The sequence below is a fragment of the Notolepis coatsorum genome (assembly GCF_963971535.1).
Source record: "Notolepis coatsorum genome assembly, chromosome: 8".
Taxonomy (NCBI): Eukaryota; Metazoa; Chordata; class Actinopteri; order Aulopiformes; family Paralepididae; genus Notolepis; species Notolepis coatsorum.
In genome coordinates, this window is record NC_140172.1 from 38,082,139 (window position 1) to 38,218,163 (window position 136,025).

General features: G+C 43.6%; 3 protein-coding genes and 1 pseudogene across 5 annotated transcripts in view; 1 reads left to right on the top strand and 3 right to left on the bottom strand.

Annotated features, from left to right (window-relative positions):
• Positions 1–7,903: 7,903 nt before the first annotated feature.
• LOC311233203 (RING finger protein 145-like) lies at positions 7,904–81,285 on the bottom strand. The gene is made up of 12 exons (XM_084320131.1): positions 81,150–81,285; positions 50,553–50,804; positions 41,095–41,203; positions 37,864–37,955; positions 36,416–36,651; positions 36,073–36,248; positions 30,655–30,795; positions 29,553–29,735; positions 27,811–27,958; positions 17,560–17,682; positions 15,478–15,711; positions 7,904–13,007 (listed from the first exon to the last, which is right to left on the bottom strand). The coding sequence occupies exons 2-12, from the start codon at positions 50,734–50,736 to the stop codon at positions 11,568–11,570; spliced, it is 3,066 nt and encodes a 1,021-aa protein (XP_084176257.1). The 5' UTR covers positions 50,737–50,804; positions 81,150–81,285; the 3' UTR covers positions 7,904–11,567.
• Positions 81,286–95,858: 14,573 nt separating this feature from the next.
• On the top strand, positions 95,859–115,670 carry ublcp1 (ubiquitin-like domain containing CTD phosphatase 1). Of its 2 annotated transcripts, none has more exons than XM_084319805.1 (11): positions 95,859–95,988; positions 96,560–96,829; positions 97,300–97,391; positions 97,758–97,843; positions 100,381–100,496; positions 108,148–108,246; positions 108,831–108,868; positions 110,161–110,259; positions 111,191–111,307; positions 111,394–111,521; positions 113,474–115,670. In XM_084319805.1, exons 2-11 carry the CDS (start codon positions 96,676–96,678, stop codon positions 113,499–113,501), a joined length of 957 nt encoding a protein of 318 aa, XP_084175931.1. In that variant the 5' UTR covers positions 95,859–95,988; positions 96,560–96,675; the 3' UTR covers positions 113,502–115,670. The 2 variants fall into 2 exon arrangements, with proteins under 2 accessions (XP_084175931.1, XP_084175932.1); XM_084319806.1 differs by having other exon boundaries at positions 95,866–95,971.
• A 7,736-nt stretch (positions 115,671–123,406) lies between these two features.
• On the bottom strand, positions 123,407–125,818 carry LOC311233404 (zinc finger and BTB domain-containing protein 21-like; annotated as a pseudogene). Its single transcript has 2 exons — positions 124,114–125,818; positions 123,407–123,869 (listed from the first exon to the last, which is right to left on the bottom strand). The product of its transcript is annotated as a zinc finger and BTB domain-containing protein 21-like (transcript).
• An 8,947-nt stretch (positions 125,819–134,765) lies between these two features.
• Positions 134,766–136,025, bottom strand: part of il12bb (interleukin 12B, b) — a 9,122-nt gene continuing 7,862 nt past the window's right edge. Inside the window, exons 8-9 of the mRNA XM_084319906.1 lie at positions 135,923–136,025; positions 134,766–135,191 (exon numbers count right to left, since the gene is read on the bottom strand). The exon at positions 135,923–136,025 is cut by the window's right edge and continues 16 nt beyond it. Of these exons, the coding sequence (XP_084176032.1) occupies positions 135,176–135,191; positions 135,923–136,025 (119 nt within the window). The 3' untranslated portion in view covers positions 134,766–135,175. The remainder of the gene's footprint in view (positions 135,192–135,922) is intronic.

Here is a 136,025-nt window from a genome sequence, read left to right on the forward strand (position 1 = left end):
TGATTTTTTTTTTTTTTAAACTTCGATTTAATTTTTTTATGTTCGAAGCTTGTGCCATCGAACGAAGCTTCGAAGTATTTAAGACAGCCCTATTCCTTTCATAATCACTTCAGCTGCAAGGGAAAAAGTTAACAGACACAAAGCTGGATAATCCAACACGTCCACTATACTAGGTCTACACAGAGGGATTGACCTCCAGACTGCCCACAACACTATCATACTGGAGTGAGAAAAAAAAAAGTTACAGACACACCCCCTTATGAGAGCCACCTAGAATGAACAAATAAGCCTAATTGATAATATACTACGTGTGAGTTTCTTGTGTTATCAGCTAATACTATACTTCCAATATTTTTTCTTTCTTTCTTCTCGATCCGAAAAATTCTCTGATCCGTGACTCAAAACAGTGATACAATTCGACCGGTGAGTTTTGTGATCCGTTGCACCCCTAATATGAGCTTATCCCAGCTATTATGAATGGGATACTGTGTATAATCTGGTATCCAGAAGAATATTAACAATAAAAAGTATGCTCCAAGTTTTTATATTGTTACCTGTATATTGACAATGGTTCCAAACTTGCTGAAGTGCTCGTTGAGCTTGGTGATGTTGTTGATCTCTCGAGGGATCTTCCGTACCTCCAGCTTGGTGTTCACGTAGTGCAGGGCTATTCAACTGGCGGCCCGCGGGCCAGATCCGGCCCGCGGGATGATTCTGACCGGCCCGCCAAAGATTACATGATAATAAAAAATAAAATAAAAAAAAATTAATTTTTTTTTTTTTTTTTTTTTTTTTTTTACTTTTTTCTTTTCATGTCAACGTTAACACGCACAATTGAGCCAAAAGTCACTCAATTAATGACAGATTTCATTGATAAATTGAGGGAAAACTTTGCAAGTCGATTTGATGAATTTGACATGTCCAGAGAATTGATACATTTTGTGAGCAACCCATTTGCCAATGTAGCTGCTATTTCCACAAAAGGACAAGAGTTCCTTGCATCACTTCACATTGATGAAGGTCTCCTGCAACTTGAAATAATTGACATGCAAGCATCATCTGCTCTGAAGCAGGCACTTGAGAATGAATCCACCACAACATTTTGGATAAAGTGTATTCATGTCAAGACATTCCCCAAAATAAAAACGCTGGCAATATCTGTGCTAACAATGTTTGGCTCAACATACACCTGTGAATCCAGTTTCTCTCACATGAATGCCATTAAAACAAGCAACCATGCCTCCTTGACAAATGAGCATTTGCATCACTGTTTGCGGGTAGCCCTCACTTCCTATGAACCCTCTTTCTCTGCCATTGCCCAGTCAAAGAAGTGCAATCGCTCTCATTAGATGTGTGTATGTAGGCTAGGCCTGTCTGCCCCCCACCCCCCTGATGTTTGAGAGTTAAGAGTCGACAATAAGTGCTAATAAGATGCTGTGATTTGCTGTTGTTGCACAGACATGAAGCACTTTTTCATAAGCTCAGCTGCACTATAAATGTGTTTTTTTGTTCAAGTGTTGATGTTAGAATGTTCAGATGCACATCATGCACTTGTTTGTTTTTTATTTTATTTTTATATTGAAATGTTGAAGAGGAGATGTTGCAGTTGTTGCACAGTCATAAATGAAGCACTTTTTGCAGGAGATGTTGCAGATGTGGCACATAAATTAAGCACTTTTTTTGAAAAGTATACTACTTTTGCAATGTAGTTAAATAAAAGTTGTGAAAATGTGGTTGCGTGTTGTGTCAAGTGTACATATATTCATAGCACGGGGAGGCGCCGTCGCAGTCCGGCCCCTGGCCCCTTGGGTTTCTGACAATGTGGCCCCCTGAACAATTTAGTTGAATAGCCCTGACGTAGTGGTTCCTCTTGGGAAAAATTAGTTTGTGTTGGTTGTTGAAGCCTAACCTGAAACAGAGATGACAAGGACACAAAGTGTCAATATATGTCAAACCAACTGGCCTTCCGAAAAGTGCATTGCCCGTGAGCCGCCACTTGGATAAAACGCAGATTTGGATGGTCTAACTGTAACATATAGTTTGCTAGTTAGTTGATTCGTTTTCTAAGCAAGTTTTTGATTGGTTGATTGAAAACTTTATTAAGGGTACCGACCGAATCACGTCGGTACTACCGAGTACCGATTCACGTGAGATCTGCCGGTGCCACATTTCGGTACTGTAAAAAAAAACACACGCTCATCTCACCGTTCACACGCACAATACACGCTTACCTAGGATTTGACTTGATTCAACAACAAAGCAGTCGGGGCAATGGCAAGCCGAAAACAGTCGCAAGTGTTGTTACACTTTACAAAGCTAGATGCAGACAACGCTCGCTGCAATATTATATATTAACAAATTGTTCTAAATAAATAATAATGATAATAAATAATTTGAAGTTTGGAATCTTTTTGACTGAGGTAGGTAGATTACATTTTTAGAGACTAAAGTACCGAAAAAAGGTACCATTGGGTACGGTATCGATTCACAGGTACCGGTTCAAAATGTGCGGTACCCAACCCTAATTGAGACTGGCAATATCTGCATCTGTTGTTTCTGTCAGCTAACCCAGCGGTTCTCAACAGGGGTGCCGCAGCACCCTAGGGTGCCTCAGAGAGCTGCCAGGGGTGCCTTGAGATAAAAAAAAAAATTATTATATCTTATATATATTATATAAATCTTTTTGGATTACAGAAAATTATCACTAAAGTGCTATCTGTTGCAGCTGCACTGTTTTCCATGAAAATACCATATTTGGATAAGTTTGACCATTTCTCAAAATCTGAAAATCATTATTTAATAAAACACAGAAAAGGATCACCAAGTTACTCTGGATAAAAACAACCATTACAGACAACATTGAGACAAAGCTTCCTGACACATCTCCATCCAAACTCTTGGAAGAACTCATTGAAATCTCATCTGATACCACCTGGAGAGCTTGTTTCAGAGTGTGGTGCTGAGTACCAAGTATCTCATGATGCAGCAGTTAAGATGTTGATACCATTCGGCACCACATATCTGTGTGAAGCTGGCTTTTCATCCATGACAGCTCTGAAAACAAAATATAGGGCCAAGTTGAGCCTTGAGGATGACATGCGTGTTGCCTTGCCAAAGATCTCCCCGCGTATTGACCGTATTATTAGCCAGCAGCAGCAGACCTCGCATTGAGCTAGAAATGTCCACTGAGTGAACAAGTGCTTATTTTCTGTATTTATTTATATTTTTTGAGAAATGGTAACTTGGTGATCCTTTTCTGTGAAATGGTCACACTTATCCAAATATGCAATGTTTATGGAGAACAGTGCAGCTGCAACATATAGCACTTTAGTGATCCTTTTCTGTATTTAAAAAAAAATACATGATTTTCAGTTTTTGAGAAATGGTCACACTTATCCAAATATGCTATTTTTATGGAAAAGAGTGCATCTGCAACAGATAGCACTTTAGTGATAATTTTCTGTAATTTTATTTATAGAAATATGCTATTTGATTTACTACTACAAGCAGTGTAATGTCAACAGTACTAAGCCATTTAGACCTGAAACACCTGTTAATAATGCATTATATAGCCTGCATATACACACAAATGTGTTTCCCGGTTTCTTAAATAAACATTATTTTGAAAGCAAGCACTTTTGTCATCATTGTAGCAAAAAAGACAGGACCGGAAACGTCTTTATCGTATGTAGGGGTGCCCTGGAATATTTTATTGAACACAGGGGTGCCTTGGCAGCAGAAAGGTTGAGAACCCCAAACCAGTACGATTTTGCATGTGAAAGTGATAGCAAATGGTGAGACACTGTGACTACCCATTCTGACCGGCTGCCCAATCTGACTCCATGGCTCCTTTTTTTCAGCGGGGTGACACAGCAACATCCTAGTAGACGTTTACGGAGATAGTGTCAATTGAATCTGTTTAGTGTTAGCTGACATGATTCTACAATGAGTGGGAAATTATGTAATAATAATAATAGCTTGGATTTATATAGTGCCTTTCAAGAAACCCAAGGGCGCTTTACAAAGCAACCAAAAAAAGGACACATAAGACGTAAGTAAAATAAATAATAATAACAATAAAGGACAGGGAGAGGACTAGAGGCCATAGAGAGGCCTTTGTGAACAGGTGGGTTTTCAGGGCTGTATTAAATGGTGCATTTATATAGCTCTTTCATCCAAAGCGCTTTACAATGTTTGTTCCTCACATTCACCCATTCACACACCGATGGCAGAGGTGCCGACCTGCTCAGCGGGAGCAATTCGGGGTTAAGTGTCTTGCTCAAGGACACTTCGACACGCTGCCCAGGAGGAGTGGGAATCAAACCGGGAACCTTCCAACTACCAGACGACCAATCTACCTCCTGAGCCAATGCCGTCTCTTAAAGGAGTCCAATGATGTTGAGTCAGCTGGGAGTGAGTTCCAGAGTTCCAGAGGGTGGGGGCCACCATGTCCCCAAAAGTATGTAGGTGGGTATGATCAATTGTTTGCCTTTACCATTTGAGTTTGTGTTATGCTTGGTTTTACCCCCCCTAAAATTAACTCCAATACATATGGGATGACTGACACACTCAATTCAAATGCTACAGATACTAGTTTACTGGGAAAGAGGCATAATTGTTTATTACATATTTATGAATAGAAAAGACTGACATGGCTGCATCTCAAATGAATCTTCAGGTTTCAGGCATAGCATTCTGATGGTTTGTATCTTACACATTTGGATGAAGTTGTTGTATTTTTTAATACTGTCTCCCATTGTGGTGCAGTCAAGGAAACAGCCAAATCCCTCTCCCACTGCTGTTTAATGGAAGCTAGGTTATCTGATGGGTGGCAGTAACCTGTAAATCTTGGAAACTGACTTCCTATCTGAAGCGATCCTTCTTAACCCTTATGTGGTGTTAGGGTCTCCAGCTACCCGTTTCAAGGTTATAATATGTAATAACTACCATGTAGTTGATTTTATTAGAACAAGGCTTTATGATATCCTCCACAACACATATATATAAGCACAGCAAAACTATGTTTCACCATTTTGAAAATTCTGAAGGTATCTGCAGAAAAAAAGGTACGACTGTGGTGTTAGGGTCATTCTTGACCCGGCAAGGTAAAACTATACTATAAAAATACTAAATATAAATAAATAAAATAATAATAAATATACTAAACTTTTTTTCAGAAGTTATATTCTAATATTGTTCTATTATAGTCAGAAAACATTATTATCTATGGGTTTCACATTTAGTATATTATGATTGAACAACCTCATTTTCATCTTAAAAATAAGGGACATGATGTGTCTCGGGGGCCATAAAATCAAATTACAATTTATTACTCAGCAGAGTAGCAATACAATCATCAAATTTGCTGACGACACAGTGGTGGTGGGCCTGATCTCTGCCAACGACGAGAGGGCCTACCTGGAAGAGGTCAAGGTCCTGGCGGGATGGTGCCAGGAAAACAGCCTCTCCCTGAACGTCAGCAAAACAAAGGAGATGATTGTGGACTTCAGGAGGTCGGGGGTCAAGGACTACAGCCCCCTCAGCATCGACGGGGCACCGGTTGAGAGAGTCAACAGCTTTAAGTACCTCGGAGCCCACATATCTGAGGACTTGACATGGACCACACACATTGACAGTGTTGTGAAGAAGGCACGACAACGCCTCTACTTCCTCAGGCGCCTAAGGAAGTTCCAAGTCAGTCAGAAGATCCTTAAGAACTTCTACTCATGTACAATAGAGAGCATCCTGACTGGCAACATCACCTCCTGGTTTGGGAATAGCACTGCACAAGACCGAAGCAGACTACAAAGAGTGACACGTTCAGCCGAACGCACAATTGGAGGGGGGCTCCCCACCCTCCAGAACATTTACAACAAGCGTTGCAGGGGCAAGGCTAAGAGAATCATTAAGGACTCCAGTCACCCGAACAACTGCCTCTTTGAACTGCTGCGGTCAGGCAAGCGATACCGGAGTCTCAAGGCGAGCACAGAAAGACTCAGAAGAAGCTTCTATCCCCAGGCCATCAGGCTGCTAAACGAACAATGAACACTACACAACAACAACCATCAAACGCACATAGCACACACACCCACACACTCACTTTAAACAAACTGTAGCACCCACTCCACACACTTTATAGCACACACTCACTTTAAACAAACACACTGTAGCACCCACTCCCCACACTTTATATTTATTGATGAAGGATTGCACTACAACTCGTACACCTTACTGTAAATTGTACCTAAATTGTACCTCATCCCATTTCTGCTTTGCACTATATAGTACTGTACATTAGTACACTGCATAGTATTGTATATTATATGGTAACTCAGTTACGTCTATTCTGCATCGAACATTGTACATATGTCTATACTGAACACTGTGACCTCATTTTCTACTTCTAAATTACATGCTATACTATGTTATTTGATACTATCTTGTCTAGCACAGTCTCTGGAGCGTAACAGTAAGAAGCATTTTGTATGAAAGTATTCTGTACTTCTGTATGACAACTATTAAAGAAACTTGAAACTATATGGTTATGAATGCATATAATGTTAGTTAGGATGTAGTATTAACTACCGGTATATTGAATGATACTCCTTTCTTTTTAGTGGTCAGGACTGAGTTAGACCCCGGGTCAACATTGACCCGCTAACAACCGTCAGTGGTGCCAATTCCTAACACAACATGAGGGTTAAGTGCTATAGAAAACATTCAGCCACTCGATGTCACACCAGAGCACTAGCATGTAATTTATCCAATCGGGTGCTTTCCACGTGAGGAAATGGGAAGTAGTTATGATGAATTGAAAATGGGGGACCCTGATGTAAACAAGACAAACATCTTTCTCTGGTCTGCATCCCCTTAACAATTGTGTGTATTGAGCCGTACTGTATTGTACCCATTCTGCAATCCGTTAATAACATTTTCAATCAATCAATCAATAAATCAAGGGAGGGTCCAAGGGGAGACATGCCTGCAACATGTAAATGTAATTTTGGACCCACAAAAATGATAATTTCTTTGCGGGGAAAGCAATACTTTCATTCTGCACCTTTCTAAACGCTCTATGGATGTATTCTTTTTGAATGATTACTCTACATAACAATGTTATCTATAGCACCTTTAATGTCAATTTAATTTATCTTGAGAAAGTGATGATTTTGTATCATTACTCCAGCTTTGCATAACATGGGTCAAAAGTACATGCATTAATTTACTAGTTTTGAGTACTTTTGAGTACCTAAAATTGGCATATTTAATGATTTATGTGGACATTTCTCAATACAGTACAATGCCTCTAGTAACACCGTAGTCCACATGTAGGCCTACAACGTGTCAACCTCACAGTAGCTGTTGGAAGAACTTGAAAATTGGATGATTACAGCCATGTTTGGAACCTGTAATGGAACCTGTATTGAGTGACTTTTATCAGGAGATACATCCGATTTGAATGTTAGAATCAATTATAAAAAATATGTTTTTTTTTGTGTATTGGTTTTATTGACCTATAGTCATGCTGAGTGAATCAGTTCCCCCAGCCACATTTGTGTATACAACATTTTTGGGGGAATTAACTGATAGAAAATGTATCGAATCATGGTCAAATGAAGAGATTTCATGATGCATTGAATCGTTGCCTGAAGAATCGTAATCGGACAGGAAGGTCATAATGTAAAATACCATGTCTACCATTCTGCATAACAGGAAGGTCATAATGAAAAATACCATATCTACCATTCTGCATAACAGGAAGGTCATAATGAAAAATACCATATCTACCATTCTGCATAACAGGAAGGTCATAATGTAAAATACCATGTCTACCATTTAGCTATGCTGCATAACAGGAAGGTCATAATGTAAAATACCAGTTTAGAAGAAAGGGAGACCAGAGTGGATGGTTCATTTTTATTTCAGACATTCAGTTTTTGTAAAATAACCAAGGCAACGCCAGGCATAAGTTCCATAAACGATGGAACATTTAACAGAATACCACTGGCATTCAGATTCAGGATGTCAGAGCAGGTCCTTAAAAAGTGTGTGTGTAAAAAGCTAAACTGACAAAAGGATGTGAAGAGGGGAACAAAACTAAAACAGTAGGGCGTCTCATTCAAAGAGACCAGGCCCGGCCATCATCAGACCTTCTGGGTAACACCTGAACCCATCCCTTTAGTCAGAGGTAACAGTATTGGGATAATGCTGAGAAATAGTTAGTTTTTGGCTAAATATCGATTTAGATTTGCATTTCTGATCAAAAGATAAGGCCCAAGTACCAATGGCCAGATATTTATTTGCTTGCATAAAAAAAATAAGTATATAGTTATAAAAAAAAAAAAAAAAAAAAAAAAAAAAAAAAAAAAAAAAAAAACAGTGCACATATTAACTAAATAAGAGCTGTGCCATATACTTGCTTTCAGGGTGGCATGTGTGGATAATAATTATGTCCCCGGGCAGGTCAGGTAATCTAAGATCTAGTTGTTACTGTACTGCTACTGTAGCTCTATGTTTGGACATTTAGTCAATTGTAGGGCAAGTTCAGAAAGTTTAAAACTTATTTTGGACCCTAGTTCTTTAATCTCATAAGATGCCAAATAGAGTATTTAGATGTTACAACTTGCCACGGTATGTCAAAGGAAGGTATGAAGAGTCTGGTGATTTTGGTGGGCCATTCTGATCTTGATATTACAATCACTCTTGTAGTAAATGGGCAATTGAGTCACAGCCCACGAACACCATTGTGAACTTCAACAGACCACATAAACCTATGTTTAGCTGAAATGGTGGTGTTAGTGGTCACAACAATTATAATTTCTCCAACATGCTTTAATATTTCACCAAATATATTCAAAAATCTATGTCAGTCTGTACTTTAGCCCCATATTTATCAATCGGCCAGAAATGCAAATGACATGAGTGTACAGGAATTGAAAGACTAACTGTTCCAAGCAGTTTACAGCAGACCGTGTTTCATCAATTTACACAGCATTTTATAGTTTGTCTGACAAGTGACATCTCTGCAATTGACACTGAAGTCAGTGTGCCTGGCATGAGCAGCCAAATGCACATTCATCTTTTCAAATCTTTGATTCAAATGTAGTTTTTATGTCCTGGGTCCATCGGGAATGGATGTAATATTATTAATACTAAAATAAGTCCTTCAAGAAAAAAAGTCCTTATGTTCACCTTTCTGAGGAACAGTGTGCAAAATACACCAAACTCTACAATGAATTTCTATATAAAAAAAATAATACAAATAATAATTAAAAGAAAAACAAGGTCAAACTAATGGGATTGGTCAGGTCTGATCATACATCAGTCATGTATTCATTCTCAGTACCGAGTCCAATGCTAAACAATAACAATGATAAAAGTTGTTAATAAGAATAGTAACTTTAGTAAATAGTACTACTAATACTGCTGAAGATCGGTCAGTGCTCTCCTGTCCTTCTGCGCCCTGCTGATCCCACTCCTGCCACTGGAGGGCACTGGAGTGTTCACGCCAGCCTGAGGCCGCGTCATACAGACTGGAGGAGCAGTAACACTTGGCTGGTCTAACAGGATCAGGGCTTTGACTTCACAAAACCACCCTAGTGCCAAATCCTCTCCGATAGGCAAAGCAAAGGAGACGATCTCGACACTACGACACTTTTGGAATATCCCAGACACCATTTTATATATCAACGTCCCTACTTTTTTTTTCTTTTACTTTTCTTTTTATATAGATGTCATATAGAGCAACATTTATATACATTAACACACATTAATAAAACGGGCTATTTCTGGAGGGTATTTGGTAAACGGCAGCCGCAGTACAGCTTTGGAGCATTGCTAGTATAAATGACATTAGTGCAAACGCAACAAAGGAGAAAAGAAACAATGGCAGAAAACACATTGGTTGCGAGGTTACAGGAGATAAAAGACAAACAGAATTCCTATGGTAACAGGACAGTGACATCGTGCAAGCAAGCCCTACGCGTGCTTCAAGCCTCTACATGTTCAGACTATCTTCTCTCCCTGTCCCCCCTTCAACTAGCCCTTCCACCGAGAGTGGGGTCCAAGTGTGCGTGTGTGTGTGTGTGATGAAATAGTGTCTAACCTTTCAATCAAGCAGCTCAATTAGCTGGTGATTCCATCAGAGGGAGCGACGCAAGCAGCCGAGTGACATGATTGGTTGAGAGGGAAGCAGGTTAATAAATTATATGAAATGGTTTGACAGGAGGCGGATGGAGTGCGTTTGTGATTGGCAATGGAAAAAAACATCTGCCGGACAATCACCAGGGTCATGGCTGAAAAGAGATGTGCGTTTTGTTGTAGTATTTTGCATATCGAGTTTTAACTTCCGCTTGAGTCTTGAATGTTCCACTGCCCACAGCTGTCTCGGAGTGCAGCGCAAGTATGACGTCAATTTAACAAATTCAAATCTCTTTTAGCCACTGTCCGGTTTAGCTGGGGAAGTATTCAGATGAGTGTATGTGATTTGTGCATGCGTGTGTGTGTGTGTGTGTTTAAAAAGCGTGAAGCAACTCTTCCACCGCTTCCACAGGCGCCACCAACTCTCTCAGTAAGTACAAGATTCGGTTGCACTATATATTTATTTAACTGCATGCGGTTTCTCTCTTTTGTGTTCCGTGTGGCTGACATTATAAGTGAACTCTTTTAGAAAAATAAATATACTGATAGATAAATACTATATGAGAGTTCCTCATTTCCACGTTGAACTGGATGGACCATTTCATTCTGTTGCATCGAGCCGCTATTTTCATCTAAGCGCTGAAAAGCAGCCGGGGGGGGGGGGGCAGGTCTCAAGTGTTTTGGGTCACATGTCCGTCACTACAGGTTTTGTATTTGTGACCATCGTGCTGCTTAGTGCTGTTAGTCGCAGACACTGTCGTCCATATCGCCGGGGGCCATGGTTTGTGTTTGTTGCAGAAGCGCACGCGTTTATTTGGAGACGTATGGACGGGAGAGGAGTCGTTTTATTCATGTGAACCGCGATCGAGACGAGAGCCAGAGCTCGTCACAGGATCGGGAGGGAAGGAGACTGGAGTAAAAAAAAAAATCACGCGTGCCAGACCACACCCTCTCTCCTTTTTAAAATAATCAGCTGCAGACAGTCTAGTTTTGGCACTTGGTAGGCAATAGTCTTCATGACGAGGGAGTTGTTTCAGCTATGATCTGCACATTCCGTTTTCCTCGACGGAGGATAACTTTTTTTAGAGCCTGCTCCAGTCAGGGAGCTGTAGGTAGACGTGCCTGGCAGGCTGTAGGTAGACGTGCCTGGCAGGCTGTAGGTAGACGTGCCTGGCATGCTCAACTCACAGAAAGATAAGCAATACCAGTGCAATATGTGAAAATATAACCGTACAATAAAATAGATTACATGACTGCATCTTTGTTGTAATGAATCACTCGATTTCCCTCCCACTCGCACTAATGCGACCAAGTCAAATATGAACTCACTCGCAATCTAGAGCCCTGAGAGTCTTGTGTGTGTGTGTGTGTGTGTGTGTGTGTGTGTGTGTGTGTGTGTGTGTGTGTGTGTGTGTGTGTGTGTGTGCTCAGAGGCTACATGAAGGAGGAGGGAACCGTCTTTCAGTGGGGGGGGTGAGCCAGTCAGACTGCAGCGACGGACCAATAGCCTGGGTGTACGAATCCTGGCTGTTCAATAGGGACATGGACCCTGGAAGGAGGTGTGGGGTGGGGTCAGCAGGGCCAGCAGGGCCGGCGGAGCTCCGTGCTCTGGGTTGAGAATGGTGGGGAGAGGAAGAGGGAGAGACTGCAGGAGAGGGTGAAGGAGAGAGAGAGGAGGGAGAGACTGCAGGAGAGGGAGAAGGAGAGAGAGAGGAGGGAGAGACTGCAGGAGAGGGAGAGGAGGGAGAGACTGCAGTAGAGGGTGAAGGAGAGAGAGAGACTGCAGGAGAGGGTGAAGGAGAGAGAGAGACTGCAGGAGAGGGTGAAGGAGAGAGAGAGGAGGGAGAGACGGAAGGAGAGGGAGAGGAGGGAGAGGGTGAAGGAGAGAGAGAGACTGCAGGAGAGGGTGAAGGAGAGAGAGAGGAGGGAGAGACTGCAGGAGAGGGTGAAGGAGAGAGAGAGACTGCAGGAGAGGGTGAAGGAGAGAGAGAGGAGGGAGAGACGGAAGGAGAGGGTGAAGGAGAGAGAGAGGAGGTAGAGACGGAAGGAGAGGGTGAATGAGAGGGAGAGGAGGTAGAGACTGCAGGAGAGGGAGAGGAGGGAAAGACTGCAGGAGAGGGTGAAGGAGAGAGAGAGGATGGAGAGACGGAAGGAGAGGGTGAAGGAGAGAGAGAGGAGGTAGAGACGGAAGGAGAGTGTGAAGGAGAGGGACAGGAGGTAGAGACGGAAGGAGAGGGTGAAGGAGAGAGAGAGGAGGTAGAGACGGAAGGAGAGTGTGAAGGAGAGGGACAGGAGGTAGAGACGGAAGGAGAGGGTGAAGGAGAGGAGGGTGAAGGAGAGAGAGAGGAGGGAGAGACAGAAGGAGAGAGAGAGGAGGGAGAGGGGTGCATGTCCCGGCTGTCAGGTGAAACAGGAAGGGGCTCTGCTGTGATACTAGTCTGGCTCTCCAGAGAGGAGGAGGAGGAGGAGGAGGAGGAGGAGGAGGAAGGGCTGACTGGGGTCTTGACTGAGTCCTGAGAAGCAAAGGGTTCGCTAGAGGAAGAGGTCTCCTCAGCAGCAGAAGAAGAAGCAGCATCAGGTCCATTCTCCTCTTTTCCACCCCCCATTCCTCCCTCCCGCCCGCCATCTGGAGAAACAGTTGAATCTCCCTCCTTCCTGCTGGTCGAGGGTTCCCCCTGCCCAACCTCCGGTGGGTTCTGGTCGGCTGCAGCGTTGTCTGGTTGGGCGGGCCCGTTGGAGGCTGGCGGTGATTGGCCCTTGAGCTGCGAGTGACAGAGGGGGCAGGTCTCCTGGACGTAGAGCCATTTCTTCAGACAGCCAGCATGGAAGAAATGACTGCAGGGGGTGATTACTGCACACTTCATGTCCTGGAGGGGAGTCACACACACACACACACACAGATTAAGACACACATAAACACACACGGATCCTAGTTGTATTTGTGAGGCCGTTCATTGATTTTGATGTCTTGACCCTGAACTTCAACTTTAAAATGGGAATGACACACATTCACACATTTTCTTCCTGTGCTCCAGGGCAGTTCAGTCAGTATGTTCTTCCTGTGTCTCAGGACAGTTCAGTCAGTATGTTCTTCCTGTGTCTCAGGACAGTTCAGTCAGTATGTTCTTCCTGTGTCTCAGGACAGTTCAGTCAGTATGTTCTTCCTGTGTCTCAGGACAGTTCAGTCAGTATGTTCTTCCTGTGCTCCAGGACAGTTCAGTCAGTATGTTCTTCCTGTGCCCCAGGACAGTTCAGTCAGTATGTTCTTCCTGTGTCTCAGGACAGTTCAGTCAGTATGTTCTTCCTGTGCTCCAGGACAGTTCAGTCAGTATGTTCTTCCTGTGTCTCAGGACAGTTCAGTCAGTATGTTCTACCTGTGCTCCAGGACAGTTCAGTCAGTATGTTCTTCCTGTGTCTCAGGACAGTTCAGTCAGTATGTTCTACCTGTGCTCCAGGACAGTTCAGTCAGTATGTTCTACCTGTGCTCCAGGACAGTTCAGTCAGTATGTTCTTCCTGTGTCTCAGGACAGTTCAGTCAGTATGTTCTTCCTGTGTCTCAGGACAGTTCAGTCAGTATGTTCTTCCTGTGTCTCAGGACAGTTCAGTCAGTATGTTCTTCCTGTGTCTCAGGACAGTTCAGTCAGTATGTTCTTCCTGTGCTCCAGGACAGTTCAGTCAGTATGTTCTTCCTGTGCCCCAGGACAGTTCAGTCAGTATGTTCTTCCTGTGTCTCAGGACAGTTCAGTCAGTATGTTCTTCCTGTGCTCCAGGACAGTTCAGTCAGTATGTTCTTCCTGTGTCTCAGGACAGTTCAGTCAGTATGTTCTACCTGTGCTCCAGGACAGTTCAGTCAGTATGTTCTTCCTGTGTCTCAGGACAGTTCAGTCAGTATGTTCTTCCTGTGTCTCAGGACAGTTCAGTCAGTATGTTCTTCCTGTGCTCCAGGACAGTTCAGTCAGTATGTTCTTCCTGTGTCTCAGGACAGTTCAGTCAGTATGTTCTTCCTGTGTCTCAGGACAGTTCAGTCAGTATGTTCTTCCTGTGTCTCAGGACAGTTCAGTCAGTATGTTCTTCCTGTGTCTCAGGACAGTTCAGTCAGTATGTTCTTCCTGTGCTCCAGGACAGTTCAGTCAGTATGTTCTTCCTGTGTCTCAGGACAGTTCAGTCAGTATGTTCTTCCTGTGTCTCAGGACAGTTCAGTCAGTATGTTCTTCCTGTGTCTCAGGACAGTTCAGTCAGTATGTTCTTCCTGTGTCTCAGGACAGTTCAGTCAGTATGTTCTTCCCGTGTCTCAGGACAGTTCAGTCAGTATGTTCTTCCTGTGTCTCAGGACAGTTCAGTCAGTATGTTCTTCCTGTGCTCCAGGACAGTTCAGTCAGTATGTTCTTCCTATGCCCCAAGGCAGTTCAGTCAGTATGTTCTACCTGTGCTCCAGGACAGTTCAGTCAGTATGTTCTTCCTGTGTCTCAGGACAGTTCAGTCAGTATGTTCTTCCTGTGTCTCAGGACAGTTCAGTCAGTATGTTCTTCCTGTGTCTCAGGACAGTTCAGTCAGTATGTTCTTCCTGTGTCTCAGGACAGTTCAGTCAGTATGTTCTTCCTGTGTCTCAGGACAGTTCAGTCAGTATGTTCTTCCTATGCTCCAGGACAGTTCAGTCAGTATGTTCTTCCTGTGTCTCAGGACAGTTCAGTCAGTATGTTCTTCCTGTGCTCCAGGACAGTTCAGTCAGTATGTTCTTCCTGTGTCTCAGGACAGTTCAGTCAGTATTCATGACCACGCACCACTCTCACCTCAAGCTAGGAATCAGAGAGAACCCTCCAATCGGTGATGTAATTGCGACATAGAATCTGGGGCAGCTCCGTAGACAATGAATAGGGCTCTGACATTACCCACATGAGGTTCTGAACCACAATTAAAACTAGGGCTGCACGATTAAGCGAAAAATAACCGCAATCTCGATTCATACACCTATGCGATCTCATTTGTATTATGACGATTTCTTTATTATTATTTTAATTAATTTAATTAATAAAAAAAAAAAATTTAATGTCCAGTGCTGAGCTTAGTGGCAAATGTACTAGAGGAGTTTGTCTGGTTATTTGCATAGTCCCAAAGTGAATAAATAATTCATCTATATAAAAACATCTATGTAACAAAGATAATTTGTAACGCCAAATGAATGTGGCCAGGTATTTTCCATTCAAAGCGGTCTAAATAATAATATACCCCTGACTCATGGTGACGTGGAAACACTGAAGTGGGCAAGCGGTCTCCGTTATCTAGGAAACATTAAAAAGTGAATACGACAGCCTCCCCCCTGCCACCCCTCCCTAGTACCTGGTAGCATATGGCACAGATGTCGTTGTACTGCTCCAGCTGTGCCTCGCTGGCCGTGGGCAGGCTCTTGATCTTGTTGACGGCGTCTCTCCTCAGCAGGAAGCTCTGCCAGCCCAGCTGGGCTCGGAGCCACACGTTGTAGTAGGAGTGCACCAGGATGATGGTGCTGCCCATCACGCTCCACTCCCCGAACACCGTCTCCGACACGCCGTAGCACACCACACACACCGCCACCTGGGAGGAAGAGCACGTGGGTAATGGTACCGATGGGCTACTTGATGACGTGTGCCTCCTCCCTGATCACTCGTCTTCCCCTAAGAATGCCCTTACTGTTTTAATCCTTTGATGATAGTAGTTACTTGTATCAATTGCTGTAGTATCAACTTTAGTATCAACTTTAGTATCTCGGAGTGTTTTCATTGTGACAAGTGAGGACAAGTTAACACTTTGATTGCCATGGGTTAAATTCATGATATACCATAGATTGCCAGCTCTATTTGTCTATGGAGAAGTACCCCTTCTTTGCATGGCTATAACTTTTTAAATTCTATTGCTACATTGCCATTATTAGGGCCCATTCAAAGTCCTATATGTATTGTTCATTGTGTAGCAACGTTACACTTTTTCATTCACATATTCATAGTAAAGTATGGTCTAATGTATAAGTATGTTTTCATCTCTTTCTGCAGCTTTCTCCAGAACGTGATATATAGCCCCAAATGCATTATATTGATGATGAAATACAGTTTGATGGCAATCGGGGCGATATAAAAAAATTCAATTGGACGTACTTCTAGAATGATCTACGTATGATCTGATGATGACCGGATGGGCGGGGGATCGTTTATAATTCCGTGGGCAGCGTTATATCATTCATCTAGTGTGGGTCATATGTTCATCATAACAGTTTATATGGAACACGTTCAAAAATAACGCCGAATCTTACCGTATCATCCTCGCGCCGTTGGACGATCAGCGTGGTGTAGACCGTTTTCGATTATGGGATGTTTATCCTGATGAACCATTTCCAGCTTGTATAATACTATATACGTCCAAATAACGTTGTTTATCGAGTTAGGGCGAGCGATTGATCATCCAGTGTGTTGAGATGGAGTCCGGCTACCGGACGCGTGTGCCCGGAGCTCATATGGATGAGCACTTCCTGTTTGGGGCGCCCCTCCCTCTTGGCCGATCTGCCGATCGGCCACCAGATGGCGCTCTCGAACCGTTAGACAGTTGGTGGGAGCCCACCAGCACATCTCAGGGCTCCGGAAAGAAAATATGATTTCGATCACAGATTTTTGAAATATTGATATCAAAGACGAGTTACGGCGTCCTCGGCACCTTTAGCATGGCTCTGAATGACGTGAAAAAGCGTTTTCCGGCAATCAAAGTGTTAAAGGTTCAGTACAATGAAAAGCATTTTTTTAACAAAAGGTTTGTTGATGGAAAATTACCCAAAATGTTAGAACTGTTATTGTTTTGTTGTGAAAATTATGACTAAAGCCCTTTGATCTCCATCAACAAAATCAAGCCATTTCAGATATCCAATCTGAAAATCCAATTTATTTTATTATGATATGGGGGGGGGGGGGGGGGGGGGGAGTTAGGCCTACATCTTCAATGTTGAATATTAATTTTTTATTTCCTTTATGCTTTCCGTTGAATTGTATTACTAATTCATACATTCTGTATTTGTATTCTGTTGTAATATGTTCTTGTGGACGACCCAGACTAGTCGTAAATCCTTTGACAGCTAATGGATCCTAATAAAACAATAGTAGTGGACGTTGTCAATGACGTTATTGTTGTAATATTTTATTCTAAAGCTATTAAATGTTTGTTCATTTTACACAACTTCACCATGTAAAACACACCAGAACACAATTTGTGTTGCAAAGAATGATGGGAAGGGTTCAAATCAACTAGTGATAATCATTATAGTAGTCCTGGTTGTCCCTGGGAAAGCAATGTAGACATACAAGTGTGGGTGTGGTGTGTGTGTGTGTGTGTGTGTGTGTGTGTGTGTGTGTGTGTGTGTGTGTGTGTGTGTGTGTGTGTGTGTGTGTGTGAGAGACTCACCAGGAACTCCAGCAGGCGGTAGGTTCCATTGACGCAGTAGATGACCTCGTCCATGTTCTCCACAGGAGCCTTGCGGACCTCTTCCACCATGAAGAGAATGTAGATCAGCAGGGTGCCCAGAACCTAAGAGAGGGGCAATGGCATTAGAGTACATTTACATTTAGTCATTTAGCTGATGCTTTTATCTAAAGCGACTTACAAGTTTTGTACAACAAGTCAGCAGGAAGGGTACAATTCTGGCAGCTAAGGCTGCGGTTACACTAATGGCCAGTTTTCGTTTTGTTGTCAGGGTCAGTTTCGCTTTTCAGAACGCAACGTAATGGCAGGAAAGTTAGACATTGTTTTTGCCTCGTGAGCACACTGATGTATATACATGTAGTACAATGCCAAAGCAGTAGGTGGCAGTAGGTGGCGAACATGAAGGCAATTTTCAACCAATCAGAAAAGTTGAATGTGCCAATACACTTCCTGCAAAAAATCAACAAGTCCACCATCTTTAAATGCCTCGCGTGAGCCATTTAGCCAACGTGTGTTCTGCCTCATTTGTTGATGAAACAAAACTAACATCAACACAATTGACCACCAAGAGCGGAGTTTTAGTCTCAACGTTAGTAGGTAGCTAACGTTAGCTCACGTTAGCCAGCCAGCACAAAACTGATGATATAAGGAGCTATCAGTAGCTAGATAACATTAGAGACAACGCCTCATGTATTAAACAAAGGTGAATAGATGACTGGGCCATTTTGTTTAATGCTTGTTATGTTGAAAGAGGAGCTCTGAGCTAACAGGGTCTGGTAGCTAGGTAGCTACGGTAGGTAGCTAACGTTAGCTCACATTAGCCAGCTGCTCATGCAATCGTTAAAGCTAGCAGAATGAATGGATGTAAACTTTATTTAACAGATTGCAGAATGGGTACAATACAATACGGCTCAATACAAACAATTGTTAAGGGAATGCAGACTGTTGTAGCTTGGACTGGGCTCCTTATAACAATAACTTGACAACACATGGTAGCTGCAGCTATTTGGGACAGCTCTGCTGTAAACACTGGAAATAACCGTGCAGGTCTCTACTGCGCATGGGCGTTGAGCAACAACGGCTCCGTATCCGGCTCGCGCAGATTACATGGCAGCATTGTCGGCGAGTTTTGGCGAGTATCCAAAACGGAAACACAATTTCAGCGTTGCCAGTAGGGCAACGCGTTATCCTGCAGAAACTGCGTTTCTTTTTAACTTGGACAGCAAACGTAATCATTCAGCAACAAAAACGTTTCTGTATTCAATGGTGTAACCATGGCCTAAGGGATATTGTTCGTCAAACAGTGTCAAACTTGAGTGCTACACTCTTGAGTGCATAGTAGTATAGACAGACATATTAGCATAGTAGGTAGTAGTATAGGCATAGTAGATAGTAGGGCTGTCCCCAGGGCTCTACGCTAACCTTTTTCACTAGGGGCACAGGTGCTCCTAAATGAAAAGATTTAGGAGCACACAAAGAAATGTAGGAGCACCAAAAAATATTTAGGAGCACAGTGAAAATATGTCAAGTAACAGTTTTTTTTTTTTTTCAGAAATAAATGTATATTTGTACTGTGCGTGCATGTGCAAACGGGACACATTTGTGCAATAGCACATACCACCAAAGTCACTGGCCCACTGTGTGCGTGTGTGTGTATCATCTGCGTGTGCAAACGGGAATGGGACAGACATTTGAACTATTAATTAAGTGATTAATGCCTACTATGGCAAAGTTGTAGCCAACAACTAGGCCTAATAAGAAAGGCAGTGATATTGAACAAAAAGGAGACACTGGCTTTACAACCAGGGCCATCAGTAGAGGGGGGAGCTAGTGTTGCTCTTTTAGAAATATAATCCTTTCAGGGTTGCCTATTGAAATACTGTACACCTCCAGTACAGTAGTTTGCGTGTCAGGTAGACCATTGATTGACAGTCGATTCTGCCAATTACGACGTCACACCGCTTGCACTCTGGCCGTCCGGCGCTACAGCTGGACCCATTGCCCACCTCTGCGGTTGATAACGCTAGCCAAGTTAGCTGTACACACATACACAGTGGGCCAGTTGTAGGGGTGTAACAATGCATCGCAATGCATCGATCCTACTTTGCAATATTTACAAAACATGACATTGTTTTCGAACTCTAGCCATGGGGAAATGTTTAGCCAATTCACGTTAAATTTGTATGTCTTCCCTCCGGCTCCAGTGGGTGTAGCTTCGCTAGCTACAGTGGCTACATTGGGTGCTACAGTGGGTGTAGCCTCGCTAGCTTGGCCAACTTCGCTAGCATGCTGGCTAGCGTCAGTATCTTGGTTAACGTTAACGTTAACCATCACCTCTGTAACATGAGCTGCCTCGCCTGACTTCTCATTCTCCGGTATCTTTCGCGCAAAATAAAAATGAATGGGCTTCGACATGGCTGTATTATTGTTTGACTCAGACAGTGACGCAGCCGCTGATCATTACTTTCGGTTTCCAGTCGCGTGACCACAGGAAACTACTGTGATTGGAACGTTTATGCGGCTGTGAACTGTGGGACTTGTAGTTTTTTAACGATTCTCGCAGCGGAGAAAAAAAAGGACGAATGAGAGGCTGTACTCTGCACTCGCTGGCCCCACTCGCACGCCGTGCGAGTACTTGATTTTGCATGTTCGCACGCACATATTTTTAGGGGCATATGCGAGCAATATGGTCGCACTGTAGAGCCCTGTGTCCCCGACTAAGGACTATTGGTCGACTAAAGCAGTGGTTCCCAAAGTCGGGGTCGCGACCCAAAGGTGGGCCGCGAGCAGCCACGGGAGGGCCGTGAGATGATTTCCAATTTTTTTAGTATGTTTTCATCTCTTTCTGCAGCTTTCTCCAGAACGTGATTTATAGCCCCAAATGCATTATATTGATGATCAAATACAGTTTGGTAGCGATCGGTGCCAGATGAAAAATTTCAAATGGACGTGCTTCTAGAAGTTTCTACGTATAATCTGATGATGACCGGATGGGCGGGGGATCGTTTATAATTCCGTGGGCAACGTTATACCATTCATCTAATGTGGGTCAAATGTTCATCATAGCAGTTAGTGTCGAACACTGTAATACTACACGCTAAAACTCACCCCAGTCTCCGCGGGCCGTTGGGCGATCAGCGTGGGGTAGACAGTTTTCCATTATGGGATGTCGAAATACCCGGTCCATTTCCAGGTTGTATAATAGTATATACGTCCAAATAACGTTGTTTATCGAGTTAGGGCGAGCGATCTATTATCGAGTGTTTCAAGATGGAGTCGCGGGAGCTATAGAGAGTGGCCGGAAGTAATATGGGTGATCACCACTTCATCCACATGACTTCCTGTTTGGCGCTTCTGCCGATCGGCCACCAGATGGCGCTCTTGAACCGCTAGAGGGTTGAGAGGAGGCCAGCACTGTGTCTCAGGGCTGCGGAGGAAAAATATGATTTCGATCACAGATTTTTGAAATATTGATATTAAAGACGAGTTAGGGCGTCCTCTGCAACTTTAGCATGGCTAGGAAAGACGCCTAAACACGTTTTCGGCACTTAAAGTGTTAATGATGCTATTATTATTATCATTATTATTTTGCAACAAGTTAGCCCTCTCATAAATAGCACATATAAATGAATAACTAACTTGAACTAACTTAATAGGATTGAAGTGATATTTGGCTTAAAAAATCGGTCGCCTGGCAAAAAAAAAAAAAAAAAAAAAAGCCTGACGATGTGCATTGGGCCGCGGCTCTCTGACGCCTTATTTTCTGGGTCCCGGCCTGAAAAGTTTGGGAACCCCTGGACTAAAGAACAAAAAATAACAATAATAATAAAAGTATAATATTATTATTATTATTTTTTTTATCATTCCATTTGGGCTGTGGGGGTGCTTAATGTCTGAAGGAGTCGACTGAAGGCTTCTTGTCCTCTGCAAAAGCATGCAATTGGTCCACTGATATTCGTCTATAGACAGGGTCAATTTTCAGAAAATCATAACCCTGAAGGCATTTCGTGTTTATTTTTGGTACACAAAATTTCTAAGGGTATTAAGGGGTGCTGAATCCAAATCTGCTGTATACCAAGCAAAAAAATGTCAAATAAGGCCTCAAAATTGAGAAATCCAACATGGCCGCCAGCGCCAGGCTGAAATCTATTTAAGTGCATATCTTTTTGACTAAACAAGGTAGAAACATGAATGAAATATGTTTTTATATGTTTGCATACATGAGGAATTTAAAATCATATCCTGATTTTAGATCAGTTGTGAAAATGTTGCTTGAAACTCATATTTATAGCAGAAACGGTGGTCGTTATTGATGCATAACTCATCAACCAAATAAGAAAGAAAAGCAGGATGATCCCAGGCCATGGATTTATTCATCAAACTCTTTACTCTTGAATTTCTTTAATCAACATGCCATTTATGCAAATTAGATAGTCCTTAATATGCGTACAGTAGCTTAGGTACAGTAATTTATTGTCAGTCATCAATCGTATTCAGGCAGGTGTTGCAGGTGTCTTGCAGTTGCATGATTCATCCAATGCCACTTTTCCTGAATAGAATAGAATAGAGTATAATATAATATAATAAAATAAAAATATTATTTTACCATATCAATATAAGTGAATGTTCAAGTTTCTTTATTAGTTGTCATACAGAATACAGAATACTTTGCATGAAATGTTTCTTTCTGTGTTGCTCCTGAGAGTGTGCTAGATAATAACAAGATAGTATAAAATAAGTATAATAAGTATAAAATAGAAAGTCAAGTACGTAAACAAGTGTAAACAACAAAATTGTTCAGTGTATCTATATATACAGTACAGCTGGTACAAGAATGGTGAAGTATAGCTTAGCTTGTGGTGCCACCTTGTAGTGGTGAGGTGCAATAAGGAATGAGAATGATGTGCAATTTCCTTACCAATAATATAAATATAAAGTGTAAAGTGTGTCTAAAGTGGTAAAGTGGGTGCTACAGTGTGTTGTTTATTTAAGTGAGTGTATGTGCGCTGTGGGTGTGTTGATGGTTTGCTTATTGTTCATTCATTGAGCATCCTGATGGTCTGGGGATAGAAGCTCCTTCTGAGTCTCTCTGTGCTTGCCATGAGACTCCGGTATCGCTTGCCTGACCGCAGCAGATCAAAGAGGCAGTTGTTTGAGTGGCTGGAGTCTTTGATTATTCTCTTAGCCTTGCCCATGCACCGCTTGTTGTAAATGTCTTGGAGAGTGGGAAGCCCACCTTCAATTGTGCGTTCGGCTGAACGGGCCACTCTCTGTAGTCTGCAGTGCCCAAGTTCCCAAACCAGGAGGTGATATTGCCAGTCAGGATGCTTTCTATTGTGCATGAGTGGAAGTTCTTGAGGATCTTCTGACTCACGTTGAACTTCCTTAAGCACCTAAGGAAGTAGAGGCGTTGTCGTGCCTTCTTGATAACACTGTCAATGTGTGTGGTCCATGTCAAGTCCTCGGATATGTGGACTCCGAGGTACTTAAAACTGTTCACTCTCTCAACCGGTGCCCCGTCGATGCTGAGGGTGCTGTAGTCCCTGACCCCGACCTCCTAAAGTCCACAATCATCTCCTTTGTTTTGCTGACGTTCAGGGAGAGGCTGTTCTCTTGACACCATCCCGCTAGAACCTTAACCTCTTCCAGGTAGGCCCTCTCGTCGTTTGCAGAGATCAGGCCCACCACTACTGTGTCGTCAGTCAGCAAATTTTATGATTGTGTTGTTGTTCCGCTGTGCCACATAGTCATGTGTGTACAGGGAGTGGAGGAGGGGACTCAGTCAGGACACAGCCCTGGGGGGCCCCTATGTTGAGAGTGATGGATGAGGAGGTGCAGTTGCCTGCTCTCACCACCTGGGGTCTGCCCGTCAGGAAGTCCAAGACCCACTGGCAGAGGTCATAGTTCAAGCCCGGGTCCCTGAGCTTGGCTATGAGTTTGGAGGGGACTATGGTATTGAATGCTGAGCTGTAGTCGATGAATAGCATTCTCACATAGTTCCCCTGCCTTTTGTCCAGGTGTGATGCTGCTGTGTGCAGCACATGGGCTATGGCGTCCTCCGTGGACCTGTTGGGGCGGTATGCAAATTGCAGGGGGTCCAGGTTGATTGGGAGGGAGGAACAGATCTAGCATCCGAGGTTGGTGGCAGAGTCTCTTGTGGACGGCCTTTGCAGAATAACTCAGGCACACCATAGATCTTGCAGATGAATCTCTCTGTTGATGTCACAAGATCTTCTGTGAAAGGGCCCTTCCCAAGGCCAGCAAGATCAGTGTGATGGTGCTTGAACACCTGCCAGGCTGTTTTCTTTCCGTGACCACTGAACTGGGACACACTGTCACATCCGGTGAGGGCATGGAGGGCAAGGATTGTGTCCAGTTTATCATCAGATAGTAGCTTTCTAATGTCATGTACTGGAAAATATTTTGGATCCTTCGATGTCCCAGCTTTCATGTAGAGATGCGTACATCGGATTCTGTCATAGTGAGCCAAGAGTAGAAGCAGCACATCTGTGTCACGCGCTGACACAACGATTGTTTCCACTGGAGCCTGGATGAGAAAATCAGACGTGTATCAGCTTCCTCATGGTCAGCACTCAGAGAGGAGACTTCAAGATCTGGATCTGTTGACTTGACAGTTGTCCCTTCAGCAAACCTCTCTGATACTACAACTACAGGTTCATCATCCGGGCTGTGCTCTATCAGGTGGTTTGAGAGTAGTTGAGCGATATCTGATTTGTTGTCTTCAAGGGCCATGAAGCTCGACCAATCGGCAGGAAGTGGAACAGACTTGTTTTTGATTTCACGACGTACTGGCCTGTGGCGCTGTTTGCGTTTCACCCTTGTGCCTGTTTTGATGGATTGGTCATGGTATCTGTCAAAGACGACATCTACTCTCTGGTATTTTGCTCCCATCTTCAACACGGTGTCAGTGAACTTGTTGGCATAGTCACTAGGCTTGGGCGGTATGACGGTATTAAGGTATACCGGGGTATTTAGAAATACCGACGGTATTGATTTTCAATACCGTCCGTCACCGTCAAAATCACAGATGCGCTTCAGTTTCTATAACAGTGAAACAGAGTTTTGAGTGTAGTGCACACACGGAGTGTAGTGCACACACGCGCCAGCAGAGGGCGAGACCGCTCTAGTGGAGCGAGTGGGTCACAGCGGTGTTCACGTTTTACGGTAATGTTGCGACAGTGCTGTGAAAATACCATAAAGCGCTGTGACGAGAGTTGGTGTGTTGTTGTGGAGCAACTGGTGGAGCAAGCAAATAATCCGTCTCTTATTATATGTGAACTAAATAGTACAAGGTTTACACAACAGCCCCCACCCGCCTTTTTATTGTATTTGTACCATCCTGTACTATCCGCTGTCAGCTGTTTATCTCAGTCTGTGACGAGCTACTGAGCTTGAATAACTAGCGTTAGCTCACGTTAACTAGCGTTAGCTCTGCGGCTAATCTTAGATTACCCTGAACTAAAATCAATGACTAGGTTATAAAGCATTAGAGTAGTTTTCACTGCACATAGAAGTAGCCAAACAACGGGAGCATTTCGGGAGCATATCACCAAAACCCAGGCAATTTCTAGCCCTTAAGGAATCAAATAGTCTGCCATGGCTAGATGCTAACGCTAAAACGGTGCGGGCTTCTACCGGTGCGGGACTACCATTCTGAGAGCTGACGATGATTTGTTTACTTGGTAACAACGCCCCCCCCCCCCCCCCCCCCGCTGATGAAAATGAAAGTCATACCGTCAAATACCGTGCACCGGGGTATTATATCATAAAGGTTTGCCGGTGTGAAAAAAAGGATACCGCCCAAGCCTAATAGTCACCAAATGTTGTAGTGTCAGGTGGCTTTCCGAGTGCCATTACCAGAGCTTGGCCATCAATGACCAGGCAGCTGGGTCCCTGAAGGGTAAGATCTGCAGGGGTTTTAACTTGTTTCGTCAGTATATTTGCGAACACAGACTTGTTGGTGGAATGTAGACTCCCGTTAGTTGTGGCCAGAGATGGCGAGATGGGCATGAGCTCATGCTGGAGGATATTGTCAAGGTCTACCTTACGACCTGCTCTGTAAGCTGTGATGAGCATTTGTAGAATCTGCCTGTCAACTTTGATGGTGTTTTGCTTGTTCTTGGAAAGTTGCACAACTTCATACAAAGAGGCAAATGTCTTTGGCTTTGTTCTTTCGAATGGGTGATTTCAGGTTCAGGTGCTGGTCACTATCTGGAGGTTCACACAAACGTTTGTCCACAAACATGTTCAGTTGTGCCTGTCCAAGGTGTTCTGCGCCAAGTATGGATTCTTGAATCTCCGGTGTGACTACGTCCTTGTTGATGTATGTAAGAAAACTTACAAAAGCACATTTAATTCAGGTTTGTACCTTGTGTAGTCACACTTAACTCATTAAGCCCCACCATTTATTTTTTGAAAATTCGCCTAAAACAGCATGCTTACATTAAAATGCTTATATATCCAGATTTATAAGAGCTACTTGCATAAACTTGGTACCTGAAGAAAGCTAAGACTTGGGGGATTCTAATGTTGGTGTCGAACACTGTACAGTTATTACCAAATTGCTGTAGTATTCCTGCAAACACTGAAGAAATGTCATTTCTTGTATCCTCACCTATACAAAGATTACAGTTAGACAGTCAAAACCACCCTTGTTACTCATGGTTGCACCCCAGCTATATTCCTACTTTCTTCCTCCATAGGTGCAGATGTTCTGTGCAAACTTTCATGTCAGTAGAATAAAAACTGTGGGTTTAGCACCTGTTTTTGTGGAGAGAGGGCCTGGTGCTGGCGGCCATGTTGGATTTCTCAATTTTGAGGCCTTATTTGACATTTTTGAGCTTGGTATACAGCAGATTTGGATTCAGCACCCCTTAATACCCCTAGAAATTTTGTGTACCAAAAATAAACACGAAATGCCTTCAGCACTTTATACAAGCACATTTTCTGAAATTCTGCCTAGTCTACTAGTCTAGTGTGTTGATTAGATGGGTGAAATCCTCTTTCAGTGCCTCTGTGCCTGTTTTCGTAGGCAATTAGCCTCTGGTATGTGTGCCATTAGCGTTAGCCACGCTTCTAGGCCTCTTTTCTTTTGGAAAGAAGATACATTTTTGTTTTATTTTATAAAAAAAAAATTATATATATATTTTTTGTATTCGACTAAGAGGTTGGCAGTCGACTACGGCTCCTAATCGACTAATAGCACGGGACAATGCATTGGGAACTTGTTTCACATGACGAGACATACCCCCGTGAATATTATTGCACGGATCGGAATACGGGTGCGCGCATGGGAGCTTGCGCAATGATATTTGCAGCAGGTTGACAGTGATATTTGCGAGTGCTCTCTTGACTGTTTGCACATCTGCAATCGTTCCGTTGCCGGGGATGCTGATTCGCTCCCAAAACCACATTTTCAAGCATGGAGCGAATCAGCATCCCCGGTGACGGAACGGAGCGTTCTCATCATACTATTTTTGGGGCGATCGTGCTCGGATTCGACCCCGGATGGCTAGTGAGAAAGCGCCCTAACACTATTATTGCACTCTGCTGTCTTTCGGTGGGAGAGACTCCAGGGACACGAGACAGTCACACAGACTGTCCCCTGGAGGCTTCCTTTGCCAAATTGGGAGCGCATCCCAAAAGTCTTTTGTCAGGAAAAAACACATGCTTTGTTTGTCTGAGGAAGCAACCGTTGTGATTGGAGGATCAATAAGAGGGCAGTTTGAGAATATTTTCAACAGCTTTGACAGTGCCTGGTGTGAGCTGGGTAGACATTTTGATGTCGCAACAGCAACAGCAATTCCTACTGGTCAGAGTTCAGCAGGGAAGGGATCTGGGGGAGATAGCATGAACCTCTGTGCGCGTTATGCTCTCCCAGTAAAACTCCTAGCTGTCAGGTGAAAAGAAGCGGCTGGCGACTCCACATGTACAGAGGAGGCATGTGGTAGTCTACACCCTCCCTCCCCTGACCAACAATAGGGCAGTGCAACTACCAAGAATGGAATTGGTATAACGACTAAATTGGGGGATAGGAGAAAATGTGAAAAGACAAAACAAAAAGACATATACAAGACATCTAGGGGTTAATTACTAATATGAGAGAGAGAGCAAGAGCGAGAGAGAGAGAGAGAGAGAGAGAGAGAGAGAGAGAGAGAGAGAGAGAGAGAGAGAGAGAGAGAGATCAAATTCCAGTTTGTTTGTGTGTGTTACCTGCAGCGAGGTGAGGATGGAGGAGGAGATGATGATGAGGAGCCAGAAGTCCATGTGGAAGAACTGGCAGATCATGTAGGCCATGTAGGCCGGGAAGATCAACAGGAACAGACACAGAGACACGGCACGGAAGTGTTTCCACAGACTCCTGAGCAGACACACAAGGGAAAAGGGTTCGTTCAAGCGACTTTGAATTCTAGAAAAGCGCTGTATATGAGTTATAAAACATGGATTCTTCCGTCTTCATGCCAAAATGTTTTCTGCTCTGCTGTCAAATTATCCTATTTCGCTATTATCAGGGTTCCCACAGACATTGCAAAATGAAATTCAATGACTTTCAAGTACTTTCCCAAGCACAATTTTTCATTTTAAAAGGGCATTTAAAAGGATACAATTCACTTTTAAATGCAGTTTTTTTTAATAATAAAAAAAATCGGATCCAATATTTATGGGTTAAAACCAATTTCCGACAATTAGTTACACTTCGATAAAAAAAAACATATTTCTTGATTCAGAAAAAAATTATCATGGATGAACAAAACTTTCAATGTGAATGGTTTATTTGAATTGCAAGGACTTTTTAAGCACCTTGTTAAAAAATTGGCTGTTTTCAAGGAATTCCAGGCCTTGAATTTGTTTCGTACAAATTCCAGCATTTCAAGGACCTTGTGTATTATGTCACCATGGAAGCAGAACACATGCTGCTGTTGCACTGTGTGTATGTGTTTGTGCGCACATGTGAAGCACTTGCTCCTTGTAGTGAAATGACCATGTGATGGTAACTTGGTCAAAGACTAAATGTATAGATGAATGTCATAAGTCTTTCATTTAAATTTACCAAGCTGCTGCAATGTAAAAAATAAAATAAAATGCAATATCTAAAAATAGCTAAATACCCATTCAATTTTCCTGGCTAAGTCTGTCTGTTTACATAGCAACAGAGTAGTGAAACAGGGCAGTTTCCAATACACTAATTTAGCATCACACAGGCCTGAAATAGATTCCTGAACAGACATGACAGCACCTCGTGTTGCATGAACACTCATGAGCTCAATGCTTCACGCCACACTCCCGGTCAGTAGACCAGCGGTGAATCAGGTCATTTGAAAACTAAACAGAAACGTATAACACACGCAGACACCACCTTCTCCCACAGTACAGTACCTCTGTAGCAGACACCACCTTCTCCCACAGTACAGTACCTCTGTAGCAGAGACCACCTTCTCCCACAGTTCCTCTGTAGCAGAGAGACCACCTTCTCCCACAGTACAGTACCTCTGTAGCAGAGACCACCTTCTCCCACAGTTCCTCTGTAGCAGAGAGACCACCTTCTCCCACAGTACAGTTCCTCTCGACTGATTATTTACACCTTGACCACCACAGTCCACCAAAGTAACATCTCTGCCATCTACAGAACAGCATACCTCTTTGTGAGAGAAACTGTGAGTGTCTATATTTGCTTGCTTGCAGGGTATATATATATATATATATATATATATATATATATATATATATATATATATATATATATATATTGGTATATGTAATCCACCCCAAGATTTTTAGAATACTGCTGCAAGGATCAATTACTAGATTGACTAAAAAAAAAAAAAAAAAAATTGTATGCATCGTTGACGACGGCATAGTAAAGATCCATACATTTGCATGGATCCATGACGGTATACCTAACTCAACATTCAGTCTACCTCCCTGTGCTAGTGAGCATGTGTGTGCTCACTTACTTGTCTCTGGAGGCACCCAGTGCTAACACTATGGGATCAGCTATCTCCAGCATGGACTGCAGTATGGAAGCCACCACGATGAAGAGGATGATGGACAGGAGGAAGGCTCGGTGGATGACCTGCAGCTCGATGAGGCCCGTCTGAACAGCGAGGATCAGCAGGGTGATGCCCTCCGTCATGCCCCTGTACACAGAGAGGAGACACACATTTAAATGCACCAGTTTTAACCCGTTTTATTTAGTTTTTATACCATTGAAAGAATAGCTATGCACTATGCTGTTATAAGCACTGCTCATGCTGCTGGCCTCAAGCGGTACCGTGCGTTTTCTATATATTTCCCATGAGCCTCTTTGCCTCCTTGTGCCTTTTGCAAAGCAAATTCTTGGGTTTCTTGGTAGTTCGAGGAGGTGGCTGCATATCTGTTTTCCATTGCAAAATATACCCCATGTGTTCTGTGTGGGAAGAAACGATGGCGTCTCTCGTTGGTTCAAGGCTTCTACTTTCTACTTGTGGTGTCGTGAGAAGGCTGACTGAGCCGTGTCTCACCAGACCGCTGGAGGCCCGAGCGGCACAGGCGAGTGTCTCACCAGACCGCTGGAGGCCAGAGCGGCACAGGCGAGTGCCTTGGTGACCGCTGGAGGCCCGAGCGGCACAGGCGAGTGTCTCACCAGACCGCTGGAGGCCAGAGCGGCACAGGCGAGTGCCTCGGTGACGCGCCGGGCGTCTCAGTGCGCTGCCGACACCAGGAGGGTGGGACTCATTTGATTAGTTACATGAAAACATGGCACGTTTGTGGCTTTAAATGGACACATCTGCAATATTGCATTTCCTACATGCAATCATACAGGAGGAACTCTTATTAATCTAATGCTTAATGGAGATGTACTCATCATCCAACAACGTATACAATCATCAAGTCATCATAGCTGATGTATTCTTCTCCATCATGTCTAGGGAGCAGATGAGAATAATTTGAAGTCATCACGAGTGGAAGAGTTTAAGATCTGCCATAATATTTTTTGTCAAACACAACCTCTCTCACTTTCTCACTCACACTCACACACACACATGTACGTACATACACACACACATACAGACTGACCTGTGCATGGTGTTGTCATTCATAAAGGCCCGGTAGCCTTGCAGGTAGAACTTGCAGAGTGTGAGAACTCCCAAAGCGACGAAAGAGACGGTGAAGACCAGGCCTAGCAGGGAGTAGGGCGTACTACAACATTCTGCAATACTGAGGAGGACAGACACAGGGTGGGAGGGAGGAGAGGAGAGGAGTTTACTCAGTTTATTTGATCAGGGACAGTGCATATCAATCAACAGTTTATACATTTATAAATGAATACAAATTAAAACTGTAAATATGCCAACATTAGCAGGGTTGCTAGTTTTCAGTTGTAGTCCCTGGGCTAGAAAAGAAACAGAAAAATAGAAGGATATTAAAGCTAATATAAAAACTTATTCTGTACATTCATTCATACAGAGGGAGGTAGAGGAGGACAGACACAGGGTGGGACAGAGGGAGGAGAGGAGACAGAGAGAGGAGAGGAGACAGAGGGGGGTAGAGGATACAGAGGGAGGTAGAGGAGACAGAGGAGACAGAGGGAGGTAGAGGAGACAGAGGAGACAGAGGGAGGTAGAGGAGACAGAGGGAGGTAGAGGATACAGAGGGAGGTAGAGGAGACAGAGGGAGGTAGAGGAGGTAGAGGAGACAGAGGGAGGTAGAGGAGACAGAGGGAGGTAGAGGAGACAGAGGGAGGTAGGAGACAGAGGAGACAGAGGGAGGTAGAGGAGACAGAGGAGACAGAGGGAGGTAGAGGAGACAGAGGGAGGTAGAGGAGACAGAGGGAGGTAGAGGAGACAGAGGAGACAGAGGGAGGTAGAGGAGACAGAGGGAGGTAGAGGAGACAGAGGGAGGTAGAGGAGACAGAGGGAGACAGAGGAGACAGAGGGAGGTAGAGGAGACAGAGGGAGGTAGAGGAGACAGAGGAGACAGAGGGAGGTAGAGGAGACAGAGGAGACAGAGGGAGGTAGAGGAGACAGAGGGAGGTAGAGGAGACAGAGGGAGACAGAGGAGACAGAGGAGACAGAGGAGACAGAGGGAGGTAGAGGAGACAGAGGAGACAGAGGGAGGTAGAGGAGACAGAGGAGACAGAGGAGACAGAGGGAGGTAGAGGAGACAGAGGGAGGTAGAGGAGACAGAGGAGACAGAGGGAGACAGAGGAGACAGAGGAGACAGAGGGAGGTAGAGGAGACAGAGGGAGGTAGAGGAGACAGAGGGAGGTAGAGGAGACAGAGGGAGGTAGAGGAGACAGAGGAGACAGAGGGAGGTAGAGGAGACAGAGGGAGGTAGAGGAGACAGAGGGAGGTAGAGGAGACAGAGGGAGGAGAGGAGACAGAGGGAGGTAGAGGATACAGAGGAGACAGAGGGAGGTAGAGGAGACAGAGGGAGGTAGAGGAGACAGAGGAGACAGAGGAGGTAGAGGAGACAGAGGGAGGTAGAGGATACAGAGGGAGGTAGAGGAGACAGAGGAGACAGAGGAGACAGAGGGAGGTAGAGGAGACAGAGGGAGGTAGAGGAGACAGAGGGAGGTAGAGGAGACAGAGGGAGGTAGAGGAGACAGAGGAGACAGAGGGATGTAGAGGAGACAGAGGAGACAGAGGAGACAGAGGGAGGTAGAGGAGACAGAGGGAGGAGAGGAGACAGAGGGAGGTAGAGGAGACAGAGGAGACAGAGGGAGGTAGAGGAGACAGAGGGAGGTAGAGGAGACAGAGGAGACAGAGGGAGGTAGAGGAGACAGAGGGAGGTAGAGGAGACAGAGGGAGGTAGAGGAGACAGAGGGAGGTAGAGGATACAGAGGAGACAGAGGGAGGTAGAGGAGACAGAGGAGACAGAGGGAGGTAGAGGAGACAGAGGGAGGTAGAGGAGACAGAGGAGACAGAGGGAGGTAGAGGAGACAGAGGGAGGTAGAGGAGACAGAGGGAGGTAGAGGAGACAGAGGGAGGTAGAGGAGACAGAGGAGACAGAGGGAGGTAGAGGAGACAGAGGGAGGTAGAGGAGACAGAGGGAGGTAGAGGAGACAGAGGAGACAGAGGGAGGTAGAGGAGACAGAGGGAGGTAGAGGAGACAGAGGGAGGTAGAGGAGACAGAGGGAGGTAGAGGAGACAGAGGAGACAGAGGGAGGTAGAGGAGACAGAGGGAGGTAGAGGAGACAGAGGGAGGTAGAGGAGACAGAGGGAGGTAGAGGAGACAGAGGGAGGTAGAGGAGACAGAGGAGACAGAGGGAGGTAGAGGAGACAGAGGGAGGTAGAGGAGATAGAGGAGACAGAGGGAGGTAGAGGAGACAGAGGGAGGTAGAGGAGATAGAGGAGACAGAGGAGACAGAGGAGACAGAGGAGACAGAGGAGACAGAGGGAGGTAGAGGAGACAGAGGGAGGTAGAGGAGACAGAGGAGACAGAGAGAGGTAGAGGAGACAGAGGGAGGTAGAGGAGGTAGAGGAGACAGAGGGAGGTAGAGGAGACAGAGGAGACAGAGGGAGGTAGAGGAGACAGAGGAGACAGAGAGAGGTAGAGGAGACAGAGGGAGGTAGAGGAGGTAGAGGAGACAGAGGGAGGTAGAGGAGACAGAGGGAGGTAGAGGAGACAGAGGGAGGTAGAGGAGACAGAGGGAGGTAGAGGAGATAGAGGAGACAGAGGGAGGTAGAGGAGACAGAGGGAGGTAGAGGAGATAGAGGGAGGTAGAGGAGGTAGAGGAGACAGAGGGAGGTAGAGGAGACAGAGGAGACAGAGGAGACAGAGGGAGGTAGAGGAGACAGAGGGAGGTAGAGGAGACAGAGGGAGGTAGAGGAGATAGAGGGAGGTAGAGGAGGTAGAGGAGACAGAGGGAGGTAGAGGAGACAGAGGGAGACAGAGGGAGGTAGAGGAGACAGAGGGAGGTAGAGGAGACAGAGGGAGGTAGAGGAGACAGAGGAGACAGAGGGAGGTAGAGGAGATAGAGGGAGGTAGAGGAGACAGAGGGAGGTAGAGGAGACAGAGGGAGGTAGAGGAGACAGAGGAGACAGAGGGAGGTAGAGGAGACAGAGGGAGGTAGAGGAGATAGAGGGAGGTAGAGGAGGTAGAGGAGACAGAGGGAGGTAGAGGAGACAGAGGAGACAGAGGGAGGTAGAGGAGACAGAGGGAGGTAGAGGAGACAGAGGGAGGTAGAGGAGACAGAGGAGACAGCGGGAGGTAGAGGAGACAGAGGAGACAGAGGGAGGTAGAGGAGACAGAGGAGACAGGAGACAGAGGAGACAGAGGGAGGTAGAGGAGACAGAGGGAGGTAGAGGAGACAGAGGAGACAGAGGAGACAGAGGGAGGTAGAGGAGACAGAGGGAGGTAGAGGAGACAGAGGAGACAGAGGGAGGTAGAGGAGACAGAGGGAGGTAGAGGAGACAGAGGAGACAGAGGGGACAGAGGAGACAGAGGGAGGTAGAGGAGACAGAGGGAGGTAGAGGAGACAGAGGGAGGTAGAGGAGACAGAGGGAGGTAGAGGAGACAGAGGAGACAGAGGGAGGTAGAGGAGACAGAGGAGACAGAGGGAGGTAGAGGAGACAGAGGAGACAGAGGGAGGTAGAGGCTACAGAGGGAGGTAGAGGATACAGAGGAGACAGAGGAGACAGAGGAGACAGAGGGAGGTAGAGGAGAGATGGAGGTAGAGGAGGTAGAGGAGACAGAGGGAGACAGAGGAGACAGAGGAGATAGAGGAGATAGAGGAGACAGAGGGAGGTAGAGGAGACAGAGGGAGGTAGAGGAGACAGAGGAGACAGAGGAGACAGAGGAGACAGAGGGAGGTAGAGGAGAGATGGAGGTAGAGGAGGTAGAGGAGACAGAGGGAGACAGAGGAGACAGAGGAGATAGAGGAGATAGAGGAGACAGAGGGAGGTAGAGGAGACAGAGGGAGGTAGAGGAGACAGAGGAGACAGAGGGAGGTAGAGGGAGGTAGAGGAGACAGAGGAGGTAGAGGAGACAGAGGGAGGTAGAGGAGACAGAGGAGACAGAGGGAGGTAGAGGGAGGTAGAGGAGACAGAGGAGGTAGAGGAGACAGAGGGAGGTAGAGGAGACAGAGGAGACAGAGGAGACAGGGGAGGTAGAGGAGACAGAGGGAGATAGAGGAGACAGAGGGAGGTAGAGGAGACGGGGGAGGTAGAGGAGACAGAGGAGACAGAGGGAGGTAGAGGAGACAGAGGGAGGAGAGGAGACAGAGGGAGGTAGAGGAGGTAGAGGAGACAGAGGAGACAGAGGAGACAGAGGGAGGTAGAGGAGACAGAGGGAGATAGAGGAGACAGAGGGAGGTAGAGAAAAAAAGAGGATATTAGCGACAGACCAGACGTAACGAAGGTTATCCTATAACCCTAGTTATATGAATATGGCGAGCGCTCTGCTCTATTGGAACTGTCCCTTTAATCATATGCTATCATGAAAACTTTCAACCACTTGCATGCACCTACACCTGCCTACACCTACCAGCTCCTTCCCCAGTCTTTCACCGCCGAAACGGAAGACACATGGGGTCCTCAGTGAGTCAGAGCAGAGCGCTCGCCATATTCATATAACTAGGGTTATAGGATCCCCTCCGGGCGCCGCTGAAGCTCACCTGCCTGCCACAAACGTGGAGCAGGAAAGCCCCACTACGCCCCGAGGAAGCCCGAATGTGAAGCGCCGGTGGAGGTCAGAATAATCCTCTAGACTCTCCAGTGGTGACGACATTATTCTTTCTTTCTCCCGTAAATTAGTGAGAGAGGGAAAAAGAAAAGACAATGCCAACACAGCTCCTATAACTAACTAACTACTTCAGCACTGATCTGAAGAGGTGCCCTGCACGTACTTCCAGGTGGTGAAAGTAGGGAAGGAGCTGGTAGTATGGCCATGGCCCCGCTTATATGTGAGCGGATGTGGGCGTGGCCAGGCAGGTGTAGGTGCGTGCAAGTGGTTAAACGTTTTCATGATAGCATATGATTAAAGGGACAGTTCCAATAGAGCAGAGCGTAAAGCCATATGAAATATAACAAACACACCAAACAGTTTTCCACCTTACGGCCCCATTTGATTAACATCCAATTCATGTATTTGATTCCAACAACACAGAACAATCAAAGCGCCTTCAAAGCGCCTCAAGGCATCGATGACTTATGACAGCTACCTGGTTAGAAAGAGGAAGAGCAATCTCTCTTATGAAGCTACCTGGTTAGAAAGAGGAAGAGCAATCTCTCTTATGAAGCTACCTGGTTAGAAAGAGGAAGAGCAGTCTCTCTTATGAAGCTACCTGGTTAGAAAGAGGAAGAGCAGTCTCTCTTATGAAGCTATACCTGGTTAGAAAGAGGAAGAGCAGTCTCTCTTATGAAACTACCTGGTTAGAAAAAGGAAGAGCAGTCTCTCTTATGAAGCTACCTGGTTAGAAAGAGGAAGAGCAGTCTCTCTTATGAAGCTACCTGGTTAGAAAGAGGAAGAGCAGTCTCTCTTATGAAGCTATACCTGGTTAGAAAGAGGAAGAGCAGTCTCTCTCTGGATGTGGGCTGGTCTCTGGTGCTGAAGTAGGAATAGATCTGCAGGGCAAACAGCAGCAGCCAGAAACACATGAAGAGGACAGGAAGGACCAGCTGGTTCCAGAGCGACATGCCTAGCGCCAGCAGACCGTACACCTCCACCACCTAGAGACAGAAAGACAAGAGAGAGAGACAATAGTAAGGGGCAGTACACCCAAAACACACACACACAAGCCTACAAGCAGAAACAAAAAACAAACAAACAAATAACAACAAAACATTAATACAGTATGTACTGACGTAACCAACATGATATTGTTACAGTCCGTTACCTGAGCCAGTTCCCTATAGGCGGTCTTGGCCAGGTTGTAGGGCACCAGCAGGTTAGTAGCTAAAAAGTACATGACCTCCAGGCCAGTGAAGATCATGGAGAACTTGTTGATGAAGACAATGGTTTCCAGGGGGACCAGACACAGCCTGGCCACCAGAGGGAGCATGTGAGCAGAGAATAGCCAGATCCTCTTGGTCTGCATCACACATGAGCAGAGTGTACACACCACCAACTGACCTGAAAGGACACGCACACACTTACTATTGTGGTCTTCAGTCTGTTTATGTTGTTATGTTTTTGTGCATTGGTGTAAAACCTTGTTCAAATGACACTTATTTGACTGCGAACAAAGCGTTGTTTTGGCCTCCCCAACTTTCTTTTGACCAAATACCATTTAAATTAGCAAGATACTTTTTTCTCCCCGCTGAAGCGCACCGAACGGAAAACCGCGCCCCCAAAAGTGGTGATATGAACCGCTCCACCCCTTACTTACATCAGTGATGAACAGGTCAGACTTGTCTTTGAGTCCTCGTCAGCATTGCCTCTCTGCCCCTGCATTCTCTGGACTAGTATGCCTCTGACCTTATGACCCAACGCTATTTTGACTCAAAAACATCCCTGCTCTCCAGAAAGACGTCCCACAGAGCTTATAGACAGACAGCCTGGTTCTGGGTGATATGGGCAACATTTCATCAAATTTTCTTATTTTTGATGGTATATTGCTTTTCTAATTAATGCACTATGGATGTGTCCTCTGAGGCCTCTGTTCACACCTCCTCCTCCCGCGTGATTACCAAACGTAGCCGCATTTCTGGCAGACGTTTCTGGTCATGTGACATGTGCGCCCAATAGCGTGACAAGCTGTGTCTGCCCATTTCCACGTCAAACAGCCTGCAAACTACCTGGCGTTCTATCGCCATGCTCTAAGACAAACTCTAACCTTGACCAACTTCGAAAGAGTGCCTAAGCTTAACCGTCGAAAGAACTTGCCGTCCCGCTCTAAGACAAACTCTAACCTTAACCAACTTTATCAATACATTTGTATCAACCATGAAGATTTGCCCATGCACATAATTAACCTCTCCAGTTCCACCACAGTACAATGAGGTGACTATTTAAATAAATAGCAAACAAATTAAGTAGAAAAAAATTACGGTATTGTAAAAATGCATACCTTTGTGCACATTTCTACCTGTACTATTTATAACTGTATACGTAGAGGGAATATACAAGTATAGGGAGTAGGTTTGTATTGTTCCATGAGATAATTAACTTTAAGTTAAACAGTACGAAGTTCCTGTACTTTATACTCCTATGTGTGTGTATGTGCTTTAATGTGTACTCATGCGTGTGTGTATGTGCACTCGTGCGTGCGTGTGTGTGTGTGTGTGTGTGTGTGTGTGTGTGTGTGTGTGTGTGTGTGAGAGAGAGTATAAATAAAATAAGTACCTATGACTGCGGTGGTGAATCTGTTCATGGAGAGAGGCTCCAGGTAGACAGGTCCTTCATAGCCAGACTCCAATTCACTGCGAACATAATCCCTGGACAGAGAGGAGGCACAACATGTTTACATGAAGATTCACATGGAAATTAAGTGGAAATACATTAACTTTATATTAGATGTGGGGGCGAAGAGAGAGAGAGAGAGAGGGGGTGGGGGTGGGGGAGGGGGGTGTTCCAAACATCAAGATAGTTGTCCCTAAAGGAGCCCACACCATTCTGAAGCGGACTTCACTGTAGGAAGATCCATCAGGGACTACTTGACTCTGGTTTCACCACCATGTCCTACGTTTAGGAGCTTTCTCCACATTTAGGTTTTAAAAGGTCCTACAAGGTTCTACAAGGTTCCGTCTTTATGTGATATTTTTATTTAAATATATACATACATATATATGGTTTCTGACATCATTTTTTGTGGGAAGTTTGATATGATATTGCTGGATATTGAGTAATATACCATCTGCAACACCTAGTCTGTGACAGTTTGGTCATTCAACAGTACAGGCTCGTACAGCATTGCTAGATGTACGATAATTATCGTATTTGTACGATCAAGGCGGCTCACTCGTTAGAGACACAGAAACAGCATGTTGAGAACAGGACTGAAACAGGGGTATAGAGGCTGCTAGAATGCCTAAGATTCTTAAGTGTCTTTTTCTATTTACCTTGTTGAAAAGGACTTCAATATGGGACCCTTAACCCTCGAGTCACCTTTGTCACAGTTCTGGTCAAATGGGTTAGGGTTAGGGTTTTCTTTAGGGATGCACCGAAATTTCGGCTACCGAAAGTTTTCGGCCGAAAATGGCAAAAAATGGCCTTTCGGCTTTTGGCCAAAAGAGTTTTTTCACCGAAAATATAATACCGAAACAGAAACAACTTGTAACCTAACGCGTGTTGTTGTGATGATGTCGCGCTGTCGGGAGTCGCGCTGTTTCTATGTAAACTCTGCGCGCAATGCGTCCAATAAATGAGTCTTTAACATCTTTATTTACTATATGCCCGTTGCGGTTAATCACTGAGTGATCTAATATGCATATTCTTCAGAGCGAGAGGGGGGGGGGGGGGGGATAGTGTTTCTCACATTGACGCTGTCTGTCGTTGATAATATAATCATTCTCGAGCATACACGTCGCGCATCTACTGTGCCAAGTCAAGAGAGCACATTCAACTGGGGACTAGAAAGGTGCGCTCAGTAGAGCACAGATGTCCGCCGCGGCAGCCAGAGAAAAGATGGAATTAATGTGCTGTATGCATTCAGAAGTGCTGAATAAATGTTTTATGGACCCATAATAGTGATTATTTATTATTTAAGTTAAGTTTAGCCATAATCCAATATTTTTCCATAATCATAATGTTCCACAACATTGGTAAAAAAAAATTCTATTCTATGAATCATTTTCGGCATTCGGTTTTCGGCCAACTGTTTTCTATTTTCGGTATCGGTTTCGGCCAAGAATTTCCCATTCGGTGCATCCCTAGTTTTCTTCACGTGTGTTTGTGGATAGAGTTGGCTAGATTTTATGTATATGCCAAAAAAGTTGCTCAGTATAACATGGACTCACATTACAATAATCCATCCAAATCCAATTGTTTTTAAAAACAATCACTATTAACACTTTGAGTGCCGACGACGTGTATTGTCGTTAGTTCATGCCGACCGTTGAGTGCCCGCCAACGCTATATAGCGTTTGTTTGTCGTATTTTTATTTATTGACGATTTTAATTCATATTTCATCAATCGAGCCTCAGGTTAGTGTTGCAGACTCTCTGAGCTCAATTGGGAAGATACCGCCCCCTATCGTCTCTCCCTGTGTAACTGCACCCCATTACTTTAGACTGATGAAGGGGGGGGGGCCAGTTTCCTCATTTTACTTTTCAGTCAAGCCAACTGAAGGATCCATTGTGATCGCCGGCCCGGAAAATGGGTGGATTATGTATTTACAGTACCCAACGCTGAATCAATAAACACGATCGATATTTGGAATGGCGATCAGGAATTGGAATAATCTTTTTGGATAACATCTGATCTGAGGTAAGGAATTTATTTTATCAGTCTTAGGATAATCAGAGCTATTTTCACCTATATATCAGCGTTTGCCCTATGCGTGTGTGTGTGTGTCTGTGTGTGCGATCAGGAAATGAGAGAATCGATATTTCAGATTGCTTCTATAGCGTGCATAAGTACACATATGCTATCGATAATCTAGCGTTTATTTGAAAACGAGTCATAAATAGGCCGAAAAATGACAACGTTTGTGTATGCCCGAATATTCCAGTAAATGCCGCTTATCACGGAATCTATATATTTTCCTTGAAAACGAGGGCTTTTCAAAATGCTATAAAACGGAAATGACGCGATTAAAAAATAATCCGTTTTGACAATGTTGACTGCAAACAAGTCATTGATAAACGACGGGCAGATTAGACACATAGCCATAATTTAAGACAGAGATTATGCGTTCCCAACGCTATCATTGAAGTGAGTGGTGGCATTTAACGGGGGTAAGGGGCACCGCTGGCTGGTAATCAAAGTGTTGAGCGTGTGAACAACAAGTGTCACACCTTTCACCCTAGTCGCAGAACTGGACAGGTTAGGGTAACCCTAACCCTAATTTAAGAAATGGTTAAAATCCTGAAAATGACTAAATACTCTATATGTATGGTGAGGACTGAAGTTAATAATGATATTCATGAAAACAAATTTGAACAATACATGAAAAAGATATGCTTTACTGAGATCGCAGTTTCGGTCACTAGGGAGACAGGTAGTGGGTTTTTAGAAGGTTGACTCAAGGGTTAAACATTCTAGCCCATCTTCTCACAACAACCCCAGGTGGACTTTTGATCAGACCAATGAAACAAGCCTTTGCTGCCCTAGTAGTTGATATTTTAACCCTGCTGCAGACTCTGGCTCACCCCAATCCGTGATGTCAGAGTGCCCCTTTGGAGGTACTATCAAATGTGTTTAGTTACCCTTTACAACTTTTGATCCAAAACCAGTTGTGTACAAGTGTACGAATAACATTTATGTTCATCATATTACCTCTGCAGCAATTTCCTTCAAAGATGTATGTGGCATTCCGCGTTTATGCCTGTTGGTAAACACTGATACTGGGAATGTGTCTGTGATTTCCTAAAATCTTTTAACAAAAATAAGCGTGTGTGTGTTTGTGCATTTACCTGGATACCTGGTGGCCAGCAAACAGCAGCAGGGCAGTGAGGACGTACAGATAGAGTTTAACCAGGTGTTGACGAGGCAGCGTCAACAACACCAAGCTCAGGATGTAACCTAAAACACACACACAGAGACACACATCATACACAACATTCAGCTACGTGTGTGTGTGTGTGTGCGTGCGTATGTGCATAACAACCCTTTCTTCTGTGGACAACACCATCATTTCAAGTAACCCTGACATGTGGTGTGTGTGTGTGTGTGTGTGTGTGTGTGTGTGTGTGTGTGTGTGTGTGTGTGTGGCAGATGTTTCTTATGTAATCGCAGTGAATCAACCGTTGCTGCTGCCTATCAGCTTATAGAATCCTGTCTCAGACAGTCAAACCAATCTTACCTAAGGGACTGGCTATAAACAGACGGACGGTATTGCTGTCCGTTGGTTTGTTTTAAAAAAAAAAAATTTAAAACGTAAATCATGCGTTTGCAGACATTCCAAAAGGTCGTCCTCTCCTAACTGTCAAAACAGAGTCGTCGTTACTCACTGAAAGATTATTTAACAAGGACACATAGTGCCATAGATGCAAAGTGTTCCATGTTTTAAGGGGGGAGCTGCGCTCTGTGTTGTGTTAGCTTGGAGTGCCCTTTGCGCACAGAATTGACAGCATAACAAACACACAAGTATATACGTACATGATGAAAGAGTAACATTGTGCATCGACTGTGATATTGGCCAAATGTGAAAACAAAGTAGTGAGCTCTAGCTCTCCCTCTCTCTCTGATCAACAAATAGGCAATAGCAAACTGAAATACTAACTACTAGCTAACCTATAAACACGGCTCAGAATGTCAGTCAAATCTTCTACCGAACATAATGATTTTCTACCAAGAGCTTTCATAGGGTTAGATGGTGTTGGGATGGTTTGCTCTGTGTGGGTGCTCTGTGTGGGTGCTCTGGGTGGGTGCTCGGAGTCAGTGCGTCATGGTGACAGTATGTCAGCTGCCACACCAGGGAAAACAGAACCCTGGACCTGCTGTATGCCAACATCAAGGAGGCGTACAGCTCTTCACCACTACCACAGCTGGGCCGGTCGGACCACAACCTGGTTCACCTTAACCCCTGTTATGCACCTCTGGTCAAGAGACAACCTGCCAACCAAAATAACAGTGAGAAGGTGGTCGGAGGAGGCCCAAGAGTCCCTACAGGGCTGTTTTGAGGTCACAGACTGGCAAGCACTCTATGAGCCCCATGGAGCGGACATTGATGGGCTCACGGAGTGCATCACAGACTATATAAAGTTTTGTGTGGACTCTAATGTCCACACAAAATTCAGCCCTGCTACTGAATGAAAAGAAGAGGGCTTTCAACGCAGATAACAGGGAGGAGGTCAAACAAGTTCAGGGGCTTCTGAAAACCAACCTCAGACAGGGCAAAGAGAAATACAGTAGGAAGTTGGAGGGCAAACAAGAAATTATATTAAATCAGTTTGGACTGGAATGCAGACCATAACCGGCATTAAACCGGCAGGGGGGAGGGGAGTGGGTAGAGATGTGGGCAGGGCTAATGAGCTACAACAGGTTTGACACAGCTGCCCCGGCTAGTCTCTGGTCCTGGAGCAACTCCGCCCGGCAATCAAACCCCACCTAGACCCACTCCAGTTCGCCTACCAGCCCCGACTGGGGGTAGAGGACGCTGTCATCTACCTGCTGAACCGAGCCTACGCTCACCTGGATCATGTTCTTTGACTTCAGTGCTTTTGATACCATATGGCCTGGGCTGCTGGGTGAGAAGTTGGAGGTGATGCAGGTAGAGGCCCCCCTGGTGTCCTGGGTTGTTGACTATCTGACGGGCAGACCACAGTACGTGCGTCTACAAGGCTGTGTCAGACAGACTGGTCAGCAACACCGGGGCCCCGCAGGGGACAGTCCTCTCTCCCTTCCTCTTCACAGTCTACACCAATGACTTCCACTATCGGTCAGAGTCCTGCCACCGTCAGAAGTTTTCTGATGACTCTGAGATAGTGGGATGTATGAAGGACGGTGACGAGAGGGAATACCGGGAACTGGTAGTGGACTTCGTCACATGGTGCGATAAAAACCACCTGCAGCTAAATGTGTTGCATTGTTAATTTCAATACCTATAATAGTACAGTAGTCCACACACACACATGTGCATTCAGTTAAGTTGGAATATGACTGTAATACAAACAGTTCAGTTTGTCAGGTACATGCAACACAGATTAATTACAGTGTTTACATCTGTCTGCTTGAGAAAATACCATGTTCTGCAATAAAAATTATTGAAGTGAGATGAACAGACTGAACTTTATTTTATTAGATAAAACATGTTGACAAAGTTTTACTTTGCAGTTGAAAAAAGGTAAAATGAAATTTGATTAACACTTTGGTTGCCTAAGGTTAAATTAATGATATACCATAGATTGCCAGCGCTATTTGTCTATGGAGAAAGTCCCCTTCTTTGCAGGGCTATAACTTTTTAAATTCTATTGCTACATTGCCATTATTAGGGCCCATTCAAAGTCCTATATGTATTGTTCATTGTGTAGCAACGTTAAACTTTTTCATTCACATATTCATAGTAAAGTATGGTCTAATGTATAAGTATGTTTTCATCTCTTTCTGCAGCTTTCTCCAGAACGTGATATATAGCCCCAAATGCATTATATTGATGATGAAATACAGTTTGATGGCAATCAGCGCGATATAAAAAATTCCAACTAGACGTACTTCTAGAAGTTACTACACGTCATCTGATGTTGACCGGATGGGCGAGGGGGCGTTTATAATTCCGTGGGCAGCGTTATACCAATCATCTAATGTGGGTCAAATGTTGATAATATCAGTTATTATCGAAGACGGTAACGTTACACGCTGAAACTCACCCCAGTCTCCGCGCGCCGTTGGGCGATCATCGTCGAGTAGAAATTTTATCATTATGGGATATATTATTACCCGGTCCATCTCCAGCTTGTATAATGGTATATACGTCCAAATCATGTTGTTTATCGAGTTATTGGCAATCGATCGCTATGTAGTGTGACGAGCTAGAGTGCCGGAACCTATACCGAGTGGCCGGAAGCAATACGGACGTCTAGCAAAACCTCTACTGCGCTTCCTGTTAAGCGGTTGCGCCGATCGGCCACCAGATGGCGCTCCTGAACCGCCAGAGAGCTCAGTGGGTCCTGCTGGTGGATCTCAGGCCAGCGGAGGGACATTATGAATCCGATCGCAGATTTTTGAAATATTGATATAAGGACGCTGTACAGCGTCCCCCGGCAACTTTAGCATGGCCAGCAAAGACGTGAGAAGACGTGTCCCGGCACTCAAAGTGTTAAAAGAAAAAAAATCATATTATGTTATGATGAATTGAAAATAGGGGACCCTGATGTAAACGAGACAAAAGTCTTTCTCTGGTCTGCATCCCCTTAACAATTGTGTGTATTGAGCTGTACTGTATTGTACCCATTCTGCAATCTGTTAATACAATTTGCAATCAATCAATCTGTTATGCTTAACACGCAGTACTATTAACTTTACTTAATTTCTAAGATTAAATCATTTAGTTATGTTTATATGTGTAATCTAAAGATAAACAAAGTGTTATATTTATCTTCTCTTATAGTACCAGAGAGAAGCTGAGGATAATCAACCAGCAACAAAAGCAAAATTTATTTAAAAAAAATATATATATATATTTATCTTTTTTTGTTTACATTTTAAGATTGAACCTTTTTCCCTGTGGTATCGAAAATGGTATCGAATATCGATACTTTTCAAGGCATCGTATCGAAGTTCTAAATTCCAGTATTGTGACAACACTAGTACGCTGTGACCTGCTGGGGCAGCGGACTGAGAGCGGGGGACACAAACAGGCTGGAAAAGCTGGTCAGGAAGGCCAGTAACGTGGTAGGGGTGGAGAGCTGGACTGCGTCCATGCTGCGTCCATGCTTTTTACAACGGAGTTCGGCGATTTGCAAATCCGATTGGCCACTTGCCTATTTCCGCGTCGAACAGCCTGCAAAGCACCTGGCGTTCTATCGCCATGCTCTAAGACAAACTCTAACCTTAACCAACTTCGAAAGAGTGCCTAAGCTTAACCAGTGTAGACACTTGTGGTCCCACGATTGGGCGTACATGTCACATGACCAGAAATGAATCGCCGAACTCCGTTGTAGAAAGCATACAAGCAGACTGTCTAGCGGTGGTGGCGGAGAGGAAGAGCCTTGCCATCATGGACAACCCATCCCACCCACTACACACGGACTTGGCTGAAAGAAGGTGGATAGTTGTATATTTAAGATTTTAGAATGTATATCCCGGACCGTATTTTATTCTTTATTCTATTTTATTCTTATTTTTAATATCATTATATTCGTATTCCTATTTTAGTCCTATTGACTACCTAAATGTTTATTGTTGTTCAATGCTTGTGGTTGAGCCGCCACTAGTAGGGGCAGAGTTGCTAAGTGTGACTGACTGACTGAATGACTTAACGAATGAGTGAGTGAGTGACATCGCCGGCCATAAAGGTGCTTCACAGACACAATGGATCAACATAGCCGCGCCCTAACTGTACAGAGAGGGGGAGGAGCGGGAGAGACCACAATATAGTGAGTCATTGCAGGAATGACAGGCATCTCTCTCTCTCTCAGCGTTCAGCATCAGCACATACTTAGCCTGTTGGCTCATTCACCCACTACAGCCAAGTTGGATCTTACACACACACCCACAGCCGTTTCTCCTTTTAGCTAGCGCCCCAAACCAGAGTGTGACTGCGTCTAACTGACAGAGTCTAACTTTGCTGTGTCAACTCAGCCCCTCACATGGTTTTCACTAGCCGCCTGTTGTCTTCCTGTGCTTCTAACTAAGTCAGTCTGCTTGTCTGAAACCTCGTCTGATTAGCTTCCTGTATTTATGACTAGCTGACTGTGTGCTTTAAAAACAATCTGTATATCAGTTACTCGCACCGTAATGCCTTGAATTCATGAAGATTTGTTTTCTTCTCGCATGTCTCCATGGTGAATGTAGAATCCAAAATACGGTAGAAACAATTGATGTTAACTTAAAGTTAAATGGAGATTTGGTTTAACAAGAGCAAAACTATATCAAAACATCGGTTTACAAATTCTCACAACTTGTGGAGTATAATCCAAGCCTCTGAACAGGTCCTGCATTATTATTATTATTATAAGGGCGTTTTCACACCTAGCTCGTTTGGAGCTGTTGTTCCGGAACCTGGAGCGCTTACCCCCTATTTCGGTTCATTTGGGCATATGTGAACACAGCAATCGCATTCTGTTGCGGAACAAAACAAGCGGGCCGAGACCGCCTAGAGAGGGTTGTCTCGGCGCACTTCCAACCGAACCCGAAGCAACTCCTACGCTGTGAGAATGCAATCGACTTAACAAACCGACACAACTCACTTGCCGTACTGTGTGCATGATGACGCTTTCGCATTGAATTGTGGGCGGGATCAGTTTGTAGTTGCATGTTGCATCCTGAACACGACGCAACCCATTCCTAATCGATCAGAACTAAATCGGCCCCTTTCTGTTGTTGAAAATGTAGGTTTCCGACGCTTAGCCTCACTTCATGTTGCCAAACCGTCATTATCTCTGACACGGCTATCTCAAATAAGTACAATGTTGTGTTTCTTTTTCAAATGTAGCCAAGAGTAAAGACCCTAACCCTATCAAAACAGCAGTCAAAGTGTATATTTTCAGCACTCGCTGTAGTCTTATTAACGTATTAACTAAATAATTTGAACAAAATAAAAAGCAGCAGCACTATTGCATAACTGAGTCATGTGTGGTATGTATTTCTTCCTTTAGGGGAGTTTTTGATGTTTTATAGATGGCTAGGTTAAACACAGGTTTTTGTTTTTTAAGGAAGTATCGGATGGGTATCGGTATTGGCAGATACTCAAGGCTGTGATATCAGTATCGGACATGAATAAGTGGTATCGTGCCATCCCTAAAAGGAACTGATACAACTGTGTTGTAGTTGTTTAGCGGTGATTTCATCCATGCAACTATGTTGGTTGTTACAAAGGGTCAGATTAAACCGAATATATATATTTATTGCTTGAGATCCCTTGTATAATATTTGTATATCGTTTGATATCCCTTGTATATTCTTTGTATACATGACTACATATACACAAGCGCGAGTATAATTCTCAATCTGTAGCTTAACGTTGCTTGCTCTGATAATAATAAATACCCTCTAACTAGAACTTTATGTGTCATTGCCGTATTCTTGTGTGGGTGTTCACCATATATATTCATGTACTGTGGCCAGTAATTAAAGTACATAACTAAGTAGTGGTTTAAACTCTCAATACAGTCAGGGAATTGTACCCCTCAGTTACATTGGTGGTTATTGTTTATTGACTCTATAGAACTGTGTTGTGGTTTAATTTTTATTCCATACATACAACTCTGTTTACTTTTTATTATTGACTTAAATTGTTAATCCCTGTCCAATGTGACTACCATCACAAAAGTGATGCTACTTAACCCACCTTCTCGGTCTCATACATTGACAAAACCAATGATGATATGAGGACATGAAAATGGACATTTGTGAAATGTTCAAGTTCCTGAAGCATGTAATGTGTATTGCACTTAAACTTTTTGAATGTTTAATGTTTTTAACATTTGTGATATTTTGAATGTTCCTGACGAAGCTTGTAACCTACCGTGCCAAATGATTGACGGAGCTAGAGCCCCGGGAGTCGGTATTATATTTGTACAACACTGTGTACTTCGGCGCACACCTCACATATCGGCATGTAACTCGAGAACCGCTGAACGGATTGTGTCACCTGAAATGGCTATCGACAGGCAACAAATAGGGCTTTAATTCGATATATTGTATTAAAATATATGCACACCCGAGCCGGTAGAGGTTGCCAAAGTGCAGGTGGGAAAATCTTCCTCAAGCATGTTAACATGTTTTACTTTTGTGATATTTGAATGAATTGAAGAATATTTTTGTTGACCACTTGAAAAGATTGTAATAAAAACATTGTTAAGTTTTCTTTTGTCTGAACTGCATTGTGTAACATTTTAAATAGACTTAACTACTCTCATAATTTGGGGCGACCATTTGTCATGCAGGGTAACCAATGATTGTCAATAACTGTACTAAACAAACAAATATTAATCACTGGTATACTATGCTTAAGTGGATACTATCTGTACACATTTTAAATCAGTTTTATGGGTTTTAGAGCATATATGGGTATTGTAACTGCATTACGAGGGAGACACTGCCATTATAGAATAAACTTGTGAAATCATGGTTTACAAAAAATTAAAGGGCACACAAGCCTGTCTTTCTTAAGATGTATATTTAATTACTGATACCTGTTAAAATATTAGTAATGTTAAGGAAATATATAAATTTTGAGATAAATTACGGTCGCCCCAAATGACTTTTATTAAGGCCATGTCCTATTAATTCAACTTTAAAAACACTAAAATCTCTTAATTTGGGTTTTTTGCATAAATGCATGTATACACTACATTCCAAATGTTTAAAAAATTGCCAAATATATCAGTATTTTTTTTATTTTAAAATTGGCCTATTGAAAAGTCTTATCCGTCAATGACCCAATTCCAATATGTGCGTTTTGACACAGTATCTAGAAAGGGATACACCAATACCTGTATGGGATATGGTCCTGATACCAGGCTAAAATAGAATATTGGCATCGAAGACTTGCCCCGATACTAAAATCTGATACCAAGAAACAGGTCCAACAAAGTGACTTGATTTGCTGCATTTTTTACAGCAATCATTTTTGCTCAATGACCCCAAAATGACAGTCGAAGTTGAGACTGTTCATTAAAAGTAATGGATCGGTACTCTGTATCTGCCATTACCCAAAGCCCAGGTATCTGTATTGGTAGTATTTTATTTTTTGTCAGGTTGGTGCATCCCTATAGCCAACAACTTTGAATGAAAAGCGGCAAGCCACTCATTCTTATTCTTCACAATTAGCGGTTTGGGAATATCCACACTAGCTAGCATAGACTTATGTACTTCAAAAATGTTTAAGCCCTGCTAAAATGGTGATGGTTCAGTCATTCTGACCTTAAGACATAAAACATTTTACATAAAAGGTTGTCTAAAGAAAGTTGGCTGGCCACCTACTGGAGTTGAACCCTTAAAAGAAAATAAACAGACCAGAGGTCAGTTTGACTTAGATGAGAAAGTCTTTGGTAACTGTTACAAAGGGTCAGATTAAACCGAATATATGTATTTATTGATTGATATATATTGCATAATATTTGTATATCGTTTGATATCCCTTGTATATTCTTTGTACATATGCACGGAATATCCCTTTAGCCTACAGCCCATAATAGTTCATTCTCTCATTGGACCAGGACCTGGCGCCAGCAGACAGGCCCCTTGAGTCAAGTTCAATGGTGCCGACGAACATGTCCCAACTAGCCCCGGTTCCGCGTAGGAATACGGCTACCGAAATACGAATGGTACTATTTGTTCACCGTGCATATAAATAGGGCGCAAGAAATGTAGAATTCCTCTTAGTCCCTCGTCCCGTTCAGTCTCGTTCAGTTCCAGTTATCCAAGTGACGTCTCTCCCCACTACGCAACGTGGGCAGAATAGGGCTCGTATTGCCCCAAGATAGAGTCTCGTGTTATCCTAATACGTTTGTTTAACGTATCGTTCGCTCCTTAATAGTAAAAGCCTTCATTACGAGTCAAAGACCACGTGGAGTGAGTAATTGTGCGTCTACATAGAGCACTTATTGCCGCGTGCTAATAAGGATAGTAACGTCAAGTTCAACCGTGGACCACCGCGCACCACGGAGGATACCTACACCGGTGATTGCAGAGCCATTTTCCGGCAGGATTATTCTTCATTGCTTTGACTGTGGCTGCTGGAGCAGAGAACCGTCTACACCCACTGCTGTGGGATCTACACATTCCCGTGAGGACATCACTCGAGCCTGTCTCTGTCGGAGCAGAGACTCCACGGCTTCACCTGCACGGCGCGCACCCTGGGACCAGGCTGCCTTTCCCCGCTGACACAGGGGTGATATCGCCTCTGTGGAACCATTGACTTGCATAGAGCATTGCCTCCCCCTGCTGGCTTACAACCGGTAGTACACCCCTTTCCAGTATCTCCCCTGAGTACCAGAGATAATTACTAATATTCATTATTGATTTGCCTATGCACATTCTATTTGCCTTATAAGCGCATTCGAGTAATGTAATATCCCACCTTTGATGTAATAAATATTCTAAACGAGTATTTGTGTGGAAACCGTGTTATTGTGGAGAAGTTCTCATCTGATATACCTGTGTACGGTACGGCCAGTAATGTACATAAGACGGTAGTAGTTTAATGATACTAATACTTGATTAATACAGTCAGGGAATTGTACCCCTCAGTTACAGTAACACTGACCTAAATAGTGCAGGTAGAGTGCCAGGTATTTGTACTGGAACAGGGGGTTGTTGGACAGGCTGGAGCGCTGGATCTTCTGGAAAAAGGAGCCGACGTCCCAGCGATACAGGACATCCAGGAGCATGATGCTGGGAACACGCAGTCCCACGTTCAGCACCGCCTCCACGCGGTCCTTCACTGCCATGGCCTCCGCTCAGCCTCTGACCGACCAGCAGCACTGACCACTAAGACTGGCAGCTGAACAAGGGAGCGCTGGGGGGGGGGGAAGAGAGAGAGAGAGAGAGAGAGAGAGAGAGAGAGAGAGAGAGAGAGAGAGAGAGAGAGAGAGAGAGAGAGAGAGAGAGAGAGAGAGAGAGAGGTGAAGGAGATTGGTTCCACAGGAAGATAGAAGGAAGAATGGAGGTACAGGAGAGGGAAGGAGAGAAGACAACATTTTATTTAGGAGGTAATTCCAGTGTCTGCAGCAGCATTTGTAAACGGACAGGAGCGATGTAATAAGTAGAAAAGTGCAACTCGGTAGAGCGCAGATCTCCACCAGGCGGCAAGTGTTATGTAGCCTATATATTTCGTTTCTAAACACTCGAGTAAAACTAATCTATTCATAGTACTTTGGAACAATGGAAGGAATTACCAGCACTGCATGGGCAGCAAATCAACCCATGGACGTGTTTCAGCACACAGCCTTCCTCTGTGTTTGAAGCTGAGGAAGGCTGTGTGCTGAAATGTGTCAATTTTGTTGACTGTTAAAATGACTATAAAAGACTTATATAAACAAACATGACCTTGTTTACTCAGAGAGAGAGAGACGTATGCTTGTTTCTTAAGCTGTAAATGATGTGCGCAAAGGGCACTCCAAGCCAACACAACACAGAGCGCAGCTCCCCCCTTAAAACATGCAACACTTTGCATCTATGGCACTATGTGTCCTTCAGGGGAGGAAATTAGAACACTTTACTGGCCAAATGCTGGTATTTTTTACGTTTGGCTGGTAAAAAAAATCAGATACCCGCCAGTTGGCTGGTAAGCCAAAAAGTTAGTTTCCTCCCCTGCTGGCGAGTATACAAAAAAATAAAACATTCTGCAATCACTGCACTGGCAACGGTGCGCGTCTTCTGAGTGTTCGCTTTAGTTGACAGTGCCACGAGAGCACTGCACAAGACCACCCGCGGACATATAATGTTTAATAAACGTTTGCGCAGTACTGGCCAACCCGCAGACATATAATAATAAAAGTCCCGCGGTACTAGGCTAGCCATCAGGAGCACTCGCAAACAGATAACGTTAAACACAGCAGAAGATGGAAAACAGACAGACTGACCAACGGGGAACTGCATCCAACCCTAGTACAACCCTCGAGTATAAGTTACTAAGGACACATTTAAATCACAGAGGTGTAATGTTAGTCTACTGGAACTGTATACAGTGGTTAGCTTCTAGTTAGCGTTTTAGCTATAGCTGCTTGCTAGCTAACGTTAGCCCCGTGTGCTCAAAGCAGCCAGCTAGGTGTATCTGTTATGACTATAATGTTTCCAAAAAAGCACCGGACTACGACGTAAGGTTAGACATTTTATTTCATGCTCAAAAGCCCCTGGCTTGCACATCGCAGTCACGAAAGGGGCTAGCTCAACCAGTGCACTGTGCACAACAGCACACCAACCCAACTGACGTTACCACAACACTTGACGGTACTTCACAGCACTGTCGTAAGACCACCGTGCTGTCTTAAAGGCACAGTGTGCCTACCCAGATGCATACACAACATTGACACGGCTTGACATACAAAGAAGTAATTATCACAATTAGCGATTTTTTTTGTCTGGTAAAAAATCTGTTTGGCTGGTAAAAAAAATCAGATACTCGCCAGTTGGCTGGTAAGCCAAAAAGTTAGTTTCCTCCCCTGGTGTCCTTGTTAAATAATCTTTCAGTGAGTAACTGTTTGTTGGACAGGGCTGATGATGACTCTGTTTTGACAGTTAGGAGAGGATGAACTTTTGGAACTGGTATGTATGCAAATTGCAAACACATGATTTATGTTAGCTTCTGCCTTCCAATTTAAAAACAAACCAAAGGACTGCAATACCGTCTGTCTGTTTGTAACCGGACGAGAGAGAAATAAAATGTAGTGAAAAGTACAGAAATCATCCAACATATCTAAGGACTCAAAGTGTCCGATTGCATGGATACTAGGGGTGTAACGATGCATCGATCCTAATGTGACGATTCAACTGCATCGATTTGAAAATGTTAGAATCGATTATAATAGAAATGAATTAATGTATTGTTTTTATTGACCTATAGTCCATTCATGCTGAGTGAATCAGTTCCCCCAGCCACATTTGTGTATTGAACATTTTTGGGGGAATTAACGGATAGAAAATTTATCAAATCTAATCGAATCGTGGTCAAATGAAGAGATTTCATGATGCTTTGAATCGTTGCCTGAAGAATCGTAATAGAATCTAATCGTTGTGAGGTCAAATCGTTACACCCCTAATGGATACTGTAAGGAATATTGTTCTTTATTTACCTAGGGTAGGTTCGCTGAGCACAGATGCTCTTTTTCAGGAACGCCCTGCTTCACATTCACACAGTTCCATTCATACCTGGGAGCTGCCCAGTACAACCACAGTCGACACCATTGGCCACTGAGCAACTCCACTGGAGCAGTTGGGAGTTAAGGCTGCAGTTACATGAAAGGAAAAACAACGTTTCATTTCACTTTTCAGAACGTTGTGTATTGGCAGGCAAGTTAGACGTTGTTTGTCTCCTGTATGCGCGGGAGGTATTTGTGTGTGCGCCTCGGTCGGGAGTGTGTGTAAAGCACAGCAGAGCCCCGCTCCTCTTCAGACAGATAAGAGAGAGCACAGCGCGTCTGTGAGCATGTGTGTGCGCCTCGGTCGGGAGTGTGTGAAAAGCACAGCAGAGCCCCGCTCTGCTTCAGACAGATAGAGAGAGCACAGCGCGTGTGTGAGCATACGTGTGTGCGCCTCGGTCGGGAGTGTGTGTAAACTAAAGCACAGCAGAGCCCCGCTCCGCTTCAGACAGATAGAGAGAGCACAGCGCGTGTGTGAGCATACGTGTGTGCGCCTCGGTCGGGAGTGTGTGTAAACTAAAGCACAGCAGAGCCCCGCTCCGCTTCAGACAGATAGAGAGAGCACAGCATTATGTAAAGTCCATATCTCTCCGGAGCATCGCAAAGCACGCCTTGCAGACGTCCGAACGAACACTCGATCACCATGTGTCGGTGTCTACTGCGCATGGGCGTTGGGCGTGAACTAGGGATGCCCCGATCACGTTTTTTGCCACCGATACAGATTACCGATCGTCGTGAGCCATATCGGCCGATACCGATCCGATACCGATCGTTTTTGATTAAAAAGAAATTAAAAATTATTTTATATAAAAAGTTTTTTTTTTTTTCTTTTTTTTTTTTTAATAAAATATATATATTATATAATTAGACTTGTATTTGTATTATCTGCGAGACATCGCCACCACGCAACAAGTCAAAATGCTGGCTATCTGCAAACAGCTCCACTGTCTGTGTGTACTCTAGTAGCCCTAGCTCCAAAAAGGATTATCCGGCGCTGCAGCGGGACCCTATTGGTAACGTTATGCTTTGGTCATTTCACATTCAGCAAGCCCTCAGCTCGAATACGCATTCAATCAATGTTATAAGACATTGATATCAGGAGCTATCTGTAGCTACTGCTAGCCGGCTAGATGACGTTAAGACAACTATTTAGTTCAATCGGACATTTCGTTTTGAACCGTGAACTAACGTCAGCTAACGCAAGCTAACGCAAGCTAACGGAGATATCAACATGGGCTACTGGACTTCCTGGGGCATTTGTTGATATCCGGAGCTATCAGTAGCTAGCCGGCTAAATACCGTTAGACAATGCCTACTAAAAGTGAATAGTTGACTGGGTAATTTTGTTTAAACAGTAACGATAGCTAGGTAGCTAACGTTAGCTCAGGTCGAATGCACTATCTAGACTCAGCAGAGGAGGTCCGCCTCCGTGTTTACAAACTCTACACGGGTACGGGCGGGGCTAGGGAGGAGGAGCAGTTTGCAGGTCCTGTGCGTCTGAGACAAGCGAGTGAGATATCCACTTGATCAGTTTCCGCGATCGGCGAATATGACTAATTATCGGAATTCCCCGATCGCATATTTATACTGATTATCGGCCGATAACGATCGGGGGCCGATCGATCGGGGCATCCCTAGCGTGAACGGCTCCGTATCTGGCTTGCGCAGTTTACATAGCACAGTTGCAGGGGAGTTTTGAAAATGAAAACCCCCTTTGAGCGTTGCCGCTAGGAAAACGAAAATGCCTGCCAAAACGGCATTGCCTTTTAACTTGGACATGCAAACGTGTAACCAGTGCCCAAGTACCTTGCTCAAGGGCACTTCAGCGGTAGTTGTTAAGGGGATGGGAGAGTTATGAATTAATTTCCCCAGCCCAGATTTTTCCTGCCGGTCCAGGGGATCGAACCAGCGACCTTCCGGTCACAAACTCGCTTCTCTACCTTTAGGCCACCGCTGCCTATATGAGTGTGTTCATTCAGCCTTATTTAGTAAAGATGGCAGAATAATATCGCTATTCATACAAAAACGGAGACCAAGCCAAGTATGCATGTGTGAAAGTTGAGGTTGCCATAAAGAAACGACTAGGAAACTATGGCAGGATACTCAAACTATCACATGAAGAAGCTTGTGAATTGGAAAACGTATACCACACACACGTTACAACATTTGTGCAAACCAAAGTGGAGATCACATGTTTTTCTTGGCCACATGCAGCTGGATTCGGGAGATCATGAGATTCTGTAACAAACCATCTGGTGCATCAGGTTATATAATCTCCCGTTTACCAAAAGATATTTTAATTAAGTTGTATAGTGACATGAATGAAACCGGGCTTTGTATGGGGGATATGTGTTGCTAGATTAGATTGAGAAAGCGCCTTATGCCCTTCATACACTATGTTTAATTATAATGCACCTGGCAACCCAGAGTGAACATAGGCTAGATCTCCTCAGTGCCTGTGCGCAGTCAGTGGTCCTGTGCCACTGTCAACTAAAGCCAGCACTCAGAAGACGTGCACCGTTTGCCAGTGACGGTCAACATGCATTACCGAGAAACTTGGTGAAGCCTGCATGTCCTCACCTTCATTTAGAACATTCAGACCAAAACTTGTTCAAATTCAAAAGAAGGCCAGACTGTGGCACTTTAAACGTTTACACCATTTGCAGAAAGGGTAAATCATAGATGAATGTAGGTCACAACTACAATGTCATTGGATTCTATCACTATAATGCAACTATGCAAGTGAAACAAGCTAGTCTCTGTCTGAACATGTCCATGAAGCTTGTGGCCTACAAAGTCTTATGAACCCCCAGAATCACCCCTTGCAGCTGCATTTAATTTCAAATCTCAATAGAGTAGCCTATCATTGAAGTGCTTTGAATGCTGCAGCCTGTCACTTGAATACTTATAGCGTTGCATAGCATTAGTATCGACAATCGCAGTGTTAGTGATCTCATAGAAAACAATTCCCTTTCATTGGTACAGTTGGTTTGCAGTAACTTTGGCTACATCAATCCCTATGGCATTTAGTTTACCATTTACCATTAATGGGTAGAATCTCTTAAGACACGTCAGACATTTGTATTCTACCTAGTAGACTAGCCGAAACCTATGGGAGTACTGTCCTTCATTGTATTATTCAGGTATTATGAAAGCTTTTTTACCAGACACTGTGTCAATGTTGGTTTTGTTTTTCCTTTTCTCTCTCACTCTGTTCCTTCTCTAGTCTCTACCAGTACACATCCTTAGGAAAATAACTACCCTGGAATGGTTGGAATTCCACAGCCATATCACATGGTTATTACAGTAGGTCTGGCTGCTTTGAGGGCCAAATGGGATGTACAGGCAAGGTTATACAGTATAATGTGGCATTGTAACAAGTATGCTATGATCCACTTTATGCAAAAACGTTCATTCACAAACCCAAGTAGGCTATATCATTTATTTTGTATCATAGATGAATGTACAAAAAGACTGTATCCTCTTTTTTTACACAATGACCAGAGTTCAAACCATGCATGTATTTTATATGTATGGTGTTTTTATATAGCCAGGTCAATGAAGAGTAACTGTCAGGACTGTCAACTCTCTAAACTCTCCATACTTAGGATCACTAAATTTGAAACTAAAGTAGGTCACATTCACATTGTCAAAGTTACTAAAGTAGGCCATTCGAAACACAGCTCATTTTGTTGGTCTGACTGAATATGATCATCAGTCACTATTAGTCATAGACCCAGCTGCAAATCCAGCTCTGGTTTGACTAAGCGATTATGGCGCTGTTCAGATCTGGCATTAAAGATCAGATCTGGGTGATCTGACCGCAAGTGACCAGCTCCAAGTACGCCTGTTCACATCTGGCTTTAGAATGTAGTCTGCACAAGCAAAGATGGGCAGTGACTGTCACGCTATCGGAGCGAAGTGTGACAATGCTGGCCGATGTGAGGACCCTAGAGCTGACAGACTAAATGTGGCAGAGCATTGAGGACATCGTACCATCCCTGAAATCCATCAGATATGCTACCACAGCTCTCTGCAGTGAAACTCATGTATGTCAATCTACGGTGCACCCAGTCACAAACAACCTCCTGGACAGTGAAACTCATGTCAAGCCACGGTGCACCCAGTCACAAACAACCTCCTGGACAGTGAAACTCATGTCAAGCTAGGGCTGGGCGATATGGCCAAAATGATATCGCGATAACGATATTGATAACAATAAAAAAAATCAATACAAAAAAAATCAAATATATAAAAAAGAAAAAAAAAATCGTTTCTATAAACAACAGATGTATGTTTATTTCGCAGCAATTCTTTGTCGTTGCTGCCATCTTTAGTGTTACATCCCCTCACACTCCAGTTCTCAGGCTGCAGCTGGTTTGAAAGCGAAAGTAAACCGGCTTCTCTGCTGGCTGTGGCTCCAGGGGAGTTGAACAGTTCTGGCTCTGCTAGTTTCTTTTCTATCTTTTGGCGCTTTTTTGGTGGACAAACCACTGCACATGTGCACCGTGTAGTGATGCACCGATGTGAAAATTGTGGCCGATACCGATAACCGATATTAATATTGCTGTTCTGGCCGATACCGATATTTACCGATGTCGATATCTCTGTATAGAAAACACTTTTTTATGATAATCAAATAAAGAGCTATTTTCCAAAACGCATAATTTTTTTACTTTTGTAACTTATTTTCAGAAATGACTGATATTTTGAAACTATTTAAGGCCAAAACATGTATAATATATAAAAAAAAAAAAAAAAAAAAAAAACTCCTGGACAGTGAAACTCATGTCAAGCCATGGTGCACCCAGTCACAAACAACCTCCTGCAAGCCATGGTGCACCCAGTCACAAACAACCTCCTGGACAGTGAAACTCATGTCAAGCCATGGTGCACCCAGTCACAAACAACCTCCTGGACAGTGAAACTCATGTCAAGCCATGGTGCACCCAGTCACAAACAACCTCCTGGACAGTGAAACTCATGTCAAGCCATGGTGCACCCAGTCACAAACAACCTCCCGGACAGGCATCTGAAGCCAGTGGAAGGAGTCATCAAAGCAAGGTGCAACTTCAAAAGAACAGTGTCCGACTCCCCCAGAAAGCGTGTAACCCCATGAGAAACCAATCCCTGTAGTTTTTGTTTGTAATTATTGTTATACCATTTAGAAAGTTTGGTTTGTGGTTAATAATAGAACAAATATATAGCTTGTGCTGTTGTAAGACAAGGGCAGGGCTCTACGCTAACCTTTTTCCCAAGGAGCACATGTGCTCCTAAATGAAAAGATTTAGGAGCTCACAAAGAAATTTAGGAGCACAGTGAAAAATGTTAAATTTATTAACAAACTATTTATTACATATTTATTACACTATGCGTGCATGCATGCGTGTTTGCATCAGGGCTCGAGACTAACGATGTCCCGTCGGCTTATTGCTTATTCCCAGAGGAAGAGTGCTGCCGAGTGCTTCCGCGTTTTCCCTGATTGGATGAGACACGCCCCGCGGCAGCACGGCAGCCGCAGAGCGGCAGAGCTTGCGGCATTATGTAGCCGTAATCCAGGGCTGTACGTTAACTTTTTTTGCACATAGCACTGGTGCTACAGAGGTTGATAGTTTTGTAGCACAGGCCAAAATCTTGTAGCACAAGTATAAAACTTGTTATATTTGTAACAGTCACAAATGTGCCTATTGTATTTGTGTTATTTAGTTGCAGTGCCATGTTTGGCTGTCATTTAGTATATCGCCATGTGTTATTATTACTATGATACTCATATGCTATTTTCAATTAATATCATAAACAACATAAGGAATATTAGCATAATTTTTAGTGGACTGAAGGAATGAGTCAGCGTTAATAGTTTTAAATGCAAATAATTTATTGAAACATAGAAGTGGGGTCGGTTGGGACAATGGGGGACCCTGATGTAAACAAGACAAACGTCTTTCTCAGGTCTGCATCCCCTTAACAATTGTGTGTATTGAGCCATACTGTACTGTACCCATTCTGCAATCTGTTAAATAAAGTTCTCATTCATTCATTCACACACACTGTTTCAACTCACCACCCCCGCATCATATTGTAGTCTAGTCTGTCTTCAAACTTCCACTCCTCTCGAAACTTGTTTATTTGAATATCAACATTATCTGTCCATCCTCAGTTTACTATAATATACTCCTGTCCTGACTAGTGACTTCATCATCTTTCCAAACGCACGCACGCACACACACACACAGGGAAGGGGAGAGAGTGCCCCCCCATTTCCCTTTCCACACTGTGTCTGCTGGCTCTGCCTGTGATCAGGATTAGCTTGTTAGCTTGCTAACGTTGTAGTGATTGTAATGGTACATAAACGTTAATTTCGGGCGATGTGCGCATAAAGGAATGGCGACGGTGCAAAGCATGTAGATGCATTTGACCCGTTGCGAGAAGAAAAAAACACCACGGACTTATTTCGGGACGTGTAGGCGCACTGCTGTGTTAACGCAGCAACCGACCAACGCGCTGCTCTGCTTGCAGAAGGCGCACGGATAGGGCGGATATGACTCGTCGAGTTGTCACAAGAGTTTTTTCAAAATAAGATTATCATATGCACCTGAACGTTGCTAGCTTTCGGAGCCTAGCTGGAGCTGCGCGTGGGCAGAAATGAGACCCGCTACAGGATTTTCAAAATAAGAGTATCTATATGAACCGAATCCCTATCGCACCAGTGCTACTGAAGTAAATCCATCCATCGCACAGACCGCTGTTGCTGTAGCACGTGCGAGATATATGTCGCACTGTACAGGCCTGCGTAATCCCAGATGATTTTCATTCGACGCTTAGCTCAACTGGCAGCGCTGCGGTCCGTTGGTGACAAGTTCGAATCCCTTCAATTTTGTTAACTTAAGGTTAGGGTTAAGGTTAGGCATTGTTTCGGAGTTGGTTAAGGTTAGAAGGGTTAAGTTTAGGCGCTGTTAAGGAGCTGGTTAAGGTTAGAGTTTGTCTTAGAGAATGGCAATAGACAGCCTATTTCCGCGCTGCAGCGCGAGGCAATAGACAGCCTATTTCCGCGCTGCAGCTCTCTCGCGCTGCCGTGGTCACATGGCCAATCAGAGAAAACGCGGAAGCACGCGACGCACTCTTCCGCTGGGAATAAGCTACACGCGTCCCGTCGTCCCGGGGATGATCAAATATTGATTTGGGACGAACAGAAATCTTTTTTGGGACGCAAACGGGACAGAGAGGATTTTATTTTTTTCACAGGAAATGTCAATTAGCCTACTGTCAGTGCGCGCATATATATATATGAATTATTCTACGTTAATAAAACATACCTGGTGATCAACTACAGTTTGCTGTGAACATTATGATATGTGTGTAGTGTTCTGATAACGACGGCTGGGCAGCGGGAGCTGGATGTTGGATTTTGCGAGAAGCATGCAGCTGCAGAGCCGCAGAGCGGGGCCGCTGTGCCCGCACAGTGCAATACTCCAATTCAGCCATTGGCAATTCAGCCGTTGGGTGGGGGGCGCTGTTGAGCGGGCCTGTGACCGGACCTGAAAGCGCCCCTGCTCTGCGGCTCTGCAGTTGCATACTATTGGGATTCGTTGGGAGCAGCACGGAGTCTCGACTCGGGACTTATTTTATTTAATTTTAGCAGCAGTTATCAATATCGACCAGGAGGACAGCGCGATCTAAGGGACATGTTTCATTACTAGTCAAGTGTCATTACTTTAGTTATCAAAGGTGAAATCTCTGGACGCAATGACATTATATAGTTTAAAGCTAAACTACGTTTTTCTTTCTTGTTAGAAGAGGGATAACTTATTCAGTTAGATTTGATTTGATCTTTATTTATCTCTAAAATGTTCAACCATAAACACACACATTTGTAATAACAAAAAAAACTAAAACGAAATAAAATACAAATACATTTAAATATATTTTCCTATGGAAGGAATAATCAACATGGCTCCAATTGGTTGACTATAACAGCACCGTGAACAAATATCCCTATACTAGCACCTTGTTAAACACTTTTTTTTTATTTATATATATATATATATATATATATTTTTTTTTTAATCGTAATTATTCTTGTGAAATCTTTCCACCTGGGAGCCTTTTGACTAAATCAATTTATTCTCCCCTTCTCTGACTGGTGTTTCTTATGGCAATAACAACTATAGACGACAAAATGAAAGTAAAGAAACAACATTTGATTTTTGGGACGGTTACATTCACTTTGGGACGGTTCTGGGACGGTGGTGAAAAAAGTTAGTCTGGAGCCCTGGTGTGCATACTAGGGCTGTCCCCGACTAAGGATTTGGATGGTCGACTATGATTGACCAAAATTTGCAGTTAGTCGACTATTGGTAGACAAAAAGAAATAAAAAAAAATATATATATAATATTTAAAAAATATATATATATTTTTTTTTATCATTCCATTTGGGCTGTGGGGGTGCTTAATGTCTGAAGGAGTCGACTGAAGGCTTCTTGTCCTCTGCAAAAGCATGCAATTGGTCCACTGATGGATACATCTAGATATGTCTAGTCTAGTGTGTTCATTAGATGGGTGAAATCCTCTTTCAGTGCCTCTGTGCCTGTTTTCGTAGGCAGTTAGCCTCTGGTTGGCCAGTCGACTACGGCTCCTTTCGACCGATTAGTCGACTAATAGGGGTCAGCCCTAGTGCATTACTAAGTAAAGGGACACATCTGTGCAATAGCACATACCACCAAAATCACACATTGGCCCATGCCTACTAGACACAAAGGATATAGGTTGTCCAGATGCTTTTGGTATGTTGTAGGTAGGGATGGCACGACACCACTTTTTCATGTCCGATACCGATATCACAGCCTGCCCTTGAGTATCGGCTGATACCGATCCTACCTAGCCATAAAACATCATGCTAAAACTGTGAAACAAATGTCCTACTCCCCTAAAGGAAGAAATACATGACTCAGTTATGCAATAGTGCTGCTGGTTTTATTTTGTTAAAATCTTTTAGTTAATAAGACTACAGCGATTTCATGACGGCTTCCTGTCCTCGCGTTTTCCGGTGCAATGCACAGCAGGCCATGTGAGCGGCGCGGGGCGCGGAGCGGGCCGTTTTGACGTGAGCGAGGTGGGTTTTAAAATGGGTCGGCGCGACGACCGGAGCGAGAGTTCTCCTCCGCTCCAAGCCGCTCAGGTCCGCTCCTCATTGCGCACGGCACTGGTCTGGGAGGCGTCTACCAGACCAGACCAGTAGGCACCGGTCCACAATGCACCCGTCCTCAGTGTCCGTCCTGTAAACAGAATTGTGCTTACAAGAAATCCCACAACGTGAAAGCATGGCCGTGTTTGCTAAGTATTTTAAAAAAGTAACAGAGAATAAGTTCCAATGTATCGTGAAAACAACTAACGATGATGGTGAGGAGACAGAATGTGCAGACCATATTACCGTCGGAAAAGATTCTTCTTGGAATCTAAAGAGACACATTGGGAGGAAGCATGACCACATATTTCGCGAACATAATGAGAAGAAATCCAAAGGTTTGTTGTCATTATTAGCCATTTTGAAATTGGTAGCCTTATTACAGCTTAATGTATTGTAGACCTAATATAAAGCATGCATTTATTATTTGTTTTAGATGCCCAGACGCAGCAGCAACAAAAAGAGAAACAGCGTGAGCATCTGCACAATTTCCTCACTGGAAAAAAGGCACCAAACGTGACACGTGAAAGAAAAAGGGAGCTGGATGAAGCGTTTTTTTAAATGATATCCATGGATTACGACCCCCTAAGTAAAGGAGAACGTGAAGGTATGAGACATTTTGCCGGCATGGCCCAACCAGGTTACACCCCGCCCTGCTACAATACTGTCCGGGACACACTTATGCCACATGCCATACAAGAGATGGAAGTCAAACTACGAGAGCTCATAGGAATGGGTGAAGGGTTCGTTCTTGCATCTGATATTTGGACAAGTAGAAGAGGCCACAGTTTCCTTGCTATTGTGGCAAGTTTTATCGACGGGACGTTCAAGGGCCACACGGTTCTGTTAGGCTGTGAGCACATAACAGGGTCTCACACTGCAGATCGCATATATCAAAAGTATGAAAGTGTGCTGAAAAATTGGAACATTCATCAACGCGTGATTCGTGTGGTGACAGACAGTGCCAGCAACATGGTCAAGGCATTTAACATCCTGCCTGATGCTGAAGGAGAAGAGGAGAAAGATGATGATGATGAAGTGGCACTGGTGGTGGAGGAAGGGGAGGAAATAGCGGAGGAGGAACCTGCGCTCTCGCAAAACCAAGTGGACGTGGTCACTAGGGATGCCCCCCGGACCCCGGTTTTAAACGGGGACCGGTACTATATTAGAAAATACCGGAGTATTTATAAGCTCTGACGTCCTCGGTACTGCTATCGATACTCTAGAGAAATTATTATTATTATTATTATTATTATTATTATTATTTAAAAGTTGCGAACGATCCTCTCTCTGTCTCTGCACGAGAAGCGAGCCGCAGCCAGCGAGTCAATTATTACACACACTCCTCGCGAGTCGCTCGCTAGTGCTACACATAGACATACGGGTCCTACATACGGGTACTCCTTAATGAAAGTGTCCCCGACGCCCCGTGCTATAGCGCTCTGCACACAGACAGCAGCTCTGCATGCACTGAGTCGTGATCATGGCGGATAGAGCGAAGCGTTCTAAAGTATGGATATACTTTACAAGGGTCAATGCCGACAATGCACGTTGCCACAAGTGCAACAAAACATTTGCCAGTAAGGGTGGCAATACGAGCAAATCAATTTATCAAAACATCTGTTGGCAAAACATGATATTAGTGTGCAGAAATGCGCGTATTCGACTGCCTTGCGCGCAGTGTTCCATCTGCATCCACTGCAGCCGTAACCGTAAGCCAAGATACGGAGTTGCCTAGGCTAATAACGAATTATTACAAATAGGCTAATAAACAAAACAATTGTTTAGCTACAAATACTACAATCTAAACTTTTTATAGATCGTCAAGCTGAGGCGTCAGCCACTATGTCCCAGGCCAGTGAGCCCTAGAGGTAGAGGGACATCCTCCCTCTACCTCCCTCCACCACCCAAAGTCCTTTCTCCCTAGCAGCTAGAGGAAGGATGACAGAGGATAGGGTGAACGAGTGTCACAGTTCTGTTAGCCTTTTGCATTTGTTGTTTATTATAAAAAGTCTATAATTCAGAGTCAGACACATTTAAAACATTGTTGCTGCTGTTGCTGAAGAAATTATATTAATTTATTATATTTATTTATAAAGTTATATAAAAGAACATTGTTGTTGCTGAAGAAATTATATTTATTTATAATACTTATTTATAAAGTTGTATTTATAAATAATAAAGCAATGTTGATTCTGTTCTTAATTAATTGTCTTTTTTTCTTGCAAAAAAAGAACCAAAAAGAACCGATAAGAGTATCGATAAAGTACCGAACCGTTAAGCAGTATCGATAAGAGTAGTAGTATCGATAAAATCCTAACGATACCCATCCCTAGTGGTCACTAATAATGTAGAGGCTATGGTAAACCAGTACTTCACCGTATCAAGTTTACACCTGCGATGCCCAATTCATCTGCTTCAGTTAGCTATCAAAGACGCAGTTAACGAGCATGATGATATCAATCGCCTGCTAGTTAAAGTGGGAAAGCTAGTGAAAAGTGTGCGTAAGAGTTGTCTGAACACGGAGGAAACTGACTCTTTGGGTGTACGACCCACCACTGCTTGCCCGACGCGATGGAGCAGCCAGCTGCGCATGGTGGAGTCTGTCCTAAAGCTATTCAAAAAAGATGCATTGTGGCAGAGCAAACTTAAAACTACTGCCGCTATTCTCACACTTAATGACGTGCGTCGGCTCAATCACCTTGTTGAAGTATTGTCACCGCTGGCTGACCTCACAGACAACATGCAACGGGAGCTTGGGAATTTGGGCATGATTCTCCCGGCTGTAGGCGAGCTCAAATCCCTGCTTGTCAACAACAACGCTGCCCTTCCATTAGGAATAGCTTCTTTCGCGGAAACACTGTCCAATAACGTGTCCACTCGCTTCAGAATGTACTATGATGATAAACACCTCCTCTTCGCGTCGCTGTTAGATCCTCGTTTCAAAACAGAGTGGATAATCCGTGATGAGTTGGTTTGTAATAAACTTGGAGAAATACGCGACCTCCTCGTCAAAGAAACAGAGGAGATGACCGCAGCAGTCGCTGCTGGAGAGGCAGCAGGTCAACCCGAGTCCGACGGCGGAGAGTCTGACGCGCCCGAAGAAATCAAGAGGCCTCGTATATTTGGATCATACTTCTCAGAGAATCAGCCCACGGGAGGAGGCAATGCGAAAACAGAAGTTGAAACCTACCTCTCGTCCCGAAGATCAAACCCTGACGATGTCAAAGATGTTATTGCATTTTGGAAAAAAAATTCCAAGTCCTTTCCACGCCCGAGTAAAGTTGCCCGCAAAGTGTTCAGTATTCCCAGTGGCTCTGCGAGCGCAGAGAGGGTGTTTTCCGCTGCTGGTTTGATGTCAAGAAATCACCGCATGAGTTTGAAGCCTCAGACATTGGCTAAACTCGTGTTCTTGAAAGTGAACTCAAAGATAATGTAGCTGCCGTGGCACTGCATGGCAGATATAGGCACATGAGCATTGTTTTATTTTGTTTAAAATGCACAAAGTGACAAAAACGAATAGCCTATAATATCCTACTTTATTGCAAAATGCAATAGGCCTGCCTAAAGTTAATGGCCATTATTTTTTATTTCATACATAAGAATGTAGCACTGTTTTAGATTTTATACATTTATATAAATGTAGCCTATATCCAACAGCACTTTTATATTGGTTTGATTGTATTCGAGTTTTTCAAAGGCTATAGGGAACTTGCACATTGAGTATTTCGTTTGTGTTTTACTGTGAGACACTTTGTAGACAGTTATAGGGCTGGGCGATAAAACGATAACGATAACTATCGCGATAAATTATTTCCTCGAAATAAACATGAAACGTGGTCGCAAAGTTTCGATATATCGATTTTCCAAGCTTGGCTCCGTTCAGCCTCGGCTCAGCACACTCACTAACCAACAACCAACGTTACGTGATGACGTGCTTACGCACAACAGCTAACAACCAATCAGTGAAGGAGATGGCCGAGAGCGACGTAGACCCGGAAGGAGGTAGGACTCACTCAACAACAAGGCTTGCTAGGCTAATTAGCTTGCACGGCGATGTTTTATGTATTTACGTGCCGAGTATGTGTGTGGCGTGAATTCTGAGGCCACGTTTATAGTAGTGGGGGTATACAGTGGACGTCGTTTCAATATATTGTGGCGGAAGAGAGTATTTTAGTGTCATATTTTAGCACATTGTCATGGAATACACCGCTTATCAACAACAAGGCTTGCTAGGCTAATTAGCTTGCACGGCGATGTTTTATATATTTACGTGCCGAGTATGTGTGTGTTTTGAATTCTGAGGCCACGTTTATAGTAGTGTGGGGTATACAGTTCGTTTCAATATATTGTGGCGGAAGAGAGTATTTTAGTGTCATATTTATTGTCATGAGATACTCCGCTTGTCGGCTAACTGCTAACGTGCGCGGACTGATGACGACATCAACTCGACTTGAGACATTCGCAGCAGCATAAGAAGTTAATTAAACTTGACAGTAGGGCTGGGCGATAAAACGATAACGATAACTATCGCGATAAATTATTTCCTCGAAATAAACATGAAACGTGGTCGCAAAGTTTCGATATATCGATTTCCAAGCTTGGCTCCGTTCAGCCTCGGCTCAGCACACCCACTAACAACAACCAACGTTACGTGATGACGTGACGTGCATACGCACAACAGCTAACAACCAATCAGTGAAGGAGATGGCCGAGAGCGAACGAGATCCGGAAGGAGACCCAGAGGTACTAGGACTCACTCAACAACAAGGCTTGCTAGGCTAATTAGCTTGCACGGCGTTGTTTTATATATTTACGTGCCGAGTATGTGTGTGTTTTGAATTCTGAGGCCACGTTTAAGTAGTGTGGGGTATACAGTGGACGTCGTTTCAATATATTGTGGCGGAAGAGTATTTTAGTGTAATATTTAGCACATTGTCATGGAATACACCACTTATAAACAACAGGCTAGCTAGGCTAATTAGCTTGCACGGCGTTGTTTTATATATTTACGTGCCGAGTATGTGTGTGTTTTGAATTCTGAGGCCACGTTTAAGTAGTGTGGGTGGGGTATACAGTGGACGTCGTTTCAATATATTGTGGCGGAAGAGTTTTAGTGTCATATTTATTGTCATGAGATGCTCCGCTTGTCGGCTACTGTTAACGTGCGCGGACTGATGACGACATCAACTCGACTTTGAGACATTCGCAGCAGCATAAGAAGTTAATTAAACTTGACAGACATTATATCGACGATAATTATCGATATCAAATTATATGAAAATAATTTTATAATTTTATCGCGATAACGTTTTTGGTCATATCGCCCAGCCCTACTTGACAGACATTATATCGACGATAATTATCGATATCGAATTATATGAAAATTATTTTATAATTTTATCGCGATAACGTTTTTGGTCATATCGCCCAGCCCTAGACAGTTATGTCGAGTTATATTTTTATTTTCATAGGCATATTAGCTATGTGATTTCCTGAGTTCGTTTGATAACAAGCCTGTTGCATTAATTGTCTTCAGTGGCTAAGCCAAGGCCTTTGGCCTATTACGGCCTCCTCTGAGGCTCATGTCATACGCATAATTTTTTATCTGTCTTATGCTGCCCTGGCTGTCAGTGATTATGTTCTACCTCAGATTGATTGGTTGATTTAATACTTTATTAACAGTATGCAAAAAGGTATAGGCCTACAGTGTAATTCAATTAGCTACGTCGGATAATACAAGGTATATGCCGAGGGCTGTGCATAATTAGTTTTTTTTGTGGTTCTTCCGTCACTGCGTTGAATGTCTTGGTGGTGCCCTGCCCATGGTGCAGTGGTAAATAAAAAAATTACCATATTCGGTTGATACATTTAAACTGGGTCTGTTTTCATTATTCTATGATATTTTAAATAACGAAATCAAGAATTTACGCATGCTCCAAAAAAATCGGATTTCCTGAAGGCCTTCGAAATTAGCCAATTTCAGGAAAACAGCACTTTCTTTTATTTCCCCCGCTGTAATTTTTTTTCTGCTGAGCGGGGTGGAGCGAGGAGCGCTTGATGCCAAAATGAAGTTGAGCGCTGGCGGCGCGCTGAGCGGTGTGGCGGCGGGATCAACATGAGCAATTAGCGGAGCGGACCAAGCTTTAAAGAGCGAAGAGCGGATTTCTCACCCGCGCCGATCCGCTCACATGGTCTGATGCACAGAGATTTTTAAATCATTGGTTTGCATTGTCGTTTGCTGACGACACAATCGTGGTGGGCCTGATCTCTGCAAACGACGAGAGGGCCTACCTGGAAAAGGTAGAGGACCTGGCGCGATGGTGTCAGGAGAACTGCCTCTCCCTGAACGTCAGCAAAACGAAAGAGATGATTGTGGACTTTAGGAGGTCGGGGGCCAGGGACTACAGCCCCCTCAGCATCGACGGGGGACCGGTCGAGAGAGTGAGCAGTTTAAAGTACCTCCTCAGAGTCCACATATCCGAGGACTTGACATGGACCACACACATTGACAGTAGGGCTGGGCAATTAATCGGGAAAAAAATCACGATCTCGATTCATAGACCTATGCAATCTCATTTCTAAGTTATGACGATTTAAAAAATATATATATTTTAATTAAACTTTTTTTTATTATTATTTTTTTTTTTACTTTTTACTTTTTAAATGATTTCATTGAAAAAATTAGAATCGTGAGAGAATCGTGATCTCAATTCTTAGAGAGAAAAATCGGATCGGTGCCATCCCTAGTTGTAGTGTTGTCACAATACCAACATTTTGACTTCGATACCGATAGGAAAGGTAGTAGAAGATATGATTAGATGACAGAACATGAAAAATTCTTTATACAATTCTTTAATTAATTATAATTTAAATTCATATTTTGATGCTGTTGAAATATAAATAATCAAAAATAAAATAATTATGTTACAGCTGCTGAGCTATATACTATAGCTAATGTCCATTGATTGATTGATTGAAAACGTTATTAACAGATTGCAGAATCGGTACAATACAGTACGGCTCAATACACACAATTGTTATGGGGATGCAGACCAGAGAAAGACTTTCGTCTTGTTTACATCAGGGTCCCCCATTTTCAATTCATCATGACATACAGATACACAGTACCGTTACAACCAGACATTTATGACATACAAGATATACAAATATACAGTCGCGCTATCAATATCTTCCTTTTGAATGAAATACGTTCAAGAATTTAATCAAGATTGTTAGCAGAGAGGGAGAGCAGACTCAACCCTCACTATTGGATGCCTCTGAGGGTTCCCAGGGATAGCTTAGTTAGCATTAACAGCTAACATTAGTTAAAGGAAAACTCCAACATTTTGGGAAATTCGCTTATTAGGCATCTACCCTGGAGTTAGACAAGAAGATACATACCCTTTAGGGATGCCCCGATCGATCGGCCACCGATCGTTATCGGCCGATAATCAGTATAAATATGCGATCGGGGAATTCCGATGAGTCATATTCGCCGATCGCGGAAACTGATCAAGTGGATATCTCACTCGCTTGTCTCAGACGCACAGGACCTGCAAACTGCTCCTCCTCCCTAGCCCCGCCCGCCCCCGTGTAGAGTTTGTAAACAAAGAGGTGCGGCTCCTCTGCTCGAGTCTGTAGTGCATTCGACCTGCGCTAACGTTAGCTACCTAGCTATCGTTACTGTTTAAACAAAATTACCCAGTCAACTATTCACGTTTAGTAGGCATTGTCTAACGGTATTTAGCCGGCTAGCTACCGATAGCTCCTGATATCAACAAATGATCCAGAAAATCTAGTAGTCCATGTTCATACCTCCGGTAGCTTGCGTTAGCTGACGTTAGTTTACTGTTCAAAACGAAATGTCCCATTGAACTAAAGTTCTGTCTTAACGTCATCTAGCCGGCTAGCAGTAGCTACAGATAGCTCTTGATATCAATGTCTTATAACATTGATTTAATGCGTATTCGAGCTGAGGGCTTGCTGAATGTGAAATGACCAAAGCATAACGTTACCAATAGGGTCCCGCTGCAGCGCCGGAGAATCCTTTTTGGAGCTGGGCTACTAGAGTACACACAGACAGTGGAGCTGTTTGCAGATAGCGAGCATTTTGACTTGTTGCGTGGTGGCGATGTCTCGCAGATAATACAAGTACAAGTCTAATTATATAATATATATATTTTATTAAAAAAATTATATAAAATAATTTTTAATTTCTTTTTAATCAAAAACGATCGGTATCGGATCGGTATCGGCCGATATGGCTCACGACGATCGGTGATCGGTATCTGTGGCAAAAAACGTGATCGGGGCATCCCTAATACCCTTTTTCTTCTCTGTGCATGCAGTAGGAATAGGAAGACACGCACCGTTAGCCTAGCTTAGCGTCAGTCACTGGAAGTAGGTTCCTCCATTAGCCTAGTTCCAAACGGCTTCCTACTCCTACTGCATGCACAGAGAAGAAAAAGGTATGCATCTTCTTGTCTAACTCCAGGGTAGATGGCAAATAAGCTAATTTCCCAAAATTATGTTGGCGTTTTCCTTTAAGGTTTTAGCACGACGTGGGCATTCCAGAATATCGAGGATGAAAAGCATGTTAGACAATTGGACCCGTTGCTCGCAGAGTTTACACATAGAAACCGCGTGACTCGCAAGAGAAGTTGTCACATAGCTGTCAAACGCAGGGCTGAAGACTCAAGCTAGATGTCATAGCTTCTAGAATTGAAGGTCTGCTCTGTCCTGTGTCTATTATGAAATTACAATTGCCCACTACGCAAAACCATTACTCACAGTCTCGCACACTGTGCTCCTAAATGATTTTTCCAGTTCGCAAATATCTATTTTTAGGGGCAAATGCGAGTGAAATAGTCGCACTGTAGAGCCCTGCCCAAGGGGATCAATAAAGGAATATCTTATCTTACTCATTCTAATCGCGTGTGTGTGTGAGCAGCACGCCTTGCTTCTGAGCTGGATCCGAGGCGAGAGAAATAGTCTGGCCTATACACCGGGGTTAGCGTGCCGGACATCATGGAGGCAGCTGGCAGTGATGCCCATCTCCACGTCTCGAGCGGCGAGCACTCTCTTTTGGGGATGACTACGATGAAAGTGGATGTAAACTAATTAGAAGCTTATTTCAGCAAGCTGTGCGTTCCTCCTGTGTTGCTTGGGGGTGTGTGAGCCCCTTTGGAAGTCAGTTTATTTATTTATTATTTTTTTTTGTGATTTTTCTCCCATCCCAATTTCCTCTCGTGCCAATTCTCCCTCCCGTCCTTACGTTGCTCGCATGTGCCCCCCACTGGCCGGTCGTGATACATGTGGAGGCAGCCAGCCACTTCTTTTCACCTGCCAGCGCGGACTCTCATTGGCGAGGTGTAACGTGTGGGAGGCTCACACTACCCCTGCCATCTCCTGTCTTTGCTGTGCAGGCGCCCTAACCGACCTGTAGGAGTCACTGTTTACAACGACCAGATTACCACCCATCAGGGTTCGAAATTAACGGGGGCTTGGGGCATAATGCCCTTGAAAATGGATAAAATGCCCTCGAAAATCAGTTAAGGGGGGCACTTAATGCCCCCGACAGTTTACTAATTATATATATATATTTATCCGGTAATGGAGCGTCTGTGTATCGTATACGGTTCAGATGACGCGCAAATAAAAAAAATCATTTGGCGGAGCCGGTGTTCTGCACTGGCTGCAGCAGCAGCAGCAGCCAGGTGCTAGTCAGTTTGTGTAAAAATGGCACGCACAATATAAATCAATCTTCATTACGACTTTAAAAACATAGCCATTAACATTACATAGGCCTACACACATCTTGCCATAGCGTTAGCAGTTTGTACAATGTTTGTAGCTGTTAGCTAGCTAGCCCTTCACAACAACAGCTAACACCGTAGCTACTAGCTACTGTAGCAGAGGAGGAAATGGGAGTCTGAGAGGCGGGGTGTTTAAAGACAATGATAGGCGTTTATTCAACATCCAAGAAGGCTAACATACAACTGTGTTTTACTAACTCCAACCGGGACTATTGCCGCTTTCGCGCTGCTTGTTGACGTTATGAACTGCTCCTAACGTGACCGGAGCTGAAGGTGGCGGTGCCACACGCTAAAATGTCCGTGGGGACCCGGCGCCAACCCATAGATAGTTCCAACTCACCGAATTACGTAATCCACCACAGTTGCACTCAATATTTAAATAATGTTAGTCTAAATATATGTAGACAGAAACATAATAATTTCAAGCAGAAAACGAATCTTTCCATTAAGAACTGACAAGCAGGGAATTTAAACATGGTTGACATTGTTTTTGTGTGTTTATATTAATTAAAGAAAGGAAAGTCTAGTGCTGGCTGAGCATATTGTTTGTTTGCACTAAATTAATACTTTGACAAATGTAGCCTATATTTTTCAGTCAGTTCGGTCTTTGTGTGCCAAACATTATTTAAGGCTGTAAACACTGTAAACCTTTTATTTTATTTTTAATAAATGAGAAACATGTTTAGATTTGAGTGTTATAGAAAAAGAAAGCAATACGCTTGGACCAGCACTCACAGATTTTGGTATATTTAATGGCAGCCTGAAACAAACATGTTTCGGAACGATTATGTTCCGAAACATGTTTGTTTCAGGCTGCCATTAAATATACCAAAATCTGTGAGTGCTGGTCCAAGCGTATCGCTTTCTTTTTCTATTATACTCGACGGGATTTCAGCACCCAGTGTTATAATTTGTGAGCGCAGTCTATCTTGACTTTTAGATTTGAGTGTTACATTTTTTTTAATAAAAATTAACCTATATCGAACTGAAAACCGTGACCCCAAATTCGTGATATGAACCAAACCGTCCATTTTGTGAACCGTCCCACCCCTACCGTTTATCATAAAAATTCAGTGCCCCCGAAATACAAAAAAAAGCCCCCGAAAATCAATTAAGGGGGGCAAAAAAAGCCCTTGAAAAAAAATGTTAATTTCTAACCCTGCCACCCATCGACTAGAGCCATATGAAATCCGTTTAATTTTTTTCCAAATTCCATTATATTTTTTTCCAAATTCCGTTTTTTCCGTTTTAATATTTAACCTGTTCCACCCCAGGTGAAAATCTGCATAAAATGTATACCTAGGTAAATGGAATATTGCTCCACTTCTACAAGGGCTATTTGCATATTCTTGGTGTCTAGGAACATCTATGGACCTCAATGAATGTATTCTCAGTGTCAGAAATATTGTGTCTATTACTAGGCTTGCTTAAATTCTGATGAAACAAAGGAAAATATGAATTATGATTTTTCTTTTCATCTTTGACAGTGAATAAAACCATGATAATAATGACCAAACTTAAAAAACTGCCACTGGGCTAATTCAGTACCCTCTTGAGATCATGTGTACAAAAGATCTAAGGAAATTAATAAAGGGAAGATGATAAAATTGAAGGTTTTGTATATACAGTACTGAATTCTCCCATCCGGACCAATGCAATTTGAAATATTATTATAGAATATAGAATATATGCTTATACATTACCTTATTATAGCCAATTCGCACATTTATATATATATACATATAGTATCTTTCAAATGGCCGAGTTCAATTTGGATATAGTATCACCAGGCATGCGTAATAACATATACAGTTATTTAATGTAATCGACTGTACTTTTTTATTTCTCCCACAGTGTAATCATTCTGTAACAAATTTCAGATCTGATTCTTCCTACATGATTACAATAGTGTGGAGAAACTGACTGCGTTTCAATATTTGTCAAAAACGTTACCTTTTGTAGCTTATTATCGCGAATCATAACAATTATTGATATGATTGCTTCAGAACGCCGAACTTTGAACGTCCATAGCAGACCACAGGAAGTGTAGTTTTGAGAAACTCCGACACTGGCAGATAGCTGGCGAGGCGATCTTCAAAATGGCCGCAAAAAAACTACAATTCCCATGGTTCAACATTTCCATTTCCGGTTCCGCATCAAAAACGCGACTGAAAAATAAAACCTTAAAATGATAAAAACTCACTTTTAACCTATTGCTAAACTATTGCCAACCTAACGTTTTACATTCTACATGTATTTGTGACATAGTAGTGATAATAATACTTGAAAACGTTTGATTTTAAAAAACGCAAATTTATTGCATCACTCATAAAAATATTAATATATGATAATAATGTCAAAAAGGGGTCGGTACCGACCCCGTGGGGGGGAACAGGTTAAGAATTCTGTATTTTGCTTTGTACGCTCATGTTACCATCAGAAATAGTGCTTAATAAGTGGGAATGAATAAATGTCCACAATTTAATAAGATATAAATAGGGCTGTCTTAAATACTTCAAAGCTTCGTTCGATGGGCATGGGATTCGAATATGAAAATAAAAATTCGATTATTAAAAAAATATATATATATATGTATATATATATATTTTTTTTTTGCAAAATCAACTCTGCCTCTTTGTTAACTACAACAAGCAATGCCGTTTGTTATTTAAGATGAGGTCGGACTCGGCACTGACAGATTTGTGTTTGTGCTGCTTTTATAAAGCCTCAAATGACGGCTTACAATATTTCATGAAAGCAAAGTGTTTTGTTTGTCTAAGATTTAAAAAGGTTTAAACTTTATAGCACTGACAAAGTTGAACAAAGTGCTGTACAAGTCCCACAACATAAAAGAAAGAAAAAGTTTAAATCGCGGATTCCATATGGCTCTATCGACTTCCCTCCCACTGACTTATTAGACCTGTCTCAAACCCTGCCCCTTTTCTTGATCCTCCAATCACAGCTGTCGCTTACCTCTGACTTCCTCGTACAAACTTTGTTTGGGTAGTTTGAGTGTATTTGGATTGTTTGTAGGCTTGGGCTGTATGACGGTATTACATTATACCAGGGTATTTAGAAATCCAGACTGTATTGAAAATCAATACAGTCAAAATCACAGATCCGTTTCAGTTTATATTACAGTGAAACGGAGTTTTGACAGTGGTTGGTTGTAGTGCACTGCACACACGCGCCAGCAGAGGGCAAGACCAGTCCTCACTAGTGGAGCGAGCCGCAGAGCTGGTTGTCTACACACAGGAGGAGGGGAAACCCCGCTTCACTGGAAATTAAATGAGACACGCTTACCGTTGCTGCTGTTCTGAGAGCTAACTGTTGTGTATGTGCATCACAACGGTGGTCACGCTTTACAGTAATGTTGCAACAGTGCTGTGAAAATACCGTAAAGCGTTGTGGTAACGAGTGTGTGTGTTGTACACTGGTGGAGCAAGCAAATAAACGGTAAAACGTTATGTCGCAGTCCGGTGCGTTTTTGAATACACAATACTAACGTTACTAGTACTAGGTAGAGCCATATGAAATCCGTTTTATTATTTTCCAAATTCCATTTTATTTTTTCCCAAATTCCGTTTTTTCCGTTTTAATATTTCAGAATTCTGTATTTTGCTTTTTATGCTCATTTTACCATCAGAAATAGTGTCTAATAAGTGGGAATGAATAAATGTCTACAATTGAATATGATATAACAGTCCATTTAATGTTTTTAAGTGCTGCAACTCAGAAATACAGTTACATTTTACACAATACTTTTCAAATAATAGTGACAAAATAAAAATACACATTTCAAGTGTAAACAATAGATACAGCTAGCTACTACTGACATTATCACAATGTCAGTAGCCTAGCTATATCTATTTTATTGTGATGAAATATAGTAATGCATAATTTAGGCACCTTTAGTTTAGTTTATTTCGTTTATAAAGGACAGTGTATAATGACAATCGTTTGCATTAAACAAATGGATTGCACCAGATTTAGCAAGAAGCTATAATTTCCATCTATAGTCCTATGTACTGTAAAACGTTTCATAGCTATTTAAGTTTATTTCGATTATAAAGGGCAGTGTATAATGACTCGTTTGCATTAAACAAATGGATGGGTGCACTAGATTTAGCAAGAAGCGATCATGTCCTAACGTTATAGCTATTTAATCACAATAGTGTCGCAAGTGTTTTTGTGGCTCCAGTCCACGGAACGTTGACAGAATTAGCAAAACACCTTATCGCCGGAGGCATAAAAGTCATTAGGATACTGCTCTGCTCTGAATTGAGGGCTTACTGGGGAATTTATTAGCTTCTTGACGATGTAAACACCGAAGCAGCGAGACGCTTGGGAGACTGCCTGTGTTGTGTGTAACCCGCTCTAGCGTCCGCCTCCCCGGTCGCGTGTGCACCAAGCGTTCCACCCAAAAACGGAATTTCAGTCCAGATTAGGCCAAATTCTGCAATATTCCACGTTTTGCAGTTGATTCCATTTTTATTGGTCAATTCCGCGATTCCACTAGGGTGCTGCGGGGCTCCTGGCTACCATTCTGAGAGCTGACGTTAGTAGTACTAGGATGCTGCAGGCTTCTGGCTAGTGGCTACCATTCTGAGAGCTAATGATAGTAGCACTCGGATGCTGCAGGATAACTGGCCATCTCCGCAATTTGTTTACTTGGTAATCCCCCCCCCCCCCCCGCTGATGAAAATGAAAGTCATACCGTCATATACCGTACACCGGGGTATTAGGTCATCAAGGTATGATGGTATGAAAAAAATTATACCGCCCAAGCCTAATTGTTTGCTGGGTACAGTGATTGAGTGTGGGGTGTCCTTGTGTGCGTGGGTGTGTGGGCCCTTGGGATCCGGCGGCTGCTGGCACCTATGGCTTCGGCTGGGCCTTTCCCAAACCTTTCCTGGAGTTAGGTGCTGGTCTCTTGCGTGTGCTTTGATTTGATGCCAAATTTGACCAATTTTGGTTGGTTTTCATCGCTCCCTCGGTTCGCTGGCATTTTGGGGATTCCTTGCATGGGGGGCTAGCTACGGCTTCTACAGTGTTTAGGGGTGTCCCGGGGATCCCGGTGTCATCTCGGACCGTCCGTGGTGCTGCATGTCTTCTCATTTGACCCCTGTTGTGTCTGTCTGCTTGAGTATTTGGAGTCGCTGCCTAGCTGCGTGGCTCCTTTGGCGTGGCTGCAGGTCCTGGGGCACATGGCCTGTCATTCCTCTATGGAGTTTGGGGGTGGGAGCGTGGAGTTTGCTGGTGTTGGTCGTGGTGGTGGGGTCGCCGGGACCGGAGGCAATGGGGAAGCCCGCAGGGTGGCACTCCCATCGCCATGCAAGTCCATTCAGGATTTATTCTGTGGTCCACTGGAAGAATGTTTTCTGGACCGGCATATCGGGGGTTGGTCAAGAGGAGTGTATTTTTTGGCAAAAAGGGAACATTTTGAGGTGGTGTGTTGTTCGCGTTGTCGTCCACCATTGTGGCACCGTGCCTGTCATTGTGCGTGATGGTGGTTGGGGTGTCGTTTCTGTGGGTTGCTTTGTTGCCTCTGGTCCTGGTGGGCTTGCCATTGTGGGGAGATCAGTCAGTGGGTTCTATGTTTTTTCTTTCAGATTCTGCAGAGGAGTGGCGGGTAGTGTGGCGGAGCGACGATTCTGGATGTTCGAGGGGATGGACATGGTGGTGGTTGGATGGAGTGTGGCCTGGGGTTGCACTGGGACCTTTGGGGTGCTGTGGAGTAGGGGTGGACGGTATGGTCTAAAATTTATATCACGGTATAATTTGAAGCATAGACGGTAACGGTATATATCACGGTATCATCGTTTTTGATAAAAAAAAAATTTTTATTTTATATAATTATTTTTTTTTTTTTATAAAATATATATATTATATAATTAGACTTGTACTTGTATTATCTGCGAGACATCGCCACCACGCAACAAGCTCCACTGTCTGTGTGTACTCTAGTAGCCTCCAGCTACGGCCAGGTTTCCCCGGAGCTGCACCTGGACCTATACTCAGTAGCCTCGAGCAGAGCTACGGCGCTGCACCTGGACCCTATTATATTGGAATAACGTTAGCAAGCCCTCAGCTCGAATACGCATCGAATCAGTGTTATAAGACATTGATATCAGGAGCTATCCGGCTAAGCCGGATATATAACGTTAATACAACGCCTCAGTGAATTATTTAGTTCAATGGGACATTTCGTTTTGAACGGTGAACTAACTCGCGTTAACGTGAGCTAACGGCTAACAGGTAGCACACACACGTCTCTCTCTACTAGACTTTGTGGAGCGTTTGTTGATGTCAGGAGCTATCGGTAGCTGGCCGACTAGATACCGTTCGGTTAGACAATGCCTCATCATGTATTAAACTAAAAGTGAATAGTTGACTGGGTCATTTTGTAACGGTAGCTAAGCTAACGTTAGCTCAGGGAGACGCCGCCGACAGCTGAGCTCCCGTGTCCCGTCCCACTAGACTACTAGATCCGTGTTTACATGCGTGCGGTAGGGGCTGGCACGCCCACTGCGCGAAGCCTCCTAAATAACTTTTTCCAGTTCGCACATATCTATTATCTATGACTAATTCTATCTATTTTTAGGGGCAAATGCGAGTGAAATAGTCGCGCTGTGGTTACATGACGTCATTGGTATTTTAGAGCTGCACTACCGGTTTAGACGGTATAGTCAAAATCCATACCGTAGAGCAAATTCATACCGTTTATACCGTATACCGTTTATACCGTCCACCCCTACTGTGGAGAGTTCTTCATGCGGGGAGTCCCTGGGGTGTGGTGAGTTGAGGGAGTTCAGTGGTGGGGACTGGCCGGGGTCCATTGGGGCACATGCAGGAGACTTGTGTTCGGCTCTGGGGAGGTCTGGGAGGGGTTGGGTTGGGGCCGTGCGTGCCAGCGGCTGCTGGATCACGGGGGTTCACATGCTTGTGCGCACAGGGATGTTTCATGTTTGGTCGTTGTATTTGGTGAATGGTCCGGGTGTATTCGGTTGGTTTGTGTTTTCTTTCAGTCATGACATGCTTTATCAGGGGGTGTCTTGGATGGGGATGTGGTGGGGATTGATGTGTGGGGTGTTTGGGGGACTGGCTGTTCCGGGGGGTTCACATGCTTTCGAGCAACACTGTACTTAGTACTGTACTTATTTTATGGCCATTCTTATGTCTGCACTCTCTACATTGCACTACTTTTATTGTCTTTTTATACCTATTCTTATGCCTGCACTCTATGCATTGCTTTTATTGTCAACTGTATGCTAATGTTATGCTATTTGCTGTTAAGCACTTTGAGCTGCAATCCATGTATGAAAGGTGCTATATAAATATAAGTGATTTTGATTTACTTCTAACAGTTTTAAGTGCAAACATGGGCTGTCCAAAAATGTTCGATACAGATATATGGTTCTTAGGTGCAAGAGTTAAATTAATGTTAGCATTAGTCGTTAGCTGAGCTAGGCATAGACCATAAGATATTATCAATAAGCCTATTGTTTAATTACTTTTTTGTTACATTTGTTAGTGCAGTTGTGAATAAATTCTTAATATCAAATGGTAACTGACTGTTTTGATTAACAAGCATCAGGTATATGTCTGTGCATTATTACTCGACTTGTGCCCATCCCTACTCGAATGTGGTTTGAGTGGATCTGAGTGCATCCACACCTGACAGCGGATCACCCAGATCTGATCTTAATGCCAGGTCTGAACAGGGCCTATGTTTACATAAATCAAATCAAATGCATTTGTAAGGCCCGACAACACACGTTAATGTCCCCATGGGCCGTACACTTCTTCTTTAAACAAGTCAAGAAGAAACATCACAATAAGTCAAGAACAAAACAAGATGCACATGCAGCCAAATAATCTGTTACTTCAGCTGCAGTTTGCATGAATAGTATACTCTCACACAGCTAAACCATTGTCATCTTGTCTAGAATTAATGGTGGCCCAATCAATGATCATTCCCAAAGCTGAATGTGCAGCACAAGTGAAAGGTCCTTGCAGCAGCATAGTAGTTACTACCACAAAAGCACAAAGCCAGTTTGGAGACACCTCCTCCTAACTGCACAGAACTCGCTCCTAAAAGTCGTTTTACAACATGCATACATCAAATGGGACATTTCTTTTAACACCGCTGATTGCGTAACTCCGGATTCACCAGCCGTGGCCAAAGAAGGAGCTCACCTCGCAAACACTTACATTAACGTGGTTGTTATCGAGCGCCATGGCTTCAGTTGCTGCTTGCTGTTGTACAGTAATCCACTCACTGCCAGCCACAGCTCACACTAGACTAGAGAGGGTGCTAAAGAAGCCGCCACTATCGTGGCATGGAATCTACATGGCTGCTGCATCGATTGTGGTTCACTATGAACTGTAATAACCCCGATATCTCTTAGAAAACAACATGCTGCTCCCTCTGCAGGTGGCTGGCGCGCTGTTGTTGTAAACTATTTAAATAAATAAAAAGGAAACAGGACTTGAATGCGTATCATTCTGAGGTCCAATGAAACGACATCTAATAACAAAACATAAACATTCAGTGTCGAGAGGATGAGCTGCATCCGTGCATCGAGCCACAGACAGGGACCCGGACCAGTCCAGTAGCCACCGGGCTGCTAGCTCTAGTAACATCACTAGCTAGCTAACCAGCAGCTAACGTTAGCTTCTGTGATTCAAGCTAGTCGCGACCAGAGCCTTCTCGACGAAATACACTAGAAAGCGTGCAAATGCCAGAGACGGGCTAGCTACGCGTTAATTAACGTTAGCAATCCATCTAGCTGAGATTAACGTGAGCTGTTTTAGACCTCGGTTGTTTTTAACAACGAGCTGGTTCCTCCCTCCCAGCCAAATAATAACCCGTCCGAGGTTGGAATAGCTAGCCACTTAGCAGCTAGCTAGAGAGCTAATAGATACATACACGATAGCCTGTCGCACTCGTAACTAACAACGCGCGTCCAATACAATTAAAAAGAAAAAGCAAGGCACCTACATTTCAAAGACGCTGCTTAACACGTGTATCACAGTTTCGGGATGTTTTTCAGGTCGGATTTCAACCATTTTAACCCTGCGAACTCCGAGTGAACGGTCTTAGCGATAAAACCTCCTCAGAGGATGCGGCCCGTCCGCTCATCTCACCTGGCGGCCATTACGACGTAATAACGAGGAGGATGCACTACGGAGCATGCGCACTAAGACTGTCCCATACCCAAAAAAATGATGTTCCACTTGACATGTGTTTTGCTTTTCTATCTATTTGCGTGAGTGTTTATGTGAGAGAGATTGATTGATTTGACGTTATTAACATATTGCAGAATGGGTACAATACAGTACAGCTCAATACACACAATTGTTAAGGGGATGCAGACCAGAGAAAGACTTTCGTCTTGTTTACATCAGGGTCCCCCATTTTCAATTCATCATAGAATACCGTGACATACATGACATACAGATAGACAGTACTGCTACATCTATACATTTATGACATACCAGATTTACAAATACAGTACTGTTTGTGATACAAAAAGAGTTTAAAAACAAGAGAGAGTATACATTTGAGAGACAGTGAGACAACACACACACACACACACACTTTTTCCTGTATCTTTGGTTTCAGGTCTAAGAGTAGCTATGTTGCTTCACCTTCTGTTATTTTTTTTGCTACACTCTTTTCTTGCCAGAGAAAGTCTGTGACACCAAAATGAGAATGAATAATCTCTTTTGACCCATTTCAGAAATAATGGAAGCATACATGACTACATGACACAATTGTTGAACATAATGTAATGTACAGTCTCACATTTGATCATTGCGGGTATCCATATGTAGCCGGTGTGATCTTACTGCGTTGTGTTTATTTCGATTCGACCCCTGTTAAGGGATCGCCCTGAGTGGGAGTTGAACCCCGGTCTTCCGCACCGCGGGCGACATCGCAGACCACTGTACCAAGAGGTGAATTCACTTCTTGCTACTGGGTCTGGATGCCTCTGGGGAGTGAGTTTACTTGCAGTACCGCTTAACGTCCACAGCCACTTCACTTACTGTACCTTGTGACTGTGGATAGACTGCGGTACCTCCGTTACACTCACCCCCCTAAACTCACTCCACCCAGGGCATCCGGGTCTCACGGCACCACGTGTAGCCGGTGTGATCTTACTGCGTTGTGTTTATTTCGATTCAACCCCTGTTAAGGGATCGCCCTGAGTGGGAGTTGAACCCCGGTCTCCCGCACTGCGGGCGGCATCGCAGACCACTGTACCAAGAGGTGAATTCACTTCTTGCTACTGGGTCTGGATGCCTCTGGGGAGTGAGTTTACTTGCAGTACCGCTTAACGTCCACAGCCACTTCACTTACTGTACCTCGTGACTGTGGATAGACTGCGGTACCTCCGTTACACATACATGTGTGTATATAACCTCTGCGCATGTGCAATAAACTTTCTCTCTGCTCGCCAAGTTCATGTGTAGACGTGCGTCTTTGTTCCTGCAGTCCAACTCAACAAAAGTACATTAATAACATACCTAATAAGTATGTAGCTAGACATCCGTGTCATAAATATGAACAGTGCAACAGGTTATGGGCCCAGTGCTATGTCTAGTCAGCGATTTAATAGACTTTTGTTCGACGGCGACGAGAGAGGATATGAGTTATGGGAAACTCGCTTCCTAGCGCACATGGAGTTGAGAGGACTCAGCGAGACTCTACTGAACGTGCCAGTTATCGCTGCGGGCGAAAATGCTGCCCAGTTGAGAGCAACAGACGTCAAGAAAAACAGAGAAGCGTACGCGGAGCTGGTGCAAGTTTTGGGCCTGATCTCTGCCAACGACGAGAGGGCCTACCTGGAAGAGGTCAAGGTCCTGGCGGGATGGTGCCAGGAAAACAGCCTCTCCCTGAACGTCAGCAAAACAAAGGAGATGATTGTGGACTTCAGGAGGTCGGGGGTCAAGGACTACAGCCCCCTCAGCATCGACGGGGCACCGGTTGAGAGAGTCAACAGCTTTAAGTACCTCGGAGCCTACATATCCGAGGACTTGACATGGACCACACACATTGACAGTGTTGTGAAGAAGGCACGACAACGCCTCTACTTCCTCAGGCGCCTAAGGAAGTTCCAAGTCAGTCAGAAGATCCTTAAGAACTTCTACTCATGTACAATAGAGAGCATCTTGACCGGCAACATCACCTCCTGGTTTGGGAATAGCACTGCACAAGACCGAAGCAGACTACAAAGAGTGACACGTTCAGCCGAACGCACAATTGGAGGGGGGCTCCCCACCCTCCAGAACATTTACAACAAGCGTTGCAAGGGCAAGGCTAAGAGAATCATTAAAGACTCCAGTCACCCGAACAACTGCCTCATTGAACTGCTGCGGTCAGCAAGCGATACCGGAGTCTCAAGGCGAGCACAGAAAGACTCAGAAGAAGCTTCTATCCCCAGGCCATCAGGCTGCTAAACGAACAATGAATGAACACTACACAACAACAACCACCATAGATCCTCCCCTACACAACAACAACCACCAAACGCACATAGCACACACATCCACACGCACACACTCACTTTAAACAAACACACTGTAGCACCCACTCCACACACTTTATAGCACACACCCACTTTAAACAAACACACTGTAGCACCCACTCCCCACACTTTATATTTATTGATGAAGGATTGCACTACAACTCGTACACCTTACTGTAAATTGTACCTAAATTGTACCTCATCCCATTTCTGCTTTGCACTATATAGTACTGTACATTAGTACACTGCATAGTATTGTATATTATATGGTAACTCAGAACATTGTACATATGTCTATACCGAACACTGTGACCTCATTTTCTTCTTCTAAACTACATGCTATACTATGTTATTTGATACTATCTTGTCTAGCACAGTCTCTGGAGCGTAACAGTAAGAAGCATTTTGTATGAAAGTATTCTGTACTTCTGTATGACAACTATTAAAGAAACTTGAAACTTGAACTTGAAACTTGAAACTTTTGGACAATAATAGCTTGTCGCTAATTATGCAGGATGCAGCAGCCGACGGCAGGGCGGCAATGAAGATACTTCGGCAACATTACGCGGGCAAAGTAAAACCGCGCGTGGTGAGTTTATATTGTGAACTCTCAGCTCTTCACATGGAAAGCAACAAGACCGTCATGGAGTATATTGTTCGTGCAGAGACAATATTCTCGTCGTTGAAAGGAGCCGACGAGAACATTAGTGACAGGTTGCAAGTGGGAATGGTAGTGAAGGGACTGCCGGACTCTTTTAAACCGTTCGTGGTTCATATTACTCAGAATAATGACAACCTGACATTCAGTGAATTCAAGGCAAAACTAAGGAGCTTTGAAGACACAGAAAGGTACAAGCCAAGTAATAGTGATGACAGCGACAGTGTAATAAGAGCCGCTGCAGCAGTCACCACCTCACGTGGAAGAGGTAGAGAGAGAAAGAGTACGGCCGAAATTGAGTGCTACAGATGTCACAAAAAGGGGCATATGTCTTGAACATGTACGAACCTGCCTGAAGCAAGGAGAGCGGAACGCAGGAGAGACGCGCCAGGCTGGGGGAAGCAGTGAGACGCCATTGCAGGAGTGACCGGAGCAGAGCAGGGTGCAGCACGAGACCAGGACGGATGCTGGGGAGCGCACAGAGAGACAGACGGCACCCACCGAGAGACAGAGGCGGACGCCGATGACCAGGAAGGAAGGTCGTATTGCTTCAAGTTGAGAGAGGACATCTGTTACGACGGAGACAGGTAGGTTCCAGTTGTGGAGTAATAAGTAGAAGTAGTAGGGTGTTTACTCGTTAACGGTGGTTCTCTTTATTTGTAGAACGGTACACCTAGAGTAATAGCAACAGATAGTAACACTGACACAGGGAGTCTAGGAGAGAAGATAATAATGATAACAATAATGACAGCAACGTCCAGTGTCTGCGGTACCGCCGTGTACGCTGCAGGAGAATGAGAAGATCCGACAACTGGAAGTAGAAAGACAGGGGTTTAAGTAAGACCACATTCCAGACATACCAAGCGCACCAACGTGACAACCAATCAGGAGACCCAAACAATAAGTGACAGGGAGACAAGTGACAGGGAAGCCAAGTGACAGGTGTCCGAATGGTGGGTGATTCTCAGGCTGGGCCAGAGAACCAAAGCGTTACAGTACCCTCCCCCGACAAACGGCACCTGACGTTTACCTAGGGGCCTCGGGATGCAGCTGCCGGAAATCATCGATCAGGCTGGGATCTAAGATATCCCTTTGAGGCACCCAAGAACGCTCTTCTACCCCGTACCCCTCCCAATCCATCAAGAACTGAAACCCCCTACCCCTCCGTCTACAACCCAGGATCCGCTGCACCATGTAGACCAGCTGACCACCGATCAACCGAGGCGGAGGAACCGCGGGTAGAGGCGGGGACAAGGGCGATGAGAGGAATGGCTTCAACAGGGACACATGAAACGTCGGATGAACCCTCATCGAACTCGGAAGTCGCAACCTGTAAGCCACAGGGTTCACCCGACGAACCACTCTAAAGGGTCCTATGAAGCGAGGAGCCAGCTTCCTGGATTCCACCCGGAGAGGGAGATCACGGGTGGAAAGCCAAACCCGCTGCCCAGGACGGAAAACCGGAGCCGGACGGCGCTTGCGGTTAGCCTGATGCTGGGCTTTAACCGAAGCCTTCTGCAGTGCCGTTCGAACCCGATTCCACGTCCGGCGACAGCGAGCCACATGTGCCTGGACCGAAGGCACCTCCGCCTCCTGCTCCTGCTCGGGAAACAGAGGAGGTTGAAAACCATATTGACACTGAAATGGAGACATACCGGTAGAGGAGGAGAGAAGGGTATTATGCGCGTACTCAGCCCAGGCCAACCTCCTACTAACACCTCAAGACCCCTCCAGATCCTGGTTGATGCGCTCCGTCTGCCCGTTCGACTGCAGGTAGAACCCAGACGACAGGCTGAAGGAGGCGCCGAGGCTGGCGGAAAACGCCTTCCAGAACCTGGAGGCGAACTGAGGACCCCGGTCCGACACGATATCCACTGGGAGCCCGTGGACCTGAAAGACGTGCTGTACCACCAGATCAGCAGTCTCTCGGGCCGAGGGAAGCTTGGGAAGGGGATTGAAGTGGGCCACCTTGGAGAAACGGTCCACCACCACCAAAATGGTAGTGAACCCATCTGACAAGGGCAGGCCCGAAATAAAATCCAGGGATATGTGCGAGAGGTCTTACTGCACGTGAACACCGGGCAGGCCGCCACAAAGGAACGCGTATACCCCTCCACTGTCGACCACCAGAACCTCCTACGGATAAACTCCAGGGTTCTAGTGGTCCCAGGGTGGCCGGTGAGTGAAGAGGTATGTGCCCACTGCAGCAGGCGTGAGCGTGCAGCCTTGGGCACATACAACCGTCCCGGAGGACCCCCACCAGGATCAGGCTCCCGTGCCAGAGTTGATCTTACCACCTTATCTATGCCCCAAGACATGGGTGCCAAAATCAAGGCCTGTGGAATAATGGGATGGGGGCTCTCCTCCCGACCCGGAGGATCAAATTGGCGCGACAACGCGTCAGGTTTAAAGTTTTTGGAACCGGGTCGATAAGAGATGGTAAATCGAAATCGAGTGAAGAATAACGCCCACCTGGCCTGGCGAGAGTTAAGGCGTTTAGCCCCTTGGATGTAAGCCAAGTTCTTATGAACAGTCCAAAAAATGAAGGGATGTGCCACACCCTCCAACCAATGTCTCCATTCCTCTAGTGCCAATTTGATTGCCAATAACTCCCGATTACCCACGTCGTAGTTACGCTCGACCGAAGACAGCCGGCGGGGAAAAAAAGGCAAGGATGCACTTTACCGTGTCAGAGGCATCCACCTCCACAATAAACGGAACCTCTGCATCGTGACGGATCAGTACAGGGGCGGAGGTAAATCGACGTTTGAGGTCGCAGAAGGCCGACTCTGCCCTAGGCGACCATTCAAAGCCAGGGAGAGAGGTCTTAGTGAGAGCTGTTAACGGATTGGCTAAGGCGCAAAAATTGCGAATAAAACGGCTGTAGAAATTTGCAAAGCCCAAAAAACGTTGTAACTCCTTGAGCGACGAAGGCCATGGCCAGTCCAAGACTGCACTCACCTTGGCTGGATCCATGCGAAGATCGCCCTTCATCAACACAAAGCCCAGGAAGGAAACAGTGTCAGTGTGAAACACACACTTCTCTGCCTTAACAAATAGTTGATGCTTGAGGAGACGGTCTAGCACCTCACGAACGTGCACTTGGTATACCACCCCAGTTACAACCCCCCCTCCTTCTACTCTAAACCCTAACCCACCCGTCCTATTATAAACCCTCCTATACCCACTCTCCAATCCCCTCCCTATGCCCCATCCACTAAGGATGGTCATCTTTCTATCATTTCCCACTGGAGTCATGGATCCAATAAGACGCTCTCCACTCCGACCCCCCTCTAGATAAACCCCTGATTAAACCCCCACTAGTCCAATAAACACAAATAATAATAAAAATTAAATTCAATAAAGATATCGGTCGAAAACCACCTGAGCCTTGGCCCTAACATGAGATAACTATAATGGAAAAAATAGCCATTATTATATAATAACTCAACATCAACCCTGCAACCATCTATTTCCGAGTCTGCGCATCAACGTCGCAATGTTATAGCACAAATGGATAAAGGAAAATTCAAAACAAAATTAAATTAAAGCATACCAGCAGATAGTCTAAGGCAGGATCGGATCACAGGTAAATTGCGCAAACAGATGTCATTTAAACAACGACAATAATAAGAAAGGGAAAAAAGGGGGTTATGGTCAAAGTGCACACCTGTAACAGCCCCTCTGATCAGGCACAACGGCTGGAATGACAAAACATATGTAAAATTAGAATTAAACACCTTCATTAACCCGGGGATAGTAATAAGCAATACCTGACACAACCTGTTATCAAATATTGTATATATATACATTCAACCAATCTTCTCCTACCGGAGCCCAAAGCTCAAAACAGCCTGGATATAAAAAATAAAAATAAAAGCATACAAGAAGTTAGTTAAGGACCCGATCACCGTTGAATTGTGCGAACCGATGACACTTAAACAGCAACAACAACCAAAGTACGTAAATATTAACGGGTCCGCATGCCTCGGTGCAGACGATAGACGCAGCTCGCTAGCTAGCCCGAGGCTAGCGCGCAACCTAGTGATGAATCCGGATAGCACGTTAGAGTCTGTTATGTACATTGTTCAGCTAGCTCGCTAGCTTCCAAAGAGGCGATACACAAGTACGACCATGAGGTCAGCATTAGCAAGTAACAGAAGTCATTGGGAAGCCCCGCTAGTTGGATGGGCAGTGGACAGTTAGCATGTCTGGGCATGACAGCAAGTATTTGTGAATAGTCGGCCCTATCAATGTATTCAGGCCCACATCGCCAAGTCACTCACCCGACATAGATATCGAGCTACAGTCTCGGGTATCCCCTCGAGATATTCCTTCGCTTTAGCCAACGACCAAAATGAACGCCGACCATCGACCTTATCCAACACAGATAATTTCGCGGGAGCGAATAGCGTGGGCCTCAGGCCTAGTTTCCATAGCCTGAACAGGACCACTTTGTATTCGCCTCTCTGTGCTTGAACCTCCGGCGTAAAGTCTTCGAAAATGGCCACTTTGTGATCGCCAAGCCTTAGATTACCCCTTCTGGCACGAGCCGACCGCATGATGAGTTCCCTCTGCTGAAGCCTGTTCAGCTTGACAATGATGGGCCTCGGCTCCTTGTTCACTCCAGGAGTGGTCCTGCCCGCTCTGTAGGCCGATTCACATACGGGAGGGGTGGGGAGGACGTCATTCCCCAGTATTTCTTGCAGCAATTCCGGCATGGTCTCAGAGAGACGGCCTTCCCCGCTGCCCTCCGGTACTCCAACAATCCTGATGTTGTAGCGTCTCTCCCGGGACTGTATTTCCACAATTACCGACTGTAGTTTGGCAACTTCAGCCTGCCTAGCCAGCAGTGAGAACTCCAGATCCGCCATCTTCTCGCCCTGTAATGAGACCTCCGTCGTTAGCGCGGCTAGTTCGTTAGCATTAGCCGAGGAGACAGCATGCAGCGACTCCATCTTGTCTATCAACGGGACGACCGCCAACCTTATTTCCTCTGATATCTCTCGATGAAGGTTATCACAAAAATCCGCCAGCACTTTTCTTTGTGTTTCAGCGAAGCGTGTCTCAGATGCTGCATGGAGCTTGGTCATGACCGAGAGCACATCTTCGCTTATCTCACCAACACCGGGCGATGGTGCGGCCAGGCCCGGTGGTAGTTTGCTGGCTGGAGCGCTCATGGATCTGGTTTCCACCACCGACATCGCCGAAATTCGAAAAAAGTCGACGACAGTAGTTGAAACTCGACGACTTAACAAGCAGACAAAAAACAAATAAAAATAAAATGAAGACTAATGGGGAGAAACGTATATTCCGCACGGTAGAAGGGAGCTCACGTGAAACACGTCTACTCCATGATCGCCTCACACAACACCCCCTAAATTTCAAATCTTTATCTAAACCTCAAAAAATCATTGAGGGCTGGCCTTCATTTGCAATGATGTCAAGAACATCCAAAGTTGAAATATACAAAATATACAAGATACAAATGAGCAATAGAAAGGATAATCAAACAACAATCAGTACATTTTTTAAAGCAGAAAACAATTGACATGTTTGTTGTGCCTGTGATTGTTTTGTAGTAGGCCAATACAGGTTAGCATGAATGACTGTATGAATGTCAATTGAGAAGTACTCAAATCTGTACTTGTATGGGTTCTATGTACTGTGATTGCAGCAAGAGCTGAGTGTTTGGCACTGCACCCTTGTCCACATTCCCGGTTTTGATCTGATATGTGGGTTGGAGTTTATTTATACTGTGAATTTCTACAGATTTCTCTTGGCAAAGTCTGCGGTGTAACCCCTCCTCTGTCCCCTCTCAACTCAACTCCACCCCACAAACATACACACACCACACAAAAATGCAAACAATGTGCAGCACCAAACCGGGCTCCCTTGGCCAGAGGCCGCTGCTTGTACTGCCACCGTTGAGGGTCTTCTCAAGGTAGCCTATTTCATTCTCTAAAAGGGTACATTGAAATCATGAAAGAATGAAAGAATCAAATAATGTATACAATTATATTAAGCTCAATGCAACTTTGAGAGCACCTGCACAATAGAGGGTTGCATCTTATTACTTGCATCTTATGACATTATACACTTGAAAAAGTGTATTTATAATGTCTCAAAAATCTTCACGAGTGGTCGGTCCACAATGTTTTTTGTCTGTATTTGTCAGTTGTTTCTTTGTAGAGTGACAGTTTGATAAAATGTTCTATTTTTACTAATCACAGTTTTGCACTCCACAATACTCGTTGGGAGCTCACCAACGTATAGCAGTCTCATGGGCATTTTAATATAATAGCAAACATAAAATCTTGTATAGTAGGTGTTAAAGTTAGATGTTATGTATGATTGCAAGTAACTGTCTAACTGTTTCCACAAGAGGGCGCTATAGGCGGAGCTGCTAATGCTGCCGCCAGGTAATGGGTATAAAAGGAGTTGTTAACTCCCCCTCTGTCTCTTCCACCGTCGCTCTCATAGGAGAAGGACTCTCATGTACTGCTGTGTACCAATGTGAAATAAACCACGCCGTTTAATGGCTAAAGCGAGAAACCATGCCTCATGAACATATTATTGTCGCCCCATAGCTGACTCTGTCAACAGTAGGTATAGGAATCACCAGAGGCCCTACCACATGATATTATCACCTTAATAGAATCACAATGCTATAATATTGCGACAGGAACTGCAAAGTATGTCCCCAATGGAAAACCTAGTCAACATCTGCAATAAAAGTATATATACATCATCTGTTTTATTTAATAGGATCAAGTTTTCACTTTTCAGTCTGTTCGTCTGACTCCAATTATTTTTATTACAGCAAAATGGAATTGTCAAGCAAAAAGTCCTTAAAAGAAAAACACTTTTTTATATCAATACTTTGTGTCAGTGTACCGATAATACTATGCTGTGCCGACCCTCCCCCACCCCTATTGTATAGTCATATGCACACCATCTTCTGGGTGCTGTGTTGATAAGAACTTCTCAGAAGAGGTGTAGAACTTGCACACTATGCTAACACGAATGAGAACATATGAAATAAAGGTGTACTTGGAGCACAGCGGTTCTATGCCTCATTTTAACATAGAGCACATATCTGAATTGTTTTTCCATTACTGGGACAGGAAACGAAATTCCTCTTCACCACAGCGTTGCAGTTTATAGGTTACAATTCTGACATGGAAAATTGCCAGAGGGCAGGTTGGGGAGAAAATGTGTTGGGAGTTTTATGGGTGTCTGCATGGGCCAGATGGTCTTTTAGATTTTTAGCCCACATGTATGTGAATCTAGGTTTATCTTTAAAGCTGTCAACCAAGCCTTGGACCTCTGACAGTCTAACAGGATGTGTCAATGATGATGAATAGAAGCTTTAATGCTTTTGGATACATGAGAATAAGTAGATACAGGTGAGTGGAGAATGTTTAGTCAATTTGGGTCTCGGATGAAACATTTGTCCCTCGTCAACCTTTCTTAATTTATACCAGATTCCATGGGTATTACCACACTGGTGTCTTGCCTGAGAACAGTAACAGACCCGGAAATTGAATTGGAGAACTATTCTTTAGTCCGCAATGACAGGAACAGGCATGGAGGAGGTGTCTGTATGTACATCCATAAAGACACCAAATTTATTAACCGTACAGACCTAGATCATGAGGCTATTGAAACTGTTTTTGTAGAAATTCTATTTGAAAGGGCTAAATCTGTTCTAGTCGGCACAATTTACAGACCGCCAGACCAAAATGGCTTTTATGATGTGGTGGATGCGTGCTTAGCTGGAGCTGAGGATGCAGAAATGATTCTTATTGGGGATTGGAACACGGATATGCAACAAAAAGATGCACCCGTCTTCAAATCCTACAATAGGTTTTGTGATCTGCACGGCCTCAGCCAGCTAATCACGCAACCCACACGTGTATGTGAGTCAACTCAGACTACCATTGACCTCATCCTGACCTCTGACAAGTCCAAGATCGCCAATAAAGGGGTTATAGCATTAAGTGATCATTATATGATATTCTGTACCCGCAAAAAGCTAAAACAAAAGGCTGGCTGTCACAAAACAGTCACATCTAGAGACCTCAAAACCTACTCTAGCGAGGCCTTTAACCTTGAACTGGAGGGTCTGGACTGGTCAGATGAGCTCAATGGTACACTGGTTGAAGAAACATGGCTTGGCTTCAAAACCAAATTTTCAACGATACTAAACAACATGGCCCCCCTAAGAACCACCAGGGTAAAAAATCGCGCGGAGCCATGGATGCACGCTGAAATACTGACCGCTATGAAAACCAGAGACAAAAAATGCTCTGAGTTTCGTAAAAGTCAGTCAAAGCTTACCATAAGCACGAGCAGTGAACTCCAAGCCCACGTGACTGAACTCAAACTGGAAAGAAACAGACTAAGAAATTAAGTAAACTCCATGATCAAAACAGCAAAAAAAAAATCATCAATGACAAAACCGAGGAAAACAAAAACAAACGACGTGAACTTTGGAAATTACTCAATAACCAACTAGGCTGCAGTAAAAAACTTAAAACCAGATTCTCAAACATAAACATAAAGACGGACAACACGCTCATCACAGAAAAGCTGGATGTAGCCAATTACTTAAATAGTTTCTTCACAAACATAGCCACAACACTGGTAAACAAACTACCCTCCCACTCAGGGCATTATGGGGTAGAACACATAGTAGCATACTACAAGAACCTAGGGGTCCACAAAGACGACTTCAAACTGGAAACGGTAACAACAGATGAGGTACTCAAAAAACTGAGCGCCCTCCAACCTAACAAGGCCACTGGCCATGACAACATCCCCTCCAAATTCCTCAGAGACTCAGCAGCCGCCATCACCCCAGTCATCACACACATAATAAACCTCTCCATAAAACAGGGACACATCCCCAAGGACTTCAAAATTGCGAGAGTGACCCCTCTGCACAAAAAAGGCAGTAAATTAAACCCAGGCAACTACTGCCCTGTTTCTATCCTTACCTCCATCTCGAAAGTCATGGAAACATTTTTATACGAACAGGTCGAAAAATACCTTGCGGAAAAAAATCTAATCTACGAATTCCAATCTGGCTTCAGAACATCCCACTCCACTGACACATGCCTTCTCTATTTAAACGACCACATCAAACAAGAGGTGGACGCGGGCAAATACTGCGGCATGGTCATGCTGGACCTACAAAAGGCCTTCGACACTGTCAATCACACCATTCTGATTGACAAGCTAAAAGCAATTGGTTTTGATAGTCTATCAGTGAGCTGGATGCAATCCTACCTGGAGGGGAGAGAGCAGATGGTGGAGGTAAACGGTACCCTATCCCCCCCCCTCACAGTAAGCTGTGGTGTTCCACAAGGAAGCATACTAGGTCCGCTACTGTTCCTAATTTATGCAAATGACATGTCGTCAGCTTGTGACTGCAACTTGTTCCTGTTTGCGGACGACTCAGCCCTGCTGGTCTCTGACAAGAACAAGTTACAGGTTGAAAAAGCCCTCAGCTCAGAACTAGGCAAAATCTGCATATGGCTCGCTGATAACAAACTATCATTACACATGGGCAAAACAGAGTCCATTCTCTTCGGTTCAAATAACAAACTCAGCAAGACCGACGGCTTCTCAGTTACAGTGGGTGACAATATTGTCACAAGGAAAGAAGATATTACCTACCTGGGTTCCATCCTAGAGGCAAATCTTTCCTGTGACAAAATGGCATCCAATGTAATAAAAAAAAGTCAACCAACGAACTAGATTCTTGTACCGGATCTCCTCACTGGTAAACAAGAATACCCTGAAGACTCTGGCAGGAGCACTCATTCAAGGGTACTACGACTATGCTTGCACCTCATGGTACCAAAGCACCTCAAAGGCGCTAAAAACAAAATTACAAACATCTCAAAACAAACTGGTCAGACTACTGCTTGACCTTACTCCTAGAACCCACCTCACCCCTGCCCACTTTGACAACCTAGGATGGCTTAGAGTAGACGACAGAGTACAGCAACTTGCAATGGGCCTGGTCTACAAGATACACTACACGACCAAGGTACCCATGTACATACATTACCCAATACTTCCCAAAGGTCAGTGAATACCACGATCACAACACCAGAGGGAGCTCCACAAATCATGTTAAACCCAGATTTGGCTCAAACAAGGGACTAAACACGTTTCGCAATTATGCCACATCAATGTGGAACGCCCTACCCAAAGCTGTAAAGGAATGTGAATCACTACCCACTTTCAAAAACACTCTCAAAAAACACCTACGGGAGACTGCAATTCGAAACTGGCCCCTGTAAATGTCCTAACACAACCCCCTCCAACGTACAGTAAATTACCAAGTATGGTCTTGTCAATATTCCAATGTACAGTTTTGTTTGTATAGTTGTACAGTGTCCCCCACCCACCCACCCCTCCTACCCAACCCCCCCCCCCCCCAACCACCTCCAATGTACAGTCCCCCCCCCCACCTACCCAATCCAATGTACAGTTTCTACGCCAAATGTATATACTCTTTTTCTCTGGACTCTTTTTGTATCACAAACAGTACTGTATTTGCAAATCTGGTATGTCATAAATGTATAGATGTAGCAGTACTGTCTATCTGTATGTCATGTATGTCATATATGTTACGATTAATTGAAAATGGGGGACCCTGATGTAAACAAGACGAAAGTCTTTCTCTGGTCTGCATCCCCTTAACAATTGTATGTATTGAGCTGTACTGTACTGTACCCATTCTGCAATCTGTTAATAAAGTTTTCAACCAATCAATCAATTTCTACTGAACGCACAGAGAGGAAAATGATATCTCTTCTTGTCTGACTCTAGAAAAGACGGTAAGTGCATTTCCCACAATTTTGGCATGTTCCTTTAATATCTAAAATATTTGTCGTTCCATAATGAAGTAGCTATTTATGGGGTGAGACGTTGTGCTTATATTGACCAGCAGAGTAATCTGTTCATGATAATAAAGATTTCTAGGGGAGTTGTTAAACTACATACAACTACAATAAAAACATTTCTTTTTAACAAGGCATTTGCCTAAATTATTCTTTTACTTTTAATTTGACTTCTATTCATTTTTATTATTGTTATTTTATTTTTATGTTCTCCCATTTCATTGGTTGTTTTATTCATTTTAATTGTTTTTATTCATTTCACTTTTTATCTTTATCTCCTGTAGCACTTTGAGATTTTCACAAATATAAAGTGCGGTACAAATTGAATTTATTATTATTATTATTAACTACAAAAGGATAAATTCCACAGTTGTTACAGTAAGTATCGGTAATGATACAATTCCATTCAGATTATGAGTTCTTAAAGAATATTTAATCCATTCTATCAGGAAAGAAGCGTCGAGGGACAAAGGGTCAACAAAATGCCTCCTTGGCATTATTTCTTAGCATTGATTTGGAGACTGTAGTACAGTATTCTGTCTTCTTTCCCTCTCGTTCTGTGGTGACTATGGTAACGAGGCGTTCGTTCGACGTCACTACCGGCGGGATCTGGGAGGCAGGAAGAGCTGCATCATCTCGATTGAATGAAACTGGCCAGCAAACTCCATTTACTCAACTTTTGCAAGGAATCGAAGAGTTTGCCAAATATTGCTTGGTAACTAACTATATAAGGTGAGGATAGGATACCCACGCCGTATTATCTCACTGGCTATCGGAACCGCTTACCTAATGTTAGCTGCTAGTCAACGTTAGCCATCTCATGCTAAAAATAACAACAGAGAGCAGACGCGTGTCTTGTATGATTAAGGAGGCCTTTTGGCTCGTCAATCAGCCAGCCAGCCAAAGTCAAAACACAGTGATAGCCTACATTATTTCTATCAAGGGTTAAGCCCTTGGGGGTTGTTCTTATTTCCCTTGTAACACTCACTTTCATTTCCCGTGAGATAATACAGAGGCTTAACTTTGTGTGATGAGACTATAATAGCGTGCATCAATGTCACAACAAATACCGGCATAATTCATCTGATGGACGAATCCAGTCATTGCTGCTACAGTAGTGGCTATATTTGCGTTCCGTTTTGTTTTTGCATTGTGCCACGCTCGTTTAAATGTGCTATTGCATACCCTGTATTGAGCTTGTACTGTACCCATTCTGCAATCTGTTAATTTTAAAGTTTCCAATGCAGTTGCATATTTGCCCCTTCCATCAGGTAATTTCTTGTCTTGTCACTTGTTTCTCTAGGTCCAACGAATTGTGTGTGTGTGTGTGTGTGTATGTTTGCCAGCGCTTATGTGTGCACATACATAGTTTCACTTGCAGCCGAGTGTGTATGTGCGTGAGGACATCCACCAGGAGCCATGTCCGTATCCGTGATCATTAAGTGGGGTGGTCAGGAGTACTCCATCAGTTCTCTGTCTGAGGAGGACACAGTGATGGACCTCAAACAGTCTATCAAGACCTTAACTGGGGTGTTGCCTGAGAGACAGAAACTACTGGGACTGAAGGTCAAAGGTGAGCTGTCGAATGAAGCCTGGATTGGTGGATTTACAGTTGAAACAAAGAAATTTGCACTTAGCATTGGACCCTTATTTGAGCTTAAAAACCCTTCCTGTCTGCAACCGTTGTTTATTGATGTGCAATATAGCACCAGATTAGTTCGTGTACTATATGATTTTGAATATCATAATTGATGTGCATTATGCATACCCGTCTCATAAAATATGCCTCTATAATGATCTGTAGCTATCTGGAAGAGACGGAGTCAGTCCATTATAACCTTATCATGCCAAAAGGTTTCTGTTTTTTTTTATTTTTATTTTTTAAGAAAATCCACTTCCTGAATAGAATGGAAAGTGATTTGAGACTAACCCCGCCACCTGTGTCTTATGAATAATTACTGTATGAGGAACATGATCTGAGTTGTCCAGTTCAGCCAATCAACCTTTCCCTGCCCTCCTTCCCTCATCCACCCTTCCCTCCAGGGAAGCCAGCGGAGGATGAGGTGAAGCTGGGGTCTCTGAAGCTGAAGCCAAACACCAAGATCATGATGATGGGTACCAGAGAGGAAAGCCTGGTGGGTGGCTGACTGCCTGACTGACTGATTGACTGACTGACTGACTGACTGACTGCTTCTGGAGTGACCTGGATGATGGGTCGACTGACTGGTTACTGATTAGCTCTCTGACTAATTTAGTGGCTGGCTTGTTATCTGGCTGCCTGACTGACTGACAGCTAGGGTGTCAGAAATAATGGTACGTTAAGTGTGATTTTTAAATGGAGAGTTTGTCTGGCTGAGCATGAGCTATTATGGAATGCTGTTCCCTATGAGCTCTTCAACAGAAGATGCATTCTTACAAAAAAAAAATGAATTCAACCTTTATTTAATCTTGTTGGTTTAAGCTGTGTGCACTAACTGTATGGATGTTTTTGTTTTGTGAAGGAAGACGTGTTAGCCCCTCCCCCAGAGAACGATGATGTGGTGAACGATTTCGACATTGAAGAGGAGGTCATTGAAGTGGAAAACAGGTTAGATCTGTGTGCGCGCACGTTTGCGTGTTCATGTTGTCTAGGCTTGGGCGAATGGGCGATATTGAAATTTCCATAATGATGATATTGCTTTAAGAAAAACTATGATAAATGATATTAAGTGTCCCAAAAAAAGCTGAAAAGACGCACAAATACACTTTTATTTTGAGCGATTCTGACCGGAAGTGTTGTTGTTGTTGTCGTCGCTAGAGGAATACAGGCTGCTTGCTTGACACAGGCCTTTGTTACAATCTCTGGAAAGATTCAAGCTTTTTTTATTCCAACTTCTGATCAGAATTGCTAAAGCGGGCAGTGATGGACATATAGCTCTGCAAATGAAAGGGGCACTTCACAGAAAAACAATGCTGATTTATTTTGCACATAACCTCACACACATCCAAAAACTCTAAATAGTTTTGAAATGATAAGATAGCAGTCCCTATAAGACAAGGTATTGCTATTTCTACATAATTTCATGATTCTTTAAAGAAAAACTCCAACATTTTGGGAAATTAGCTTATTTGCCATCTACCCTGGAGTTAGACAAGAAGATCCATACCTTTTTCTTCTCTGTGCATGCAGTAGGAGTAGGAAGACATTGGGAACTAGGCTAATGGAGGAGGAACCTACTTCCAGTGACTGACGCTAAGCTAGGCTAACAGTGCACGTCTTCCTACTCCTACTGCATGCACAGTGAAGAAAAAGGTATGTATCTTAACACTCCAACATTTTGGGAACCCTGGAGTTAGACAAGAAGATGCATACCTTTTTCTTCTCTGTGCATGCAGTAGGAGTAGGAAGACGTTGGGAACTAGGCTAATGGAGGAACCTACTTCCAGTGACTGACGCTAAGCTAGGCTAACGGTGCGCGTCTTCCTACTACTGCATGCACAGAGAAGAAAAAAAGGTATGTATCTTCTTGTCTAACTCCAGGGTAGATTGCAAATAAGCTAATTTCCCAAAATCTTAGAGTTTTCCTTTAATTAACACAACAATTCAATGTCCCCAATGACATCACTGGTAGCCATATTCAAACAAATTTACTGTCGAACTGAATGAATCTATGCAAAACTGTTTAGAGTTTTAGGATGTATGTGAGATTATGTGCAAAATGAATCGGCATTGTTTTTCGGTATAGTGCCCCTTTAACACTTGACCACATGTCTGTGTCACTGGTCAGTGCATAGAACTCTGCGTACCAGACTGCTTTGTTTACATCTGAAACGACGTATCTACGGCTTGCTAAGTCATTTGGGAATCCAATGTGTTTACCATTTCCTTAAACTGGCTTTTTCAACTGTATGGACAGAAACAATTTCTTCTTAGGTGTGGCTGGGTAGCGTAGAGGTCTAAGCACTCGCCTACTACCGCAGAGACTCTGGGTTCGAATCCAGCTGTCAGCGGTACCTCCGGCTTGGTCACTCGTCCCCCTTGGATTAAAACCAAAGAATAGCCAAATAGGACATATTTGCATTATTTTTGCTAATGGGAGCTGACCTCTTTCCAAAGTTTTCTCCACTAAGTTAAGCTACACGGGGTAATGTTATGCACATGGTCAGAATGTTACTCGCATAATGTCATTTTTTTTTATTATAATTTTTTATCTACTTTTTCTCCCCATTTTTCTATTTTTCTCCCGTCCTCAATTTCGCATTGTCCAATTCTACCCTCCCCTGTCTCGAACGCTGTTAGGCCATGCCTCCCACAAGCCGGCTGCAATGTGGACAAAGCCTTGCATCACGTGTACTCGAGGAGGCAGCCGTCGCATCTTTTCACCTGAACAGCGCGATCTCTCAGCGGCGAGTGTCTGCGTGGGAGGGACACGCCGCCTTTGTCGCTTCCCGATTCTACTGCGCAGGCGCACCAACCGACCTGTAGGAGTCGCTGTCCACAACGTCTGATCCCCACCCACCAGCTTCCCACCCCCTAATACTGCCAATTGTATTAGTATGAACGACCAGCCAAGCTGGTAGCAACGCAGAGAGCTGGGCTCGAACCCAGCATCTCCTGCGTTGGTTGCGAGCGCCTTGCCCACTGCGCCACCTAGCCGCCCTTACTTTTTCTTTTTGATAGGCTACAACAATGTGGTGAAGCATAGAGAAAGCAAGAGAGAAAATGTAAAAGAGGGACTGACTATTAGCAAGATTAACAGGCGTTGCATCATTTACATTCACATTTACATTTAGTCATTTAGCTGCCGCTTTTATCCAAAGCGATTTACAAGTTCTGTATGACAAGTCATCAGGAAGGGCACAACTCTATCAGCTAAGTAACAATGTTCATCAAAGTGTTTAGTCCTACAGTGTAGGTTAGTATATTAGGACAAGTGCATGACAGGTTAGTTAGGGTTAGATATATATATATATTTTTTTTCAGATAATTGATCATTTAATATTGTTCTGTTATCAGGGACACGTGAGGGCCATTATCGTGACCATCGCCCAAGCCTAGTGTGTTCTACATCTGTAGAGAAGATAACTAAAATCCACAGAGCAGAGGACTGAGGTGTAACAGTTATGTGTGCTTTATATCTCCAGAGAGGAGAACCTGGCTAAAATAGCTCGCAGAGTGAAGGACTACAAGGTGGAGGAGCTCCACCCGCCCAGAGAGGGCAAGAGGCTTCTAGTGCTGGATGTGGATTACACACTGTTTGGTGAGTTCCCGGATACTGTGCCAGGCAGACACTCTGACCTGACTGCTGCTGTGACCTCACTGTCACCCTTCTCCTGAACTATGAATCACTAAAGACACATTTTACCTGCTGCGTGCTGTGACCCATTGTCACCTCTATTTTATATTGTAAACACTGTGAATCGGAACGTCACAGGCTGTCGCGGTAACCGCATCACCGCAATCTCGCGGTGTGTCAAGGATGCACTGCAGAACAGACAACCGCATCAACCGCGGTAAAAAAAAAAAGTGGGCGTCATAATTTTTAACTCTGTTCATTTAACACTTTCAGTGCCGGCCATTAACGTTGATTAATGTCCTTGGATGCCAGCATCCACTTCAATGATAGCGTTAAAAATGCATAATCTATGTCTTAAATTATGGCTATGTGTCTAATCTGGCCGTCGCTTATCAATGACTTGTTTGCAGTCAACATTGTCGAAACGGATTGTTTTTTAATCGGTTAATTTCCGTTTTATACCATTTTGAAAAATGCTAGTTTTTTTAAGTTTCAGGAAAATATAAAGATTCTGTGATAATCGCCCTTTACTGGAATATTCTGGAATACACAAAAGTTGTAATTTTTCGACCTATTTATGAATAGTTTTCAAATAAACGCTAGATTAGCCGCCGGGGGGATTTTGACTTCCGCCCGAACATTCTGGAACGTTTGTGATGATGTCATGGCAGAACATTCTAGAACCTTAGTTCTGCCCGATCATTCTGGAACGTTCGTGATGATGTCATACTAGTATTGTATCTTGTAGTTGTGCTGATGAATATTAAAGGAGTTACCTTCGACTTCAGGACATCGCCTCAGACTCCCGTCTCTCAGCACTACAATGTGTACTTATGCACGCTAGAGAAGCGAGCTGAAAAATCTATTCTCATTTCCTGATCAGCACACACATGGGGCACACGTTGATATCTCTGTGAAAAAAGTTCTGATTATCCTAAGACTGGTAAAATAGATTCCTTACCTCAGATCAGATGTTCTCCAAAAAGATTATTCCAATTCCTGATCGCCATTCCAAATATCGATCGCGTTTATTGATCCAACGCTGGGTACTGGAAATATGTATTCCACGCTGTTCTGATGGTCCACAATGAATCCGATCCTCTCGGATGACTTGCCTGAGAAGTAAAATGAGGAAGCTGGATTCCCCCCCCCCCCCCATGTGTTTCATGCAATCCATTCCAAAGGGGTGCAGTACAACAGGGAGAGACGATCAGGGGTGGTATTTTCCCAATGGAGCTCAGAGAGAGTTTGCAGCAGGGTTCGAAATTAACGGGGGCTTGGGGCAAAAATGCCCTCGAAAATCAGTTAAGGGGGGCAAGAAAAGCCCCAGACAGTTTACTAATTATATATATAATTATATATATGCTCTACAGTGCGAGCATTTCCCTCGTATTTGCCCCTAATAATATGTGTGTGTGCGAACCGGAAAAATAATTTACTCGCAGTGTGCGAGACGAGTGAATATTACAAAACAGCTCCGCTGTTAATAGTTCAGAAACTGGACTGAAATTCAGTTTTTGGGTGGAACGTTTGTTGCAAGGAGGGAGAGAGGCGGGGACCGCTGCGTGTTACAGGTACTTGAGAGGTGCGAACGTAGACAGAGTGCTCTGCTTTCATCAAGCATGCATAGTGTAACATTAAGTTACACTGCTATCTTAACGTTAGCAAACTAAGCATCTGCATAGCGCGACCTGTGTAACGTTAAGTAACTTGTGTTCCGCGGGGAAAGACCGTTCCATTTGTAACACAACTTCAAAGAATAACATCCAAATCCGATCCCGATGCGCATTTCCTTCATTCCACAGCGCTGAGCGTGCAACGTATTTCATACTCTTGCCAGACCTATACTCAAACGTTCCAGTGCTGTCTTCGGGATTATTTTAATCCAAATGTCCATTCAAAACTTCTATTATGAAATAATTCTGGGATGTCTGACTATTTCCCTATGCATTGGTGCGAGTTCAGCTGACAGTCCATAAAGTCCATGACATAAGTTCATGAGATGCTCTGTTCTTTTGTTGTGTTTGAGGTGGATGTTGTTGAGTGTGTGGGGTTTTTCATGTATCAATTTGAAACAAGCCTCTTGACTGTTGGAATTAGGGATGTTAAAAATAGCTAATAATATTATTACACCACTTCCCAGTATATTGCTAGCCAATGTACAATCAATAGACAATAAACTGGATGACATCCGAGCAAGGATTCAATATCAAAGAGACGTTAGGGACTGCAATGTCCTTTGCTTCACCGAAACTTGGCTAACACCGGAGGTTCCAGATCACGCGATTCAACCAACGGATCATTTCTTTATCCATAGGAAGGATCGGACACAATCAGAGTCCGGTAAACAACGTGGTGGAGGTATTGCCTTCATGTTTAACAAAAATTGGAGTGATCCAACGAATGTGAAGGAATTATCCAACTACTGCTCCCCAGAACTGGAATATATAACCATCAAGTGTCGTCCTTTCTTCCTCCCGAGGGAGTTAACGGCGATCGTCCTGGTCGGAGTGTATATTCCACCGCAAGCCAACAACAACGCCGCGCTCTCCAGACTCCACGACGAGGTAAATAATATACAAGCGACGAACGTTAACGCCGCCATTTTAGTACTGGGAGATTTCAATAGCGCCAATCTGAGAAAGGTATTGCCTGATTTCTACCAGCATGTGACTTGCAACACCAGAGGCGGTAACATCCTAGATCACTGTTACACGCAATTTAAAGGTGGCTACAAGGCTCATTCTGATAGTGGCTTTGGCAAGTCAGATCACGCATCCATTTTCCTTACACCAAAGTACAGACAAAGAATTAAAAGTACTCCCGTAGTCTCGCGAGAGGTGCAGAAATGGGATGTGACGTCAGAGGACACGATCCGGTCAGTGTTCCACAACACAGACTGGATTGTATTCCGCGACACAGATAACATTAATGCCTACACGGAGACAGTGCTGGACTATGTCTGTACTAGGGTGAAAGAAACAATCCCCACTACCAAAATGAAAGTTTACCCAAATCAAAAACCCTGGGTAGACAAATCCGTCCGTGAAGCTCTGAGAGAGCGCACCAAAGCATACAATGACGGCCTAGTGGCAGGCAACATGAATGACCACAAGGTGGCGCAACACAACGTAAGGAGGACAGTGTCGGAGGCCAAACGGCGCTACAGGGATAAAATTGAACTCCAGTTTGAACAAGCTGACTCTAGAGCTATGTGGCAGGGGCTCAAAACGATGACAGACTACAAAGGCGCCTCCCTCAAACTGAACAATGACATCTCCTTAGCAAACGACCTCAATACCTTCTATGCGAGGTTTGATGCTGGTAATAACAACACCAGCTCACAAGCCTCGGCAATGGGGGGGGGGGGGTCGGCTGCTGATGGAGGCGCAGTGTTCAGGGTAACAGAGCATGAGGTGAGGCGGACCTTTAAAAAAGTGAATATCAGGAAGGCAGCAGGTCCGGACGGCATCCCCGGCCGCGTCCTAAAAGTCTGTGCCGACCAACTGGCCCCAGTATTCACTGACATATTTAACCTGTCCTTAGAACAGGCTGTCATCCCCACCTGCCTGAAGAAGTCCACTATTATCCCTGTACCCAAAAAATCCAAGCCTGCTTGCCTCAACGACTACCGCCCTGTAGCTCTCACCTCCATAGCCATGAAGTGCTTTGAGAAGCTAGTAAAGGGCTACATCTGCTCCTCCCTCCCCATCAACATGGACCCCCTGCAATTTGCATACCGCCCCAACAGGTCCACGGAGGACGCCATATCCCATGTGCTGCACACAGCAGCATCACACCTGGACAAGAGGCAGGGGAACTATGTGAGAATGCTATTCATCGACTACAGCTCGGCATTCAATACCATAGTCCCCTCCATACTCATAGCCAAGCTCAGGGACCTGGGCTTGGGCTATGACCTCTGCCAGTGGGTCTTGGACTTCCTGACTGGCAGACCCCAGGTGGTGAGAGCAGGCAACTGCACCTCCTCATCCATCACCCTCAACATAGGGGCCCCCCAGGGCTGTGTTCTGAGTCCCCTCCTCTACTCCCTGTACACACACGACTGTGTGGCTCAGCGGAGTAGCAATACAATCATCAAATTTGCTGACGACACAGTGGTGGTGGGCCTGATCTCTGCCAACGACGAGAGGGCCTACCTGGAAGAGGTCAAGGTCCTGGCGGGATGGTGCCAGGAAAACAGCCTCTCCCTGAACGTCAGCAAAACAAAAGAGATGATTGTGGACTTCAGGAGGTCGGGGGTCAAGGACTACAGCCCCCTCAGCATCGACGGGGCACCGGTTGAGAGAGTCAACAGCTTCAAGTACCTCGGAGCCCACATATCCGAGGACTTGAAATGGACCATACACATTAACAGTGTGGTGAAGAAGGCACGACAACGCCTCTACTTCCTCAGGCGCCTAAGGAAGTTCCAAGTCAGCCAGAAGATCCTTAAGAACTTCTACTCATGTACAATAGAGAGCATCTTGACCGGCAACATCACCTCCTGGTTTGGGAATAGCACTGCAAAAGACCAAAGCAGACTACAAAGAGTGACACGTTCAGCCGAACGCACAATTGGAGGGGGGCTCCCCACTCTCCAGAACATTTACAACAAGCGTTGCAAGGGGAAGGCTAAGAGAATTATTAAGGACTCGAGCCACCCGAACAACTGCCTCTTTGAACTGCTGCCGTCAGGCAAGCGACACAGGAGTCTCAAGGCGAGCACAGAAAGACTCAGAAGTAGCTTCTATCCCCAGGCCATCAGGCTGCTAAACGAACAATGAATGAACACTACACAACAACAACCACCAAACACACATAGCACACACATCCACACGCACACACTCACTTTAAACAAACACACTGTAGCACCCACTACACACACTTTATAGCACACACCCACTTTAAACAAACACACTGTAGCACCCACTCCCCACACTTTATATTTATGGATGAAGGATTGCACTACAACTCGTACACCTTACTGTAAATTGTACCTAAAATTGTACCTCATCCCACTTCTGCTTTGCACTAGATAGTACTGTACATTAGTACACTGCATAGTATTGTGTATTGTATATTATATGGTAACTCAGAACATTGTACATATGTCTATACCGAACAACTGTGACCTCATTCTTCTTCTAAATTCATGCTATATTATGTTATTATGTTATTTGATACTATCTTGTCTAGCACAGTCTCTGGAGCGTAACAGTAAGAAGCATTTTGTATGAAAGTATTCTGTACTTCTGTATGACAACTATTAAAGAACTTGAACTTGAACTTGAGCTGGTGACTGAAACTGTGATTATTGGATTAAGCCACCAGATTACAAAAACATTTGTCAGGTCAGGATATTGTTTTACAGATGTGATTTCAAGATTTCCTAAACATAAAATGTTGACATGATGTATTTTATATTAATTAATGTAATTCACAATATATTTCAAAATACATTTCTAATGACTCTGCACCCCACAGTGCCCCTCCCTGCCTACCCCCAAACAATTTACACATGAAACTATACAGTGACAATGGAAATACCTGTTTTCGTTCTTGTTTCTCATGTCAAAGCGGTCAAGCTACTTTGGATACAAGCTGACTGAAGTCAACTGAAATATATTCCACTTTGTACCCAAAGTAAATTTCTGTGAGCTTAAGTCAGCCTGTACAGACAGGAACTTGACCCCATTGAATTTATATTGTTTTTTTGGCTAACTAGCCAGAGCTACAATGAGAAACTGTGGGATTTGTGCCAAGAAAGGACTCTAATTGTACCTAAATTGCACCTCGTCCCATTTCTCCATTTCTGCCTTGCACTATATAGTATTGTATATGAGTACACTGCACAGTATTGTATATTGTATGGTAACTACGTCTATTCTGCATCGAACATTGTACATATGTCTAAACTGAACACTGTGACCTCATTTTTTTTTACTTCTAATTTTACTATGTTATTTTATTTCATACTTATCTTGTCTTGCACAGTCTCTGGAGCGCAACAGTAAGAAGCATTTTGTATAAAAGTATTCTGTACTTCTGTATGACAACTATTAAAGAAACTTGAAACTCAATATTAGACATTCATTGATCCAGAGGCAACCGGCTATTCGTCTGCTATTTGTAGATATATCAAGACAACAACACAACTTGCCCTCAGGGACAATCATATTTAATCTATTTAGATAAGAGTATGTATGTATTATTTACAGATAATTGAAGGTACCTCAAAACATGAAACCAAGCCATGTCACACATCGCGTGTGTGTGTGTGTTACTTGAACAATTTTCACTGTGCTCCTAAATTTCTTTGTGTGCTCCTAAATTTGTATTTAGATTTTATTTATTAACATTTTATTTAGGAGCACATGTGCTCCTTGGGAAAAAGGTTAGCGTAGAGCCCTATATATGGAGACATTAACATTACGTTATCAAACATAGGGACGAAGACTGTAAAAAAAAGTGTCAACAATGTTTTATAATCTTTGTTAATTTTCATCATAAAAATTCTGTGCCCCCGAAATAAAAAAAAGACCCCGAAAATCAATTAAGGGGGGCAAAAAAATCCCTTGAAAAAAAATGTTAATTTCTAACCCTGGTTTGCAGCACTAACGTGAGACAAGATTGATGAAATATGAATTCAAATCGCTAATAAATAAAAAAAGCGAGATTTATCGTCGCTGGCACTCAACGGTCGGCATGAACTAACGTGTTTTCTTTGAGATATCGACATCGGTAAATATCGGTATCGGCCAGAACAGCAAAAGTTCAAGTTCAAGTTTCTTTATTAGTTGTCATACAGAAGTACAGAATACTTTTATACAAAATGCTTTTTTCTGTTTCGCTCCAGAGACTGTGCTAGGCAAAAATAGATAATAAAATAAGTATAAAATAGAAGTCAAGTACGTAGACAAAAATGTTCAGTATATACATATATACAATGCTCTATGTAAAGTAGAGTAACTGAGTACCATACAATATACTATACAGTGCAAAGCAGAAGTGGGATGGGGACAGGGTACAATTTAGGTACAATATAATTTACAGTAAGGTGTAATGAGGTATGGGTTGTAGTGCAAATTCTTTACCAATAAATATAAAGTGTGCTTAGGTGTACTAAAGTGGTTAAAGTGGGTGTTGCAGTGAGTTGTATGTTTAAAATGAGTGTGTGCGTGTGGATGTGTGTGCTGTGAGTGCATTTGATGGTTGTTACATAGTGTTATTGTTCGTTGAGCATCCTGATGGCTTGGGGATAGAAGCTTCTTCTGAGTCTCTCTGTGCTTGCCATGAGACTCCGGTATCGCTTGCCTGACCGCAGCAGTTCAAAGAGGCAGTTGTTTGGGTGGCTGGAGTCTTTGATAATTCTCTTAGCCTTGCCCATGCACCGCTTGTTGTATTAATATCGGTTATCGTATCGGCCACAATCTTCACATCGGTGCATCACTAATCGTTATTCCTGATTGCTTTTCATATTATTTTACGCTGTGGGAGGGAGTATAGAGAAGGCTGTACTTGTTACATAATGGCTCTTGAAGATGCTCAAAGAGAAACATATGTATATATTTATCGGTCAATAAATGAATGTCTACATTATGCGTGTGTTCAGATCACAAGTCGTGTGCAGAGACGGGTCAGGAGTTGATGCGGCCATTCCTCCATGATTTCCTGACCTCAGCCTACGAGGACTATGACATCGTCATCTGGTGTACGTACCATACAGTGAACCCCATGCTTCACCACTTGTGGCTATATTATTATTATTATTATTATATAAAAAAAAATGTATCTACTTTTTCTCCTTTTTAAATTGTTCTCTCATCCCAATTCCACTGTGCCAATTCTTCCCTCCCCTGTCTTGAACATTGCTCGCATATGCCCCCCACTGGCCGGTTGTAGGGTGGATAGAAGCCTTGCATCATGTGTCCCCTCCGATACACGAGGAGGCAGCCTGTCACATCTTTTCACCTGCCAGCGCGGACTCTCATTGGCGAGGTGTAACGTGTGGGAGGCTCACACTACCCCCGCCATTTCCTGTCTCTACTGTGCAGGCGTCCCCACCCGACCTGTAGGAGTCGCTGTCCACAACGTCCAGATTACCACCCATTGACTTCCACCCGCTAACTCTGCCAATTGAGTTAGTATGACGGCTGGCCCAAGCCGGAGGCAACGCCGACAGCCGGAGTCGAACCCGTGTCTCTTGCGTTGGTGACGAGCACAATGTCCGCTGCGCCACCCAGCCGCCTATATTATATAATTATATTTCTTACTTGTTTTTCTCGCTCCTTCTAGCTGCCACGAGTATGAAGTGGATCGATGCCAAAATGAAAGTAAGGATTCTAGATGTCTTATATTCTTTGTTTTGATCATAGTAAAATCAAGTAACAGCATTGTAATAATCAAGCAACCTTTATATATGTCTGAGCAGTAATTGGTCGATACCAGAGGGTGGCACCCATTTAGACCTAAAACGCCTGCTAATAATGCATTATATAGGCTGCATATTAGGGCTGACCTTCGATTTCTTTTTGGAATTCGAAGCTTCGGGGCCGAGATTCGATTTTAATTCGAAGCTTCGAAATAAAAATAAAAATAAAATAATATATATATATTTTTTTTATTTCTTTTTTTTATGTTGTGAGAAGAACTTGTACAGCACTTTGTTCAAATTTAAACCTTTTTAAATCTTAGACAAACAAAACACTTTGCTTTCATGAAATATTGTAAGCCATCATTTGAGGCTTTATAAAAGCAGCACAATGAACACAAATCTGTCGGTGCCGAGTCCGACCTCATCTTAAATAACAAACGGCATTGCTTGTTGTAATTAACAAAGAGAGGCAGAGTTGATTTAGCAAAAAATAAAAAATCATATATATATTTTTTTATAATCGATTTTTTTTTTCCATATTCGAATCCCATGCCCATCGAACGAAGCTTCGAAGTATTTAAGACAGCCCTACTCCATATACACACAAATGTGTTTCCCGGTTTCAATGGGTTAATCAACACTGTCTGTTTAACCACGTAGGTACATAGTGGAGCACTCATTTGTAGGGTTGACCCCTATTAGTCGATTAGTCGACTAATCGGTCGAAAGGAGCCGTAGTCGACTGGCCAACCTCTTAGTCGAATATATATAAAAAATATATATATATTTATAAAAGAAAATTAATTTTAAATTTTTTTATCATTTTTTCCAAAAGAGAGGAGGCCTAGAAGCGTGGCTAACGCTAATGGCACGCATACCAGAGGCTAACTGCCTACGAAAACAGGCACAGAGGCACTGAAAGAGGATTTCCCCCATCTAATGAACACACTAGACTAGACAAATATCAAGATGTATCCATCAGTGGACCAATTGCATGCTTTTGCAGAGGACAAGAAGCCTTCAGTCGACTCCTTCAGACATTAAGCACCCCCCACAGCCCAAATGGAATGATACAAATTTAAAATTAAAACTAAAAACATTTATTTAAAATATTATACTTATTTTTTTTTATTTTTTTTTGTCGACCAATAGTCGACTAACGGCAAATTTTGGCCAATCATAGTCGACCATCCAAATCCTTAGTCGGGGACAGCCCTACTAATTTGTGTGTGTGTGTCTGTCTGTGTGTAGGAACTGGGAGTGACTGACAACCCTAACTACAAGATCACATTCATGTTGGACAGTGCTGCCATGATCACAGTACATACTCCTAAGAGAGGGGTGGTGGAGGTTAGTACATACTACACACGCACACACACACACACACACACACACACACACACACACACACACACACACACTAAGGCTGAGCCCGAACGTTCGTTCGTTAAGCTGACATTCGGACTTTAATTAATGGGTTCGAACGTTCGGTGAAAAAAAATAAAGCAGGCGCAACGACGGTGAGGCGATGTGAAGCGGCGCGTCCCCCGAGTCGCTCGGCTCAACCAGTATGGTCTCTGCCGGGCTGTTGCTGGATACTCAACGAGAGCTCTAGTCTCAACCAATGCAATAGAACAATTTTGATTGAATGACAGGCGATTCTGCCAATTACGTCACACCGCTTGCACCCGCCTCTGCTGTTACCACCAATCGGCAAGCGTTTATTATTTTTTTACTTCCGGCAATGCCGCCTGCTTGCGAGAAGCATTAACGTAGCGTTAGCTCCCCGCCGAGGAAGTAAAAGTCGTAACAAGGTTTCCATAGGTGAACCTGCGGAAGGATCATTAATGAATACCAGCCTTTTTCGGCCCGAGAGCGAGTAAAAACAGGGTTCGGGCTCAGCCTTAACACACACACACACACACACACACACACACACACACACACACACACACACACACACACACACACACACACACACACACACACACACACACACAGTACAGACTCCTAAGAGAGGGGTGGTTGAGGTTAGTACATACTACACACACACACACACACAAACACAGTACAGACTCCTAAGAGAGGGGTGGTGGATGTTAGTACACACACACACACACACACACACACACACACACACACACAGTACAGACTCCTAAGAGAGGGGTGGTGGAGGTTAGTACATACTACACACATACACACACAGTACAGACTCCTAAGAGAGGGGTGGTGGAGGTTAGTACATACTGACCACTGATTGTCTGTGTGTGTGTCTCTCCAGGTGAAGCCACTGGGTGTGGTTTGGGGTAAATATGAGGAGTTTTACAGCAGGAAGAACACTATTATGTTTGACGACATCGGAAGAAACTTCCTAATGAACCCACAGAACGGATTGAAGGTAAGCAATCATCATCATCATGATCATCATCATTATCATCATCCGTCACTAGTTAATGCTTAACCATGTGTGTGTGTGTGTGTTAGATCCGTCCCTTCATGAAGGCTCACCTGAACAGGGAGAAGGACAGGGAGCTTTATAAACTGGCCCAGTACCTGAAGGAGATCTCCAAGCTGGAGGACTTCACTGGACTCAACCACAAACACTGGGAGAGGTAGGTACACACTAACCTTGCACGACAGCCGGCTTCATGAGATCACACGGAAATCCAACTTGTCAGACTTTCAAGTTATACACCTGTGCCTGAACCACAGTGGTTCAGACCAATCGGCGTCCTTTAAGTGCCAGCCCAATGTCCAAACAGTTTCAAAGAACAACTTCCCAGATGGTTCTGTGTAAAAGACCATCTGGCAGGTCAGGTTAGGCACACACTGGACTTGACTACGAACACTGGGAGAGGTAGGCACACGCATGCTGCTCGGGTTCCACATTCACGTTTGCAGTGCTTGAAAAAAAGATACCAGATCCTGCCCACTGTCTTAAGCTCGTAACTAGAACTTTCTTTATTGAATAGATGACATTTGGGTCCACAAGGATCTTCCCTCTCTTTGTCCTCACTAAGTGCTGTCTCTCCAATGCACCAGCTCTTCAAGATGTGTATTTACAGTAAGTGTGCATAGAATAGAATAGAATAGAAATCCTTTAATAATCCAGAGGGAAATTCGGCACTACAGATCGCTCACATTGAACAACAATAAACATTTAGGTAGTCAATAGGACTAAGATAAGAATCAGAATATAATAATATTAAAAATAAGAATAAAATAGAATATTGATTATACTTCTCAACATTGACGATGTAAAAATCAAAGATGTTTCATATTGCAATAAAATCAAATAATATGATTTTATTGTCGGTCTATACAGATGAAGCACAGTAGAGCGCCACCCTTGCCGCCATCAGCAACACGGTAGCCAGGCAGTTGCCGGGTATCAAAGGAAAACTCCAACATTTTGGGAAATTAGCCTATTTGCCATCTACCCTGGAGTTAGACAAGAAGATACATACCTTTTTCTTCTCTGTGCATGCAGTAGGAGTAGGAAGACGTTGGGAACTAGGCTAATGGAGGAACCTACTTCCAGTGACTGACGCTAAGCTAGGCTAACGGTGCACGTCTTCCTACTCCTACTGCATGCACAGAGAAGAAAAAGGTATGTATCTTAACACTCCAACATTTTGGGAACCCTGGAGTTAGACAAGAAGATACATACCTTTTTCTTCTCTGTGCATGCAGTAGGAATAGGAAGACGTTGGGAACTAGGCTAATGGAGGAACCTACTTCCAGTGACTGACGCTAGGCTAACGGTGCGCGTCTTCCTACTCCTACTGCATGCACAGAGAAGAAAAAAGGTATGTATCTTCTTGTCTAACTCCAGGGTAGATGGCAAATAATTTCCCAAAATGTTGGAGTTTTCCTTTAACAATACTCAACCAGTAGGGGTGCTCGGGTTACACCAGGTTACACCCACATCCATTTGACTTTTCGTCTCTCCCGACTTTCTTTCACGCAAGTTGCATCATCACAGCTGATCAGAGAAAGAAAAATACTATCCTCGTCCTCGACTTTAGTTAGCCTAATCAATGCGATCAATGGATTCACATGAACAATAAATAGTAAGACTGTTGAACACATTATGAGAGGGACAGCCCTGATGATCAATGGATTCAACTGATCAACGGATATCTTTTGACAGCATCAGTTGATGTTGGCCCACAATGCATGTAAAATGTATATAAATATTTTTCATTGTGTCCTATGGCTTTCGAGAGCTATTTCTGAATGCGGTGTGGCTATCCTATCAACACTGCAATTCAGGAACACAACATCACAGCATTCTGTCAGGCATCGAGAAATTACATTCAAATCAACCGAGTCAGTGCCGACGGTAGAAAGGTTGACAGATTTGTGTGCTCCATCTATATGCTACCTGTACACACACGCACACACACACACACACACGCACACACACGCACACACACACACACACACACACACACACACACACACACACACACACACAATGGAGTGAATTTAACATGATATCAACATGTTAAATTAACAATTGGTGCTAAAATAAAACATGTTTGTGTGTTTGTGTATGTAGGTATTTGTCTAAGAAGCAGAACCATTGAGGGTTGGCCACTGTGAAGAAATCCACCCTGGGCAAGGAGCAGTGCTGGACACTACAGCCCCATTGTGTACACACACACACACACACACACACACACACACACACACACACACACACACGCACATGCAGCTACTCAAATCCTTTCATTCCTATAGCTGTGCACACACACATACACTAGTTCTCGCACGGCACTACAGCTCTGAGACTCCGCCCTCTTCATTCACCTGCATGTTCTCTTAACGTCTCCGTGGGCTTTAGGGGCGTGTCCAATTTTACCAGTGGCAAGGTACACTGAAATCTGCATACCCAGCTCAGCCAATCGAGACGAGGCCAGCCAAATTGGGTGACCACAGTGCCTCCGTGAGCACGGCGAGTGGCCCAGAGGTGGGGAGCCCGGTCGGACCCTGGCGTCGGCGGTGGCCCGCGGACTATAAGAACCTCGCTTGTTGTTTATGTGTAAGATACCCTGCCGGCTGACGCCATGTCGGTCAGCTAGCCTTCCTGGGGTCCACACATCACACGCTGTATGCTCATAGAAAAGGGAAGAAAAAGAAAGATAATAAAGATGGGGGAAAAAAGACTAAGCCTAAAGGCTTTTAACTCTGTCATCTGTTTACAACAAATACATCTGTGGGTTCTTTTCGAATGAAAATTGGTTATTTCATTGATGAATAGTGAGGGGTTAATTATTACAATTTGAAATTCAGTTAGTTTATTTCAAGGGAGTTAGTTCTCAGACAGGATTGCATAATCTGTCTGTTATGCACATTTTCTTTGGTGTTGTAATCATGTACGACATTATTAAAAAAAGAAAACACAATTGAACAAGAACTGTTTTTTTTACGTGTGAAAAAGTTAACTGAAAAAAGTTCTGGAGTGTATGTGTGACGGAGCATCAACTGTCGATTTGCTCAATCCTATCAAGTTAAGTCATTTAGCGTTGTTGGCTTGCTGTATGGGTTTACCAGACACAGATCCACTTTTAGCAGATAAAACACATAAAATGTGTTACATTTTGTCTTGAGCTGAAAACTATACTCTTTAGTCTTGGTTATGTTTAGAACTAACTTGTTTTTTCTTAACCCATTCGTACACCTTGTGCAGCTCTCTTTTAGAAGAAATGGTTAACCTGTGTTGTCGCAGTGAAAGGGTTAACCGTTTGGTAGTGTGGCAGTGAAAGGGTTAACTGCAGTAGGCAGGCTTAGGCCTTGTACAGAAAAAAATTCATTTCGTTTTCATTTAAAAAAAGGTTTCCGTAAAAAACGAAATCGTTTCAAGAAATAAGTGCGTGCCACAAATTTACAAAATAAATGTCTTTCCTGTTTTAGACGCCGCTCTATATTTATTTTGAAAACCCCCGACATTATACCAAGACCAGTGACAGCCTGGACTTGCTTCTTCTTGTTGGCATGCAGCAAGGAGATGAGTCATCTGGTTCCGCCCCCTAAGCCCATAGAACGTGTTAAAAGGACAAAGCTTGTGGGAACTAGAATGATGGTTAAATCAAATCAAATGTATTTGTAAGGCCCGACAACACACGTTAATGTCCCCATGGGCCGGACACGTCTTCTTTAAACAAGTCAAGAAGAAACATAACAATAAGTCAAGAACAAAACAGGAACACCATAAGGTCCAACAAATTTAAAATAAATGCAAATAAATGAATGAATGCAAGAATGGTTAGCCTTGTAACCCTGGTTCTATGAGCACCGCAGAGTCCTCTTGACATTGTTGCTCTGCTACACCTGGCACGCTGAAGTGCAAGAAATACGTGCACCGCCAAGGATGGCGCCTTAGACACATTGCCCTTTTGTACTTATCCTGATTGACTGAGTTGTGCTATGCATATTTCAGTATGCCTTGCCTCTAATACTATTTGCCTTTCCTCTTAAGCCCATCAGATAACTCTGTTCGTCCTCAAAGAGCTGGACTTACAATGCTAACTTTGTCTCTGCCCCACGCACGCACACACACACACTTTCACTTATGTCTCGATGAGATAGCAGAGTGGCACATGTTCACAAATATTGATTGAACATTCCTAGGCCATGGAAATAACTCATTGGATTTCTTAATTTGGGTGGTGGTCCCCTTTAATGCAGGTTAGATGTGGATATGATCAGGGGCGGACCTTCCTACAGGCGATATAGGCGGTCGCCTAGAGCGCCACCCAGAGGGGGGCGCCAAATTTTTTTATTTTTTTTTCTGTGCAGTTTTGGCGCCCCCCTCTATATCTGCAACCATTATTTTTACATTAAAAAAATTCTAACATAAGGGAAAATGAGCCAAAAATCTAAAACGGTCGGTCGGTCTGAGCCTCAGCTTTAGGTGTTCACAGTCAGAACATGCTAGAGCGCTGTGCATTGATGGGTATCGGTCAAGTGTTTATAGAATTGAACGTTGAGGAAAGAAAGACTAATGTTAGAGAACTATGAAGAAAAAAGCCATGGTGAATCTCGCAGTGGTGAATCTCGCCTAGGGCGCCAAATAGGCTAGGTCCGCCCCTGGATATGATCATCGTACTGCTGTTGGCAACACATCGGCTGTAACATTCATGACCGTCATGTTCAAGAGGAGCCTAAAGTATGAAGGAGAACAGCACTGTGTTCAGATCCTGCTAACTTTGTTCACCCTCCCTTTGAAACTCGTCCTTGGTCTCCATTGTAAGGTTGATGAACTGCTGCTGTTGATAATGTTTCAACTTTCAAAGGTGGATATCAAACCCATACAAACACTGGTGTCGAGGTGCCAGACAACAATGTCCAATAATTACTACAAAAAGAAGAAGAGGTTGCACACAAGTAACTCTGATGCCAATTTGATTAAAGAGTAAGTTCAGAATTGTGGTCACTCCCTATGTCCTCTGTGGTAGAGTTTTTTTCTCAGCACAATCCATGCTGTTCTCCTGGAAAAGTAATGGGGCCACACTTCCACTCCAAAGCATAGCTGTTTGTTTTTGAGTATGTTTAAGTGCTTTTACACTATGTTTAGGTGCTTTTTACAGTATGTTTAGGTTTTTTATGATAGTAAGGTGTATAGGCTGTGAGCTAGCTGAGGACTAGCCTACATGACTATTGAATAACGCAGTCACTTTGTTACTTGCTATTTCTCCCCCACGTACTGTATGGCATTTACGGTATGACTTGTTATTATTCGCTCGTTATGGATGAGCCGAGCGGGGGCAGATACTTTTTTATTCCCCCCCCCCCTCTTTTTTCCTTTACTAGCCTACCAGCTTTCCTTTAACATTCCTTTAGCGTTAATGAGCTGGACTCTCTAATTCATTGAGAATAAATGATGTCATTTTATGACAAACGTGCTCAAACTTTTGCCAAAACAATGCCCCGAGTGGGCGGTGCTCAGAGCAAACCACTCTACCGATAGGCTGGTAAAGCTATGCCTCTTAAAGTGTGAACACGGAAGTACAGGAAGTGCCGGCTGCGTCTATACTTTCCGCAACGGAGCTCGGTTTCCGGGTTCCTCTGATTGGCCGCGACCCCCACGTGACCCGCACTAGCACGCCCCCTTATCCACCGCTGCCGCTCTGCTGTGTGTTGTGTTGCAGCGCGCACCAGAGCGGCAGAGGTCCCTGCCTTCCTCAATTTATACGCATGGAAGTATTGACTACGCCGTAACGAATCATTAAAAAAATATACCGTTAACTGGAATATGTTGTGCCTTTACACATATGTTGGATTATGTAATTGGTTTGTCATGACAAACAAATAAAAAAATCGCGATTTACCCGCTGGCTACAACAACACACAGTGACTGCATGTAGTTGTTGTAGCCACCTCCTCAGAGGCAGGAATACTAAGCTCCCCCTTAAGCTCCAGGAGAGACGAGAGAGGCTGAAAACCCGTAGTTCTTGCCCGACTGATGGGAGCCGAATCCCCGGATCCGATTTGTCTGATGAATACCCCCAAAACATGGAGGTCCCGAATGCATGGAAGTATTGATTGCGCCGTAACGAATCATTAAAAAAAGATACCGTTAACTGGAATATGTTGTGCCTTTACACATATGTTGGATTATGTAATTGGTTTGTCATGACAAACAAATAAAATATCGCATCGCCGGCTGTCTCTGGCTTGCTCCAGCGGACACCAGAGCTCAGCCAGCGGCGAGAATATGCTGCCGCGAGCGGCATCGCTGAGCTCTGGTGTCCGCTGGAGCAAGCCGGCGATGCGATATTTTATTGGTTTGTCATGACAAACCCATATTGTGCCATATGTGTAAAGGCACAACATATTCCAGTTAACGGTATATTTTTTTAATGATTCGTTACGGCGTAGTCAATACTTCCATGCGTATAAATTGAGGAAGGCAGTGACCTCTGCCGCTCTGGTGCGCGCTGCAACACAACACACAGAGCGAGGGCGGCAGGGGTGGATAAGGGGGCGTGCTAGCGCGGGTCACGTGGGGGTCGCGGCCAATCAGAGGAACCCGGAAACCGAGCTCCGTTGCGGAAAGTATAGACGCGTACCGGCTACAGGCTTTCCGGTTTCGACAAAACAATTATAGAAACGTGTGAAGTGCACAATATTTCCTCATTTAAGCCACTGCAACGGCTTTGCCTGAAGAATTTACTACGTGACCGGGACGTTCTAGCTTGTTTGCCGACAGGATTCGGGAAAAGTTTGGTCCGTTCGGAGGCAGCTTCCAGGGGAAGTACATACACCGGAAATTCACACTTTCGGCCGTAGTGCTTTACCAGTCTTTATCTCACGGAGGAGATGAAACTGGGAACGAGGTTACTCTACCGACGGGTCATGGACCTGAATCGTATCTGTCTGTGTTTTTGTTTTGTTTTAGTTTTTTTCCCCCATCACGCTATGTTCTGTTTGTAGCGTGTCATGGTGTTTTTTATTGTTGTTTTTTTTCAAGTGCCCCGTGTTTGTCGACATGGTTAAAAATACTTCACTTAGCTGTCAGGATATCACCGGTCATTATTACTATTCTGCAGGGTCATGTCTGCTCAGAATAATAATAAGCTGTGCCTCGCCACATGGAATGTAAATGGTCTGGGTAATGTCATCAAGAGGAACAAGGTACTTTATAAATTGAAATCCTCCAGGTATGTTATAATGTTTTTGCAGGAATGCCATTTGTCATTGGAAGAATCGAAGCGTTTATGTATTGTAACTAAGGGATGGGTGGGTCACGTGTTCTGTAGTGCCGGTACCAGTCAAAGTAGGGGAGTCATTATACTAGTGAACAAACAGCTGCAATTTAAATGTCGGAGAGCTCAAAGATGAGGAAGGGAGGATGGTCATTATCTTGGCTGAGATTCAGGGGAACGTATTTATTCTAGCCAATACATATGCTCCTAATGGGGATGTCCCAATGTTTTTTTACTGACCTGGAATGTAAATTAAATGATATGGGTGACTATCCAATCATATGGGCTGGGGACATGAATATTGCTATGGATGCTGTTCTGGATAGGAGTACACCGACCACTGCTAGACCCCCCAGATCAATTTCCACAGTGGGAGGAATGTGTTCTGCCCTGGGGCTTGTGGATGCTTGGCGTATGCTAAATCCTAAGGGAAGGGACTATACATTTTTTCTTCGGTTTACGGTGTATTCTCAAGGCTTGATCATTTGTTTTATCTCTAAAGACCTGCTCCCATCTACATTGGCCTGTTCAATTGGCAACATTATAGTGTCAGATCATGCAAGGGTGACCCTTGGGCTGCTCCCTATTGACCGTGCAAAGAGGTCCTCTAGATGGAGATTTAACTCGTCTCTACTGCAGGGTATCTACTTTAAAGCCATGCTGAAAAATCCGATTTATATGTATATAGAGACCAATGTTCCTTCCGCGGGGCTTGCTTGGGAAGCCCTGAAGGCTTTTGTGAGGGGTCACGTAATTCAATATGCATCATATAAGAAAAAGCAGAACGCCAAAAAAATGGGTGATTTAGAAAAAAGGTTGCTGGTAGCGGAGGGACAGCTGAAACAAAAAATATCACCAAATAACCTAAGCCTTAAGGCTTATAACTCAATTAAAGTATGAGTATAATTGTATTCTTTCTCAGAAGGTCGAGTTTGGATTGTTTAGGGCCAGGCAGAATTACTTAAAGCCGGTAAGTTGCTGGCCAGATATTAAACACACAGATATATCCACTATTTCGGCTATCCAGGTATACAGGGGGGAGCCCGTGTGACTAAGGCCAGCGATATTAACAATGCTTTTAAAGAATTCTACATGGGTCTTTATAGGGCTGGGCGATATAACGATAACGATAAATATCGCGATATATTTTAATAATCGATATCGAATATCGAAATAAAAAGAAAATCGATTTTTTTTTTTTACCTGCAACAGGGCAGTTTTAAAACCAGAGACAGTGGACAGACTTGTCTTTCTTGCCTGCAACTTAAAGTAATGGCTTTGCTTGTCCAAATGACAATACTGACCAAATTCAGATTTCTTTTTCTCTTGTCCATTTATTTTGTTTGCTTTCTAATTTAAAATACATTTTGAAACCATCTGTACACAGTAGGCTATGTGTGCTAGCAGAGCTAGACTCCAGTCACGAGTCACGGTGCACATGTGCGGTGGTTTGTCCACCAAAAAAGCGCCAAAAGATCGAAAATAAACTAGCAGAGCCAGAACTGTTCAACTCCTCTGGAGCCACAGCCAGCAGAGAAGCCGGTTTACTTTAGCTTTTAAACCAGCTGCAGCCTGAGAACTGGAGTGTGAGGGGATGTAACACTAAAGATGGCGGCAATGACAAAGAATTGCTGCAAAATAAACATACATCTGTTGTTAAAAAAATAAAAATAAAAATGTTTTTTTTTTTAATTTTTTTTTTATACTTATAACAATTCGATAATTATCGATATCGAGAAATAAAATAAAATTATCATATCGTTATCGCGATATGATTTTTTTCCATATCGCCCAGCCCTAGGTCTTTACACTTCCTCTTCAAGGCAACACAGCAGGAAATTCCTTTATTTTTTAGCGGGTTGGATCTCCCTACATTAGATGCGGGTTAACGTGAGTATCTGGACGCCCCAATAACAGATAATAATAATAATAATAAATTGGATTTTAAGAGAGAAGCGCTTTATAAAAAATTATGAATGTATAGTAATAACAGGAAAAAACAAATAGGATAAAAAAAGGAAGCAAGGTGCTGTCCAGATGATGAAATAGCAGAGATTATTAGGAAATTGTCGTCCGGTAAAGTGCCGGGGCCTGATGGTCTCACAGCTGAGTTCTTTAAATGCTTCTCAACAGAGTTGACACCTCTACTGCAGAGTATGTATACTGAAGCTCTGGATAGAGGCCATTTACCCCCAACCCTATCACAGGCCTTAATATCTCTAATATTGAAAAAAGGTAAGGAACCCTCAGAGTGCAAGAACTATCGTCCAATTTCCCTGATTTCCCAGGATGTAAAAGTGCTTTCCAAAATACTTGCAAACCGTTTGGATGGGGTAATATCCTCCCTGGTGCATCCTGACCAAGTTGGGTTTATTTGCAAAAGAAATTCGGCTGATAACGTCAGACGCCTTATCAATGTAATGTGGGCAGTCAGTAGCGATAATGAACCAACTGCCGCCATCTCACTGGACGCTGAGAAGGCGTTTGATAGCGTAGAATGGGATTACTTATTTTCAACCCTGGAGGCGTTTGGATTCGGTCGGACCTTTATAAAATGGGTGAAGTTGTTGTATAACCAACCGGAGGCAGCGGTGCAAACAAATGGGATAATCTCCTCATATTTCAAGCTAGGCCGCGGGACAAGACAAGGCTCGCCCCTTTCTCCTTTGCTTTTCTGTTTAGCGCTTGAACCCTTGGCAGCAGCTATACGTAAGGACCCAAGTTTCCCTGGAGTTACAGTGGGGGGCGCGGCCCAAAAACGTATGCTTTATGCAGATGATATTTTGCTTTTTGTTACAGACCCAGGCAATGCTGTACCTGCACTAATCAAGACAATAGATACGTTCTCAAGATTTTCTGGGTATAAGGTTAATTGGTCGAAGTCAGAGGCTCTTCCCCTAACGTCCTACTGCCACAAATCATTATTTAAAGATGGCTCCTTTCAGTGGCCTGAAAAGGGTATTCGGTATCTAGGGATCCTTTTCCCCAGGCAAGTAAATGACATTGTAAGGGTCAACTTTGACCCACTACTAGGCAACATTTCAGCGGATGTGGAGAGATGGGCTCCCCTTTTCTTGTCACTATGGGGCAATGTCAATGTTCTTAAGATGAACTGCATTCCCAGAGTAAACTACCTCCTCCAGTCACTGCCGATAGCAATACCTAGCAAGTATTTCAAACAATTTGACAGAATATGCAACACATTCCTGTGGAACGGTAAAAGACCCAGGATGCGTATTGGTAAACTACAACAGCCTGTAGACAGAGGTGGTCTGGGTCTCCCCAAATTATTACTATATCATTCATTACGCTTACAGTTTCAGGCATATGACACAGTGGGCCCTGCCCCCTGAGAGAGCGCCTCCATGGTACATAATGGAGCAGTCGGTATACTGCTGCCCCCACTGTCGTATATCACATCATGTATTAATGTAGCGTTATTTTCTGTTTAATGTAGTCGATTCTTCTTAGTTTTGTGCTGGTTTCTTTTTCTTTGTAATTTTTCTTTATTTTTTATTATTATTATTATTATTTTTTTTTCTTTGCCATTATTATTACTTTTTATTTTTATTTTTTGGTTTAGTCTTTTTTTTCTTTTTTCTCTGTCTACCCCCCATGTGGGGTGGTGTCATTGTAGTCTGGATGTTAGTGGTCTAGGTGTGTGTGTTGTCCTTCAGGACCGACCCATGTTGTTTCACAAGCTATGTCATCATTACTTTGTACTGTCCTGATGTCCTGTGTGTGCAAAAAGAAGAAAACAAACTCAATAAAGTATAAGTCATAAAAAAACATTAGTTTTGTAGATAACTAAGATGGAGCTGGGCACCCATGATGAAGCACTATGCTGAGAAAGGACTCAACCGCTTGACAACATTAATCGATGAGTAGGAAATATGGCTACAATTCTGAACTTATATCCTTTAACCAGCATTTCGATAGCAAAGCTATCTCCTTCAGCATTATGTTTCGCTTGTAACATTATATACATCGGGCATAATGGATATTTCTCAATCCCCCAGTACAGGGAGTGGGAACAGAAGGACTGATTGAAGGTTGAGGGGAAACAATAATACAAAATGATAAGAATAAGTTTAGATCCTTGAACATCAGTATATGTATGCTTACAAACTGTCACCTTTTGTCATTTAATTATATGCAATAATCATCACAGCTACTGTGAGAGAATGAACTAGAAGTAAGTCTTCTTTTTTTTGATCCACTTTTTCTCCCACTTTTTCTATATTTTCTCCCATCCCAATTTCGTATCATCCAATTCAACCCTCCCCTGTCACGAACGCTGTTTCTTGCCTCCCACAAGCCGGCTGCAATGTGGACTAAGTCATACATAGCACAAGTCCCCTCCGGTACCCGAGGTAACAGCAGTCGCATCTTTTCACTTGCGCAGCTCGATCTCTCAGTGGCGAGGAGTAACGCGTGGGAGGCTCACGCTGCCCCCGACACTTCCTGATTCTACTGCGCAGGCGCACCAACCGACCTGTAGGAGTCGCTGTCCACAACGCCCGATCCCCACCCTTCAGTTTCCCTCCCCGTAATACGGCCAATGTGTATTACTGTGGACGACCAGCTAAACTGAAAGCAAATGTGGAGCGCTGGGCTCGAACAGGCGAGCCCAGCAGATTTCATGGCGAGCGCCTTGCCCACTACGCCACGTAGCCACCCTAGAAGTAAGTCTTCTTGTGGCTATACATTCATGTTCTAACATCAATGTTTAAAATGGTGGGCATCTATGTACCTTGTGTTTTGTTGAGTCATTTGGTTACCTGTTACATTTCAGCCATGGTTACCTGATGGCGCCATATGCTGAAGGAGGACTTGAAGGTCCGCATACATTCCAGACACGTCAGTTTCTTGTACTTGCAGTGCACCTTGTGATCCTTCTTGACCACCGGGCTCGAGAAGCGGAGGCCGCAATATGGGCAAACCGTGGCATGTCGGCAACCCCTCTCATGGTCCCCTTGCTCAAAGAGCGAGGACAGCTTCACGCTGCAGAGCCTACATGAGTAAACCTCGACGTCAGTGTTCTCCTTCTGTTCAACGATCTTGTCCTGTTTTTGAATGAGGATGCGTTCTCTCTCCGTCTCCTGGTCAGCTTTTTCAGTCTGGTGTGTCCTTAAATGCTGTCTGTATTGAGACTGGAACAAAAACCCCTTCCCACAGTACGGACATATGAAGTTGGTTCTCGACCTCTTCTTGGTCAACGCCGGCGCTTGCAAAAAGATAATTGGCCTGTCAAATTGTATAATTGGCTGATATGAACATAGATAATGTATGTAAAAGCTAAATAGTATATTATGCTGTATTGTATTATGAATGAATTATGAGTAGGTATTATTGTATTGTATTATGAATTCATTAGGCGTATTTATTGTTGTATTGTATTATGAATTTGATTAGGAGTTTTTATTGTTGTTTTAATTGTCTGTATGACATGTGAATGTTGTGAGTGTATAAGTCTGTAACTGTATTTTACGTGTTATGGACCCCAGGAAGAATAGCCCCAGCACTGCTGTGGCTAATGGGGATCCAAATAAACGTAAACATAAAACATAAAAACAGCACGGAGCTGTTGGAGGACGATGCCGGGTTCTGCACGACGCCGTGCTGAGTTTGGCAGTGGGTCCACACTTTGAAGTTGGTGTGGAAACGCTTGTGGCAGATGTCACAAGCGTAGGACTTCTCGGGGTTGTGGTACATGTTGACGTGGCGGTGCAGCCCCGCGCTGGACTTGAACACCTTCAAGCAGCTCCAGCATCTGAAGACCTTGTTCTGCCGCAGCTTCTCAGCGTCATCATCATCACGGTCGTCCGCCGTGCTGGCGTTCTGAGGTGCCGAGTCTGAGATGGTGATGTCGTCAAGAGGGAGGCGATCGTTCATCCCTCTAGTCTTCTTGAACGGGTACCTTCTATTGTCTGCCCTAGCCTTTCTTTTCCCAGCGGGACTTAAGTCCAGCCTGGAGCTGTGGTCATAATTTGATTGAAAGTCTTTGGCCAAACTATACCCGACCGTGAATCGAATGATCTCCACGGGGTCAGCGAGAGGACTGCTGGGCTCGGCTCTCACGTGAACCTCCCCTCCTACCTGAGTGTCTTCTTCTTCTTTGTACCTGCTGTGGCACTTGGACCTGAGAACCGGTGGAGGTGATATTTTTGGACTGCAATTGTACTCCGATGATTCCTGCCCTGTTGCCATTGCCGCCATCTTAACAACTGACTGTTCGCGGCTGTGCAGTTCCTTGAGCTCTAGCGTGGACAGTGACCTACGGAGCAGGCTTTTTATGAGTGGGCCACTCCTGTCAATTGTCTGGCTTGGCTCACCTGCCTGACCCTGAAAGGGTCCCTTCGGGTGGTAGAGAGGCTCCTCTTCCTCCTCTTGAGGTCACCTGATTGTAACCTAATGTGCTGTATGTCTGCGTCACTGAAAGACACCGACGACGTGAGCTGTGGCCTCGCTGACATGGCATGAGATGCCTTACCCTTTAATATGGAGGAATACGGATAGATAGACTTTCTTTCAGAATCCATACTTGTTTCATCGGATTTTATGGCAGTGGATTCAGGGTTCTTTACCGATTCGTGATGCGAGTTGTGCTCTGAGGGAGGCCGAGTCTACTGACTCTGCTCTCTAGTAGAATGTGGGGACGACAACCTCTCAGATGTTTTCCTCTGATAATTAGAGCGACTGGGGACAGATGCATCGCCCCAGACTCTACGCACTATGACACTCCTCGCCTGACCGTCATTCTCATCCTCCTCTGAGAAGGACAGCCTTTTTCGGGAGATTCTGTAGGATGCGTGAGGCCTGGTCGCTACAATGTTGGTTAGGAAGGGGATTCCTAGGCTGTAGCCCAGCTCCTGGATCGCCGCCAGGCTGCCTTTGTCCACAAAGAGCGAGGAGGAATAAATGTAATTCAGCACTATCTCAAAGGCGTCGGGTTCACAGAAGTCCAAGTGTATGACTTTGAGGGTTAGGGTTATGGCGTCTGCCGCGTCCATCCGTGCGAAGAGGGACTGAAAGTACTCACTGCTGGAAGCCAGAACACTCCGGTGGGCCTGGTATCTTTGGTCTCCCACCAACAGGACCGTGTCACAGAGCTGGCCTCTCAAGCGCTGCTCATTGAGAGCCCCCAGCATCGAGGGGGCATGGCAGGGATTGCTGTAGTGCACCAGGCTCTCCATGATGGCTAGAAGACAAGACGAGAAAATTACTTTAATCGCAGTTCTGTCACGGCATACGACAAGTTTGTGCAGCCTTGGGTTTGACACAAACTTGAAAAAAGTTGGGGGAAAAAAAATTTCTTTGGTCAAAATAATAACAACGCTTACTATTGGTGGGTCTATTGGCGCACCCCCCACACACCGTATGAGACTAGAGCGAGCACAGATGTAGAGGTTTTGGCCAAATGTGGCTATTTGTTTCTTTACCATAGAAAATCGAGGTAAATACTGGGCCGTTTCTTACAAGTTGATGATGTTGTGAACATTCTGACACCAAATTTAAGTTTTTCTGACCCGTAGATCCGAATATAGAGCGAATAACGGAACGTAGGCCAAGTGCGTCCACATTTTTATAGGATTCTATCACATTTTCATAACAATAGCACCCTGCGCCGTTTTCATTGAGGTTTCTTACAAATTAACGATGCTTTATCTTGTCCTTTATATGCCGATTATCATTAGAATCTTAAATTGTACCATATGTCCCCCTTTAGACAACATATGTAATGCTACCAGCGCACTTTTGTTAAGATAATTAGTTGGCCATTCGCGGTCGCTATACCGAGGTTGCAGTAATAGTTTAACGCTGTTCAGATCACGTCGGAGAATATAGACCCATCCCAGTGACCTGCGACCTGTGCTAACGCTCTTGGGAAATGCAGTGTTGTAGTTCTCAACATTTTCAGCCTTTAATTTTAAACCAATGCTGCCATCTACTGACAACAAAAAAGTGTTGTCTAATCGTCACCTTGAGAGCTACTTCCGTATACAGCGCCGCCCCAAACGCGTGTAGCTTTATGCCAAGCAAGCAGTGCAAAAATTTACCGTAGTGGCATGCAGTAATGCGCCTTTCATTTTCCGCCGCCCAGCGCCCAGGTCGCGCGGAAATAGGCTGTCTATTGCCATTCTCTTTGACAAACTCTAACCTTAACCAGCTCCTTAACAACGCCTAAACATAACCGTTCTAACCTTAACCAACTCCGAAACCATGCCTAACCTTAACCATAGAAATTATATTGCCATTCTCTTTGACAAACTCTAACCTTAACCAGCTCCTTAACAGCGCCTAAACTTAACCGTTCTAACCTTAACCAACTCCGAAACAATGCCTAACCTTAACCTTAACCTTAACCATGCCTAACCTTAACCGGCGAAATAACCTTAACCGGCGAAATAATACACGTTAAAAAAAAATCACGTTAAAAAATATTTTCGATGGGATTCGAACTCGCCAGCAAACAAGCCATAGGATCCACAGCCATGTGTCCTTGCCAATTGAGCTATTGGTAGATACTGAATAAGGGGCGGTGACTTATATATATTGAGCTCCGCTCAAGGCGGGATCTCATGCGCATGCGCGGGCACCTCGCGCGAGCACGCCGGCGCACGCACGCACCTGAGCGAGCACGCCGCCGCCGGTGCACGCACGGTAGCATTTGTCTGAAAAGAAGGGCGCTTTACCGCACTAGCGTGCGGTGACGAATGCGGAAGCATTTTTGCACTGCTTGCTTGGCATTAACGTACAGGCGCCCCAAACCCATTCTAGAGATTCCCACTTTTTGCTGGGAGTGGGGCGTGGCCGTATTTGGTCCCAGACAATAAGAGTGGCTGCAATTGGTCACCGTGACGTTAGTAAGTCAAGGCCTGTCCAGCGATCTCACATCTCACTTACTTTAATTTTTTTTTTTTTTAAATAGTTTTAGCGCCACAGTGGCAAAGTCAAAGTGTTTATTTGTCACATACACATTATATGTCATGGTCCCAGCCAGGGATCATGCCCGAACAATATGAACAGTGGTTTTCTGCCGCCCTCTGGTGGCCAAACGCAGCAGCTCCAGATATTGGACCTTATCCCTTTAGTCCTAGGTCTTCTGGATATTGTTAATGGTGCTGTGTTTTATCTGTTCATGTTGTGTGGTGCGTTTTAGCTTGTGTTTTTCTTAAAAGGTTTATCTTTTCATGTTCCTTTAAAGGTTCATCCCTTATCATATGTTTTTGTTAGTGTTAACTCTTTTACATATGTATTCTCTAAGTGTTAATACTTTACATGTGTCCCTTTAAGGCTTATCCATTTTCACATGTTTTTATTAGTGTTAACTCTTTTACATATGTATTCTCTAAGTGTTAATACTTTACATGTGTCCCTTTAAGGCTTTTCCCTTTTCACTTGTTTTTATTAGTGTTAACATCTTTACATAATGCTCCTTTAAGGGTTGTTCCTTTTAGATATTCCTTTACACATGCTTTTATTAATGATGTGAGTTTTCTTTTACTAACTACCTTGTGTCACCTGTCTTGGCCATGCCTGACCTGATACCAGCTGGCACTTGTTAGTAATCACGGGCAGTATATAGAGCTGCCCGCTCCTCACATTCATTGTCGCACCATTGTATTGTCTCATTGTTATCACAGTTGTGTTCGGTCACGTACTCACCTTTGTCACCAGTATTCCCTGTGAGTCCGTTCCTTATTTCCCCAGCTCTGCTGAGTATTCTTTTCGGGTCTTGCAGTTCGCTTTTGTTTGTAACAATTTCAACTTGTATTCTTGTTTGCAACTGCTCAGTAAAAGCTTGTTCACTTCATTCCGTCGCCTCAGCCTCTTCTCTCTCTGCTCGTGTTTCCTGCATGTGGGGTCTCCTCTCCTATCCCTGACCGAAACCCTCACATTATACAAAGTAAAATCACAGTAAAATGTTGGACCTGCCCCCCCCCCCCCCCCACCCCCATTATCACGCTGTAAGATGTGTGTTTACGTCAAATGACAATATTATACATTCAACGCTGGATTTGTGCTTTTAGAAATAGATACATTGTAACAACACAGACAGGGTCAGACACATGGAGGTATAATATCAGACCACATTATATTATTGAGACTAATGCCTAGTCATTATGGTGTTTGTTTAAAAACAGACTAAATATAATATCTTATCCCTCTCTAGAACCCAAAATGATGTGTTAAAGAGCAATAGAGGCCTTGCTCGGAATGTTTGTGTAGTTCTTGTTCTTCCAGCATGGCTACCACTGAGTATGTGTGTTTTTGTGTATGCATGCATATGTGTTGGCACTTTTGTCTTTGAGTGTTAAAGGCAGGCTGCTCCAGTGGTTGCCACACACACACACATACACACACGCACGCATGCACACGATTTTTATTTCCTCACGGTTTTACGATAAAATAGATATAATTAGCATTTTTCCGATAAATACTTATTTTCGGTAAATCTTACAAAACATCGGTAAAATGAAAATATACACTTTGACTGCTGTTTTGATAGGGTTATGGTCTTTACTCTTAACAAAAAATAAATAAATAAATAAACTCTTAACATCCAAGGGCCCACATGTGGGCCCTCATGAGGACGATTCGCGACGCGCCAATTTGCCGACCTCTAGCGGCTCGGTGTGCATTTCTTTTAATACAATATATAGATAGAATTAAAGCCCTATTAGTTGCCTGTCAATTGCCCTTTCAAGTGACAAAATCCGTTCAGCGGTTCTCGAGTTACATGCCGATATGTGAGGCGTGCGCCAAAGTACACATTACCACCCCCGACCTCCGGGGGCTCTAGCTCCGTCAATCATTTGGTGATCTCGAAAATTACTGGACAGGGTTGTAGCAAATGAGTGTGGCTTTCCAATGATACCCCATTATATGATAATTGGGGATCTAATACGGTCTCTATTGATCTATTTATGATAAAGAAAAGCAGGGTCCCCCAATTGGGGGACCTTACGGCTTAACAGGTTTTAATGATCATGTATCAACCATGGTAATACAATTTGTGTGTTATATCAGTTAAGGTTCATTGGATGTTTTGGTGCCTCCAGACATGAACAAGATGAGGGTACAAGGGAATGGATTGGGACTTTAGGAAATGTAAGGACTAGACAATGACATCATACAGAATCAGACGTGGGAGATTTCACCTTCTTTTCAACTTCTTTTTTGTACAGTGTGTGAGAATAATGGATCTGTGCTTTTGTTGCTAACCAGCTCTCTGTAACTTGTGTCATTGTCCATGGGGTGTGAACTAAATTCAATGTAATCTTTATTGAATTTCTTTCAAGATTTCAGGCTTTTTGGACACTAAACTGCCATTCATTTGTAATGGAAAATCATGATTTCCTGAATTCTTGTATCCTGATCACATACCTCTCGCTGTAAATATGAGAATAAACCTTTTTTTATTGACTAAATCTAGTCTCTGCTTCAAGTGTTTGTTTCAGTCACAGTCATTATGTTTAGTACAGATAAATTGTATTGATTGAATTGAACTTTATTAACAGATTGCAGAATGGGTACAGTACAGTACAGCTCAATACATACAATTGTTAAGGGGATGCAGACCAGAGAAAGACTTTCGTCTTGTTTACATCAGGGTCCCCCATTTTCAATTCATCATAACATATATGACATACACGACATACAGATAGACAGTACTGCTACATCTATACATTCATGACATACCAGATTTGCAAATACAGTACTGTTTGTGATACAAAAAGAGTCCAGAAAAGAGAGTATATACATTTGACGTAGAAACTGTACATTGAAAAGCAACCACTGCGTTGGCTGGGAAATGTTGTAGCTTAAATGTTGTGCTTGTATTAAAAAGAACGATGGATGCATAGACATTGGATCATAAAAAAGAGACTAGGACAGCACTCCAATTTCACTTTTTGATTATGTATTAATTTCGGGCAAGACGCCCTTCCTCAGCATGCATTCAATTCAACAAGCAATTATAGACACCTTCAACCAGCACAGGCCCCTCCCAACAGGGCGCGCCCCAACAATTCCAGGCACAGTTACGACAACATACATTTTTAACTAAAAAAACACAAATTATATTCACATCATAAAAAAGCAAGCTGTTGTTATGACTATTAAAGTGTCGAGCCACCGATGATTTAGAATAGAACAGATCCTGGTTTTTAACTCGTTTTGTTTTGCCAACATAAAATGACATGGGCGTTTTAACAGGTAGACCATATTTAGTATTACACGTGATTCTGCCCCTAACTTTGATGTCAACACCAGACTTCGGATGGGTAAAATTATCACGTAAATTGGAAGACCTCTTGTCAAAACGTCTAGGCAGAGTTTCAAATGAAGTTGCAATTTGAGGGTCACTTTCCAATATGTGTCCTGAGTAAATCGCACCTTATTGAGATGGTTATCCAACAACACATCCCCATATCCCACTTTAAAGCTCTCACTCAGATCTTTAGCTTGTGACTCAAACCATTCATCAGAATCACAAATACATCTAATCCTCAGTAGTTGACTATACGGTAGACCTCAGCTTCATACCGTCTTCTGTCCGACCTACAATGTCTAAACCATGCCTGATCTACTTCATTGCTGGGATAAGTACTTCTATTCTATTCTATTACTCCTATGTCCGCCCACTACAAACACGGGAACTCTCTAACCCCTGTCCCCGTCTCCCTGAGTGGATGTCTCGTGGTGATGGCCAAGGTGGTGGATGTCTCGTGGTGATGGCCAAGGTGCAGGTGCGATCTTCTCTACGTCGCCCCCATACTTCAAATGGATCCGAGGGGAATACATACATGCATACATTCATCCAAATGAAATATGACTGTGATATTTTCAGCTCCGACGAGCCTTGACATTTAGCTTTTATCTTGTTTTCATACCAGCGCTCGTTTCCGTATGCTTTTTCTTTTGTTGTTCTTAGCTCTATTTAATTTATTAAATGTTTCTAAAATGTTCTTATGTACCGTAGTTGCTATTGCATGTACATATATGTTTTATTACATACCGGTACATACATACCAACTATTCGCCTGTTTTATTCTCCACCCATCGATCATCCATATAGCAACACTATTATTATCACCGACATCCAAGTTGGGGGATCCCCCTTTGAACAGCCCATCTGAGGTTTCTCTCCTCGCCTTTGGTGCTTTTTCCTATTGCTAGGTTTTTAGTGAGTTTTTCCTTATCTTCATTGGGGAATGTCTGGGAGTGTTGCATATTTGGATTTTATAATGGTTTTTGTTCTTGATTTATTGTGATGTTTCTTCTTGACTTGTTGAAAGAAGACTTGTACAGCCCATGGGGGCATTACCTTGTGATTTTGGGCTTTACAAATACATTTGATTTGATTTGAATTCTCTTTAATGTTGGTGAATGGTAACTGCTGAACTGTAGAAAAGTATTTCTATCAGTTTCCTTTTTTATATACGTCAGTATGTAAAGAGGTTCCCTCTTTTTTCACCAAAACATCCACAAAAGAAATGCCAGGGGCGACAGTGGATTGGGAGGTAGAGCAGTTGTTTGGTAATCCGGAGGTTCCCGGTTAGATTCCCGCACCTCCTGGGCAGCGTGTCCTTGAGCAAGACACTTAGCCACTAACTGCTCCTGATGAGTAGGTTGGCACTTTGCATTGTTGCCTCCGCGGTCGGTGTGAATGTGTGAGTGTGAGGAACAAAATTGTAAAGCGCTTTGTCATAACTCAATGTGATGGATTCCTTTCTTGAATTCGTGAATAGAACTATTTTAAGTCTTTAGCACTGCCACTCCAAATAAAAAATAAATAATATATATACCTATAACTTTTAATGAACTAAGATAATAGGGATTGTGGTTGTAAATAAAATCTAGTGCAAATTTCCCCATAAATAAATTGGCATAATTCTGAGCCACTGGGCCCCGTTCCCCGTACCTGGTTCAACTAAGTCGATCAAGATGTCATTATCCAGATTCAGTTAACCCGATGTTTGAAGCCGGGATTTTCCTGTTCCTCGAAGGTGGATTCAGTCTCGTTAACTCAAGCCAGACTTGAGACCCAGGATAAGTGCGCGTGCCCGCCTCAGCCGAGAAGGCAGCAAGTGTCGAGAGCAGAGATCCTGATTCTCTAGTGGCATTGATTGATTAATTGATTTAAAACTTTAGTAACATATTGCAGTACGGCTCAATCGCCTCGCCGACAAGTTAAATGCGTTATCTATAGGCTAATTTTAAGTCCCTCATTACCTCAATCAATCAGATTATATTTCTTTAAACTTGCCTGCTGGATTGAATAATCAAATGAGATCTTGCTAGCGAAAATAATTAGTTAAACTGTTATACAAAATAACGATACGGCTCTCTCCCCATTGATTGATGTATAGTCGATGTTTTACTTATCTCCACTCTGGTGTAACGGGTACTTCTTTTGACTTTCACGCAGACGACCGGGGTTCGAAACCTAGTCTTCCCCTTCCTTTTGCGATGTAGGAATAATTCAATTTGGTGCACGTTGAGAGCTATATAAAGAATGACATCCTCAATGCATGTAGATTTATAATATTTTAACTTGAAACTAGGCTACTTTGGCGTATAATCATTAATATTATATTCCAAAAAATTATATTGGAAACACGGGGTTTCGAACCCCGGTTGCTGGGTTGGCAGGATTGAGCACTACCGCTGCGCCACTGTGCCAGATGGGATAAATTCATTGTTTATACATTAATGAACGAGACAAGATCCACAATCCACGCATAGACACTTTAATTTTATGCTTGAATGAAACACAATCCAGGCGCTCCATTAAACATCCACAGCGGAGAATATGAAAGGAATCAGAGCCAAACGAGCGATAGGTTTCAATCATTAAAAATATCCCCGCGGGATTCACATTTGCAATGCTGCGCGTTGTTAGAATAACCACATAATGTGTACATCGCACCGAGCGAGCGCCACGGTATATATAACGTGCATTATTTAGGACAAAGTGAATTTAGTATCAGCATTTTGGGTCTATTTTACATTTCAAAAGCCCCCTCTGGAAGAATGGAGCACAAAAACGTAATTCAGAATGGTATAAAGCAGATCCTAGACTGTGGGAATAATTTCAGGAAACGCGCTGTCACTTTCTTTGCGGGGGCGTGGCTGTGCTTCATCCGGCTAACTTGAACTTAAACCCTGCTTTCGACCAGGCTCAAACTTTTGGATCTGTTGTCATGGTGATTTGGACAATCCAGGTACGGGGAACCGGAAAGTCCGGCTTAAGTCAGACTTAACCGAAAGTTATCCGGCTAACTCAGTTATCCAGGTACGAGGAACCGGAAAGTCCGGCTTAAGTCAGACTTAACCGAAAGTTATCCGGCTAACTCAGTTATCCAGGTACGGGGAACGGGGCCCTGGCGTGAGGCCATAGCTGAGCCCCGGTATTGAAGATAGTATTGATCTTGAAACCTAAAATAACTCTTTGTCAATACTTCATTGGTTAAAGATAACAACAACTCACTACAGGGATGTGATTCAGTTCTTTGGTTAATAATCCAAAGCCTCGAGACCATTTTAGTGAGGAATACTGGGGTGCAAGCTAGAGACATCCATAGTACAGAGAAGGTCACTAGAGTCCACATGATAATCTTTCAACATATTCAAAAAGTGTCTTTGAAATACAAGGGCAATGCATATACTGTACCAAGTATTTGTTATGAGAGTCAACATACTGAGAGAGCTGCCCTGTGAGAGATCCGTTTCCAGACACGATCAGTCGACCTGGACGATGTAACGAGTCCTTATGGATTTTAGATTTTAGGAAGAGTGTATATAACGGGTCATACTGTGTTATCTTGAACCATGTATTTAAATTCACCATCAGTGATTTGTCCCTCTCATAAGACCTGTTTCAAGACAGTCTTGATTTCAAACTTTAAAGTAGGGTCTGAGTGTAGAGGAATATAAACATCTCTGTCACTTAACTGTCTTTCAATTTCTCTTATGTATGTGGTTTTATCCTGGACCACAATGGCCCCACCTTTGTCTGCATGGCATATGATAGTCTAAACGTAAATGTACTTTGAACGCCTTTTTACCAGTGGAGACAGGCTGTGACGGGGTCATACTGTCATAACATTGACACATTGAAACAGGGATGAGTAATAAATTAATAAAAAAATATTTTATTACAAATGTATTAAAAGATACCCATACACTATTAAATATATATTAAATGATATAACAATAGTAAAAGTTAATACAAGTGCCAAGTGAACAAGGACTTTAGGAGTGTTGTAACACCCCCACACACTCATGATACTGCTTGCTTGACTATGTGAATCTAGGCCTGAAAAACCTGTTTTGTACCCACATTTGGAAAAGAAATTGGGGGAAAAAAGTATAAAAGAAAGTATAGTCAGATTCAAGTTTCTTTGTAGAGACATGGTGAATATATACTGTACAGGTACCTCTCTAGTGCAGCTTTATTGTTATACATTTAAAATAATATGAATACAAATATTTCCTCCTTCCGTCCTCTCAGCTTAGGATGGCTAGTGGCCCTCTTTTTGTTTTCATGATTTCTTCACCCTGGAGACATATAGCAGATAGGAACACACAACAGAACAGATGAGGAATTGACCATATTCACACGGTGGCCATTATGCTCTTATGTCAGAATGCCTCTGAATGGATCAACGTTCCACCTGGGAATACTAACTTTCTGAGGCAGCAGGGGTCTGGCTACCGGTTAAGTCCCAGTCGACCCTTTGGTCTGCTCAGTTTTATTAATTTGGCTGGGTTTGGTTCTGACTACAGCCCTATTCTACAGTAGGCTACGCCGGGAAATTTCACTCATTGAATGGTGTCTAGGTTAGATAGTTTGGATAGACTTCCTTCCTAAACTCTGTCTAAGTAGTTCTTGTAAACCCCTCTACTAATAAACTAAATAGCATAGTTCTCAACAGTTCTAGTAATACATTTCTCTAATCTAATGGTTTTGGGGAGGGGGACGACGACTACCTGTGAATTGTTTCTGATATACTTTTGTGTTCTTTATATCATACTCACTTCTATATAGACTTTGTCAAACTAGTTATTTATTATAATAAATTGAGTGCATCTAATAGTTCTTCTAAGACATCTAAAAAACAAACTCAGTCTAAGTCTCATAAACAGTTATAGTAAAAAGTGTTCTGTAAATATAGTTCTCTTAGGTTTTAAGTAAAAAGAACACAGTGTGAACAGTTCTAATTCTAAATGGTTCTGATTCCAAAAGGTTTTAGTAAAAGGAACACAGTGTTAATCAGCTTTAAACTCACTCATAATGGCTCCAGTCACTCCATTGGCCTTTGGTGAACATATCCTGAGCTCGAACACAGAACGTATACCTGTTTCTTTTCACCTCAATCTCATAGTTGTTTT

Coding starts and splice junctions, on each gene's coding strand:
- ublcp1 (XM_084319805.1), top strand. CDS start 96,676: ATGTCCGTATCCGTGATCATTAAGTGGGGTGGTCAGGAGTACTCCATC. Junction 96,830..97,299: donor ACTGGGACTGAAGGTCAAAG/GTGAGCTGTCGA, acceptor CCTTCCCTCCAG/GGAAGCCAGCGGAGGATGAG. Junction 97,844..100,380: donor GTCATTGAAGTGGAAAACAG/GTTAGATCTGTG, acceptor TTATATCTCCAG/AGAGGAGAACCTGGCTAAAA.
- LOC311233203 (XM_084320131.1), bottom strand. CDS start 50,736: ATGGCAGTGAAGGACCGCGTGGAGGCGGTGCTGAACGTGGGACTGCGT. Junction 29,736..30,654: donor AATGACAACACCATGCACAG/GTCAGTCTGTAT, acceptor CTCTGTGTACAG/GGGCATGACGGAGGGCATCA. Junction 17,683..27,810: donor CCATCCTCACCTCGCTGCAG/GTAACACACACA, acceptor CCCCTCTCTTAG/GTTCTGGGCACCCTGCTGAT.